Genomic DNA, 144,179 nt, shown 5'->3' on the forward strand with positions numbered 1-144,179 from the left:
AACGTTGCACCTGTTTTCGCTGGCTATACAGTGAGGGAAACCTGTCTGTTGTGTGTAGTCCATATTTGGCAGTCTTCTGCTGTGATTGGATAGCATGCACCATTCATTACATCAAAGTGTGACATTTACTGCAACAATACTGCAACAATACCTGGGAGGTGAAGAACTGGGGAGACCAAGCCCTTGGGGACCAAGCATTGTGCTGTTGTTGTGTGCGTCTGTGCCAAAGTAAGTAGTATGCCTAAGTTCAACTGGTTGTAATACAATTGCCTGTAGAGAGAGAAGGGTGTGTGCATGTTAATTAAGATAGTGTGTCCTTGATGTATAAATGTTTCCATAGCCATTAATGCAGTCAAAGCCTGTATGTCCCATACAATGTTATCCCAGTGCAATGTACTTTGCAACACTGCTTGAATGCCTGTTTGTATATTGCACATTCAATGTAACCATCAGTCCTGATTTATTCTCCCTGCTTACTCCTTGCAGGAAACCACACACATACAACACAAACCCTCACATCCACCCATTCCAAATCCCCAATAAACAACTGAACCCGGAACCTGACTCCTGTGTCCTGACCGACACCCCACTGTGACAGCAAATTAGCCTGAACCTACTGACATTTAACATTTATATTTCTAGATACATTTAGAACAATGAGAAGCCGCAAATTAAGTTTTCCACGCTTATTAAACCAATCCATAAATCCATATGTACTATTGATCTGCTCAAACATGTTAAGTTGGTTTCTGAATAGACGCAAGTCCCAATGCATCAGTATTGAATCCTTTTCATATTACCCAAGAATACTTAATTCCTCCTATTCATTCACAATAACCAAAAGATAGAGTCTATAACTGAAAATGTTGTCATTATATAATACACTTTTGGCCTGGAAGGATGTAAGGAAATATTTAAACATCCCAACTAGCATCTTATTATGGTCTCCTATTGCCCTCAATCCTGATTTCCCCGCACATTTTAGGAGTAATTGGGCATTTAGATTGGATGGTGAGAGGTCTCACAGATTTATCATGTCTTACTCTGGTTTGTCTCCAAAAGATGTTCCCTAATACCTCCCCACTGTGCTATATATTTAAGATCTGCATAGGCACTGTTACGTACCTATTCTGGAACTGCAATAAGATTCAGGTTTACTGGACAGGGGTCTACTCTATTCAGGAAATAATTGGTAAGAGTTGTCACCAAAATGTCACCCAGTTTATACCTCTTGTACTATACTTGAGATATTATTTTTGATAAAGACAAAGAGTACTTGTTGATCATTCTTTTATATATGGCTAAAAAAATGTATACTACTGTTATAGTCTACCTCATCTGTTAGAATGTGGCTAACACAAGCTGCAACTCTTTTAAAAATCTGACGAATTTTGGAGGATATGGTCACCTTTGTGGCAATACCTGGAGAACAGAACTGGATTGGAATAGGAATTGTGTAACATGTTCAGTTACAATCATTATAATATATTATAATATTATATAATATTACATTAGTGTGATTGTGATGTTATCTGATTGATCTGATTCAGCATTGCAAGCAAACTATTGTTATCCGATAGTTTTATTAGTGTGATTGCAATGCAAAGCATTGCAATCAAACTATTGTTATCCAATAGTTTTCTTCTTCTTCTTCTTCATCTTCTTATTCCACCAAGTTTTGTCCCACCATTTCTCCTCCCACAGTTTTCGAGATATCGACCCCAAACCAACTGTAGCCCGTCCGGTCTGACCCCGATCGGTGTGCTTGTATACAGCTACCCGCACTCGTTCTCCGGTTTTTGTTATTTTTTCATCCCTTTTTTCCCATAGACTCCCATTCATCTTCAAAATCACCCACCTTACACTTCATGGCCTTCCCACTCTGTCACTTTTCACCCCATAGCCCTCATATCTCACATGTTGCCTCGGGACAAATCACCCAACACTCATCCAAGACTGTCTTGATCCGCACTCATCTTTTTGTCATTTTTTTCACCATTTTTTCGCCATTTTTCAAAGCCCTACCACACAGTCACACTTAGGACGTCAGCAAACGTACCTCATATGCTGGCTCAGGTCATGCCATCCAACACTCATTGAAACCCAGACTGACCCGCACTCATCTTTTACTTGTTCACTCATCCCTCCATCCTCCCATTCACCTCAGTTCTTACCGCTCGGTCACCTTTGGCCCGACAGCCACCATACCACATATGCTGCCTCAGATCAAATCACCCAACACTCATTGAAACCCATACTGATGCACGCTCATCTTTTTGTCGGTCATTTATCCCTTCATCCTCACACTGTCTTCAATTCATTTTTCAAGTCTTACCGCACGGTCACCTTTCAACCTACAGTCACAGTACCTCATGTGCTGGCTCAGGTCATGCCACCCGGCACTCAATGAAACCCATACTGAACAGTACTCGTCTTTTTGTCATTTATTCATCCCTCCATTCTCCCATTCACCTCAGTTCATTTTTAAGGTTTTATCACTTGGTCACCTTTGGCCCGACATCCACCGTGCCACATACACTGGCTCAGGTCAAATCACCCCACTGTCATTGAAATCCATACTGACCCGCACTCGTCTTTTTGTCATTCACTCATCCCTCCATCCTCCCATTGACTTCAATTCATTCTTTCAAAGTCTTACCTTGCATGACCTTTTGGCCTACAGTCAAAGTATCACATATCCTGGTTCAGGTCATGCCACCCAAGACTCATTGAAAACCATACTGACCCACACTTATCTTTTTGTCGTTCACTCCTCCCTCCATCCTCCCATTGACTTCAATTCATTTTTCGAAGTCTGACCTCTCAGTCACCTTTCGGCCTACGATCACAGTACCTCACATGCTGGCTCAGGTCATGCCACCCAACACTCATTGAAACCCATACTGACCCCGCACTTGTCCTTTACTCATTTATTCATCCTTCCATCCTCGCATTCGCGTCAGTGCATTTCTCAAAGCCTTAGGCTGTGTTCACATGTAGCGTCTTTTTGGAAGCTGTCAGCATTTGTTTTACATAATAATCCTATGGAGTAGACTGTGTTTTCAAAAATGTCCTGACCGTTTTTTTTAACTTTTTCTGCAGCTCAGGGCATTTTGAAAAAAGTTCAACTTCATAGAAAAAAAACACCCTACGTCAAGTGCTTTTTTGATAGCTGACCAATCACAGGCGGAGATGGAGAAGGTAGCTGTGGAGAAGTTAATTGTGCTAGTTTCTGAGCACAGTGAACTGCACAACATGACAGTTAAATGGTATCATAACTTTCATTATAAAGATGCCGTTTGGAGTCATATTGGACGGATCATAGGAGTTTCTAGAAAGCAGGAGAAGGAGTTGCTAAGCTTGTCCTTAGCAAAATTAGCCTGCTACCTAACGTTAGCTCTGCAACAATGTATAGTCAGCTAGATCGCTAACAACATGCTACTGTACATGCTACTGTTGTTATGGCAACAAAAGACACTCCCAACTGCTTTTTGGAAACAAATGCTGCTGGCGTTTTTTTTCACTTGAAAGAATGCTCTGGCCAGCATTTTTCATCAAAAAAGAACGTTACGTGTGAACACAGCCTTACCGCTCGGTCACCATTTGACCAATAGCCACGGGACCTGATTTGGTGCTTTTCGTCATGTGACCCAACACTCACCAAAGGTGGGTGTGTCCCTAGCAACCATATTGTTTACCCTAGCAACCACTTAGCAACACCCTGACAACCGCCCAGCAATGCCCTAGCAATGCCCCAGCAACCATATTGTTTACTCTAGCAACCACAGACTAGCAACCACCCAACAATGCCCTAGCAACCAAATCATATACCTTAGTAACGATCTAGCAACACCTTAGTAACCACCTAGCAACACCCTAGCAGTCACCTTATATACCTTAGCAACCACCTAGCAACAGCCTAGCAACCACTTAGCCACATCTTAGCGATCGTCTCATATACGTTACCACATTTTCGCTGCCGGCTTGCAATCACACTCTGCATTTTCTTCAGGAAATGCACTTTTCTAGTTATAAATGTAAGCCTTTTCAGGTTTTTTTTTAATTGCTTTGCTTCTGATATTGCTTCTGATATTGGCTACTGAATTGGCTTGATTGCTTTGCTCGACTGCTCTTGCCTGACGAGTTCGTGTTTGTGGAGCAGCCTGTCTGCTCCTGCATCCAAACAGATAAAAATTGGGGCTATTCACCTAGCTATTAAGTAAGGGTAGGTCTGATTTGCTCCTAAAGTTGAATCTTTTGTTGCCTTTAAGGGACAGAGAGAGAATTTTCCACTTTTTTCATCCGTCGAAGCGTTGACCAACGAGTTAGCTCGTCAGCAAACGCAGCTAATTCAGCACATAATCTAGCCAACGAGAGTTTTTTTGTGGTTTTTCACCCTCTCAGGAGCAAATCTTTAAATCTCTAGGTAGCATACTTTAGCTAACTAGTCGGTAGTTTAGCCAGCCAGCCAGTTCGCTTATTTACCTTGTTTTTACCATGTTTCTGCATATGCTTTTAGGATATCCTGACTCTGGTTGTGTTAGTGCGTCTGCTTTTGCTGAACTGTAGGCGTAGTTTATTGTATCTAGACTAAGTGGCATTTCATCTGTTTAATGTCTGCCAAGCTGGTAATTTTGTCTTGGCAGTAAATCTTTATTTAGGGAAAGCATGTTCAGTTAGGGGAGAAAAATGTGGCCAAAACTGTGAGAGTTGCCAGATGATCAGATTTCTGGAGAGAGACCTCCAGGATGAGTTCATCTGTGACCATTGCTGGCTCCTTGAGCACTTGGAGAGCAAGATTCTTGATCTCGAGGCCCAACTAGCTGGACTCCACAGTAATCCTGAATTGTTAGAGTTCCAGGAACTGATTAGTACGCCCTATAGGGAGATAGTGTGCTCACCAAAGCTGGGTAGGGGGGAAGATACAGACCAGATAGGGCGAGAGGGCTGGGTAACAGTGGGGCGTAGGTGTAGAAAGGGGCGCGCAATTCCAAGAGGGGCGGCGTCTCCAGAGATCGCGTTGACCAAGTGTTTCATGCCACTGCAGGACGAGTTGGCCCACAATCATAAGAGTGGGAGGACTGAAGAGCCCCAGGGCACCCAGGTGGCCTCATCCTCCAAGAAAAGGGAGTTGGTGATAGTGGGGGACTCAATCATTAGAGGGGTAGATAGCATAGTGTGTTCGCGTGACAAGGAGTCTCGCATGGTCTGTTGCCTGCCTGGTGCCCAGGTTGGAGACCTCCTGGAACATGCGGACAAGCTTCTGGCCAGAGCGGGGGAGGATCCAGTGGTCATGGTCCATGTTGGAGCCAATGACATAGGAAAGGGGTAGGTTCAGGGTTCTGCAAGACAATTTCCCTTTAAATTTACAAAGGGAAGATTAGGAGCAGAACCTCCACAGCAGTCTTCTCTGGAATTCTACTGGTACCACGAGCAAGCAAAGGGAAGCAAGCCTTTATATGGAGATTTAACACATGGCTACAAACCTGGTGTAGGAAAGAGGGGTACAGGTTTATGGGGCACTGGGACTCCTTTTGGAACAGGGGTGACCTGTACAAGTGGGACGGGTTACACCTGAACCGGGGGGTACAGCTGCACTGGGCCAGCGTATGCTTAAGGTAGCAGAGGGTTATTTAAACTAGGGTCTTGGGGGGGCAGGGAGGTTATACAGTGAGATGGGTAGGGATAGATAGACTGCCAGAATAGAGCACACCATGGCTAAGTATTTTATTAGTAGTGAGTGTGACGGAGCGCAGCGTGTCCGTCACTGGGATCGGCCGCTTTTCCGCCTCCGCATGAACAGTGACATGAATTAATGCTTTACCGTCTGTTTGTACGATGTTAATGTGTTTTGCTGGTATGCTCTAGGATGTCTGGTCAAGGTCTGGGGTTTAGCTATAGTCTGTGATAACAATTAAAAGTTGTAATGTAAGTAATGGAATCAATGAAAGACGCAAAACACGGTACATTGTAATTTAGAATTGCAATTTATTTAAAGCGGCTATGTAAGAGTTCTTTAAGTGCGCACATTTAACATCAGAACACTTGCTAGTTGGCTGTTATTTATGCTGTTTCTAAATTTATGTACCTACTTACTGGTGGTTCCTGTACTCCTGTTGTCTTCTGGGTGTGAGCGAGCAAACTGGGGTGCGGGACAGGGAAGCTTTTTCTGCGCTCTTTTCGTGCTCTGATAAGGTAGCGCTCATTGGTGCAGGGGTGCTCTGTGCAAGTTTATTTTAATCATTAAAGAAGTGTCTAAGGGCGTTGATAAAATAAACATCTGATTGTCTGTAAGGAAGGTGTTTTGCCTAGGTGCTTTGATCAATGAAATATTGTGTGTAGTGGTAAATTGATTTATGTCTGTTCAATGGTTGAGACCGGGGTTTCATATGGTTGCTGTGTAGCTCAGATGGGGAGATGCCTCTGAAGTGAGAGGTCATGCCATTTGACCTTTGTAATAGGGCCTAGTTATTATATGGGCATTGTCTCAGTGTTCTTTTCCCTTTTTGCCAAAGTGTTTTGTTTGTTTGTCTTTAGTGTCTGCATGCTTATAACCCTGCCGGTAGCCTAAAGTAAAATAAAAAGTTTTCAAATTGGAAACTTTTGTCTGCAGTTGTCCCTCATTCAGTCTTGACCACATCTTCGCTTGGGCACACTCCTTTACAGTGAGGGAACCATGATTGCAAATCAGTCAGAGCAGCACTGTAATAGAAGTGGTTTTGAACAGCTGGGAGTGGAAAGGAAAGACAGGAAATACACATGCAGTACCCTGAAATTCCTCTGTTTAATTGCTAGAAGCATAAAAAATAAAAATTTGGAACTAGAAACTGTTATAAGTAAAAGTAATTATGATTTTGTTGGGATCACAGAGACAGAGTATAACGTAGAGGGATACAAGCTGCTAAGAAAAGATAGAACCAATAGAAGAGGAGGGGGCGTAGCTCTCTATGTAAAGAATAATCATAATATTCAGGAAATTCCAGGAATGGGGCCCCTTGGTGTTAGTGAAGATATATGGATTAAAATATTGGGGGAAAATGTAAAGGGTCTGAATGTCGGAGTATGTTATAGGCCACCAGCCTCAGACAGCAGCGTTAACAGTATGCTCTTTGATAATATTAAGCCAGCATGTCATGAGGGGAAGACAATAGTAATGGGGGACTTGATAATATTAAGCCAGCATGTCAGGAGGGGAAGAAAATAGTAATGGGGGACTTCAGTTACCCTTCAATTAATTGGGAAGCTGTGTCAGGTCAAGGTAAATGTGAGGAAGAGTTTTTAGATGTTGTAAATGACTGCTTTTTGATACAGTATGTTACTCAACCTACAAGAGAGAACATAATTCTAGATCTGGTTTTGTGTAATAATTCTGATAGAATTTGCAGTACTGAGGTAGGGGAGCCACTCGGAACAAATGACCATAGTGCAATTACATTTGAAATTTTTTGGCAAGTTAAGGCTGTATTCTCCAATGCTAGAGTTTTTAGGCGAGCTGACTTTATTAAGATGCGTGACTATACAAGGAATATAAACTGGGTGCCTCTTCTGGATGGCAAAACTGTGAAAGAAATATGGAGCATATTTAAAATGATTATTCTGGATGAACAGCGTAAATTCATTCCGCAAGGGAGAAAAGGGAAGCTGAAAAAGAAGCATCCACAGTGGATGAATAAGGCATTAGGGGACAGTTTGAAACAAAAAAGGAAAATATATTTAGAAAATGCAAGAAATAGAAAGTAATAATATTGAATACAGCAATATGCGAGCTCAAGTTAAAAAAAAGGGAAGGTAAAAGGCATTTTGAAAGACAGATTGCACTAGATGCAAAGAGCAACTCTAAACGCGTTTTGAATACTACAGTCGTAAAAGGATAGTTAAGGATGAGATAAGAGATATAAAAAATAAGGATGGAGTTATGGTTTATGATAACAAAGCTGTTGCTGATATCCTAAATAGTTACTTTGTGGAGAGTTTCACTAGTGAAGTGTTTTCACATACTGTATGCCTTCAGGTGTGTTCAATTTTCAGTCTTATGGAGGAAATTGAGTTAAATGATGCAGAAGTACTAGATAGATACTAGAAGAACTCCAAAAACTCAAAACAAATAAGGCAGCAGACCCCAATGGAATATATCCAAGAGTTCTCAGGGAACTAGCGGAAGTGGTTTACAAGCCTCTGACAGTTATTTTTAAAAAATCTCTCAAAACTGGAGAAATACCAGATGACTGGAAACATGGCAGGGTAGACAAGAAAGGTCTACAAGAAAGGTGACTGGACTGATCCAGGAAATTATAGACCCATCAGCTTAACTTGTATCACATGTAAATTACTGGAATCCATCATTAGGGGCAATTTGGAATTATTCCTTGAAAAAAATCTTAAATGATAGCCAGCATGGTTTTCGCAGAGGGAGGTCATGCTTAACAAACCTCCTGGACTTTTTTGAGGAAACTACAGTGTGTTTAGACTCAAAACAAGCTTTTCATATTATCTATTTGGACAAAGTACCACTTGAGAGGCTCATAGTGAAAATGAAATCTGCAGGAATTACAGGAGCTATCACTGAGTGGTTTCAAAGTTGTTTATCTAATAGAAAGCAGACTGTAACGGTATTGTATCAGAGCAGGGTCCTGTACGAAGTGGAGTCCCGCAGGGATTGGTGTTGGGGCCTTTGCTATTCCTTATATACATAAATGATCTTGATGCAGAGGTTAGCAGTAAAATAGTAAAATTTGCAGATGATACAAAACTAAGGGTCTAGCCAACAGTATAGAATCAACTAAGGTAATACAGAAAGACCTAAACAGCATCCAAAAGTGGGCAGATACCTGGCAACATTCAATTTAACTAAATGTAAAGTCTTGCATGTGGGAAATAAGAACCCTAGACAAGACTACTTCATGGGGGGAGAAGAACTAGAATGTGCTCAATTTGAAAAAGACTTGGAAGTAATAGTTGACCCAAGCTTAACAGGATCTAGGCAGTGTGCTGTAGCAGTAAAAAGGCCAACAGAATGTTGGGATATATAGCCCAAAGTATTGATTATAAATCTAAAGAAGTTATATTGAAATTATACAATGCTTTAGTCAGACCTCACTTGGAATATTGTCTACAGTTCTGGGCACCGCACTATAAAAAAAGATATTGAGGCTCTTGAAAAAGTTCAAAGAAGGGCAATTAATTTAGTTCCTGGCATGAAATATAAAAGCTATGAGAAAGACTCAAGTCACTTAACCTATTTAGACTTAGCAAGAGGAGACTTCGGGGTGATCTAATAGAGGTTTTTAAATTTATAAAAGGACTCAATAAGGTTAACTGTAATAGATTTTTTAGGGTGAGTTCAGTCTGTAGAACAAGGGGACATAAATGAAAACAAGTGAAGAGTAAGTTCCGCACTGACATAAGGAAGTACTATTTTACACAAAGAGTTATCAATACATGGAATAGGTTGCCAGGGCATGTAGTTGATGCTGAGACCATTGCTGTGTTCAAGTCCAGACTTGATGCAGTTTTGGATTCTCTTTAATTGAAATGGCGAGCTTAGTTGGGCGGAATGGCCTGTTCTTGTCATAATATGTTCTTATGTGCTGGATGTGTGTGATTCTACCCATTTCTTTTTGATGTACAATGATTATAATGTGACCCTGATTGTGAAAAATTAATAAAAATGAAAATAAAAAAAAATGTCTGTCTTGAATTGTAGTGTGAGGATTTTACACATAGATTGGAGCGTATTTTTCCTCCTTCATGCTTTCCTTGGGACAGTGGTATGTGGGTGTTTTCCTCTGGAGGGCGCCAGACTTTGATGCAGCTTACAAAATTGTTTGCGTGCGAACATGGTCCATGCTGTGGATTGCACCAGGGTGGCATAGTTCCAAGGATGTCACTTAGGAGTATGAAAGACTCAGCACATATTTTAAAGTACTGACTAGCATGTGTATTGTGGGATCAGAATTACTGTGAGAAAAACAACACTGTTCACATGCTTTTTTGGTGTTTTGTATTGTTGTACTAGTAATGGGTGGTACTAATGTAGTAATGGGCTGGAAAGATCCTACAATCAGGGGAACAACATATAAGTTATAGAAACAGAAGTGCTCCTAGTAAGATCAAGGTCTACATTGAATTAGGGTCTAAATGCTAGTCTAAGTACCAGATTGCTATCTAACACACAACCTTTGAGTTCATTTTTCTTTTCAAGTCAAACTGTGGAATCTGGATTCAATACTCATTCAGAGCAGGTTCATACTTGATCAGTTTGTATTTTAATAACAATGAAAGTATTGTAAATTATTGTAATAATTAAGTTTTTTCACTGTTTCAACCCCCGTTTCTCACTTTACTTTGCCCCTTTGTGTTTTTCTTTATCTAATATTATGTAATCAGCATTACATGTGAGCAACCAGTGTTGCCACAAATTGTGTATATCCATTAGGGATGTACCCGAATCTGAATACGTTATTCGGGAAAACACAAATAATGCGATGGAAACAGATATTTCTTCTATCCGAAGTTGCTCGCTATTATTCGGAGGAAAAAAAACTGTGATTGACATGTCTGTGCGTCAGCCATATGTTTCTTCAGATCGATTCATATAATTGCGGATGGCCACAAGATAAAAATGTCCATTCTGTTCGCAACATAGGATTTTGATTTCACTAACTAGTCGTTTCATTTACTCCACATTATTGAAAAGCGATCGCTATATTCTGTAGTTGCCCCCACCGAGTCAGGTGCGGGAGCTAGCGAGATAAAAGCCTGGTGTGGCAGCTGGATTACACCCACAACCTATACATCAAAATGAATCTTAGAACCTTTCGTTTTTAACTGTATGTGTTAATCTCCTCCTTTAAAAATAACCCAGTTGAAAGCTGTTTAAATTACTACACATTATTTAAAAGTGATCGCTATATTCTGTAGTTGCCCCCACTGAGTCAGTTGCGGGAGTTAGCGAGACAAAAGCCTGGTGTGGCAGCTGGATTACACCCACAACCTATACATCAGATGAAGCTTAGAACCTGTCGTTTTTAGCTGTATGTGTTAATTTCCTCCATCAAAAGCCAGTGGAAAGTCGTTTCATTTACTACACATTATTGAAAAGTGATCGCTATATTCTGTAGTTGCCCCCACCGAGTCAGCGCAAAGCAGGCAGCGGGTTGAGAGCTAACCGTTCCCAGCTATTACTCGGGGAGACAAAAGCCTGGTGTAGCAGCTGGATTTCTTTCAAACCTCCGCAACCTATAAATCAAAATGAAGCTTGGAAACTGTAGTTTTTAGCTACATGTGTAATTTCCATTAAAAAAAACCCCATTCGAAATAATGAATAAAAAACGACGAAAAATACATTTGCCCGATTTAACGTGACTTCCGGTGCAAACCACCCACACTTCCGGTCTACTATCTGACTACAGATATGCTGTTTATCAATTCCAAGAACGTAGTTGTGTTCTTGAGAAGAACGTTCTTGCCAAGCGTCCTTGACGAGAACGGTCTTGCAAGATAGCGAGGACGGAGAACGCACCTATCAGAGACTGAGACGGTATGTGTACTTGCGTACTTGCTATTGCACAATGCCCTGGGCGCAGCTCATTTAAGCAGTGATATGACAACACTGGCATTATCAGTGCAACATTTGATAAACTTTTGTTTTATTGTGTTTGTGTATTACATTTGTGTTTTGCCATATTATATGCTACTTTGTTCATATAATAAAGTTAAAGACGAACTCAAAACTCGTATTTGTCGTTTGTCATTTCACTCATATGGTAGGATGAGTACTAAAATGTTATTTCACATTACAAGTGTTATGATGCCCCTGCCCTAAGCCAAACAGTCGCGTGAATGGCCTTTAAAATGAACAAAGTATCTTGCTAGCTAAGTGGCTGATTGATCAGGCGGTGGGGATGGCTGTATAATGATGGAAAGTAACTTAATGTAAATTATTTTAAGTACAGTTCTGAGGTACTTTTACTTGGCATGAGTATTTCCAATTTTAGGGGACTTGTACTTCTATTCTGCTACATTTCAGAGCAATACAGATACAGATAATGACATCTCTGTACACCTCTAGTATCCACACCTCCTTCCCTTTGTTGAATTGTGCTGGAGTGGAAGAAGCTGGCTTAAGTGGGGTGTAATTATGAAGTTTCAATTCATAGCAATATTGTACTAAATTAATAATAATCAATCTGGTTACAGGAAGAATGTGGGAGTTGAGGACGCGGTGCTGTACCTCCTGCACCGTACCCACACATTCCTGGACAGAGAGAGTGGCACTGTGAGAATTCTATTCATAGATTTCTCAAGCGCCTTCAACACCATACAGCCTCTACGCCTGAAGGAAAAACTCACCACCATGCAGGTCGACCCACCCCTCGTTTCCTGGATCACAGACTACCTCACTGACAGACCTCAATTTGTCAGGTTGGGGTCTGTAACATCAGACATGGTGACCAGCAGCACGGGGGCGCCACAAGGGACTGTGCTCGCCCCCCTCCTCTTCACCCTGTACACAGCAGACTTCATGCACAACACCGAACTGTGTCACGTGCAGAAGTTTTCTGACGACACCGCCATCGTCGGGTGCATCAGGGGGAGTGATGAGGGGGAGTACAGGGCCCTTGTGAAGGACTTTACCACCTGGAGTCACCTGAACCACCTGCAGCTCAACACCTCAAAAACAAAGGAGATGGTACTGGACTTTAGGAGGCACTGCACATCTCCTCTGCCTGTTGACATCTGTGGTGAGGAGATTGAGGTGGTCACCTCCTATAAGTACCTGGGCCTGCAGCTGGACAATAAACTGGACTGGTCTGCCAACTGTGACTCTGTGTACAGGAAGGTGCAGAGCAGGCTGTACTTTCTCAGACGACTGGCATCTTTTAGCGTCTGCAAAAAAATGTTGCAGATGTTTTATCAGTCGGTGGTGGCCAGTGCACTTTTCTACGGGGTGGTGTGTTGGGGGGGGAGCGCCAAACAGAAGGACACACAGAGACTGCAGAAACTGGTCAGGAAGGCCTCCTCCATCACTGGTGCGGAGCTGGACTCTGTGGCATCGGTGGCAGACAGGAGAGCACTCCTCAAACTGCTCTCTGTCATGGACGACAGCAGCCACCCACTCCACAAGCTGGTGGTGGGGCAGAGGAGCAGCTTCAGTGAGAGGCTGATCTCACTGAACTGCTCCTCCGAAAGATGCCGCAGGTCATTTCTTCCCAGAGCCATAAGACTGTACAACACCACACGTGGGAGAGGAGGGGAAAGGAGGAGCACTGTGTAGTCTTTTAGTCATTTAACTTTTTAGTCTTTTTACCCATGCACTGTGTCCTTTACCCATGTACTGTTCACTGTTTTTATCTGTTTATTTATTTATTTATTTATTCTTTTTGCACTTCCGCACTTTTAATGGTTGTATTATGGTTTTTATTATGAATGTACTGTATGTCAGCGAGCAGCTGGATAACTTAATTTCCCACTGGGATTAATAAAGTACATATCTATCTATCTATCTATCTATCTATCTATCTATCTATCTATCTTTCATAGAAGATACCTGCCCACCTTTGTGTAGGGAAAGGTCCATTATCTTTAACCTGATGAGTTGATTTTCTTTCATCTGGATCTGTTGATTCATTCAAAACCAGTATATCACTGTGAGAATGTTATCATTATATATTTTTTAAACTTTTTTTTTTTTTTTAACTTTTTTTAAACATTTTACCAACCAGTGGCTAATTTTTTTCAATTGACTTGTAAGCAGAAGGATGCAGGTTTAAATCCTGAGTGGAGTGCTGCAGGTAAGGTCTTAAACCTTTAATGTAATGTTTTCATTCAGCATCATTTACCATTCATTGCTGGTTTCAGGATCACATGGAATCTAAATATCACTGGGAAACCCGTCAGAGTGGCCAATGAAACCTTTTTTTATTTAGGCATACATTTTAAAATAATTTATGTAGTAATACTGTTCAGCTGTTGTGACATTGTGAATAACTAATCAAACTTGTTAGGATGATTTTGCAAGGGAGCTTTCCAGGGAGAGCTAAGATGTCACTACTTAGCAGGCTAAACAATGGTGGCATTTTTGTGTATTCTTGTAGTCCAGGTTATTGTGAAATGGGGACTGTATGTATGTGGTGCTTGTGTCTACTGCCTTTTAAATTAAGTTGTAATAAAACATATGACCTTGATCATTTTTGAAAGTGTGGACTCGTTAGCTTTTCTTTGAGCTTGCAGCTGTTTGTTTATTGTAATTTGGGGAAGATGAATATGCTGTCAAATGTAAAAATTGGTAATGGTAAAAATGCAAATTTAAAATATAGCTGCAAGCAGCAATGAAGAGGCCAAGCACCACAGGGCCACCAGGTAGACAACTAATCAGAACAACCCCCGAACAAGACACCAGTCCATTACAGAGTGAACAGACACATTGACATCCATTCTTACACCCACACCTGCAATATAGCATGTCCAATTGACATTACCTGAATGTGTTTGGACTGTGGGAGAAAAGCAGAATACCCAGAGGAAAGCCACATGAACACAGGTACTAGGTACAAACTGAATGCAGACGCACACCAAATTTGAAACCTCCATATTGTTAGGCAGTAGTGCTATCCATTTGCACCACCGTACTGCCCCCCACTACATATATGTCAAGCTTACACATAAGCAGTGCCATAAAATGCAGTGTGCCTTCTTGGGACATTGCAATAAGAAGTGCCAACGCTGTTGGAGGAGTGCAATTTTTGGGTATGTGAAAAAATCCAAATCGTGGGAAAAACGGCAGAGAACATACCATGTTAGCTGAATATAATAACATGTCCCTGATTAGAAAAGGACCCCCATTTTTCAACACCTTTTTTTGGGGGGAAAGGCTTGTTGAAGATCAAATCTTATTTTTCAAAGAAATCATTTCATTTGATATCAATTTAATAAAACATACTGAATAAAACAAGGTACGGAGATATATATTTTTTTTACATCTTTTAAATGAATTTGTCACATTTAAATAAAAATAAAATGTAATCACATTTTCCAATGAAAAAGTTATTTAAATAAAAATAAACTGGTCAGCTGGGATTTCTAATACAACTGAACAATCTCAAATAAATGGCGCCATCTGCTGTTGTCAATGTATAATCACATTGAAAAGTCAAGCCCTCCCATGTAGGACAACCCCAATTTTCAGATGTAATTTCTGAAGTAGAAAAAAAAAAACCTGTCTTACATTCAGGCCAATATGGAAAGTCCAAGTGTTTCTTCAACACTACAAAAGGTGCAGGAGATGTGCCTATTTTAAGTGCTACAAACTGATTGTATCTTAGCAGCCATGCCATTTGGACATTGAACTATGTGTTCATTTCCCAGTTAAATGGTAAATGGACTGCATTTATATAGCGCTTTTCTACTCATTTGAGTACTCAAAGCACTTTACAGTTATATGCCTCACATCTACCTACCAGTGGCAGAGGCTGCTATACAGGCTTACCAACTGGCCACTGGGAGCTGTTGGGGGTTCAGTGTCTTGCTCAAGGACACTTTGACACTCTGCCAGGATGAGCCAGATTCAAACCAGGGACCTTCCAATCCCCAGTCAACTGCTCTACCTCCTGAGCCACTGTCACCCCCCCGTTAGGACCTGACATGTAATGATGTAATGATCTACAAAAAATTGGTCGCAATATCTGCTTTTCTTTGTGTGGTCTGTGCCTTGTGATGTCCATTGGAACAAAATTTCATTAAAATCAAAGTACATGGACACATGGGTGTTTAAACCTGTTTTTCAGTATAGCACCCCAAAGTGGCCAAATTTCGCTAAACTTGGTGTGTGCCACCCAGGCCTCATGGTAAGCATGTGTATGGCCTTTTATGCCAATGAACAAAAGCATTGCAGAGATATGGCCACTGTTCCTTTATGGGGCCTTCATGGGCGAATTAGTGGGTACACTGTGGCCATATTGTTCAACTTGGCAACTATCCTTTAACAACTCTTAAAGACAATGGTCCAAAGAGGTAATACACAAAATCTCATTGTGCCATAACTCTAGGAGGAGATGGTTAAATGTGTTTTTTACAAAGACAAAGATGGATGAAACACAAAATGGCTGATATGGAAGCTTCATAAGTTCCCAGATAGGATCCTTAACTTTGATGAAGCACAAGAAATTTAGTTGAAATATCTGCTTTCGTGCCAGAGTAATGGGGATTTAATTTTTTAATGGTATAGCGCCCCCAAGTGGCCAAATTTCATGAAACTTACTTGCATACCCAGTATTAATACCAACAAAGTGTACCAAGTTTGGCATCACTCCAACAAAGCACTGATGAGATATGACTCACTTCCTGTTTTGGTGTCTTCACCATGGAATTTCATTGGATAACAGTGGCCATATTGTTTGCCCTAGCAAAATTCTTTGAATAACCTTTGGTCAGAACCCTCTGTAGATGATACGTACCAAATTTGGTGGTGATAGGATCAACAGTCTAGGACTAGTTCGCAAAAGTAGGTTTTTCGAAAAATTCAAAATATATATTTTTTTTTCCGAAAATCCAATCCAGTGGATGAGACTATTGATTCATTGTGACCTAGGGATTCAGGGAAAATAAGGATCACAACTCTAGGACAAATTGATCAAAGCAAAAATAAGCAAAAAGCAAAAATTCTATTCTATTCAGTTCAATTGAAATTTATTTGTATAGTGCTTTTTACAACACAAGTTGTCATAAAGCAGCTTTACATTGTTCTCAGGCCTGAGACCCCCTGAGAGCAAGCCTAAGGCAACAGTGGCAAGGAAAAACTCCTTAATTAACAGGAAGAAACCTTGAGCAGAACCCAGCTCAGAGAAGGAGCCCATTTGCTTCTGGCTGGCGCTGGTAAAATAGAATTACAGAGAATACTTAAAGTTATACAATGTACTTTAAGACATTTGAGTTTGATGGACAGTAGTAATTAACAACAGAGTAATTATAAAATGTATTGTAGAATGTCCAGTTCTTGGCACACAGTTGGCTTGATAGGCAGGGCAGCGAGGTAGCAGGACTGGAAATCGGGATGTGACGCTTGGGCTACAGCACCAGGCAGGAGCCCGGAGCAGGGATAGGAAACAAAAAGAAAACAGTGGATGTTAATTGCAGGAATGGAAACATAAAAGCATAAAGATACGTTTTTAGCCTCGACATAAAGGCGGAGAGAGAGTGTGCTCCCCGAACTTCGGTGGGTGAATTGTTCCACAAAAGAGGGGCTCGGTACGAAATGGCTCTACCGCCTATAATACTTTTATCCACTCTTGGAACAATGTGAAATCCCACACTTTGGGAATGTAGAGTTCGTTTTGGAGAATATGCGCAAAGAAAGTCTTTAAGGTAGGCAGGGGCAAGCCCATTTAAAGCTTTAAATGTAAGGAGAAGTACTTTGAAATCGATGTGGTATTTGTTAGGTAGCCAGTGGAGAGAGGCTAATACTGGAATAATGTGCTCAGAGCACCTATGTTTGTTCTGGTTAGAATACGAGCAGCTGCATTTTGTATCGTGTATTGATAGAATTTTCCTAATTTTGGCAATATTCCTCAAATGAAAGAAAGCAGTCCTAGAGGTGTTTTTATATGTGTGTCAAAAGAGAGCTCAGAATCAATTGTGACACCAAGGTCATTGATGGTTGCATTTGAGGCCCGTGAGACACCATCAAGACTTAATGTAATAGTGGTGAGTTTGCTCCTGATAGACTTTCAGCCAATAACCGATATTTTGTCCGAATTTAGGAGGAAATTTTGGGCCATCCATGTCTTTATGTCTTTGAGGCAGGCTTCCATGTTTTATATTTACAACGACACATCAGGTTTGGCCGACATGTATAACTGGGTATTATCTGCCTAGCAGTGGAAATTAATGCCATCTTTATGAATGATATTTCCAAGAGGGACTATGTATAATGAAAAGAGCAAAGGTCCAAGCATGGATCCTTATGGTATTCCATGTCTCACTCTGGAGAGTTTGGAAGACTTGTTGTTAATGAAGACGAAGTGATGCCGCTCTGAAAGATAAAACCTGAACCAGGATAGAGCCTTTCCACTCTGTACTCTGTAAAATATACTCTGAAATTTGGCCTGTTGGTGGCACTACAGGGAATGATGGATTGATCCCAAATTTGGTGCCTGGATACCTTGGACTGTGCTTTATGAGGGTGCCAGATTCCACCAAAATCCACCTAGGGCTTCTATAGCCTGCCATAGAAATCCATTGAAAAAACGATAATACCAAGATGGCTGAAAAACAAAAAGGCACAGACCAACACAGAGGGATCATAATTTCCCAGCGAGGGTCATGCCACCCAACACTCACTGAAACCTGTACTGACCCACACTCGTCTTTTACTCCTTTATTCATCCCTCCATCCTCCCATTGACTTCAATTCATTTTTCAAAGTCTTACAACTTGATCACCATTTGACCAATAACCACGGGACCTGATATGTTGCTTTGGGTCATGTGACCCAACAATCACCAAAGGTGGGTGTGTCCCTAACAACCATATTGTACCCTAGCAACCGCCTAGCAGCCACTTTGCAACACCCTAGCAACCACCTAACAATACCTTAGCAACCACCTAACAATACCTTAGCAACCACCTAGAAACACCCTAGCAACCACCTCATATACCTCAGCAACCACCTAGGAACAGCCTAACAACCACCTAGTAACGCCCTGGCAACCACCTAGCAACAGCCTAGCAACCATCCAGCAACAACCTAAAAACCACTTAGCAACAACTTAGCAACACCCGAGCAACCACCCAGCAATAACCTAGAAACCACTTAGCAACATCTTAGCAACCACCGAGCAGCACCCTAGCAACCACTTAGCCACATCCTAGCAATTGTCTCATATACGTTACCATGTTTCCGCTGCCAGGTTGCAAGCACACTCTGCATTTTCTTCAGGAAATGCACTTTTCTAGTTTTATCTGTTTTTCTGGTATAGCGCCCCCCTGTGGCCAAATTTCATGAAACTTGGTTGGTACCCATTATTCCCCCTGGCAATAAAGTATACCAAGTTTGGCATGACTCCAACCAAGTATTGCTGACATATGGCTCACTGTTTTGATGTCTTCACAATGGAATTTCATTGGACGACAGTGGCCACATCGTTTGCCTTAGAAAAATTCTTTGAATAACTTTTAGTCAGAATCCTCTGTAAATGACATGTACCACATTTCGTGGTGATAGGATCAATGATCTAGGACTAGTTCGCAAAAGTAGGTTTTTTGAAAAATTCAAAATGGCAGAAGATCCAATATGGCTGACTTTAACAGCAATGGGGGCATTCGAATTGGGATGACCCAATGATTCAGGGGAAAAAATCATGTTCCAAAACACCCTGCCAAGCTGAGGGTAGTCTTTGTGCTATTTTGTGATACTAATAAACATCTCAGCATTATTAATTTACTTGACTGATGCTCCTATCCAGATAGACCTACATAGCCTACATTTATGTGCAGTATCTTTATATGGCCAGACACAGCTGTGGCATGTTAACAAATCTTACTGATATGTATGCCATTTGTGGACCCTTACAACTGATGTTGGTTTTAAACATGGCTGCCTACGATTTTTAGAGCTCTTAATGTGCTTCATGATGTTTCACCTTTCTTTCACCTTTCCTGTACCTATGTTAAGAACTTTTCCTTAAGTGCATATACATGTTTAAGCTAAGTCTTAAAAGCGAACAAAGCTCCCTCCTACTTCACACAAGAGAATCGGACAAAGGAATGCTTTACTCCTGGCAGAGGTGACTCTGGAACAGATGGGCATTATGCAGGAGCTGCTATTTAGGTCACATGACAAGTGGCTAAGCCTGTAACAGCAATGTGACTGCACAGCACGTTTTGAGGAAATGGATGTGCCTCAGGTCTCTTTGCTCAAATAACACAGGCCACGTGCTCCCAATGGCTCTCTCCAATTCACTTTTAGGTGGTTTTTCAATGTTTCATAATTAATATAGCAAAGTATGATACAGATTGCCCAATATGGCATAAAACAAGTACAGCTGGTGAAGTGAATGTCTTGCTCATCTTGGTGTTTTTGCAACAAGAGTTATGTGCTTAAGGGGGACTTTTTAATTTTTTTTAATTCATGTTACTCTTCATAAATGAATCTTGCAGGCCTTTTTCAGTCTACATTGGTATAGCCTGAGTCAGTTAATGTTGATCACCCCTTTATCTTTTTCTGTTTTAGACTCACTCTTGGATTGTGAATACCCCGCTATACTATTGAGAGCTTAATTTACTGCTTGTTCTGTGAATGTGGGTGGGATCACAGAGACTGTCTTTTGTAACAGAGGCTAATGCATAAATGCTGTCTTGTTGTAAAAAACAAGAATCACCCTTTTTAAATGGATTTCCTGATAGTATTATATTTTTACTTTTCTGGTGTTTTCAAATCTCTTGCCTAACAAGGAGGATTTCAGCTAAATTATGTGGTTGTCAGATGCTGTTGATGATCGAGCTGGAACAAACTAGGGTGTTGATGTGCCTTCCTCCATTTTTGAGATGGTTTGAGATACATTTCCATTTAATTTTGCATTGATTTTGTCATCCACCAGTCAAAAGGTCAAAGCCACGGTTCAACCCAGGACAAGGAAGGTGTTTTTAATAAAATAACTTGTGTTTGCTATGTTTTAGCAAACATGGTTTGGCTCTGTTCATTATAGACCACAATTATTCACCAACACTACTTGCTGGCCCCATCTATTAACTCAAAATGACTGTGTCTAGAGGATAAATAGAAATAATGTTCGGAAAAACAGACTCTGATTAGCCATCATCGTCAGGAATATATTTCCAAGTGTACTACACAGTGAATGGTTGTTCCTTATTTTGGGAGTTTGGAGGTAGGGACCAAATAGCTTGGAGACAAACATGATAAAGAACAGTTCTGTCAGTTCAGACCCTGTAATCAAGCTCTCAGCTGTTATTCCAAGCCACAGTTGCTGTCTATTTTCCCACTGATGTTTGTTAGAATAGGGGGCACATCTGCAAAGCTTTTCCAGTTTGGTGTCAGCACTGCATGCATGCAGCAAATCCTGTATCTGTGTCTGTCTGATATCCATACAAATGGAAGAAGGAATGTTTTTCTTATGTTCAAACATGAGAGCTTGAAAGTGCCAGTTTCTGAGATGTATACTGGTTGGTTTCATCATTTCAGTGTGGTTACAAACATTTTGTCAATATCAGAGTTTTTTGTTTTTTGATTGCAGGTTGTTCTCCTCTTCCCATTTAGAACAACTCAAGAGATTTGGCTGCCTTTTACTACATGAGCCCATAGACTCGGAGAGAGATGATCACATTGGAGATGTCTGTCTCATGAATTTCAAAGTATGAGAACATTGTGTTTGCATGAGATACAGAACTCCATAAGGAACATACAAACTACCTTCAAATGAAAACCCACAATGCAACTGCACAGGAATGTGCCTTGGCAGGGATAACGAGGCAGAGTCATGGCATAGTCTGATGACCATCAGAACATTTGCCAGCTCTGTGAAAACAAAGAGAGGCATCCCATTCTAGATCCTGCTCTGGTTGCTGAGTGACGTAATGACACAAGCTCTCCTAGCACAAAGACAGTGTTTAATCAGCAGTTCAACCTGCCAGTGTTCAAGGCTTGGTACACATACTGCAAAGCCTTCAATGCAAAGTAGGGCAATGAAAGTATGATTCTGTAGCCTTTTACAGAATATGTTTGTTGTGGTAAATATAAAACAGTGGGCAGTGGGCAGTACACTTTCTATTTGAATAAATCATTATTACGCCATTTGCATTGTTACAGGAAGATCTGTATTTCATATAGCATGCTGTGCATATTGCTTATTCCCGCTTTGTTTTCTTATTGCTCCTTATTATTCTGTGAAGTTTTCTTGATGATGTTTCCACATTATCCCCATCAATTTACACTTGCTCCACCACAATCAGCTTAGGCTTGCCACTGCGCAACCTATACTATGTCGTACACCAGCACTCACCCTTCAAATTCAATTACTTGTGACAGTAATGTTCTTGCGGCAATCAGTTTGATGGCCTGGTTGGACATTATCATAAAATCCTGGCCACCTGTGGAGATTGCTGTCCAGGAGGGAGAGAGATGATTATTTTGGATGAAGTGCATCTTGTATACTCTAGTAAATAAAGAATGACACAGCATTGCAGCTGTTTCCATTAAATAGGTGGAATTTATGAAAAATTGCTGAAATTGCTGGCTATATAATTATTAATGTGTTCCATTTGAAATACTGGATATCACACACAACATTTCTGATATTATACCAGCAATTGAAAGGTGAACTGTTTATAACCATGAAGGACATTTTCAGAATTTTTTTTCTGTCGGTAGGAACATTCCCTATGTATGTATATTTCCCATATCAGTCACATGCATAGTAAATTATATCTGTCTCTGTGTGTGTGTGTGTGTGTGCGCGCACATGTGTGTTTTTAGCTTTTGCTTCATTTAGACCAAACTGCTGTTGAAGGCATCCAGGGTGATGCAATCATTTGCATAGAATTTTTATTCCTGTAATAGTTAAACAAAATCATCCCCTTCAGAACTTTATGGGAAAAAATGCAATTTTCAAAGCTCTGAGCAGTTAATATCTTAATTAAAGAGTACCAGTACTGTGCTGCAACATTTGTGCAACTTGAAAAAGCATTCTGTTTAAAACCATCATCATGTGTATTCATAAAGATGAAATGCAGTATATATTCCCAGATACAGGGATTTGTGTTAATCACAATTCTGCATATTTACATACTAAACAGTTGGGAACAGAGAGATTTATTACTACATTGCATTTAGCTGCTTAGAAGATGCTGTTACCCAGAGTGACTGTCAGAGGTTAAAATTTTTACATGTTATACATTTTTATAGCCAGAATTTTACTGAGGTTTTATTTAGGTTAAGTACCTTGCTGAAGGGTACAACAGCAGTGCCCCAGCAGGGAGTCAAACTGGCAACCTTTGGGTTACAAGTGCTGCTTTTTATCACTGATTGGTATGCCATAACTTTCAAGTATGTCTTAATGTACCAATCAGACTGCAAGTGTATGCTGATTGTAGGCAAATTGTGGTCACAGTTCACAGGTTCCTGAGAGAAGGATGACAGGGGAACCCTGGCTCACATATAGCACCACTCAAAAGTTTGAACACACCTGATTAAAGTAATGGGAAACATGCATGATACATAGAACTATGGTTACTTAAGCAGCCTGCTTAAAATAATGTCTGGAAAACATAGGAATATACACTCGCTGAGCACTTTATTAGGAACATTATACTAATACTGGGTAGGGCCTCCCTTTGCTCTCAAAACAGCTGTCTCATGCTCTTCTGTGGCCCACTCCTGCTCTGTTCTGACAAACAGGCTATTTTCGTGTTGTTTATGTAGGCAGATGTCTCCAGACCACAACAGTTTCCTCACGCTCATCTATAGTTAGGGCATCTTTTAATTAAGTTCTTGGCGAGCTGCTTTGCCCTTTCTCTGAAGGCCTCTTGTTTGCGAGTTGCTGCAACCGCTCGGCTACCTGCTACCCGCTACCCCACAGCCTGTACGCAGGGATCACACGAGCTACTCACTTCAGCACTGCCACACTTGCTATCTGGTGAGCGTCTAGCTGACACCGTCATTACAGCCCTCTACTCGCTCCTTTTCAAACATTTCCTCTACTTCCTACAGCTACTTCCTACCTGCCTTTTCTGAGTTTGACTGCTAAGACTGAACATGAAAGAAACGCCTCCTAATTTGCATAATGAGGACGAAATGCATAAGGAAATGTAAAAAGCCGAAGAAACGCATGAAGAAATGTAAAAAGAAAAGCATAAAGAAATGTAAAAAGAAGAAATGCATAAGGAAATGTAAAAAGAAATGTATATTCTTTTTCGGGACATGCATAAAGAAATGTAAAAAGAAATGTATATTCTTTTTCGAGTCATTTATTTATTTCTTCATTTATTTTTGATTTTGGCAGCTTTCGTCCTCCATAATAAACGAGCACTGTGACAGAGTGGGGGAATAATACTCCTCATTTCTCAAATTTCAATTTACACCCATCATATACTTTAATGGAGTATTGGTTGTTTGCAAACCAAATTGGTTGTTTCCATAGGAGGTCCTCCAATTAGAATGAAGTTATGCCCAAAGTATGGAACAGCTGTGGTCTTTCTAGGATCAACTCATTCTGAAGGTGATCCAGCATGAATCCCTTAAAGCCTCACCTTAGAAGTAAGGAAGTGATAGAATGTAGGCAGAACTGTTGGTCTGGAGGAACCTCTGAAACATCTCACAGCTTTCACAAATGTTCTATGATTATAAACAGCATTTGAGTCCCGATTATTGCTTCATGTGGAAACGTAATGTAATGTGAGGATTCTGGCATTGGAAATAAATCCAACAGGATTTAAGGTGGCAATTCGGCTTAATATCATAGCCCTTAAGCTATGGCAAGGAAATATTCACAATGCGTAACTTTGGAGATCAGATATAGGGACAGCCATTGACATTACGGATTAAGCAGCACTGAGAAAACCTCCATCCTTTTTCTAAGCGCTGTCTATCAGCGAGCTACAATCTTTCCTGTTTTGAGAGGGATGGATGGAATGGGGTAATGGGTAACAGCAAATAGCCAATGGCATTGGAGATGCCTCAAAGCTTACAAATGTGATCTTTTGTCAATTTTACTGTAAATATGAAACAGGCAAACTTGATTTAGAATGTTTAGATAACTTTTTTGTGTGCTGGTCAACAGAGATCCAGGCTAACTTTAATATTTATGTAGCACTAGTAGTAATTTCATTTTTTTGTGAAATATTTTGTTAAGGTTTTTGTGGTTGTCAGATTGAAACCTGCCATATGAACTAGATATATATTGATTATGTTTCACTGTTATACAAAATGAAAACATTGGTAAATGACACATACTGTTGTTAATTTTTATAATACATTTGTACATTTACAACACAGATATGCATCTTATTAAGTATTTTAATAATTTACATAGGCCAAAAGCATGGACAGTAATTCTGTTTTATTTTTTGTCTTCATATTTGTGGTACACAAATATGTAGTAGATGTAGTAGATGTAGATGCAGTACCACATCTAAATTGAATATGCTACTTCATAGTTCACAAATTCCATAGTGAAACTATGGAAAGGCTGCATGGCCTTCTTGTATTCCCCTTAGGCCAATGAAAAACAGCTATGTGCTTTCAACAAGAAGATACCCATCCTTGGACTTGCCTGGCAGTAAAATGGGCTTTTGAAGGCTCTCTGGGGAGATGTTCAGCCCCCACCCCCCATCCCCCCCAGCCTCCATGTCCCCCGACTTGTGGGGAAGCATGTGTAGACAAATAGCGATAATTAATGTGTCTATTTTTCTGCCAGTAGTGTTCATTCAAGCTAGATACTACTGTGACAACATTGTCGTCAAAGCTATACAAACTTACAAAGCATATACTGTATATATCTCCTTTTCTTATTTTTTCACGTATGTCCTGGGCCCCCCCAGCTATAACAGGTTGTGTTTAAAATCATTGGCACAGTTTAATGGTCCAACTGCCAACATGTTTCCATGTAGAACATGGGACTGAAAGACTACTGAATTTGGAAAACATCTCTGAAATCTAAACCAGGCAGTGGTCTTATTTTGCTTTCAATCCTGACTGGCATTTTCAGTTCTTCTGATGGCATACTTTGAAGGCAGTAATTAGCAGAGAAGTATATTGTGTGAAGTCAATCAGTTAACGAAGAGAAAATTAGCATGGAAAATACTTTTTGCCAAATGTTTCTACAAGGCATTATACATTATATATCACGCAGTATGAATAGTGGTGATGAATAGTGGTGTCCTTCCCAAGTTGCCCCTGTCACACACTCGTTGTATCCTTTTCCTTCTGACGAGTGATGGCCCCCACGGAGGCTTATTCCCAAGAAGTCAACAAAAGAAGTGTGTTATAAAGAGCCCAAAGACAGGACAGACACACACACACACAAACATACTGTATCAGATAAAGTAATGGGCCTACAAAATGAAATCTGTGACTCATTTTTAGGACACGTTTATTTTTAGGAATATTCCCATAATGTGAAAGGCAAACAGAAAAGTGTATTCTTATTTCAGCATTGATTAAGAAAAACACTGTTGTGTGAATCTCTGAAATGGCTTGAGAAAGTCACCAAAATGTGGTGCTGTTTAAGCAGAATCATTTAAAATAATCAGAAATAGCCCGTTATCTCCTTCATCATGTCTTAAATATTTTGCCAGATTAATTCAATTTATAATCCTCATACAGACAAAGCTATGGTGGCTCTGAAGTGCAAAACACAAAAACAAAAAGAAAACGCAAAAAACAAACTTTTGGCCCTGAGGTGCAGATGCAACATACAAAAACAAAAACATGTAGCCCTGAAGTGCAAAAATGCACCTCAATCTGCACCTCAGGGCTGAAAGTTTTTGTTTTTGTGTTTTCTTTTTGTTTTTGTGTTTTGCACTTCAGAGCCACTGTAGGGCTTGCTGTACATTACTACTAAAACAAGATGCATGCTTTTTGCTCCTGATCAGAAGTCAAAAATGTATTTTTTTACTTTTCTGCTTTCAAATGATCAATCCAAACAATATTGCTAACAGAAAAAAAAGAATTTAAATAATGATATTGAGTTTGACTGGGTTCTACTGTAGGGGTCAGGTTTCTCCACTACATAAAGTAATCATCTGCAAACCCATGGCTCCATATGCTCAGGCACATGCATGGGAACACACACCCACAAATGTACAGATATACACAACATATGCCATACATAACCAAAGCCAGATGGTTTAATCAGTGATTATCAGTGATATACTTTTTGTATATGAAGGAGAAAAAATATCTGCTGAAGAAAAAAAACAATTGAGGTAGGGCTGAGATTGCATAAAACGTCTGAACTGCATAAGATTGTATAAAATTGTGATGATTGACTGAATAAATATTGTGCATCAATTCCAGTCGGCACAAAAGTTCCATATGAATACAGGAACTACGGAATTATGGGAACTCAAGGCTTTCCAGTGTCCCACTCCTACATGTATGGCAAGTTAATTTTTACATCTTCTCCTGTCCTGTCTTTCAGATTGTGAAATGGAGGCTGTTTGTGGGGCAGTTGTCTCATATTGTGAATTGGGCCTGCCTGAAATTAGGCTTTCTAAGGGCCACTCCCATAATTTTAATTGAAGGGCACATCTGACTCATAGATGTGAACTGGAGGTACTCACAGGTCCCCTGTATTTTGCATTGTGCTCCAAAGCCATCATAGGCTCTCTCTGAGATTCACTGAGGGCCTTCTAAGGGCTATTCTCTTTTGCACTGTCAACTGCAATTGTGCCAATGTGGGACACCTCATTCTCAGATTGTTACCAGCAGACAGCGTTATTAATATAAAACCATTGACATGAGCAAGTTATTATGCTGTCTATGGGGAAAAATGTAGCTGCGAGGGGGTCACAGTGCAAATTCGCAGCTCTGCCAAAGGACACCCTCTCGAGCACAGTGAACATCAGGTCCTGTCCCCTCAGAGACACATGAAAGGGAAAAAACAGAAGAGTAAATTCCATCACCCACACTGCACATTTAAAACTTTTTAGCCAAATACATTATTTCACCACCACAGCTTATTTGTGTGACATCTCCCTTGTGTGAGATACAGGATATTTCATTTCATGTAATATTTAATATGTTTAATAAACATAAGCCATACGTGTGTGGTCCTGCAGGTATACAGGTACTCTTGAATGTCTATTGACACCACCCCATTTTATTTTTTTTTCCTGTACTGTATTTTAACTGCTCTATTTGAGTGTAGAACGCACAAGACCACCTGTGGGTATTTAAGCTGTGGGAACGCGCTGTGTTCTTCAGTTGGCAGTTGACATGAGCTGAAGTAAAAAATCAGCCGACCCACAAATATTTGTTCATTCATTCTTTCAGGTGGGTAGATATCACCATAACCACTCGTACATTTTATTATTAACGTATGTCGTCTGGGTAGTGAAACTGTTATTGTCATGTAGCTTGTTGTTATTACTATATCAGTCTATAGCAGAATCGTTAAAATGTTACCGATATGCGTATGGTAGCTTGCTAGCCACTAGTTTGCCATTTACGTTGTCAAACCTGGGAAAACGCTCCACGGATACCAATTCAATGACAATAATCCAATAACAGACTGTTTTTATGTTATATGCTGTGTAGTTTGATTATTTATGTTTCCCGTAACTGTAATAGAATGTTAACAGTTCGAACAGCTGACTAGCCGCTTTAGCTTATCGTTGCCAAGGCAACCGGGCAGCTCACTGGCTGTGGAACGTCACACAAAAACAGAGAGCATGCCTGAGATAATGAAGCCTAGTTGGGGTGTGACTGAGAATAAATGGGAATACAGTGACTGTTTCACACTTGCAATGACTTGTACAAATTGTAGATAATCTAATGTTACAGAATAATAACTTTGCCTTTATATAGAATTGATCATTTTCCAATAGCCTATTGTCATATAGAACTGTATTTCATCTTTATTGTGATTCCATTAGCCTATGGATTTTAAATGGAAATATCTGTTGTATTCTGTGAGAGATTTTAATACTTTTATGATTCTGATACAATGTTGATACTGTTACACTGTCATTTGTATTGTGTTCTTCAGTTGGCAGTTGACATGAAGTGAAGTTAAAAAATCAGCCGACCCACAAATATTTGTTCATTCATTCTTTCAGAATCCACCTATTAAAAATATGTCACCTGTGGAGTCATCTCACACTCCATATGCGTAACACCAATGTATTCCCTGAAATGCTTCTCCACAGATACCACTCTGCACCACTGCCATGGTCAGGTAAAAATGACATTAACAGCCCTTCAGCTCTGCCAGATCTTAGCACAGCCAATGACTCTGGTTTCCGGTCTCAGCGTTGACGCAATGATACAGCTAGACAAAGGCCTGACTAAATTACCCTTGACCAAGCAGATTTACTCAGATGTCTTTGGCTACTCAGCTCTATTGTTAGAGACAACCATTGGTCACAAAGCATCGGGTTGCAGAAAAATCCAGGAATATTATAGAAATGTATGCATGCAAGCAATTTCCGATAAAAACACCATTTTATGGCATGTTATTTTTGAACCCTTCTCCAAAATTTAAAGAGCAGTATATATTGTGGGTATATATTGATGCTGAGGATGGCAATTAATAGAAGCAGTGCTTATTTATGTAATGAAAGTGTAATAACTACAGTCCAGGAGGACAGAAAATTCCTATATGCATACCTACTCTTCACAAACTGATGAAAACCAGCCAAAGATGCATATTAACTGCCTACTAACCTCTTCTTCCAGTTGCATCAGCTGTTTATAAACCCCACCTTCCCCTCTCTCCGCACCTTTTGCTCCTTTGCTCCTACTTGCAGGCATGGGCATACCCATGCATTCTTTGGGGGGGTCATGTCCCCCCCCCAATACTGAGAAAATACCAATCTGTCCCCCCAATATACAGCAGAAAATATCATTGCTGTCGGGCGGAAACCTCATATCAATGCTATTGGTCACCTTTTACATCTGTCTGTGGGCTTTACAAATATTTAACCAATGAAAAGTATTAAAAAGAGCTTGTGACTAAATCTCGTAACTCCATCGGATCCTCAAACTGTTGGCAAAACCTCGTAGCTCCACCCTGCCTCCATGTTGAATGAAGTGCTGCACACAGCAGAGCTGAAGGTAAACAATGACAAGGCGATTTTGTCTGACTTCGTCTGAGGCAAATAGCTCAATAAAATGTTTTCAAATTAGCCATAGGTTGCAAACTCAGTTAAAACTATGCAGTGTACCTGTTTATCAAATTTATCTCTGATGTTAACACTGTGATTATAGATGGAAGTGTTTGCTGAGAAGACTAGCATAGCTAGTGTGGTGGAAAACCACTCCCAGTCTGGGCCAGTTGGACTGGGGCTCCCTCCACATTTGTACAGCAACTTGTCCAAATTATGTAATTTGTATATACCTTTTTGTAATAATTACAGAAAGTGGATACAAGAATAATCCTCAGTCTGATTGAATTGGTTTACTGTATATGTTGCAATTCACATACAGTAAAGTGGGCTGGTCCGGCAGGATCGGCAGCTGGACATACAAGTTTTTTTTCAGACAGTAAGTAATTAGATACCAAAATAGGTAATGTTAGATTAGTATATAAGGCTAAGGTTTCAGGTAACTGTTATTACTGTCAGTCATTGTTCTTCTGGTAAAATAATGGTACTTGGTCACAATGCAGGCAGCACAAAGGGACGAGGAGAAGGAGAGGCATGCTGAAAGCAGTAGCCAGACAGGGACATGTTCTGGAGATACAGATGATCAGGTGAGAATTGGAATGTGAACTATAATGCAATTTAGTAGAGCACATAGACAGTAAGTGTAAGTATCTAGCTAAATAGGTAGCTTAGTAAGGTATTACAGGTAACTGCATCTTGTGTATGAATGACTGCAGTTACATGGACAGCAAGTAAAGTGTTTTGTCACAAAACCAGGTTAGGAAGAGAATGTTTTGTGTCAGAAAGTTGCTTGTTTTAGCTTGTTCTCAGTGGTTTTATGTTTCATGAAAAACTGGTGTTGTCCACCCCGTGTCTTAATCTGATTAAGATCGGAGTATTGTGGTCCATGTAACCACAGTCATTGATTCATTAGTGAAAAGATGCAGTTATTTCAACACTACATGTTATGTTTATTTCAGGAGACTAACAGGGATATAGAGACAGAACCAAGCAGAGAGAGCAGTGGTTGAGATCAGTGCATGGAGGAGCTTGGTACCTGCCCACACCAGCCCAATACCCACTTCATTGAGACTCAGTCCCTGACAAAAAAGACACTCAAATTTCAGGGCAGTTGGTTTAGGCAGTACAAATGGCTTCACTACAGCCCCTCATTGAAGGGCATGCTGTGTTTTTACTGTGCCAAATATTTTGGAGATCAGAAATCCTCTTTAGCCAGTAAGGCTGATGGAGGTTTTATTAAAACGGGATTTAGCAATTGGAAAAAAAAGCACTCCAAAGGTTCTCTCAGCATGAAGACAGCAATTGTCATTCAGTTCAATATGACTGGCGGGATGCAAGGTGTGCAAGCTCATCTCAAGAAAGAGCAGCCTCTTGCAGTATATGTTCATTGTGGGCCACATTGTGTAAATCTGATCACCCAAGCCGCCTGTGTATCCTCCCCTATTATAAGAGATGCAATGCAGTTAGTGCATGGGTTGGGCGTTTTATTCATTCAGTTCGGGAAATTCAAGGCTATCTTCACCGCTATAACGAAGTCAGATCACACATCTCTGCACACATCTCTAAAGCCTCTCTGCCCTACCACGTGGACAGTGCGAACGCCAGCCATGCGCTCTGTCTTCACCCAATAAGAATCTGTGCTCACAGCCGCAGAAGAAATGTCTCAATCCACCATGATGGAAATATCTGCAAAAACAAGTGGCCTTCATGGAAGTTTTTTGAGGGGCAATACCATTCTCGGCATCATTCTGGCAGAAGATGTCATGGCTGTCTTGGAGGAGCTGAACATTTCTCTGCAGCAGAGAAGCCAAACAACATCAGGGATGCAGGCTGCTGTAGAGCATGTGACAAGAGCCATCTAGGCTAAAATATCTGAAGAGCACTTTGACTGGCTGTACTCCAAAGCATCTCAGGTTGTAACATCTCTAAACCTGCAGCCCATCGAGATGCCTCGTACAGATGCCTCCAAAGTGCTTCACTGGTCCAACCACACCACATTGTCATTCTACTGCCCAAGCGTACTACAGAATGCAGAACCTTTAGTACCTTGGACACTGCTGTGATGCAGTGCACTGTGCATTTCAGCCAGGATGGGCTTCAAAGGTTGCAAAAATTAGAAGATGTACTCATCTCTGGGAAGATTGATGCAGTCCTAGATGAATACCCAGAGTTGAATGCCATGGCTTTAGAAGAACAGCTGAAAATGTTCCAGGCCAATTACACATATACAACTTCGTCAGAGGTAGCAGACATTTTCCAGGAAATGGTGCCAGAGGTGCAACATCTTTTCAAGCAAGTTAAGGTCCTCTTGAGACTGCTGATGGTTGTTCTTGCCTCCTCAGCGGAGGCAGAGCATAGTTTCAGCACCTTGAGACGTCTGAAGACATGGCTGAGAACAACAATGATGCAGACCCGGCTAAACAACATTGCCATTTGCCATGTGCATCAAGAGAAATTGGATGCGTGGGACAAGAAACAAGTTTGTCAGAGCCTAGTTGAGTTAAACGATGAATGCCTCCAGGCTTTTGGGTCATTTATTTAGATGATACCTTTCCATCTCCGCCCCCTGCTGCCTTGTCTGTAGCTGCAGTACCTTTACACATACTCACCCCATTTTTACACCCAGAGAACAATACATCCAACACTGCATACATTACTGACACTGATGCACACACCCCATACCTGTATAAATAATTAGGGGGCCAAGCACCAAAGCTGCGAAGGCATCATATTATATTTGTAGTTATTTATTAGGGGGCCAAACATGAATGTGCATAGGCACCCTATTGTAATTGTAGAGATTCCTATTATTATTATTATATTTTCTTTTGTTGCCTTTTACAAATATGGCAAAATTGCCCAAACCGCCCAGTTAATCTTTATGAAACTTGGCAGTATGGTAGTACTTTTATCAGAGCAGACAATAATAAAAAAATTACACCGATCAGTCAACAGGGGATGCTACAGCGATCAATTGAAAATGCAAACTTTGAATAGCCATATCTTATGCCCCGATTGATCTACTGTCATGGAAGTTTCTGGAACTTTCTGTTCAAGTCAATGATTTCATTCACAAGATTTTTTAATGTAAATGGACAGACTTTGCTTTTACTTCTGTTGCTGTAATTAGTTTTACTTTTAATTCTTTGTACAATGATTAATTCTTTGTACTATGATTTCATTCACATTAGACATTTCAGTGTAAATGCGCACTTTTATTTTGAGACAAATCAACAAAATACAAATTAAGTTGGACTTACTTAAAAGTCCATAGCACATGTTTTGTTAAAGGGATAATCTGTCATTTGTTCAAGTACAGCATTAGTTGTCGCTCTAATCACAATATTTACATAAACATGCTTTGGGTATGTAATCTTTCCCCATTGGGAAGCTATCCTATTTGCAACTACCGGAAAAGGCATAATTCTAATTGGTAGGTGTGTTTAAAGTCAGTAAACTGACTGAAGTTGTAGGACAGCCACTCACAACCAATGAGGGAAGTGGTGGCTGTTGAAGGCAGATGCATGCATTTGCGTCTTTGGAAGTAGTGATGTTAAAATCTGCCTATCAAATATCTCAAATCTGACTCCATTTTATGCCAACCTACGTTTTAGTTCCCCAATTCCCAATTCTACTTAGCATCCCAGGAATTTGCTTTGGCTTGTAGGTGATCAGGCTACATAGTCCACGACGTAGGATACCGTACCAGCACATTTAATATGACTCGCTGCCGTGTTATACTCTAAATCACAGAATATACGTTAGGCGCCCATCTAGGGACTGCAGACTTGTCAGAATAGTGCAATACTTAAGACTGACTATGAGCGTAAGTATCAGTGGGTTTTGAGCGGTACGGCAAGAACATACAGAAAAACCTTGAATCCTGTTACGTGCATTGTTACAAATGGCCAAATGAGAAATCACAAAGGTTAAGGCTAATATCTTTATTAATCCAAACTGTCACAATCAAAAGTATCCCAATCAGTTAGAAGTTCCAGAATTACAGTAAACAGTATGGCAGAGTGCAAATGATGGCAAAGATACACAGCCTACCTCTGCGGAGTCATGTGGCTATACGCTTGGTGTGGTCAAGATCCCATGCCCTCTGACTCTCCCTACCCCCCTGGTGACCCATCCTGTCGTACAGTTCCTTGGTGTGGAGGAGCGGGCACATTCCTCAGCCAGGTGGTTTGTCATTTATGGCCCAAGAATGCTTACTTGAGCAACAGTCCCTTATTTGGTGTGCCACAGTCCGTATGTTGTCAGGCATCTCCCATTCCCACCTTACAAAGTAAGCAACTGACCAAAACAAAATGAAGTGGAGGGGCAGCCACTATCTCGGAGAAATCACAAACTATTCCTTTAAATGTGAATTCAAATGGTCAATGTAGTCCTCAAAACTATGTTCTAAATGTGCAAATTCTCATATCTAAATATTACAGAATTGTTGAAAATATACTTAAAAAAAAATCCTGGGGGAGGGCTCTCAAGTCCATTCTCCTTTCCCCCATTACTCATAGTAAGGCACATCAGATTTAACAGAGCATATCAGTGAAAGACCTCTTCATGTGGGCATTTTTTTTTTCATTTTTCCATTTTCTCCCCAATTTGGAATGGCCAATTCCCCGAATTTTTGGAATGCCCAATTTCTCATCAATGTTCGGTCCCATTGCACAACCCCCACTGTCAATCCAGGAGAGCCTGGACAAGCACGTGCCCTCCTCCGAGACACGTGATGTCAGCCACTGGTTCTTTTTGCACTGCTGTCCACAAGCTAAGCTAGCACAGAGCAGACAGTAAATCATAAATTAAATAAAAAGTGCCATTTTTACTTCACACATTTGTTTCTCTAGCTTCAGCTGAGTACTTAAGTTAGTCGCGCTGCCTGTGTACTTTATAGCGGCATGGCATATCTTACAAATTGCATGCTTCTTGTCAAATTGTCTGTCAATTGGTTGCATTTCTAAATAATAAAGGCATAGGCCCTCTACTAACAATTATATATAAATAAATCGGTTTTACTGATGCAAAGATCTTAGAAACAATGCATCCCGCGTTCATTCCAAATTGTATCCGGTGCACACTTTTTTAATCGGGGCAATCGCATCGTGAACTTTTATACCGGTGTACCGATGCAAATCGGTGAATCTTACCATCCCTAACGAACACAGATGTTGATCAACCATAATGAAGATGCTTTTCTTTCGAGGGTTTCCTCATCACTTAAGGTATTCTTCACTTGCACAGGACACTTACATCAACATTAATAACTACAAAAGGCCTTCCTCCACCAGCATTCCTCCTATACAAGTACAATGTCAGGACATGTTTTGAAAGTACTTGTTTGTTTTTCATCTGAGGGGGAAACAGAAGGCCTGTATTATTTTGCCTTAGATAGATGATAGAAAGACTAAATCACTGCATGGCTCTTTAAATCACTCAGATTAAAGTGTCCCTCAGATATCTGCCTTCGTTTATCTTCCATATCATTGTCACAGGAAAAATCTATCTTAGTTCACTGCTCTAAGCAACACAATGTCTATTCAATTACACTCCTCGAATTTTGGTCCAGACTAAGCTTGGTTGAACTCAGTAATTCGGTAAATTTGTCATTGTTCTTTAAGTAGGAGGTGTATTGTTATCAGAATAGCTCTGTGTCGCTGTTGCCACTTTGAATTATAAAATCCAGTGCAGGGTGAGGTGCCCTGCTGTTCAGGTGGCTGTGAGATGCCCAGTCTAACTGAAGGGGAGTGCTGTAGCACCAGTCTCATCACTATTGCTAGGAAATGGAGCAAGGAGATGAACCTCAGATGAGGATGAAAAAATGCTTATTTTTAAACTGCATGATGTGAATATAGCACAAAGTACTGTGTCAGCCACAGTATGCTCCTCAGTAATATTGTTTTGCAGTATCAGTTTCACCTTTATCTACTCAAATTAGTACCTGCTCACACACACACTTTTTGGAGGGTAGCACTGAGGGTTGGTCCAGGATTCTGCTGATGCATTCCTACCCTGGTAGGATAGACATCAGTGAGCAGTGTGACAGAAATAAAACTGAGATGGCCAATTGCACAGGGGGCGAGAAAGCACAAGGCAACGTGATTTTTCCCAAGAGCAATGTTGATTGATTGATTGACAATTGATTATAGTGGAGCAGGGTGGACTTTTTAAATCCTGGGAACATCGAAAGTTGTTGTGTAACTTGTGTCAAAGTCACCCTCGAATGAAAGGGAGCCTTCTGGTTCACTTCTGTCAACACCTTCGAAATCACTGGGGGATTTCTGGCTGTGCAGTGCCCCTGTGTGCACTTGGGAGTTAGAGCTGTGGTTGAAACATCAGACATTTCAAATGGATGTTGTCAGCCAAAGAAATGGGCCTCTGTTGCTATTTGTCCTCAGGTGTTAATATCAGCTGTGCCTTTGCAGAGGAAAGAGTCAATGAGAGCAGGGAAATGGGAGTACATCTGTATGGTATAAGGTATGCCTGATTGCTCTCATCTGAGTAAGAATCAATAGCATTAATAATATCTGCAAGGCCAGCATATATTATTCCAAGCAGAGCTCTTCTTTAGGGACTCAATGCTTTTCAAATTCAATTGTGTCAATAATTCATGTGGAACATTAGGAAGAGAGCAGCCTTTGATGATGGGAGCTGTACAGGAGCACAGGAAAGATTTAGTCAGTCGTGTCCTACCTCATACAGCTACCTCATACAGTGACTGCCTGTTGTGACTGTCACAAGAACACTAAGATATTATGAGGAGGGTATTCTTATTCTTATGATCTAAATGATACAGCTTCCGATGCACAAACTAAAACACAGTCCAGCCTTCCTTAAATGAGATTTTATGATCATCTTGACTCACATTAATGTGACTTAAATGAAGAAGGTCAGAAATGACTGAAAATGCTGCCCTTCATTGTGAGTGGAGAGGATTTAAAAATAGGGCCAGGTTAAATGGAGGGATTTAGGAGCCATGTAGCTTTGCTTTGGAAATGTGATTCTTCAGTTTGTGTATGTGAGGTAATGTGGTACAAATTGTTGGCTGTGTCATCATTCTGATAACAATATCTTTAATGGCTCAGCTTCTTTTTATTTACTAACACACACTCACACTCACACACACACACACTTTTTCTAAATGGTTTTCAGAACAGTTTTCTTATAGTAAATTCTGACATAATTCTTACTGTGTGTTGAATGTTAATGTGTGTAGCAAAGGGCGAGAGCACTCACCCCACCTGGCCTCAAACCCGGGTCTATGGGGTACCAAGCATGCAACATTGACCGTGACGCCAAAGAGCCAGGCTCGTTGGTATGGCAGTCAGAGCGCATACTCAACCGTAGTGACGGCACTCCGTCACACTGTCCTCCCCTTCGGGAAGCGCGCCTATGCGCTTCACGCATCATGGCGTCCCTCACGCATTCCCCTACCGTACTTTTCCCATCCCAGGGTGCCCCACTCACCAGTGCTTCACCCAGCTCTGGGGTCCCTCACATACTGGGGTCAACCGAACCTAGGGGTCCCTCATACAGCTCACACACCGGGCACGCCTCCGATGGCCTCGTGGCAAGCCATCCCACTGCTAACACCATTTGTAGCAAAGGGCGAGAGCAGTCACCCCACCCGGCCATAAACCCAGGTCTACGGGGGTACCAAACATGCAACTTTGACCATGACGCCAAAGAGCCTGGACTACATTGGAGTACATTCCCACAGCAGAGGCCTACCATTGGGATACAGCAGCATATACCAGATGACCTCCATATAATTTTCATCTTATAGACATTCATTTCCAAAAAAGTCTTGACTCACAGGCATAGTAAGTGTTGTTAGTACTGTGTCATTTTATAGGATAACAACAGCAACGGTAACAACAAATCATTATTTTTATCTATTTTATGCAAATGAAGAAAATATTCAAATGGCCGTGTTGAACCTTGTAAAAGGGACTGCATGATTTTAAGATAAAAATCTCAAAATATTTGCAAGAAACTGGAGTAGATCCAGCGTTTCAGTTGTACCGCCCACCTGTATTCTCACATGCTGACATGCACAGATAAATGATAGTGTGATTGGAGGTTTTCCAGGTACACCCAGAATTGTGACATCAGTTTTAGTTTTTGACATTGGGCCCCAGCAGTTTCATCACTTCATAAGACCTATGGCCTCTTACTCTCCACTGAGACTTTGGGATTCACTGTAGGCACCCAATGAAAGGCCTCATCCAGAATTTCTGGGCAAGTATGAGTTCAGAATTTTACTAATGCACATGGTACCCATGGGAGAAAATTTTTCTTTGCTTTCAGTGCAATTCTGATGATAATAAAAGAAACCGATGACTCAGTTGTATGATGTTCAATGCTAATAATTTCGGGGAAGGTACCAGGTTGGTGATGTCATTTGATTTTCATTTGTCTGCATGCACATCTCATCTGATGTTCCACGCTCCTCTGCTTTTAAGGGAAGCACAGCAATGGTCTGCACAGATAAATCACGCCACATGTCATTTATTGTAATGTGATCAGAGCTATCCTAATTTGCTTACTGTCAATTTCCTCTATTGTTCTTTTTTGTTACTGTCTGGGTGTCATTTGTTTCCAGGAAAGTACAGATGAGCAATGAACCCATGCTGGTATTACCATATCTGCCCACTAATTTGACTCAATATATGGCTATATCTGTGACCATTTAGAAGAAAAGGATTACATTTTTACTGGGTGGTGCCTCACAATTTCAGATTATGTTGATGAGTAAACTACCAGGGAAGCATTTATTTGGTTTTGTAACAATGTATGTGAGTGAATGGATTCTTCTTGTCAGAAAATAAAGAAATGAAGCTGTCCTAAATATCATATTGGAAAAAAATACATGCACTTAACATCACTATCATGGTGATGTTAGGTTTGCTGGGAGTGTTCCAAAGTGGCGGTGGGAGTTAACGACGGTAGAAGGCAAAGAGAAAACATGTTGAAACACACTTGCAGACTACTGTTAACCATGTTCTCTTAACTCATCTTTGGTGACCTGCAAACATAAGGTTGCAATGTGACAAGAAATGTACTGCACATCTAAACTTGATCCAGGACTATCTAATTTATTCAGCTCAGCAGAGCTTTTACACCAAATGCATGCATCTCTAAGGTAATTTGGTTCAATGGATGAGCAGCATCAGCAAGACGAATGATAGAAAGTAAATTAATTAAGTTTGGACAAGACTAAAATAAACTGCCTTCATATGCAGCTTGAGTTAGAAAGGTTTGCAACAGTTAAATGGGTTCACTTATATAGTTAGCATTAGATATGTATGTATTTTCAGTGGAATTTCATTAATATTTCCCTCATATTTAATTCATTAAATTACACTGCGGTTGTCCATAAAACTTATTAAACTTCTATTGGTTAGGTTTGCATACTGTGGAGTATTATCATAGATACATAGATATTATAGATTCCATTATCATAGAACAGAACTAATATTCTTCCTTCTCTGTCAGGACATAAATTATGTCTGCAGGTGGCTTGTAGAGGTTTACTAATTAAACTATGATAATTAGTTTCCCAAAGGGCAAACATACTACTGTTCTTGTGTCCCTTATTAGTGTGATTGCAAAGCGAAGCACTGCACCTACTTCTCCTCCCACAGTTTTCGAGATTTCAACCCCAAACCAACTGTAACCCGTCCGGTCTGACCCCGATCGGTGTGCTTGTATACAGCTAAGCACTCGTATCCACACTCGTTCTCCGGTTCTCTAGACAGAAACGGTGAGAGTCAAGGTTTTAAAGCGGATCCTTGCTGCGATTGGGAGCCAGTGGAGCAATCTCAGCAAGGGGGTGATGTGGGAGAACTTTGGGAGGTTGTAGATCAGCCTAGCAGCTGCGTTTTGGATGAGTTGCAGCGGGTGAATGGTGCAGGCTGGGAGGCCTGCGAGGAGGGCATTGCAGTAGTCCAAGCGGGAGAACACAGTGGCCTGGACGAGCAGCTGGGTGGAGTAGGTGGTCTAAAAAGGGCGAATCCTCCTGATGTTGAAGACAAGGAGTTGACAGGAGCGTGTTGTCTGTGAGATGTAGTCGGTGAAGTCCAGCCTGTTGTCGAGGGTGACACCCAGACTCTTCACAGAAGTGGAGGAAGTTACTGTGGTGCCGTCGACTGTAATTGAGAGTTTTTGGAGAGGAGAGGTCCTGGCTGGGATGAACAGCAGATCAGTCTTGTCCAGGTTAAGCTTGAGGTGGTTGGAGGCCATCCATCTGGAGATGTCAGCCAGGCAGGCAGTGATCTTTTCGTTGACTTGGGGGATGGAGGGAGGAAAAGAGAAGATTAGTTGAGTGTCATCATCATAGCAGTGATAGGAGAAACCACGTGAGTTAATGACTGAACCAAGTGAGTTGGTGTAGATGGAGAAGAGGAGGGGTCCCAATACAGAGCCCTGGGGACACCTGTAGTAGAGGGAAGATCTACCGGTCAGGTAGGACCTGAACCAAGAAAGGGCGGTCCCAAAGATGCCAATCTCCGAGAGCTTGGCGATGAGCAGCTGGTGGTTGACTGTATCAAATGCAGCAGAGGGGTCAAGGAGGATTAGGACCGAGGACAGGTCAGAGGCTCTAGCTGTGTGGAGGGCCACTGTCTTCAGGAAATGCACTTTTCTAGTTAGTGTGATTGCAGTGCGAAATATTATAAGCACAACTATTGTTATTCGATAGTTTTATTCTTCTTCCTCTTCTTCTTCTTCTTATTCCACCAAATTTTGTCCTGCTTCTTCTTGCACAGTTTTCGAGATTTTGACCCCAAATCCAGAGCCGGCCCGTGGCATAGGCGGTATAGGCAAATGCTAGGGGCACCGCCAAAACAGGGGCGCCCCAAATGATGGAAGAAAAAAAATTCTAAATTTTTAACTTTTACTATTTTTTACTAATACTGTTTTAATACTGTTATTTTGAAATATTACCAAAAAAGCCAGCAACAACTTAAGTAATTAGACTATTTTTTGGGTTGCCCGCAGCATCACCCCGGTTCCTCCTTTAAAGCAATATTCCAAGTGCAAAAAGAAGACCAAGCCTGCTGTGGAAATGTTCTCTTTACTAGGGGCATATGATGTAGGTACTGCAACTGCTTCAGCACTGGAAGAGTCTGCAGAGGACAGCACCCCTACAGGAGAGGAGGATCAATGGCGTGTTCCTGCTGGCCCTCAAGATGGCTGCACGATGAAGCTGGAAGGAGAAGCCGGTACAGCTCAGCCGCCATCCCTCAGAGGCCCCAGGACCAGGATAGGTTGCTTCAGTGGAAAACCTCCAGCTGGTAGTGGGTAAGCTCCTTCAGCAGGACCATGCCATCGGCCCTGAGCAAGATAACCACTCTACTCAGCTCACCCTGCCCTCGCTCAACCACAAGACCAAGCTCCGCCGGTTTGATGGCAAGGGAAATTGGGAGGCGTACCTGCTCCAGTTCAACCTGGTCACTGAGGCGCAGCACTGGGACCATGAGCAGCGAGCTGTCCAGCTTGCCACAGCATTGGAGGGGATGCCCTGGAAGCCCTCCTGGACATTGACCCAGCTATTCCAAAGACTTTTGACAATCTTGAGGCACTAGCGGTTTGGCAGGGTGGAGGCAGTTTGGCAGGGTCACCTCTACAATCAGTCTTAAGCAGCAGCTGGCAACTTGCGAACGCCACAGCAGTGAGTGGTTAGGTCTATTAGCCGCAGATGTAAACCGTCTAACACTCACAGCTTACCCCCAGCTACCCCACTCTGCCTGAGATGACCTCGCCCTGGACGCCTTCCTTTGGGCACTGTGGCCCTCTCCACTGCGGCCCCAGCCCAAACCAGAGTGACCTGCCCTGATATAGAGAGAGTGGGATGATGTGGCAAGAGAAGCCATGGCATCTACATGTTCTGTGAGGTTGACGGGGTGCCCCTTACAGCATTGATAGACACAGGGGCCACTGTCACTCTGATTGGCACTGACCTGCTGGGAGATTGTGGGGGATGGAAGGCAACCTCTATGTGCCTAGAGACAGTGACGGGGCAGACGTGAACATGGTGGGACACCGCTCGCTAACTTTACGCCTGGGCAGCACAGTGATTACCCAGGAGTTCTTCACCTCTGCTATCGGTGAAGACTGTATCCTGGGGTTTGATGCACTAGCAGCAGCCGGGGTGTCCATTGATCCAGCTAAGGGGGCAGCTTTCATCGGTATCAAGCAACTAGCTGGGCCTCCCTGCCAGCCAGAGCCAATTGTGGGAGACACCCAGCTCTGAGAAGCGAGTGCAACTGACACCACATGCCTATCTCCATCACCTGAAACCATGGCCGCCTTAGACCAGCTCCTCCAGTGCAGCAGTGAGGGCCCTGAAAAAGGAGTGAGTGAACAGCTACGTGCCCTCTTGACAGAGTTCCAGCACCTGTTTGCAGTGCGGGACAGTGAGTGCACCCGCACACCACTGGTGGAACATGACTTCGACGTTGCAGGAGCGGCCCCCATCCGCTAGCGGGCAAGGCAATTGCCATTCACCAAGAGGGAGGAAGCTGAGGCAAAGATTCGAGAGATGGCAGCGTCAGGGATAATCCAACCATCACAGAGTCCGTGGGCATCACCCGCAGTGCTTGTGCGGAAGAAGGACGGATCCCTCCGTTTTTGTGTAGACTACAGGCGCCTGAATGCAGTTACGCGTAAGGACTCCTACCCGCTCCCTCGTGTGGATGAGGCGCTTGACACTATTGCTGGGTCGAGGTGGTTCAGTTCATTGGACCTTCGAACTGGGTACTGGCAGGTCCCCCTCACGCCAGAGGCTAGGGCAAAGACAGCGTTCACTATTGGACGTGGGCTGTGGAAGTTCATCGTTTTACCATTTGGGTTAGCTAATACCCCAGCCACATTTGAGCGTCTAATGGAGCAAGTCCTTCAGAATGTACCGCTGACAGCCTGCGTTGTGTATCTGGATGACCTGCTAGTACACGTTCCCACCTTCGAGTCAGCCTTAGGGAACCTACGAGAGGTCCTCACTCGCATTGAGAAAGCCAACCTTCGTCTAAACCCAGCCAAGTGCCACCTGCTTCGCCGCTCCATCCAGTTCTTTGGACACATTGTTGGCCCAGAAGGAGTTTCAACAGACCCAGGCAAGGTAACCTCTGTCCGTAATTGGCCCACACCAACCTCCCTCACCCAGCTGTGCAGCTTCATTGGCTTAGCATCCTATTAACGCAGATTCATCAAGGGATTCGCTGACATAGCCAAACTGCTAACCACACTGTGTGAGAAGGGTAGGCGCTTCGATTAGACTGCAGACTGCGATCGGGCCTTCCAGTCATTGAAAGCTAGTCTCACCTCTGTCTGCCCCTGTGCACGCCCTGTCTCTCCCCACCGGTAAGTTCATCTTAGACAGAGACGCCAGCAAGGTGGGACTGGGGGCCGTGCTCTCACAGATGATAGATGGGGCAGAGAGAGTACTACTATAGCCGGGCCTTGGACCAACGGGAGCAAAACTACTGTGTCACCAAATGTGAATCCAAAATGTGAATTGCTGGCAGTGATTGCAGGAGTGAAACACTTCCACCCGTTCCTGTATGGTCGCCAGTTCCACCTCCGCTCCGACCATGCATCTCTCCAGTGGTTGTTGAGTTTCCGTGAACCAGAGGGACAGATGGCTCGGTGGCTGGAGATCCTACAGGAGCTGGACTTCAGTGTCGAGCACAGGGCGGGGAAACAACACAGCAATGCAGACTCACTTTCATGCTGCCCGTGTGGTGACTCATGTGGCCACTGTTGTCGGGCTGAGGAAAAAGAAAGAGAAAGAGAGGCGGTTTATGGCCCATCAGTGGAGCCTGCAGCCCAAGTCAGTGCTTTTACTACCAAGCAGATCATCTCTGGTGTCTCCCACACTGACCTGCTAGCAGCTCATCAGTCCGACGAGGAGATAGGGCCTGTCTGGCAGTGGAAACAATGTGCACAATAGCCAACCAGGCAACAGCTGACACCACACTCCACCGCTGTGAAGCAGCTAGAGGCACAGTGGGACTGCCTTGAACTAATTGACTCACTGCTGTACCGGAAATGGACTGATCCCCAGAAAGGCACCTTCACCTGGCAGCTCCGGCCACTACGGGGTTAACAAGATGCTAAGGCGCCTTCGGGAGAGATTCTATTGGGGGCACTGCTGCAGAGATAAAGCCACGTTCTGCATCAGATGTGATGTGTGCACCGCAAAAAAGGGGCCAACGGACAGGGCACGGGCTCCTCTCCAGCAGCTCCTTAGTGGGTCCCCCATGGAGCATGTAGCCATTGACATCCTGGGGCCATTTCCTCGGTCAGAGGCAGGAAACTGTTATGTGCTCACGGTGGTGGATTATTTTATGAAGTGGCCAGAAGCATATGCAATTCCCTCGCAAGAGACGGCTGTCATCATTGATCGCCTGCTGGCGGGCCTGTTTTCACGGTTTGGGGTCCCCGAATCCCTGCACAGCGGGAGAAATTTTGAGTCCCAGGTTTTCGCTGAGGTCTGCCACCAACTGGGGATAGAGAAGACAAGAACAATGCCACTCCACCCCCAGAGTGACAGCCTCATCGAACGGTTTAACCGTACACTGGCCACACAGCTCGCTCTGCTGACGTCAGAACACCAGCGACACTGGGACTGTCACCTTCCTCTGGTCCTCTTTTCCTACCGCACAGCTGTGCAGGAGTCAACGGGTTTCACACCCGCGGCCCTCATGTTTGGCAGGGAGCTGCGAACCCCAGCTGTCCTTGTCTTTGGGAGACCACCCAACAGGGAGTGGCCTTCAACACCAGGCTTGGAGTATGTGGTAGACCTGCAAAGTCGCATGGACCGGGTCCACCACTTGGCCAGGGAGCACATACAAGGTGCTGGGATCTGACAGAAGCTCAGTTATGGCACACGTTGTGCTGGGCGCCAGCTGGAACCAGGGGAGGCTGTGTGGGTGTACAACCCAAGATGGCGCAAGGGACGGTGTCCCAAACTGGAGAGTGACTGGGAGGGCCCCTGTCTGATTCTGGACCACCTGTCAGATGTTGTACAAATCAGTGTTTGGCAAGCTGACCAGAATTAAGATTTCTTTGTCTATTTATTGACATTATCCTTTAAAACACTTTTATACTTTGCAGTCTGAGCCATCTTACATGTGTGTTATATCACACTGCAGCACTTTTGCAGCACAATTTTTCTATTAAGATATTTATTTTGTTGAGGAAAAGGACTGAACAAGGATTTTACCTAATTTTACTCATGCATATTTTGATGTTGAAAAAAGATTTCATCATTATAATTGTATTGAATATTCTACCTCAGATTTGTGAAATGTTCCGCTGTTTGGCAAGCGTTTGTCATGTTCTGACCATAAAGATTAGTTTAAAGCAACAATTAACCGTGGTGGTGGAATTGGCTGTGATGCAAGGGGCACCAGCTAAAATCTTGACTAGGGCACCAAATTGGTCAGGGCCAGCTCTGCCCAAACCAACTATAACCCGTCCGGTCTGACCCCGATCGGTGTGCTTGTATACAGCTAAGCACTCGTACCCACACTCGTTCTCCGGTTTTTGTCGTTTTTTCATCCTTTTTTCCCATAGACTCCCATTCATTTTCAAAATCACCCCCCTCACAATTCATGGCCTTCCCACTCGATCACTTTTCACCCCATAGCCCCCATACCTCACATGTTGCCTCAGGACAAATCACCCAACACTCATCCAAGACTGTCTTGATCCGCACTCGTCTATTTGTCGTTCACTCATTAGAGCTAGGGAAAATAATCGTTTTTACGATGCATCACAATGCAAAAGTGAAAGATTCTGCATCAATGCAGAAAAAGAAAATAATCGATTCTTAAAAACTGTAATTAACCCTTTCGCGCCTACGGTCACACCGGTGTGATTAACCGTTTAGTGCATATGCTAAAACCGGTGCGATTCGAACTAGGGACTAGTTCTAAGAACTAGGGCTGGCCAATGGCTGACAGACATCACGATGTTGAGCCGGCATCGTGATTTAAACTGCCCCCCCCCACCTCCCCCCAACAGACAGCTGGGTGCATCCTACCACACACACACTATAATTCCAGTGTCTCTGCTATAATGTAAAAATATACATATTTATTACTTATTTGCAGAGATTTCCCCAGGGATCAACTTGAGCCATCAAACTGATGAATGTATATTTCAAGGAGTGTCAGCCAGAGAGTTTACTGGGTTTATTCTAATTATTATATTAGCTCCTTGTGCCTGATATAAAGGAAAACCAGCTTATTTAATCACAATACACCGCCCAGTGAAAGCATGTTTTAATTTAGGCGCACACATAAAAATTATTTTTAAATCTACCTGGTTTGCACCTACCTCAGTAAATCAGGGGACGAGTCTTTATTTCTATCGCAAAACTGAGGATTAAAACTTACCTACAGAGCGAATTCACCCGTTCTCTGCTATACCCGTCTTAAACAAATAATTCCTAATCGTTATATTGTTATGAACCTTTTTCACCATGTCTCGCCCTGCACATTTAACTATATTTCATGTTGTGATGGAGAATGTGAGGCCTTATGTGAGGCCTAAAGCACTAGTATGCACTAAAGCACTGTTATTAATGACAGGCATTGATATTGCTACTTAAAGCACTATATTAAGTACTACAATTAATAAGCATTACATGATATCATTGATTTACTACATAAGCACGACAATTAATAAGCATTTAATGATAGTGTTGATTAAAGTGCTGCTCCTGGAAAAGCATTAAGTACTGTTATTAATATGCTGTGATTCGGTGTGATTACCGGTTTGGGTAAGGCCAGGGGTTATTCTAGGTTATAAGTATTTGAAAGTTATTGCAGGACAGTTGATGTCAGAATATGCAACCTTGAAGAAGGAACACTGCCTTCAGCATTGCCCCTCCTTGGACGTCACCCCAGAACCTTTGTGCGCTATGTTGTTGTTCCATAGTCATGCCATCCTCTCCTATTGGTTCCTAGTCTACGCTTATTGTATCTTCTCTCCCTTCACTTCTCCTATTGGTTTATGGTCTACGCTTATTGTATCTTTTTCCTCTGACTTATAGTCATGCCACCTTCACTTATTGTATCTCCTCCCCCTGACATGCCCCTACAGCATGTCAGCATGTTTTTGCCCCCTTTTAACATATGCATCCCATTTTAGCTTTATATTTTCCTTTATGAGTCATACATCTAGAAAATAAAAGCTGATTGCCTGCATTGGCCTAGCTGACATCTACTGACAAATGCTTGCGTACTGTATGTGGATTTACTGCAATTTGTCATAGTTGCCCATCCTAGTAGTGCTGAGCCAACGGCCCCCCTTCGCGGGGTTTAGTTCTTCTTTGTCTTATTCCCGTGGCCCATCTCCTGGGCCGTGTCCAGACGGGGCCTAGTTCTTACATTAACCCTTTGTTTTAAGGCCTAACCTTGTAGCTTATGGCACATAGATATCTGCCTTCTTACATTCTGCAGCACCGCTGTCTGGCTAACTGAGTTATTTAACCTTTTTTATTATTTAAACATGGGCCTGGAAATAATGGTGACATTCCAGGCATATATGCTTAAAAATAAAATGAACTGTATTATTTAATTATGTTTAAAAATCATATAGGTGTGGAGTGGAAATAATGGGAAATTTCAGAAGTGTTATGTTTAAAAATAATATACAATTGATGACTATGGTGTTTATGGGATTTTCTAGGCGGGGTAAATGTAACAGCTTAAAAAATTAAATAATGGTGTATTAAATGGAAGACGAGGTGATCTTGAAGGAGGAGCCTGGGAGGAGTTGGAAGTTGGGGTCTGGGATAGGAGGAGTGAGAAAAGGCATAAAGGATGGATGCAGGTTGAGGGGAGGGCAGAATGCTTGGGGATATGCTTGTGAATGCATTGTAACCTGTTGCTCCGCGGACCAACCCGGTTTGCTGTATATGACTGATCACCATATGCAATAAACCAAAAGCTTAATTACATCAGACTCTGTAAGAACTCTTATTTATTTCCAGAAGGCACCGAAGCGTGGAGGAAGGCCCTTGGTCCCTCTGGCCCAAACCCGGAGGGTAGGCACCACAATTTTTAGGAAAATTATAATCAATGAATTATTAATATTGTAATGACTAGAGGAAACTCTTGCTGATTTTTATGGTTATTAAGCTTCTCATAGTTTTCAGTTAGCATTTGCTATATTTTTTAATGTTAAACCGCTGTTTCCTCAAAGCTAATATTAGCTAGAATTTTTCCAGTCTAGTGTTCTAATTTCACCGGTTTTAGCATACGTGCTAAATGCAAACCACACCGGTGTGAACGTATGCACGAAAAGGTTGAAAAAAAAGCTTGTCTTTTAAATAGTGGATTTTCTTGAACTTTTCTTGAATATAATTCAACTGAAAAACAAATAACCATAGCCGCTAATTTACAATGCACTAAAAACAAGCACTTAGCAACACCCTAGCAATGCCCCAGCGACCATATTGTTTACCCTAGCAACCTCCTAGCGACAACTTAGCAACACCCTGGCAACCACCCAACAATGCCCTAGCAACCAAATCATATACCTTAGTAACCATCTAGCAACACCCTAGTAACCACCTACCAACACCCTAGTAACTGCCTCAAATACCTTAGTAACCATCTAGCTACACCCTAGCAACCACTTAGCAACACCCTGGCAACCACTTAGCAACAATTAATATTGTCATCGCTATTGTGCCTACAACTCCTTTCATTTCATCATCAGCTAACAAGCCGACTAACTGCATGCTTTTGTTAAAGTGACATTTTGTATATGGTGCCCCCCCCCCAACATTATTGATGCTATTGAAATGTCGGTCTGTACTGGAATTGTAGTCTCGTAGACCAGCGTTTTCAAAAACCACAAGCAGAAATCGGCTTTATTAAATTGCAGCGGCACTGTCTGGGAAATGCAACTTTGCAATGTCATTGTTGTTGCTGTGTTTTCCCAGATGTTTTGCTAATAAGCTAATTGTCTGCATACTTGTGTTTAAGTGACAGATTACTGACATGTTTTCCCCCATCGTCCATGCTACTATGTTGGTCATTAGTAAAAGTAATTTTGATTGGTAATACATATTGATTAAAATTAGGTTTTAAAGATTTAAATATTTCCCCCCTAACTAGCTAGCTAACATTAGATTACATGCTAGCTGATACAAAATGATACAAAATGTTATTTGGAAGCGCTGCTGTCCCACAGGTAGTGAATGGACAGGTTCAACGGATATGTGAACATGGTAAATATGTAATGTTAATATTTACCTAGGGTGACCATATTTTGGTTTTCAAAAAAGAGGACACTAGTTAGTAGACACTAAAATATTACTCACTGCTGGTAGGCTCTCGTTGTTCTTATCACTCCGACTATCAGATGTGACAGAAACACAGTCGCTTATTACTGAGGAATAAGTTCTAACTGGCTGAAATAAGTCTTATTTGGCGGATCGATACGACCATAGGGCCTACAGAGAATTCGCTCATATTTGTTGACTGTTCTGCCTAGGCTATTTGCTCTAACATTATCCTAATAGATACGTTGGCAGGGTCGGCAGGATCCCCAACACCGCTGCTACGCTGCGATTCTGGACTGACTCTGCTGGTGGACCCAACCACGCCGTGGTCCGTGGGACCGGTCGCTGCCTCCCCCGCGGCTCAGCCAGGAGCCGATCTCACAGCTTCCCACATGGAGCCAAGGGGCTCCCGCAGGAGTGTGATGAAGCTGCCACGCTATAGTGGGGAAGAAGCACCGGAGACCTACCTCATCCAAGTGTGGCTGTCCAGTTCAACAGGTGGTCAGCAGAAGACACGGCAGTCCGGGTCGCTCTGGCGAGGGCAAAGCACTGCAGATCCTCACAGACTTCCAGCCCGAGGAGCATCTCAGCTGGGCAGCCATTAAGGGGGCAATACAGCACCATTTTGGCTGCCGCGAGTGTTACGCATATGGAGTGTGAGATGACTCCACAGGTGACATATTTTTAATAGGTGGATTCTGAAAGAATGAATGAACAAATATTTGTGGGTCGGCTGATTTTTTAACTTCACTTCATGTCAACTGCCAACTGAAGAACACAATACAAATGACAGTGTAACAGTATCAACATTGTATCAGAATCATAAAAGTATTAAAATCTCTCACAGAATACAACAGATATTTCCATTTAAAATCCATAGGCTAATGGAATCACAATAAAGATGAAATACAGTTCTATATGACAATAGGCTATTGGAAAATGATCAATTCTATATAAAGGCAAAGTTATTATTCTGTAACATTAGATTATCTACAATTTGTACAAGTCATTGCAAGTGTGAAATAGTCACTGTATTCCCATTTATTCTCAGTCACACCCCAACTAGGCTTCATTATCTCAGGCATGCTCTCTGCTTATGTGTGACGTCCCACAGCCAGTGAACTGCCCGGTTGCCTTGGCAACGATAAACTAAAGCGGCTAGTCAGCCGTTCGATCTCTGGCTAAACTGTTAACATTCTATTACAGTTACGGGAAACATAAATAATCAAACTACACAGCATATAACATAAAAACAGTCTGTTATTGGATTATTGTCATTGAATTGGTATCCGTGGAGCCAGGCAAACGTTACATCTGACTCACTCCTACTCGTTTTGATCCAAGGTTTGACAACGTAAATGGCAAGCTACCATACGCATATCGGTAACATTTTAACGATTTTAGACTGATACAGTAATAACAACAAGCTACATGACAGTAACAGTTTCACTACCCAGACGACGTACGTTAATAATACAATGTACGAGACCTGCGTGAAGTTGGCACCACAAGTATTTAAAGTTTGTGCTACGTTTGTGCCGGTTTATGCCGTAAAAATTTTCGTTTGTGCTGCTATGGTTTTTTAGATATAAACATTGCATCTTTGGGCAATGACGTCACCCAGCACCCCAACCTTGTCCGAATTGCTCCTAAATGGTCACGTTAGTTTCTGCTACGTTTGTGCCGGTTTGTGCCATGATAATTTTCGTTCGTGCGGTCATGCTTTGGATAAACACTGTACTTCATGGCAAAAATTCTGTGACAACTTCCAGAACGCTGCTTTCTCCATAACGAAGAAAGTGGCTTCTACTGTGCAACGTTTTGCTGGTTGGTGCCCTGAAAAAACTTACATTACATTATTTCCTGATAGGCCTATGTGAGATACAGGATATTTCATGTCATGTAATATTTAATATGTTTAATAAACATAAGCCATACGTGTGTGGTCCTGCAGGTAGACAGGTAATCTTGAATGTCTATAGACACCGCCCCATTTCATTTTTTCCTGTACTGTATTTTAACTGCTCTATTTGAGTGTAGAACGCACGAGACCACATGTGGGTATTTAAACTGTGTTCTTCAGTTAGCAGTTGACATGAACTGAAGTAAAAAAAAAAATCAGCCGACCCACAAATATTTGTTCATTCATTCTTTCAGGTGGGTAGATATCACCATAACCACTGGTACATTGTATTATTAGCGTACGTCGTCTGGGTAGTGAAACTGTTACTGTCAAGTAGCTCGTTGTTATTACTATATCATTCTATAGCAGAATCGTTAAAATGTTACCGATATGCGTATGGTAGCTTGCTAGCCACTAGCTTGCCATTTACGTTGTCAAACCTGGGATCAAAACGAGTAGGAGTGAGTCAGATGTAACGTTTGCTTGGCTCCACGGATACCAATTCAATGACAATAATGAAAACGAAAATGTTTACGGCACAAACCGGCACAAACGTAGCACAAACGGACAGTAATACCATTTCGAACTTTTTAAGTACTTGGGGTGCCAACTTCACGCAGGTATGTACGAGTGGTTATGGTGATATCTACCCACCTGAAAGAATGAATGAACAAATATTTGTGGGTCGGCTGATTTTTTACTTCGGTTCATGTCAACTGCCAACTGAAGAACACAGCGCGTTCCCATAGTTTTAATACCCACAGGTGGTCTCGTGCGTTCTACACTCAAATAGAGCAGTTAAAATACAGTACAGGAAAAAAAATGAAATGGGGTGCTGTGTATAGACATTAGATTACTTGTATGTCTGCAGGACCACACACGTATGGCTTATGTTTATTAAACATATTAACTATTACATGACATGAAATATCCTGTATCTCACACGAGCACACTGACCATCGGCAGTGGGACTGGGACCTCCACCTGTCCCTGGTCCTGTGGTCGTACCGGACGGCAGTGTAAGAGTCCACTCGCTGCACCCCTGCGGCCCTCATGTTCAGGCGCGAGCTGCGGACCCCCGCGGACCTGGTGTTCGGTCCACCCCCCGAGCCTGAGGTAGATGGCGCGCCGGGACTGGATTACCTCCACAACCTCTGGGAGCGGCTCCGGGAAGTGCACGAGCTGGCCAGACGGGCTCTCTCCAGTGCCGGGGTCCGACAGAAGCAGGCGTACGGCTCGTGGTGCACAGGGGAGGACTTTGCTCCGGGGGCGCTGGTGTCGGTGTACAGCCCCGAGCGGAAGAAGGGACTCTCTCCCAAGCTCACGAGCCAGTGGGTCGGCCTGTGCACGGTGCTGGAGCGGCTCTCCGACGTCGTGTATCGGGTGCGGCTGGTCCGGCGGAATCGGGTGGTGGTGCTCCACCGCGACCGGCTCGCGCCCTACCAACCCGTGGTTCCATCGGTGGGTGGGTGGGAGGACTTCCGTCACTTCCCTTGTGTGTGTCTGTGTGTGTGTGTTGCTAATAAACAGCTGGCTAGCCAACTTTAGCGACTTGCAGCGTCATTCTTCCTGAAAAGTACCCGGTACGCTACAGTACGTTAAGCGTTTTTTTCTCCATTGAGAGAAAAAACGTTGCTTAATACACCTACGATCAAACTACGATCAAAGATCACCAAATTGCTCTCACACAGCTCTTGTTATGAGCTCTCTCCCATCTTAAAATTTCTAATGGAAGTGCATAAGGATCTTCTAATAACAGGAAAATATGTTAATGCGGGAGGAAGTAAGTTAGGGGTAGTGCATGGGCGTAATTTATGGCAGAGATGGTGGGGATATGTCCCAACCACTTTTCTGGTTACCTAAAATGGTCCCCACCACTATTTTGATATTCATTGCATATGCGTTTAAATCAAATATAATTTCCATCGGCTCTACAAAGGGTTAACTCCCTCATGGTCCCACTGGATGAGAAAGAGTTAAGAGTTTCTATTGGTGTTTGTTCGCTTTGTCCCCGCCTCCTACACATGCAGCGATGTGATTGCTGGAGTTCATTTTGGATGGAAACAGCACAGTGCGCGCTGCGTTTAGGCAGAGGGGACAGCTCACTAGAGCATATTCCAGGCTGTCTGTCGCAGGTGCTTTGCCTTCTGTGATTATAACGTTATGGTACCAGTATCAAATTAAACAAGTAACGTTGATTGTTCAGTGATATGAAAGACACAGTCAGCTGTCCTGGGCATACAGACCAGGAATTGAAATAGTCCTGCTAACGTTAGCACTGTACAAACAAAAACAGTTATGCATATTAACGTTATACTAGTAGCTAGTATACTTAGCTAACATTAACAGATAACGTAGTTAGCCAGCAAACTAAATGCTGTTGTGACAGGGTGTGCTGTAGGGTGATTTTGTGCCATTACTTTTGACTTAGGTAACATTAACTGTTCTTGTTCTTCTCGTGTTGGCATTATACCTGTTGGCCAAACAGGAACAGCATTAGGAATTCTTCCAGGATTGCTAGTTTGCTATTCTGTCTTCCCCAGTCTCAAATCTCATCTGTGTGGCTATAGCCTAGGGTTACTGTAGTTAACATTACAATCAAGAGCGTTTAAACCATGCTGCAGTCTGCCGTGTACATATGTACAACATGATGGACAAACTGGATCTCAAGGCAATATGTAGACAGTTTGTGTCAGTGAGAGGCGAAGACATGTTTTTTGGTCATACACATGAACTTGTGGGTGCATGTAATAATATGGGAGGGGAAAGAAGACAGAGACATGGGGTCATGTTGAGGTAGACAAAGAAATCTGTGTTGATTTAAAGCTGCTGTATAGAGTAAAACTTCATTTATCGTGCTGTTGCTTTTCCATCTGGTAGAAAAAATAAAATGGCCATGACACAAAATGTATCAAAGCTAAGTGATGTGCATGTTTGTATCAACACCAGTTATATTATGAATTTAATTGTTTAAAAGTTAAAATGCTGTGATTGTACTGATAATTTCTCACCTTTTATTGTGTTCAAGAAAGTGCTAACAGGCCATTGAAATCCACATAACGGACTCTATGAACATCTTAAGACTTTGCCAGCAGCACAAAATTTCAGTCATCCAGTTGACAGCATCCAGGAGCTTGTTATTAACATTCATTTTGGTTAGCAAATTATACTTTAATCCAACAGCCTTTTTCAAGGCTAATCTTTCAACAGCCTTTTTAAAGACTACATCAGGTTAATATTTTGTCATTAGTGCCATTTATAATAGTGTATGTATATGCAGTGCAAAATACTGTCATCCAACAGCCTTTCTCAAGGCTCAAAGGCTACATTACATTTTTATTTTATTAGTAGACTACTGTCATAGCCTATACAATGCAATATATATTACAAATAAAAACACTTTGTATTTTTCTTTTTTACTTTTCTTACCGTCTCATTATATCATTATATCACACAATATCACAATATATACAAGTAACAAACCTACACAAAACATAAGTTACATATAGTACAGCTATACATAATAAAGCACAAAAGTCATTGGCTAACTTACATCTAGTTTTTTTTTTTTCATTTATTAAATACTACAATTTTACAGTTGAGCTAACGCAACACAGGGCTTGTCTACTTCCAATAAGTTAAAATTCATTCCATTGTTAAACTTTCAACTGGGAGTGAAATTATGTCTTTCATGCAAAAAAGTCAGAGTTCACTCTGGCCGAAGTAGAGACCATTCTTGGTAATTCTGAGAAGTACAAAGGTTGCACTTCCAATGGACCGCCGCTTGAGCCAAAGGGGGATGATGTGTACCTATATAGGAGTTTGAAGAGAGGCAGATCTAGCATGGAGTTTTGCTTTGACCAAATGATATGGGACGCCCTCAGTATGACAAGAGATCATCAGAATTTAGAAATGTGAACTGTCTAGTACAGCAAGATAATTAAGCTAATTTGGCACCAAATTTATATCTGATTCACTACCTGGCGGATGAGACTGTGTATGTGCCAAGGCAACACGGCAATGCAAAAATGGGAAGAGTTTTCATTCCTTCCAAAAAAGAGGTTTTTACAGACATCCTACACAATGACCATGGGCAAGCTCCTTCTAACATATATCGGTCCACCTTGTCTGAAGCCTGCAGTGGCAATGTGGAACACATGCCTGTGAATAGCCCACGCAATCTCAAACAAGTACAAAACACAGTGTATGTTAGCAGAAGTACACAAAGAATTTCACATGATGAAATGTTCAGTCTCCATGAACTGGCATACCAGCTTCCAGGTTTTATATGGCACATTTCTAGTTTTCCTGACCTTCATGTTTTTGCTGGGATGCCAGATATATTGGATTTGGCACACGTCAAAACCATGAAAAACTTCTTCAGTTAATGACCCCGTATGAACCTGTTGGGTTCATGCTGCATGAGCGCAAATTCATGCTGCATCATGAAATGTTTCTGGATGATATTCTGGGGAAACTTGGGATGGGTTCCAGAAAATTCAAGAAAGTGCCTGTCACTGTGGACAGAGAAAATGGAGTTGTTGGGGCCTTAAAGAGGAGGTTTCCGAACATTAGTCTAGTGTTCTGCAGGAACCACGTGTTGCATGACGTTGAATACTGGGTCAAAAAACACGGGTACAAGGGATGACATGAAGGTACTGAAAGACCAAATAAACAAACTCATTGATTCAGTTAGCAGAGATGAATTTGAGGCACAATGTTCCAAATTTATGAAGGGATGGTCAGAATTTGTGAAATACTTTGACCAGCATTTGAAGGTAGATTTATCTGAGAACATGGCTTCCTTCCACACCAAGCAATTTGAAGCATTCAAACACAAAAGCCCAACAAACAATATCAGTGAGAGCATAAACAAAATGATCAAAGCACAAAATGAGTGGAGGGAACTTCCCGTTGGCGCAATGGTTCTGTCTTTATACTACATGCATTCTTTCTTTTAAATTTCAAAGAGCCAGATGTGGGTTGGCCAATTACACTGTGAAGCAATTACACTGTTGCTCTGAGGGATGTTAAGTTGCCCTCATTCGTTCCTTTAGAGAGAATTGTCAAACGAGTCAAGGCCTGTGTCAAAGATGAACCTTGGATTTTCCTTTCCTTGGATTTCGGTGTTGATTTTTTGATATGTTACAGTTTTTTACAATTGCTAACATCCTTTTGTCCAATCTGTAGTTGCATTTTCAAAACTCTAAACACAATTAGCACAACATCTGTCTGTTGTGGACCATACCGTTAACACAATTCATGTTGTTTTCACAGAATATGCAGTCAATTAACACGTTTCTAAAATGCTTAAATTTTCTTTACATACAGGCTTACCCAATACCAAAATTATGGATCTTTCTTGTCTTGTTTACAAATGCTTGCACACAGCATGCCAGAAATGAAAACCTAATGTTCAAAACCTTAAATACAGTATAAAGTCTCTAATTCTGCAACAACAGCAGCAGCTCAATAGCTGCATTGAAACAGCTGATAAGCATTTTTGAATGAACAGATCATTGAAACATAGCATTGAAACAAAATAGCTGATTTAAGTTGTGTAAAATAGACCAACCACAGCTGATTCCAATCTCAATCGGAAACATAGCCAGGTGTTGAAGTTCTTTCAATTACATGGACATATACAGTAAAAAGGGGACTTTTTGGATTGATTTTGTTCAATGTGGATACAGAACAACACACAGGAGCAGAGAGAGAAAAAATAATGTATAATAATGACAAGGGAGAGGAATAGTTGGACGAGGGAGAGGAAGAGGACCAGGGACAGGAGTAACTGGACCAGGCAGAGGAGTAGTTGGATCAGGGAGAGGAGTAGCTGGACCAGACAGAGGAGTAGCTGGACCAGGCAGAGGAGTAGTTGGCCCAGGACAAGGGAGAAAGAGAGGTAGGGGGAGAGGAGTAAGAATGCGTGACCAAATGTCCCTCCTGGATGCAATGGATGCCGGCTGCAGAGACATCTCAGCTGAAGACTGCCAGGGGTGGATAAGGCATGCCAAGCGTTTCTATCCAAGGTACATAGCGAGAAACGACATAAGATGTGATGTGGACGAGAACATGCAGCCAAATGCTGAAGATCAGATAGATTAGAACAGGACTGTGCATTTTTGTGTTTTTTTCCCCCTTCTGTGCCTTTTTACTGTATTTGTGTATTTTATTTTTACACATTTGAAACCAAAGGCCATGTACGCAACCACAAACAGACACACACACGCACATACACAATAAACATACAGAGGATCAGACACACACACACACACACACACACAAACAGACCTACACACACGCACGCACGCACACACAGGAATAGACACACACACACACAAAAGACACACACACAAACACACACATACACACGCACATGCACACAAACAGACACATAAACACACTCAAACAGACACACACATGAACAGACACACAGATACACAAGCACAAACAAACAGACACAAACACACAGACACACACACACACACACACACACACACACACACACACACGAAGAAACACAGACACACAACCAAAAACAGACAGACAGACACACACACACACACACACACACACACACAATAAACATACAGAGGAACAGACATACATAGACATATACACACGAGCACAGATGAGCGTGCGCACATACAAACAGACACACAAAGACAGATACACATACACACACCACACACACACAAACGGACACAGGAACAGACACACACAAACAGACACACACACACATACACACACACAGATGCACACACATGGACATACACTAACACACACAGGCACACACACACACAGGCACACACACACACACACACAAGAACATACACAAACACACAGAGACACAGACAGACACACATGCACGCATACATACACAATCACAAACAGACACACACACATATGACCAGACACAGGAACAGACACACATGCGCACACACATACACACACACACATATACCGTCAATAATGCACACAGGCAACCACACATCACATTTTCTTTAGAAAATGCACACAAATCTAGTTTTTATTATTATTACAATTTTTTACAATCATTTTCACACGTGTCTCAATACTGTGTCCACTTTTTCGAAACACTTAACACATTCACCATATCAGTACATTATGTGAACTAAACTGTGTATACTTTTGCATTGCTTTGATACAAAATGCATTCAGTTGCCACTTCTTCCGAAATTCATGAATACCTCTCTCAGTTAATGTTCGCCACCAGCAAAATTCTGTACAACTACAGCAAATTTTGCGGACATTTAGATACTCTGTTCAAAATAGTTAACTTTCAGTTCAAAACCTAACAAAATTTAGATCACTGTAGATGGAAATATGCTGCATTTTGACTGACAAATGAAACTATACGCTTGAAATAAGACAGATTATTCTGACAGACAGACAGATTACCCTTTTGTTTGCAGCTTTGTTACCATCTATACAAAAGTGGTATTTGCATTGAAATGTGCATGTAGGCAAAATATAGCTGTATATTTACCTACATAATTACTGCTGTATATATATAAGTCATGGGCTATCAGTGAGAGAAAGTGAACCAAGAATGCAACTACAGTAAATTTACCACACTCAATAGTGGTATCTACAGTATTGTGTTGGGCAAAACAACAGATCAAAAATTTTGTTCTTGGTGTCATGATAGCTGCTTGGCTTCAAATATTTATGGGGCATGGGAGATTGTAGGGGTAGATAAGATATGCTAAAGATTTTTTTCTAAAGGTTCAACGCAAGGGAGAATGCTGCAGTAAATGTGAAATTCATACAAAAATTGATCAAAAATACAGAGGACACCATGGATCAGCATTAGGGCTACAGCAAACTTCTTGTGGTAGTATCATGTGTTGTTGTTTCACTTATCGTACTAGAAATGAAAAGCATCTGCAGACTTTTTGTTGTACAATAGTATACCTCAGAAATTGTAGTATAGAGCTGTCATGAGGCATATTGCAGCATTTCAGATTTATTTGTTTGGTATTACAATATGTACTGTAAACTTTACTTTTTTTGCAATGCGGCACTAATCTAAGCAAAAACAGAGGATACGGCAACACATAATATACACATAAAGACGCAAAAATTGAACAGGAAGTAACTTGCTTGCCTTTTCCAAACACAACCAATCAAAATGCTACACTTATTCACCAGTGTCTCACACCCACTCCTCACATGTACAAACACTAATTGCTTAACTGATCACTAACCAATCACTGCTTTAGTATAGGCCTATAAATAGGCCAAAGGTCAGATTACCAGTTTAGAGCAATGTATGTGAACATTTCAGGGAGAGCAAGTGGACCAGAATGAGAACAAGGACAAGTTCGAGGAGGAAGAGTTGGAGGAGGAGGACGAGGTGGACAGGGAAGAGGACGAGGGCAAAGAAGAGAAGGAAGGAGAGCTGTCTCTGATGAGATAAGGGCTATACTTATTGATCATGTGATCAATCATGGGTTAACTATGAGGGAGGCTGGACTGATGGCTACTTCAGCATTACTGTAAAATATGTATTACATTTGTAGCTCTAAGCCACCCATTTACTGCACTGCATTGTAGGAATGGATAGCCACCAAGTGAAAAAAAACATTTTTGTACTATACTGCACCCACTCACACTGTTTTTGATTCTTCTACAGAGTGGAAAGGCAAAGATATTATGGAAGATGAGGTCGCATGTTTACAGAGGAAAAGAGATGGCTATTGTAAATATGGTTTTGGCCAAAAATGCCATTAGGCTTAGGGAGATAAGAGATCATATCCTAAAGGATGCAAAAGTGTTCAACAACATCAATGCTGTAAGCTTGTTCACTTTGCAACGTGTCCTCCAGCCACACCAATTGAGAATAAAACAACCGTACAGGGTGTCATTTGAGAGAAACTCTGACAGAGTCAAAGATCTGCAATGCCACTATGTGGATGTACAGTATGTATGCGACACTACTTCCAGTACTTCAGCAGATACAGAGCCAGAGTATTGGACTGTACCATATTTACTGATCTGTATATTCTTTGTTTGTTACAGAGAATATTGGAGATGGATGCTCATGCAATTCTCCATGAATATATTTACGTGGATGAGGTTGGCTTCAGCCTCACCAAAAGCAGGCGCAGGGGGAGAAATGTAATAGGACAGAGGACCATTATCAATGTCCCTTCAGGAAATGTGACCATGTGTGCTGCCATCATGCAGAACGGTGTCCTCCACCACCATGCCACACTTGGTCCTTACAACACTGCCCATATGCTCACTTTTCTGGAAGCAATTCACAATATGCTTGTTCCAGATCAAAGGCCGGATCCAGGGCAGCCCAGATTTGTGGTAATATGGGACAATGTAAGTTTTCACCGGGCTTTTGTGGTCCAAAACTGGTTTGCTGCACCTTTTCTAAATCCTATTGAGGATTTTTTCTCTACGTGGTGCTGGAAAGTGTATGATCGTCAGCCCCATGCCTGCATGCTGTCAGGGCTCAGGCAGGGACTCAGACGCGGACCACGGGAGCTTCGGGTTCCAAGCGTCTTTGACAGAATCGTGAGGCAGAATCGTATATCGGAAAACGGGCAGGGTCGAAAACCGGAAGGCAGTCCGTGGGCAGAGCGAGGATCGGGAAAACGGGAGCAGGCAAGGTCGGGAACCGGACAGGCAGGCAATCAGGCGAACGAGACAAGGAGGCAGGCAAAAACGAGGTCTAGGGAAAAAGCAGGGTCGAAAAACGAGAAACCGGCAGACAGAAGCAAAATGCAAACGCGGGGACGAAACAGGCGAAAAACACTGTGACGAACTAGCAACAGGACAGGGAAAAGCAGGGAAGATATAGGGCAGGGCAGACGAGGGAATGGGAAGCAGGTGTGCAGGCAATCAGGCGGGCGGAGACCGGGCGGGGAGCGGGGCAGGACTAAAACACAAGGAAAACAAAAGCACATGGGCAAAGGGAAAAAAAAAAAACAAAAACACAACAGCTAAGGAGGCGGAGCACTGACACATGCTGCTTCTCCAGGCAACGCAGGAGGCATGTGGGGACATAGATGCTGGCTCTGTCCAAGGTTGGATACACCACTCTAGGAGATTCTTCCCTTGCTGTTTGGCAAGAGAAAATATAGCATGTGATGTGGAGGAAGTATTGTGGCCAGACCCAGTCCGGAGGAGGGATGCAGCTTAGCACTGGTGATTTGCCACCCCCCCCCAAAATTTTCTTTCCTCTAAAAATTCTACTTTTGGTTTTGTGTTTATGGTTTCTGTGCAAATTCCAATATGGCATATGGTTTTGTTTTGTTGTATGCCATACAACACTGTACTACAGTAACTACAGTAATGTTTTGGAAAAATAAATATTTTGTTTCAACATTGCATTGGTGTTTACTGTGTACATTTCAACCCCTCTCAGCAGATTATGTTCACTCTAAAACATTGTATGGAAATGTAGATATAAGCCTATGAAAGACAGAAGCCTATGAAAGACATAGATGTTTTAGAGTTAGAACAACAGTGTGTACATAGTATATCAAAAAATTTACTATTTTACTAAACTTTACTACTTTACTAAAATTACTATTACTTACTAAAAAAGTGTTTGCCATTTGATGCAAATACTTGATTTTGAGATGTGTTTATGGTATTTTGAATGCAGTGTTTCATTTTGCAGGAGATATGAGGCATTTTGCATTTTGTGTGTGCAATTTTTGGATTTGTGTGTACAGTTTTGAAAAAATGAGACCTAGTTTCAGAAAACGTGTGAAAGCAGTTGTAAAAAACTGTAATATTTTTTATTTGTCTTCTAGTTCTAACTGCACCTAAACCGTTTGCTCTACAGACACCAAACCAACACCAAAAGACCAGTTTGTTCACCATTGACGTGCTTGTATTTTTATAAATTCATAGTTTTATAATTTTAATGATATTTATAAAAACCCCCATTCAAAAAGAGAGGAGATTACAGTGCGGGCCTCAGGCCTGCACTCTTTTGCTACAAACTTTCTAAACTGCCATATTTCTGTGAATACATGCAAATAAAAAATACATCAAAACAGACCTACATTTATGCAGATTCTAACCATGTAGTTAGATGTTGACGTTCCTGCTCACATTCCGACATTTACATACCCTCAACAGATCAAATCAGAGACAGGTATTGTGAAGCTTCTCCTGTTGCAACAGAGCCAATCAGAGAGATGTGCTGTGAACTTGCTCCTCTGTGCACCTTCAGCAATTACGCCATTCCCTGAGACTTCAACAAATTTCATTGTTTCTGATTGGCAAATAGCCTTTAGCTCAACTGGTAATAATGGTGAGCAGAGAGACCAGGGTTCAAAAGTTGATTTGAATACATTTTTTAAGCATGCATAAATTACACATCAAAACAGAGTGACACTTCTAGATTCTAACCATGCCTTCACTTCGGTGAAAAATGGTTTTTGCTGCATTTTTTGTGCTGCGTTCCTTCTCTTCACTGAACTCACCTCTCACTAAGCCATGTGTTTTCTTTCTATCCCTGTTCACTCCTCTTCTCTTTTCAGGTGATACAACCACTGCAGACGCAACCTGGCCAACCTGGTCCATCCCACTCTGTCCTCTTCGTAGGTACTCTCAGTGGTGGGTGGACTCTGGAACTGTCTGTCATCGGTCCAGAAAGCAGATTTCATCACTGCCTACTCTGAGACCAACTCCCTTCAGTTCCTGGCTCTCACTGAGACCTGGATTTCTCCCAACAACACTGCTACCCCTGCTGCCCTGTCTTCATCCTGCACCTTCACACACACACACACACACCATGGTCTTCAGACAGAGGAAGAGGCACAGGCCATCTTGGAGATATTGTCTCGTACCCCTCTAGAGTCTCTCTATCACCTCTTTCGAATTCCATGCAATAACTGTGTCTCACCCCCTTAAACTCACTATTGTTGTTCTATGTTGCCCCCCATAGTCCAGTCAATCTAACTCAAAAAAGGGCCCAACCCAGGAGAAATTGCAATAGTAATGTTTCATAGTTTTATTGGTCCTAATACCCTCCTGCATCATATATTAAAAGTATACTTTTATGGATTTAGTGGAACATACTTTTTTCAAAAGCAAAGTTTCGATGTTTTAGAGTGATGCAGTCTGGGTAAAATGGTGCTAATATTGGAGGGTCTATGTACACCTATTTATAACATATTTGGTGTCTTTTGGGGTCAATCTTTCCTATAAAACACTTTTTTCAGAGGATATTCTAATGTCTTATTATTTGGGGTACTACTATCCCAACACCCAACACAGCATTTCGTGTGGGTTCTTTCCAACCCTACAACATCTGAAATTAACAATGCCATGCAAGAACAGACAGGGGTAAATTATGAAACTAGTGAACAGCACAAGGACCTTTCTGCATCAAGACAGGCAAGAGACAACGCCGACACCATCAAAATTCTTAGTTTGTTAGAGTTGCAAAATCCGTTTGCCAGGTATGAACACTTTCAACACTTAAATCACTGATGTGACCATAATGCAGCCCATAATGCAGTGAATGTGGACCATTCAAAAGAGGTCGGTAGAAATGTCTTAAAGGACATGGTAGGGAAAAAGGTGACAGAATATACGTTCAAGTCACCATGGACTCCAAATCCACAGTCAAACTGAACAATGAAGAAGTTATCCATATTGATCTGCAGCTCTTGTTTCAGGGACTAGTGATTGCTGGGACACAGGCAGACAAGTTAGCTGAGACCTTCAAGTATGAATTCTCCGGGTATCCATCTGCCCTCTTCGAAAAAAAAATTGATGTTTCTCCTAGCGAAAAAACCCAAAATTGCAAAAGCTATACACTGTGCCTCATGATGATGTGCCAGAAAGAGACATCCCGTACATTCACATCAACCATGTCACTGAGGTTGAAAAAGCAAGAATTTCTGTCAAACGATGACAACAAACAATGTTTCATAAACCTGTTGGGGGAGGGACTAAAACTTGCAGGGTTTGACGTTCACAATGCTCAGGGAGACACAGATGTGCTCATAGTTCAAATCGCAGTGACAGCAGCATTGAAACAAAGAGATGTCCTTGTTGGATATGACACCAACCTCCTCATTCTTCTGTTACACCTCTATCAGCAAGGAGAGCTGTACTTCATGTCTGAACCCAAGTTGCAGGTTTTTGAACATTGGGCATGCAAGAGATGTGTTGGGTGAGGACGTTAGCAACAACATCTTATTCGAGCATGCCAACATCCGGAACATACAACATCCAGAGTGTTTGGTGTTGCTATCTCTGCGTCTGGTTCGAGAAAGCAACTCATTCAGAGTACAGGCCAACATTTTTGAAAAACAATCTGCTACCAAGGATGACATTGCTGCTGCAGGGGAAATGGCAATGATACTGATCTACAAAGGCGGAGAAACATATTCTCCCAAAGACCTCAGGCTGAAACGTTTCTGTGCTAAGGTGACTGACAGCAAAATGGCTATCCACCCTCGCAACTTGCCACCAACATCTTTGTCTGCCATGTTTCACAGCTTCAGAGTGTACCATCAGGTTCAGCAGTAGATGGGAAACTCGCTACCACCGGAAGAATGAGGCTGGAGGATTCAAGACTCATGCCTCATTCCCATCCATTTCGACCAGGACCCTGCTCCTCAATCCTTGTGGCACTATGTGCTGCAAATACCGTCGGCAAGGACTTAATTTCTCCCTAGCCTGTTCAGAGTGCAGAGATGTGTGCGCGAATATAGATGAGGACATGGAGTGAAGATTACATGTAGGCCTACAGTCAAGACATGTTTCAAGCTTGGTCTCATTTAAGGTTTCAATCTGTGTGCTGATATGCATCATGGTTTTCATGGGAAAACATTACTAAGACAAATTTGTATGTGCAGAAAATTTGATGATAGTAAATGGCTTATAGAATAATTTGATTAACTTTGTGTGGATTAAAAAAATGTCATTTTGGGGTAAGGGTATCAGAACATACATTAGAACAGGTCATATCTGATGGTTGTATGTGAAAGAACACCCTAGAAAACCAATGTATAGACATACATTATACGAAAATAGCATGTTCAGAAGCAGAGATACGCACTTCTTTGTGTGACACTGTGACATGAAGGCCCCAAATTTCAACCCCTGAATTTACCTTGATCCACTAAGTATATAATGGTATACTTTTATTACGTTATTTGGATGTCTCTAGAGATCACATAAAACCTCGAATGATTACTATTGCAATTTCCCATGGGTCAAACCACAGGTCCACTCGATCTCTTCATCAATGAACTTGACATGCTCCTGAGCTCCCTGTCAGGGCACAGGCAAGGACTCAGGCGCGGACCACAAGAACTCCAGATTCCAAGTGCCTTTATAAGGGCGCTGGGCAGAAATCGTGACCAAAAAACAGGCAGGGTAGAGACCAGGCAGGCAGTCCAAACACAGTCATGAATCAAAGCCGGGGACAGGCAGGGTCAAACCAGGTAGTCAGGAAGATCAGGTGAACAAGGCAGGGCAGCAGGCAGGAGTAAGGTCGAAGAGCAGGCAGGGTCGATTCAGGGAACAGCGATCAGACAGAAAACACGACAGGAACGAGACAGGTACAAACACACTGTGACAAACTGGCAACAAGACAGAGACAAGCAGGGTAGATATAGGGCTGGGCTGATGAGAAGATGGGAAGCAGGTGTGTAAGCAGGCAGGAGGAGATGATCAGGTGGGCGGAGACAGGGCGGAGAGTGGGGCAGGGCTAGAACACAAGGAAAACAAAAGCACATGGACAGGGAAAAACAAAAACACAATAGCTAGGGGGCGGGAGCACTGACACTCCCTCCCTGACACCCTGCTGATTCTACTGGGCGACTTCAACATTCAACCTGAGAGCTCCTCAATGGCTAGCATGCTCTCACTCCTGCACTCCTTTTCCCTCACCCTCTCCCCGTCTACTGAAACCGACAGAGCCGGCAACCAGCTCGACCTTGTGTTCACAAAGAACAGCACCACGCCCCACTTCACGGTGACTCCCCTCCATGTATCTGATCACTACTTTGTATCTATCTCTCTCTCTCCCTGCCACCCTTATCTCCTCTGATATCCCCATTACCAACTTCAGAAGGAATCTCCACTCCCTTTCACACACCACATTCACCTCCACTGCTCTCTCCACTCTCCCTCCCCTCACCTCCTTCTCAAACATGACTGCTAATGCTGCTACAACTGTTTTTAACACATGTCTGTCTCAATCTCTAGATGCTCTGTGTCCCCTTATCTCCAGGACATCACAGCCATCACCCTCCTCCCCATGGTTGACCAACTCCCTCCGTTCCGATAGGGCTGCCGAGAGGAAGTGGAGGAAATCTAGATCCTCTGACAATCTAGCATCCTAACACTCCCTCCTGACAGCATTTACAGCTGCAACAACAGCAACTAAGTTCACATTTTTCCAAAAGAAAATCAACACTAACATCACTAACCCCCATAATCAGCATCCAGAACTCCTTCACTCCTCCAGCTATACCCTCATCCACCGGATAGGCATCCAGTCACCACCTGTCCTCCTTCTCTGTACTCAATGATTCAGATGTTCTTCAACTCATCACAACCCACCAAGCTACAACTTGCCCTCTCAACCCCATTCCTTCCACCCTTCTCCAGTCTGTATCCGGTGAGATTGCCCCATATCTCTCCTGCATTATCAACTCATCTCTAACTACTGGCCTTGTTCCCCCAGATCTTAAAAATGCTCTGGTTACCCCCCTGCTAAAAAAACCTACCTTTGACCCATCTGACGTCAACAATTACCATCCAGTATCCCTCCTGTCATTTGTATCCAAGTCCCTTGAACGTGCTGTACTTAACCAACTGTCTCCCTTTCTCTACAAGTACAACCTCCTGGATCCCCACCAGTCCGGGTTCAGACCCGGGCACTCAACTGAAACGGCACTCCTGGCAGTGACAGAGGCCCTCCACACAGCTAGAGCCTCCAACCTGTCCTCGGCCTAATCTTCCTCGATGTCTCCGCTGCATTTGACACCATCAATCACCAGCTGCTCATTGCCAAGCTGTCAGAGATCTCTGGGACCGCCCTTTCTTGGTTCAGGTCCTACCTGACCAGTAGATCTTCCCAGGTCTACTGGAAAGGCTCCACACCCACTCCACTCATTACAGGGCTCTGTATTGGGACCCCTCCTTTTCTCAATCTACATCAACTTGCTTGGTTCAGTTATTAACTCACATGGTTTCTATTATCACTGCTAGACTGATGACACACAACTAATCTTTTCTTTTCCTCCCTCCAACCCCCAGATCAACAAAAAGATATCTGCATGCCTGGCCGATGTCTCCAAATGGATGGCCTCCAACCACCTAAAGCTAAACCTGGATAAGACCAATCTACTGTTTATCCCAGCCAAGCTCTTGAAGAAGAGAGAGCTTGGCTGGGATAAACAGTAGATTGGTGGTTGGAGGCCATCCATGAAGTCCAGCCTTGACAACAGGCTGGACTTCAACAACTACATCTTGCAGACAACATGCACCTGCCGATTCCTTGTCTTCAACATCAGGAGGATTTGCCCTTTTTTCACCACCTATTCCACCCTGTCGAGGCTCAGGCAGGGACTCAGGCGCGGACCACGGGAGCGTCGGGTTCCGAGCGTCTTTAACGGAATCGTCAGGCAGATCGCTAATCCGAAAACAAGCAGGGTCGAAAACCGGGAGGCAGTCCGTGGACAGAGCGAGGATCGGGAAATCGGAGCAGGCAAGGTCGGGGAACCGGACAGGCAGGCAATCAAGCGAACGAGGCAAGGAGGCAGGCAAAAACGAGGTCAGGGTCCAAGCAGGGTCGAAAAACGGGAAACAGGCAGACAGAAGCATAAAGCAAACGCGGGGACGAAACAGGCGAAAAACACTGTGACGAACTAGCAACCGGACAGGGAAAAGCAGGGAACATATAGGGCAAGGCTGACGAGGGGATGGAAAGCAGGTGTGCAGGCAATCAGGCGGGCGGAGACCGGGCGGGGAGCGGGGCAGGAAAAACACAAGGAAAACAAAAGCACGACAGCTAAGGAGGGGGAGCACTGACACACCCAGCGGCTTGTCCAGGCCACCATGCTCTCCCGCCTGGACTATTGTAATGCCCTCCTTGCAGGCTACCCAGCCTGCACCATTCAGCCGCTGCAGCTCATCCAAAACGTAGCTGCTAGGCTGATCTACAACCTCCCAAAGATCTCCCATGTCACCCCTTTACTGAGATCCCTCCACTGGCTCCCGGTCGCAGCCAGGATCTGCTTCAAAACCCTGACCCTCACCTTTTCTGCTGAAAAAAAGACTGCCCTGACCTACCTCCAGGACCTCATCCTACCCTACATACCTGCTTGACAACTTCACTAAATGAATAAATGTAAATGTAAATGGAATTCAGCTGCTGCTTTAAACCATGTAACTGCTTTCTCTCAGGCTGTTAAGCCACATCAGATAGAGAGAAAAGGGGAGTGGGTGATAAGACAAACACATTCAAAAGCTGAAGACACGTGCTCATGCACATGCACATGCTCATGCATATATGCACAGTTAGAGAGATAAGAAGGTAGACAGCAACTCCAATAGTGATATTAACCCTTTTGCACATAAGTTATAAAATATTTCCAAGTGCCCCCAAGCGTGACTATCCTGGAGTTTTAATCCCAATTTCAAGAATTCTGCTAGCAGCCCAATTAGTTACACCAGGAATTATCAAACTTTTTGGGGCCAGGGACCCCTTACAGGGGAAAAAATTTTTCCAAGGACCCCTTCATATTCGTAACACAGATTAAGCATATGCTTACTACCATTTGTACTCTTAGATGCCATTGGAACTATTTTTATTCTAAAACTTTTCAACATAAATACTTCAGACCTGTTTCATAGTGATAAACAGTAACACATTTCAATTTGAATCATGTTAATACCACTTATATACTTTTAAACAGAGAGTTGTTTTATTCAAATTGCATTTGGACTCAACTTGACAGCAGCTACTTTTCAAGTAATTGATCTTAAAAGCTTTCAGAAAATGAGTAGTAGCAAGACTGGCATAGTCCTAATAAACCCAGACATTTAAAATTACCAGTCTAAAGCTGACTTTCAGTAAGTGCTTCAACTTTAAAATAATGAACTTATTGCTCCTTATTCAAGTCACTGGAAGAAAGCTCTGAGCAAATTATAACAGAAGTTATCATAACAGTGTTACAGAACACATCATAGTAATTAAGCCTATTACTTCAGAAAATTTTGATTGGAATATTTGCATTAGGCTGCTACATCACATTCTTATCTCAATTCACTCACTCAACCCACTTTATGAGCTCACCATCCGTGTTTTTTGGTGGGTGTATTCCTCGCTCTTTTGACTGAAAAATTCTTTTGTTTTGCCCTTATATTCCGGGTGCTTTGAAATCACATGTTGCTTTAGCTTGGCTGGCTTCATGGCTTCGTTCCCTAGCACCTGAAGACACATGATGCATTTTGGTCTCCTGTCACTGTTCTCAATAAAACCAAACTTGATATAACTGTCGTTCTCAATTTAGCTAGTTTGGGCTTAGCGTCACTTGACAATGTGGACTGACTCAAATGAAGATAATAGAAAATGAAGAAAAAATGAAAAATACTGTGTAATAAACATACATATCTATACATACTCCAGCTTGATTCACCAAATGTAGACCAGTTTGACAGATAACCCCTCAACTCACATCAGTCCTACCTTGAATTAATTCTTCTGTAGTTTAGTAAAGCTCTTCAGATCTAAGGACACATAGTATGTTCTGTAGGACATTAGGGTACACATCTTGCTTTTAAGAATCATTCCTTGGTACCATAAAACACAATGCCTTATGTTAACGTTGCTCCCATAGATCATTATTTACTTCTACATTCATTTTCATATAATGTACAGAAATTATTTTTCTCTTGAGGATAATCGGGAAGCACTATGCTTGTGTGGTTATATTTTTATTTTAGCACTGTTGTTCATGTCTATTGAGTGTATTTAGTGTATCATGTAATCTTGGCCTTGTGAGTCACTTGAGACAAGAGTGTTTGCCAAATAAACAAACAATACAGAAGAATAGGTCATTGGCATTGTATTTTAGCAATATAGAAGCTTCATATTTAATTTAACATCTTTACATTATCAGTTAAAACTTTCCTGAAGAAAAAGCATTGTGATTGTGACCGGGGATGGAAATGAACTTTTTTGTCCACCTGCCACTGTGGCTGGTGGATTCTAAAATCTACCAGCCACTCAACTTTTTTACCAGCCACTTTTTAGCTACCATCCATTCATGGGGAATGTCTCACTTGAGCTGCTTGTCAGCTTGTAGTGCTAGACTAGGGGCTAGGTCAGGTGTTAAATAAAAGGTAGGGGGTTTATCCCCTCAGAAGTTGAACTTTGTTTTCAACTTTAGAAGTGTTCTGAGCTACAGGAGAGCACAAAACGCTGACAGTGTCGCATTAAAAAACCCTAGTGTGTCCTGGACACTTGTCTGCTTCACTATGTACCTACTAGCACTAGCTGGAATCTTCAAAAAAGATGTCAAATGTGAACACAACTTAGCCTACTAGCATAGCTAGCCTAGTAGCTAATGAGAATGTCATATATGGCAACACTTTAACTGACCTAAATCCAGCATTTCAACTAACAGTAATAAACAAACTTAACTTACATGCATTGCCATTCGAAATCTTGAAATGGCCTTCCCTTTTTGGCTATTGAATGAGCATTCCTGAAGAGTAAAGCAATCTTTTCTAGCTGGGTTGTCTTCAGGCTATTTAGTGTCTTCATGGCAGTGGTGTCTTCAGGCGCTGATTTCCCCTGTACAATTTTCAAGACTTGCACATGACATTTTGACGATTCATGGTCCTTCATGGCTTCCAGTTTGAGGTTTTTTGTGCCAGCAATAAAACTATTCAACCTCTGAGCATCTGAAGCATATTGACGACACACCAAGCAGAACATCGTCTGACTCGGCTCCTCATATCCAAGCCAGCTACGGTGTTCTCCACTGTCAGATTTTCGCCATCTCTCATTGAAAAAACGCTTCTTGGCCCTTGTTTCGTTGTCACTGTCCTTTCGCTCCTGCATACTCTCCTCAGCAGTTCTTTTTACTCCGGTGATGTAATGCCACATTTTAAGCTAGCACTACCTCAGTAAATTCTATTCAGACATCTCCACAACACATAGTTCCAACCGTAGAGCATTTGAGAGAACAAATCTCTCTATGGCTCTGAGCCTACTGTGTCACTGCAGCCACTTTGTGTCAGATAAGTTGTCAGAGAGTCTATTTATTTGCATTAATTTATACATTTACATGTTGGGTTAATTTGCACATTCTCCCTGTTCCCTTTGCTCACTTGCTCAACGCTAGTCACAATGCTGATTCAAACATGGAGTAATAATTATTACCAGTGAGGAGTCCAAGTGAATAGTCATTCTCACTTACAGAGTGCCACTTCGGTCCAATCAGAAACATATCATTTGACTGGATCTAACTGTAGGGTTGTGGAAAGCGCATTGTCGTGCTTCTGACCAAGGTATTAAATAATTCAATCGGATCTGACTGGAATGGACCTGTACCTGCCACAGTGGCTGGTAAATTGGCAAAATTCACCCGCCAACACACAAATTTATCCGCATTTTGGCCGGTGGCGGGTTGGTCCTGATTGCTACCCATCAGTGAAAATGTGCTAACGTACATGAGACGATCACTAGGATGTGGCTAAGTGGTTGCTACAGTGTTGCTAGGTGTTTGCAAGGATGTTGCTAAGCGGTTTCTAGGTTGTTGCTAGACGATTGCTAGGTTGTTGCTAGGCGGTTGCTAAGGTATATAATGTGGTTGCTAGAGTGTTGCTAGGTAGTTGCCAGGGTGTTGCTAGATGGCTACTAAGGTATATGAGTTGGTTGCTAGGGCATTGTTGGGTGGTTGCCAGGGTGTTGCTAAGTGATTGCTAGTTAGTTGCTAGGGAGTAGCTAGGTGGTTGGTAGGGTAAACAATATGATCGCTGGGGCATTGCAAGGGCGTTGCTGGGTGGTTGCTGGGGCGTTGCTACGTGGTTGCTAGGGTAAACAACATGGTTGCTGGGTGTTGCTAGGGTGTTGCTGGGTGGTTGCCACACATGGTGACCGAGTGGCAAGACTTTGAAAAATGAACTGAAGCGAATGGAAGGATGGAGGGATGAGTAAACAAGTAAATGACGAATGTGGGTCAGTGCGGGTTTCAAAGCGTGTTGGGTGGCATGACCTGAGCCAGCATATGAGGTACTGTCACCGAAGGCTGAAAGGTGATCGAGCGGTAATACTTTGAAAGATGAATTGAAGTCAGTGGGAGGATGGAAGGATGAGTGAACAACAAAAACACAAGTGCAAGTCAGTCTGGGTTTCAGTGAGTGTTGGGTGATTTGACCCAAAGCAGTATATGTGGTACAGTGGCTGTTGGGCCAAAGGTGACCAAGCTGTAAGACCTTAAAAATGAACTGAGGTGAATGGGAGGATGGAGGGATGAGTGAATGAAAAAAAGACGAGTGCGGGTCAAGACAGTCTTGGATGAGTGTTGGGTGATTTGTCCCGAGGCAACATGTGAGGTATAGTGGATATGGGGTGAAAAGTGAGCGAGTGGGAAGGCCATGAAGTGTGAGGGGGGTGATTTTGAAAATGAATGGGAGTCTATGGGGAAAAAAGGGATGAAAAACCAGAGAACGAGTGCGGGTACGACTTAGCTGTATACAAGCTACCCGATCGGGGTCAGACTGGACAGGTTACAGTTGGTTTGGGGTCAATATCTGGAAAACTGTGGGAGGAGAATTGGTACAAAATTTGGTGGAATAAGAAGAAGAAAAAGAAGAAGAAATATAGCTGCAAGCAGCGATACAGGGGCCAAGCACAATATGGCTGACATTGTAACCATTATGTGTGCTGAACTTGGCATGACTGAAGGAATCAGAAGAAGAAAGAAATATGATTTTAGGCCATGCAATTCAAATGATATGTTAAAATATAAGTATAATATAAGCACCAGCTACTGGTCAAATGACACTAAAACTAAAGCTTGGGCACCCTCAGGGCATAGACGCAAACACAGACACCAAATTTGCTGTCAGTACACAAAAGCATTACCAAGATATGACCTCACTACCTGTTTGGTGTTTGGCTGTTGACTTTGTTAGCACATTACTCGCGCATGAATTCCATAAACACAAAATCATGGATAACTTTTCTGAGGTATGGTCTCTTTCTGAGGTATGCTCTGACTCAATTTTCGAGAAGACTGGAGAAAATTTGTGGGAGGAGTAGCGAAAAGACTGTTTTCATTAAAATTCAAAATGGCTGACTACCAAATATGGTGGAAATGAAAATTTTACATCTGTTCAACTTGATACGACCCAAGGAATCAAATGACACAAAACTTCTTCTCAGGACTGTGTAGGAAGTCCATATACCAAGTTTAGTGTGAAGACACAAGAGCATTGCCAAGATATGCCCTCACTTCCTGTTTGATGTCTTCACTGTCAAACTCATTTGCATGTTACAGGCGAATGCTTTGCAATATCTAAAATATTTGGATAACTGTTGTGAGGCATGGTCTCAAGATGATATGTACCAAATTTGGTAAAGATTGGACAGAATTTGAAGGAGGAGTAGCAAAAAAAGTGTTTGTAAAAATTCAAAATGGCGGACAGGTCTCCCTTTTAGAGGGAAAGATTAACATAACAGTTACATAGCAGCTTGGTTGATTAAGAAACTGTCAATGCACCTATATGCTTAATATATGCAAATAGAGCTATGACACTGCCAGAAGGTGGCATAGATACTCTGTAGGACACACTAACTCCTGTGTCACGTGTTCAGGGGTTATGACCTTCAGATAAATAATCCTCTGATTTATGCAAAACCTCTTCCACTTGAGTGACCCTTAGGCAGAAAGAAAGTCTTGATACCTTCAGGTCAGTGCTGTGATGAACAATTTTTGAGTTATGAGCTTAATTAGTCGCAGACTTCAGCCACTGCGCTAAGTCACATGACCACACCTCTTTGTCTCAGGCTGCCCAGTAGCGTCAGACACAGAGGGAGGAGGGATGGGCATATATGCACGGTTAGAGAGATAAGGACAGCAAGACAGCAGACAGCAACTCCAATAGAGATATTAAGAGCAGCAGTAATACACACATACATAATGCAAACAGCAGTATCTCCTTGAATTCTGGTTCTACAGGCAGAGCCGCGTCAGACACAGAGGGAGGGCAGATAAGAAGACATACCCTTTCATGCCTTCAGCTGTGAATCCAACTATCACAGACTACAGGTGAGAGGGATTGAATATGTCTCATACACTCATATCTAGGAGAAGAAAGAACAGTTTGACAGCAGAGTGTTGATTTCATCATCTCTTCAGAGTTCAGCTGGGAACAAAGTCTTCTTATTCATTTCTTTTTTTTGCGATTAACAGTTTTCTTTATTTTCTTTCCATACAATTCATTTAAAACATGTAAAACATATGCCCCAAATCGAGCAACCCCCCCCCAATCCATCCCTTGGGCCATACATGCATACATACATATACCGAAAGTAAAATGAATGAATAGCATGTATTAAAACAAAACTAGAGGTGAATAACTTATACCACTTACACAAGATAATCAGAGACTGAGGCATACGCCTTTTCCCATAAATTCAAAACAGCAATGGAAGACTGATTGATTCTTGCTGTAGAGTAAAGGATAACATCCAAAAAGAGCCTGATCCACTGATGCCAAGACAGCACATGAGGTGGAAGCCATTGCTGAACCAAAATTTTCTTTGCTGCAGTAAGACCAGCTTAAAAAAATTCTTCTTTGTGAGTTTGATAATCATTGAGTCATCATTAAGCAAAAATAAATGTGGTTCCATTGGCAAATCAAATTCAATAATCTTTGACAAGGTAGAACCAACCTGGTTCCAGAAAAGAAAAACTTTAGGATATATCCAAAAGGTGCCATGAGGACAAAATATGCAGTATGGATCTGAAGAAAGGCCCATTTTGAATCTCCTACGCTGGGTTAAATATATGCAGTGACATATTTTATAATGAATTACCTGATGGTTAGGGTTCTTTGAGGCTAAAAAGACATTTTCCCAGACCACCCTCCAACAGATAGCCCTTTACGCATCTTTCAGGTCCCACTCCCAGGGTATTATAGAATTTAGAGGTTTGTATGCACGTTCAAGTAGATAATTATAAGTAGATGTAGTCAAGCCTTTAAATATTGAGGTAGTTGTAAGCTGATTTCTCAATGGATGTAAAGGTGAGGGTACATCCCACGGCACACCATAAGCATGCATTGCAGAGCGTAATCTAAGATATTAAAAAAAGGAGGATCCAGGTAAATTAAAAGCTTATTTTAATTCCTGGAATGCAAGGAGGCCATGTGGACCAAACAAATCTCCAAAAACTAAAACGCCACTTTCTAGCCAGGTGTTGTGACAAAAGGGTTGGTTGCCAGTTAAGAAGAAAGAATTACGCCAAATTGGAGTATGATAATGCCATTTATCTTTAATCCCCATGTGATGTTCTGCTACCCGCCAGACTGCCACTGAATTTGTTATGATGGGGCCAAATTGAGTCATGCATTTTTTCATAGAAAGGCCTGAGAACAAAACATCTTGCAGTCTATATAGCTGGACCAATGTTTCCTCAATTAGGTGCCATGAAGTAGAGCTATATGCGTCCTTTTTAAACCACGTCCTAATAGAAGACAGCTGAAAGGCCCAGTGATAAAACAAAGTTTGGTACTGACAGACCACCTGTGGATTTGGATCACTGCAATGTATAAAATTTCAATTTAGGGCATTTTCCTTTACAAATAAAGCTCTTAATGAGAGAGTGTAATTTGTCCCAATATGAGTTTGATGGAGATACAGGGATCATTGAACTGAGAATACCAACTCGAGGGAGAACATTCATTTTCACAACAGAAATTCTTGCTTGTAGTGAGATTAAAAGTGAAGACCATCTACTCAGATCAGATTCAATTTTCTGTAGCAAATTGAAATAATTTTCCTTAATAACTGAATGTAGTGTCAAACAAACAGTTACCCCTCAGTAGTGAATGATTTTTTGACTGGAATTCCTGAAGGACTAACTACGTTGTTAGCTGCGGGATTTAGGGGACACAGAACAGATTTAGTCCAGTTAATCCTATATTCTGACCAAGAACAAAAAGTATCAAAGTATGCAATGTCCTGGTGGATATGCTTGGGGATATGCTTGTGAATGCATTGTAACCTGTTGCTCTGCGGACCAACCCGGTTTGCTGTATATGACTGATCACCATATGCAATAAACCAAAACCTTAATTATGTAAGAAATCTTATTTATTTCCAGAAGGCACCGAAGTGTGGAGGAGGGCCCTTGGTCCCTCTGGCCCAAACCCGGAGGATAGGCACCACAGGTTCTAGGGACAAGGAAAACAACAGAGGGGAAAATGGACAACCCTGACATGTACCTTTATGAAGAAAAAATGATGATGACTGAATACCATTTGCCAGCAGCGCAGCAGAAGGGTTTGAATACAGAACACGAATCATATTAATAAATGGATCACCCAGTCCGAGATGTTTTAAAACAAGCCACAAGTAATCCCACTGTAGGCGGTCGAAAGCCTTTTCGGCATCCAACGATAACACTGCAGTCGACTGTATGTGATTTTTAGATTCTTGAACAACAATTAAAAGGTGACGGATATTATCCGATGCTAGTGTAACCGGCTAGTGGCAGCACTTCTTGGACAAGTGTCTCTCTTTGGCCACCGTAGTTTACCGGAAGCGCAAGTCCCCCCCCTTCTTACAGCTGTTTCTGTTCCCGCAATTAACCTAGCGTCTGCGAGGTTAAAACAAGTAAGACTCGGCTTATTCGGGATACGTTCACTCCACTCAACTCTCTATCTGCGGGAATAGACGGGGACTGCAGAAAGGTTGGTCTTATTTTATGTTTCAGTTTAGTTTAACATTTCTTTGAAATAATATTCATGGTTTATTGTATCCCCAAACAGTTACCGGTTCTCCCCCCTTCCATGCTTGGCTTCTTAGGCATGCATCAGAAACGGTGACAACGGTATTTAAAGTCTTTTCATTGTTTAAATATGTCGATTGCGTACGCTCGTTTTTTTAAACTATAAATTACTTTAATAGATTGATGCAGCCTACGAGGGCTACGGGTTAGTGCATGCCTACTTGAATGCTGGAACGGAGGTATGATGCGTCGGCCATTAACCCCCGGTAAAACTGATATGGCTTAATTATTAGCCCCATAATTAAGATTATGGCCATCTTACGTTAACCGTGTGCTCGTATTCACAGGTGTCTGCCATTGCTGTTTTGCCTGATTATAAGTTTTGTGCTCGTTTACTTTTTCTTGTATTCGTTTTTTTTGTTTCTTTGTATTTTTTTTGTGGTTGTGTGGCCACTCGGCGGCCCCCATGGTGGGCTTTGTCGCATCCAGTAGATGCGGTCTTTTTGTTTCCTCTTGACTTCATTTTTTTTCTCGCTATTGTATTTTTGTTTGTTGTATTTTAATTGTTTAGTTAATGTTTAGGTTATTGTTAATAGAGGTGTTGATTGGGCAATGCTTTAGCTGCTGCCAGCTGTATTTGGGGAGCTCTTTTCCTCCTGGCTCTCAGCTTCCGGGTACTGGCTTTTCACCTTGCTTAAATATTCAGCTCCATAGGTATTCATCATAATTTCTAACTTTCTCGCTTTTACCAGCAGGAGACAGTTAGCTGCGCCGGTGTTTGGGTTACTGGATGGTGGTTCCCTTCTCCCTGCACTGCATGAGGTGAACTAGGCGTAATATTTACAAGCACCTTCACGTTATACTACGGCTTCCTGTGTGCGTGTTTGTGGTGTGTGATCCTAGGTACTGGGACACTTGGAGTGAGTTTGATGAGCTGGCCTCCACCCCTCCAGGTAACTGCATTCATTGGCCCATATTTACATCTTAGTGCATTGGCTTGTGTGTGTGTGTGTGTGTGTGTGTGTGTGTGTTTTTTTTTTTTTTTTTTTTTTTTTTTTTTTTTTTTTTTTTGACTGCCAATACCCCGGTCTTGCAAGTTCCATTCTTTGCCCTGTCCTTAGCTACAGTGTTTTTATCTATAGGATCTATTTTTATAATAAAGGCTTGTTATTAATGACATATTCTTCTTTCAGAATTCTTGTCATTTATTTAATAAAATTGCGCAGTCAACTGGAATACACGTCTCTGTCTCATTCTCATACAACTTGTCTGCGTGCTGGGGAGCCTCTCCACTCGAATTGATGGTTACAAATCTTAAGGTGTAAGTCCTTAGGTGGCGTAGTTTGGTGTGGTGTCTTATTATATATTCCTTTCATAGTGTTCGGCCACACTAGCCTTGTTTTTATAAAGCCTATCTGGTCCGTATGTACCAGCTTGTGAATAACAGTTCCGAGGCGTTCAGCTAGGACCTTTGCATATAGCTTAATGTCGGTGTTCAACAATCAAATTGGACGATAGCTGGAGCATTCATAGCTGTCCTTCCCCTTTTTTTAATAAAACTGTAATAAGACCTAGATTTTGGTTCTGAAGGAAAGAACCTTTGTCCACAGCAGAATTTATTGCCATAAGTACTATGGGTCCAAGTAAATCCTAAAATGTCAGTAAGAGTTCTGGGGGCATACCATCAATGCCGGGAGACTTCCCTTTCTTCATACTGTGAATGGCCTGAGTCAGTTCAGCAAGTGAAATTGGGCTTGCTAGTAATACCTGTCTTATCTGGGCTTAACGTAGGAAGATATAAATTTAAAAATTGAGCAGTCTTGTTGATTAAAGTTATCTGACACCTGATAAAATCTAAATCCTCATAAAATTCCTTAAACACTGAAGAGATACCATTTGGTTGTGTTATAATTTCTCCAGATGATGACCGGATGACACTAAAAGATGCAAGGGATTTGCTTTGTTTCAACTTAAGGGCTAGGAGATGACTTGGTCTACTGCTATGAAAGTAATATTTTTGGGGCACCCTGTGCATAATAAACTGTCTTATGTTTTAATAAAGTGTTTAGTTCTTTTTTGTTCCAAATTTAAGGCTGTGTTTTTACAAAAAGTTAACATTTGGGAATGTTCCAGAAATGAGATGGAGTCTTCAAGATGCTTGAATTGCTTCAATGAAGACTTTTAAGATAAGACACAAAAGAAATACATTCACCTCTAATGAAACACTTGGTTGTTTCCCAGAGAATATTTGGGTCCTCAACCAAGTTCTGATTAATTTCCAGAAAATCTGGCAGTCGAGTTCTCATGTTCAATGAAAGTTGGATTTTTTAACAGTGAGGTGTTAAAACAACATTGTGCAGAATTCTTAGGTATAGACCAAAAACAGAGTTTAAGAAGCACAGGTCTGTGATCAGATATAACCATGGGTAAAATATCTATAGTGCCAACCCCTTTCAGAAGATTGGAGGAGGAGAACATATAGTCAATCCTAGAGTGGGACCTATGCCTGCCTGAGAAAAAGGTGAAGCCTCCTGCACTGGGGTTATGTATACACCATATATCCAATATATTTAGTTCTTTCACAAATTGATTTAAAGCTAATGAAGAGCTGCGTTGAGATAGATCTGACCCAGTGCCTAGTATATCCAAAGAGATATTCATTACTGCGTTAAAGTCCCCCCCGATAGTCAGAGAGTACCCTGTTAAGGCCAAGAGTTGGTTAGCTATGTTAGGAAGGAATTTTGGGTCAAAATCAGTTGGAGCATATATAGAATATATATATATATATATATATATATATATATATATATATATATATATAAAGCTATTTTCTTGCCATTAATTGTTAAGATATAAGCTACAGATATCATTCCCTGTCCCCTCAATTGTCCATTTCATAGTCCATCTACATATGATTAGTACACCTTTAGATTTTGTGTTGGCACAAGATGCAGCTACTGTGACATAATATTTATTTTGGAAACAGTGTGTATCTGATCTGAGTAAATGAGACTCCTGTATGAGTGCAATGTCAACTTTTTTCCTGAATAGAAGGTCCAAGCATTTAGCTCACCTGAGCGTTGTGTTCAGGCCCCTTGCATTCTAGGTCATAACAGAGAAGTCAGCCATTGCATTAAACAGAAGTTAAATAAGACATTACAAAAAAGTAGAGGTGATACATACTTGCCCCTAGATACAGCTAAAGAAATCTTCCTGCATCACAGATCGTTATGAAACAAACGGACAACCAAGTCCCCAATCCAACAAAGAGATCGTTAACAATATAGTCCAGCTAAACTCACTGCATTTGCTGCTCCGGTTGAGGGAAGCTGTGCTTCAGAAATTCCTCTGCTGCCCAAGCGGATTTGAAAGAAAGTTTCTCGTTATTATGCTGTACCTGCAAGACAGCTGGATAATGCAGGGAGGACTGTACACTGGCACGTCTCATGGCTCTTCTCACGTTGGTAAAGGATGCATGAAGCTGCGAGGTTGCAGGCCCGTAGTCAGCGTAGAAGCACAGAGTACTCCCGGAATCGTCCTGGAAGGCGTTTCCTTTCTTGTATTCTTGTAGAATCAGATTCCGATCATTGTATCTTAAAAGTTTAAAATGAAGACCCTGGTTTGAGGTTGTCGCTTGTGCTGCGCCTGTAAATGCGGTGAGCCCTCTCTATTTCGGGTACTCTGTGAGCAAGAGCTGGAAACCATTTTGCCAGAGAGGCCTGAAGAAAACCGATGGGATCACTACCTTCCCTCCCTTCGAGTAAGCCAATTAACCGTATGTTGTTCCTGTGGGACCTGTCCTCTAACTCGTTTAGCTTGGACTCTGTCTTATCAAGACGAGAGGAGAGTAGGTTGATCGTCTTTTTCTGATCACGCAGCTCCCCTTTGACGAATGAATGGTGGAACTCTGGATGTTTAGCTCGGTCTTCAGGCTCTTAGTCATGTTTAGTTGTTCTTGTAAACTCCTTGATTTCAGATACCGCGTTGTTGACAGCAGTGGTGATCAGTGTAGCGGTCTCCTTTTGGTGTTGTTCTAGTATCTGCGCCATTGTGTCCGCCATTTTAAGGGAGTCAGAGGACATTTGCAGTTTGGATTTCTTTTTAATTGGAGATGATAAAGGGGACTCGGCTGACCCTTTCCGCGCTCCCGACATAGTGACTTCAACTATTGAGCACGAGAAATAAAAATTATATAACGAAAAAATTAATGAAAACCGCGATCGTGCGACAGAGCTCTAGCTGCAAACTACCATTCCAGCTCGCAGGTCACATGATCAGTTTCTTATTCATTTCTTTATGATTTCTTCCAGCTTTGTGTCTCGATGCTGACCTATCCACTCAAACCTTTTGCATCATCATGAGGTGGACATGAAACATCACCTCTTTAAAGATTGAGAGGGACTCCAGCAAGGCAGCTCTTGAGATGAGCCAGAGAGATGGCAGGACATTGCAGTGAAGTGCTACATAGTGGGGGTGACAGGGCTTTTGGGTAACAGTTCAGTGGAGTGACAGGCTGTGGCATGACAGGGTAGTGGGGTGACAGACCTTTTGAGAGACAGGGCAGTGGGGTGTTGGCATACTGGAGTGCTGTAGCAGTAAAGTAAAGTGACAGGGCAGTGGTATGACAATATACTGGGGCTTCAGTGCAGCTAAGTGGTGTCACAGAGGGGAGATAGCGCACAACACAAGGCTGGTTATCCAAAAACCTCTGTGAAAAACAGACTGGAAAAACAACCTTACATTCACTCACAGGCAGCTTTAGGAATCTTTGTATTTTCACAGGTTTGTCAGCAACTGACTGAAGACAATACTCCATATAGCTGATGAATTAATGTGGTAAGGAGTAGTAAAAACATGTTCAAAACCTTGAACTTGTGTAGTTTTCAAGGCTGTGTTTTGTGCTTTTGAGGTGGAACAAACCAAATAAATTACCATTTTGTACATATAATAGCAAATCTTCAATCTTAGTGCTGACTAATTAACTTAAGTACATAGTGACAATTACTTCCACAACAAGGCTACAGTATGCCTTATTTTTGGTTCTCTTTCTGTCATCACCAGAAATCTTTGGGACAGGGGTGCCTGAAGGTGAGGGCGGGAGGCAGGCATTGCAACAATGATGAACTGTTTTCCTGCGTGTGGGGTGTGGGGTGTGGGGTGGTCCTCTGTTCACCATCATATCCCTGGCGACTGCCACCAGAGATGAAGCTCTCTTTCCACAGATCTCTCTCTCAAAGCCACAACATTAAACTCTTGCCCGTGGGGACCCTGGCCAATCAAGGCTAGCTGCCACACACAGCTCAGCAATGGTGAGAACGTGAAATGCTGTTCATTTTAATCACAAATGAAGCATCACAGTTCAGTTTAACAGCTATTTAATGCTCTTGTTTTAATTGGCTCTTGCTGTTATTTTCCCTCTGGCAGATTTTAACATTCAGCTAATCATCACATCATAAGATAATCATGGGGGTGCATTTAACCTTTCATATACACACATATCAGAATCAGAAGAACAATCAGACTTTGTTGGCCAAGCATGTTTTTACACATGCAAAGAATTTGACTCTGGTTCCAGCGTCTCTCATAGTGCTTTCATACAACATCAAAGTGAAAACAACAAATACCAAACAACAGTAGTGATACAACTAACAACAACAGTAGTGCAGGACACATGCATGGAATAAGGAGGGAATGAATAAGGTATATGTGAACAGCCACTGTGCAATGACCATGAGTTAGGGTGTACATGAGTATAGGCTGTGGATCTGTACAACTATTAGCTGTATACAACACAGTGCAATAATTGTATATAACTATCGCACAGTGAGCATTAGATAAAGAGAACATGCAGTAACAGTGTGCTGGCATGTGGGAAGAAGCTATTCTGGTGTCTGCTTGTTTTGGTGGGTAGTGATCTGAAGTGCCTGGTGGAGGGAAGGAGTTTGAATATGTGGTGGCTAAGATTGGAGAGGTCAGCAATGATTTTGCCTGTCTGTTTCCTGGTTCTGGTAGTGAAAAGATCTCGGAGTGTGAGCAGTTTAACTTTGATTATCTTTTCTGCAGTCCTGATGGTGCGCTGTAGTCTCTTGGTGTCTTGTTTTGTTGCAGAGTCAAAACAGACCATTATAGAGGTGGTGAGCACAGACTCGATGATTGCTGTGTAGAACTAAAGCAGCAATTCCTGTGGTAGGTACTTTGTGTCTCAAAGTTGACATATTTATATACTTCTTCAGCTGGCACAGGAGGTATATCCTCTGCTGGGTCTTTTTTGCAATGATGTTAGTCTCCCACTATAGGTTGTTGGAGATTGAAGTCCCCAGGAACCTGAAGGTCTCCACAGCATCACAATGCTGCCTAGTATGATGGGGGTCATGGGTGGGGGATTGCTCCTGAACTCCACCATCATCTCCACTGTCTTGAGCATGATCAGCTCTAAATTGTTTTGGCTGCACCAGAGGGCCAGTTGTTCAACCTACCATCTGTATGCAGACTCATCATCCTCTTGGCTGAGATGACAGTTGTGTCATCTGCAAACTTCAAGAGTTTGACCGAGGGGGTCCCTGAAGGTGTAGTCATTTGTGTAAAGGGAGAAGAGCAGTGGAGAGAGAACACAACCCTGTGGGGTGCCAGTGCTGTTTGTCTGTGTAGTGGATGTGAGTTTCCCCAGCCTCACTTGCTGCTTCCTGGAGCAAGTGGAGTACTGCTGGTATGATGATGTTGTACACCAAGCTGAAGTCCACAGACAAGATCCTTGGATAAGTCCCTGGGCAGTCAAGGTGTTGGAAAATTTGGTGTTGACTGCATCATCTACGGACCTGTTGGCCCTGTAGGCAAATTGTATGGGGTCCTGCAGAGGGTTTGTGAAGTCCTTCAGGTGGGCCAGCACCAAGTCTCAAAGGGCTTTGTGACTACAAAGGTGAGTTCCACAGGCCTGTAGTTATTAAGTCCTGTGATAGAGGGTTTTTTTGGGGACTGGTATAATTGTGGAGCGTTTGAAGCAGGATGGAACTTCAGTGATCTGTTGAAGATCTTGGTGAAGACAGGAGCCAGTAGGTCAACACAGACATTCAGACAGGAGGGTGGGACTCTGTTTGGGCCTGGTGCTTTCCTGATCTTTTGTTGCTGAAAGAGACTATGAACATCCTTTTCACAGATCCTTAGTGTAGCCTGGGGGGCAGGGAGGTGGGACTGTGGGGAGGTGTGGAGAATACTGTTGTATGGGCAGGGTGAGAACTGGTAAAGTAGGGGCTGGTGAACAGTTGTGAATTGGAGCAGATGAGGGGTGTGACCATTGTCCCATCAAACCAGCAGTGGAACACATTTTGTTCTTCAGCCAGCTAATGATTCTCCATGGTGTGGGGGGATGACTTCCTGCAGCTGGTGATGTCCTGCAGACCTTTCCACACTGATTCTGGGTCATTGACTGAAAACCTATTTTCTAGCTTTTTGGAGTAGATCCTTTTGGCTGCCCTGATTTCCTTTGTCAGTGTGTTCTTTGCCTGGTTATACAGGGTCCTGTCCCTTTTCCTGTAGGCCTCCTGCCTGGACCAGCAAAGCTGTCTGAGTTTAGTGGTGAACCAGGGTTTGTCATTGTTGTATCTGATATGAGTCCTTTTGTGAATATAGATGTCCTTACAGAAACTGATATATGATGTAACAGTGTCACTAAGCTCATCCAGATCAAGTGGCTGCTAGATCAAAGATGCTCTTGGCCTGTATTTATACAGAGGCAGGTGTTTTGATGTCAGGAGCTTGTTTAGGAGTTTTACATGTGGTCATTTCACAGCTGATCTTGCCAAAGCTATCTCAGACACAATGTTGTCAAAACTGTTTTGTTTTCAACCAAACCATTTAGGAAAAACCCAGCTAACAAACCCATAAATATTAAACCTGAAGTGAGCGGAATCCTTTGACACATCCCTTTGATAGCGATCTAAACCTGAACCTGGGTCTCGGTTCTGCTAAGATTGTGTAAAGTTGTTTCTTGAATAGAAGGAGAGAAGTAGAGAGAGAGAGGGCCAGAGATAGATTGCAGAGGAAGGGACGTTGGTATTGTTACAGTTAATTATCCTGTCAGAGGCATGCACATACTGTCATAGAGCTCTTGGTTTTTGGCAATCACCTTGCTCCTGGTCATAACCCAGCGCAATCTCAATAACTCAAAGGGTTCACAGGATACTCACTCTTCTGTCATAGGCAGAGGGTTTGATCAGTCACATTATTAATAAAAACGATTTGCTATCATCTTGAACCTCCTTCTTACTGCAGCTAGCCACGCCATTCGGCATCTTCTCGTCACCTCCTCAGCCTGCTTCCCTTCGTGTTTTTTCCACATAGGAAAAGCAAAAAACGTATTCCATTGTCCAGTTTTCTCCCTGAACGATGGTGTGACCTACTATGGCAGTTCTTGAAGCAGCAGCACTGACCTACCATGGCAACGTTTTTCAGAATCATGACAGGAAATCAAAACACAACCTCCAACTCACGAACAGAAAGACAAGCAGGATCATCACAAAATTAAACAAAATTAAACACGGCGTGACGTCAACTTCACATTCTCTAGTCCTTCCATGTTTATATGTTCTCCTGTTTGTCAGTGTAAGACCTCTCTTTTTTATTTTGCAGTGCCTATTTATGCTTCACAATTAGAATTGGCTCAGGCCACAGTTTGAATTGTAATGGTGGCCTGAGCCCTGGCCTACAAGGTTCAAGTTTCACAGTTTGTACATTTTACCCTTTAGCTCTAAGAGCCATTATTGTCTATTTTTCTTTATTAAGTATGTCAATAAACAGAAATTTGTGATTTATACAGAGAATGACAAAGAAGATGTGATTTCAAAAGAAATTGCAGATGAACCTGACTGAGACGACATGAGAATGTGTGTGAGAGAGGAACAGAGTAATCCCAATGTGTCCCAAAGACATTTGTTTCATTCATTTCTCTTGCATGATATTTCACATCATTCTAGTGTGGGTAGAACTACTGGAAGATAAACTATTCAGACACCACAGTACACATCTCCAAACAAAACATTTGCTATAGCATTTACATTCAACTATCATATCCTAATCTGAAATGATCTAATGCTGTTAACTGATGTGGCTGTTACAAAACTTTAAATACTTTTTTTCAGAGCTTATTGCAAGCTTTGAGTGTGACCTGAAAGGTGTATAACCATTCCTAAATATCTGTTAAGTTTATGTATTTTTTCCCGTTTTCTCTCAGGTGTTCATTCTTTTGCCCACATGAACAGCAGCAGTAGACCCAGGACCCAGGACCTTCTTGCTGTGAGGCAGCAGTGCTTACCACTGAGCCACCATACTGCCCCCAATATAGGCCTGTCCATTGAACTGGCTGTAAGAGAGAGATTCTCAGGTAACCTGACCCTGCCCTTTTGTCAAGGGTCTGAATATGCTCCCCCCACAGTGTCTATATCTCGCAGAGGGTGACCACACCACAGGGGGATGGAAACAGAAGCCACAGTCAGATAACCCCTTATTGTAATGAAGGTAGAGGGTGATACTTTGCTGTGTTCAATACAGTAATTGCTCTGCTCCCTCATTCAGCCTCTACAATCCCACAAAGAATAGTGTTACACCCCTTATAAGGCCATCAGCTGTCTGGAGAACAGCAAAAGAAGGTTATTTTCATATTCAATGTCACCAGTTGTGCTGCCATTAGGCTTTGTGCTTTGTGACACGGCTCTTTTGAATGGTCAGGCCCTCTTTAAAATTCTTTGGTTCTTTTTTTCTGCAATTTACAAAGCGGTAAGGAGCCACTCTTAAAATATATTTTGTTGGTGTTCTGTGTCTGAAGGTTGAAGGGCTCCTCAGAGGGGAGGAGCCACGATGAAAACGAGACAATAATGAAATAAAAATCCACCTTTGGAAATAAAAACTGTGACAAAGTATAGTACAATTTTCGTTAACGAATAATAAAGAAACGATAATGTCAGAGACAGACGAATGGACAAGCAATTTAGCTACCATATTTTTTAAAATAATGTGCAGGCACTCACTTTACAAAATATGCATGTACTGCATGCTTATGATTTGTAGATATACAGGTCCAGGTTGTGCTGCCCCGCCAGTGGAACACTCGGAAAAGAGCTGATTTATTGAGAAATTGTATCTACTGTATATCACTAGTGCTATTGACAGTAAAACACAGTGCAGACCATGTGGGTACAAAATCGGTGGGAAAAACAGTATATACATCGAGGCATTTGAAGGCGCACCAACCAGAAATATATGATAGTGTGATGGAAACTGATCCCAGCCTTGGCCAGATAGACCGAGAGCTTCCCTCCACACTTTTTAGCACTTCTGTGAAAAGAATAATCCACAGACTCTGATGTAATTAGGTTTATTGTAAATGATTCAAATGACATACAGTAAACTGGGCTGGTCCGCGCGGAGCAATTCTGAAGCACCTTCTGAATGCACGCTCTGTTATACTTTCCACTAGCTCCTCCTGTTGTGGAAATTAAACTCCTCCTTCAGTCTCATACCACATTCCCCTGTACACCATTGTTTCTCATTCTGGCATTGTTCCCACTTCATATCCTGCCTTTGCTTTACACCATTATGTCCACAGCTCACACTTCCAATATAAAAAATAACTGATTACCTGCTTTAACACTTACTGACATCTACAGTCAATGGTTATGAACTACATATGGAATACACAATATGTCCTACTTTTCCACATTTCCCCCCTCTGTGACTCATAAGTATAACTATCCCTGTTGTCTGTTGTCAGACTCCATCCAGCCAGGCAGCAAGACGCTGCCACAGGGCATCAGCAGTCATCAAGACGAAGACTATCACCCAGAGGGAAGTCTAACAGCAGAGCAGAACACGGTGTGGAAAACATCCCCTCTCTGTTTTACAGGGAGTGGTTAAAAGCCACCCCATACTCCTGTGCCTGCACAACATCATCATCATTATTACAAGCTGAATCATGGAAGGTTACAGAGCAGAGTCTGCAAACATTGTATGCATTATGCTAGGTTAGGTAGATAAATCGACATGAAACAGAGTCAGTCAGCCCCCATCAACTCGCCCATGGGTTGAACAAATCGGCAGACTCCCTAAACTTTCTGCCACTTACATACACCACCAGTAAACTGATTTGCCCAACAGTCGTCATCCGGAGTCCTCTTTAGTAGACCCCGACCGATAAATCGGCATGCCGATATGATCAGCCAATGTGAGGTAATTGCAGATAAATCGGTATCGGTGTTGATAACGGCCGATAAATGACAATTTAAAAAGAAATGGAGAGATGGAAGATGGATCCTTCAACCATGTTATGAGTGTTGTAGTTGTGTAGTTTGTCCACCAGAGGGCACGCTGCAACTCCACTGTTGGCAACACACGTGTTCGGAACACCACAAACAACAATCTGCTGACCCAAGCAGAGTCGAGCAGAGTAGCCCATGACAGAGATCATCTGTGTTCATGGTAAATTGATAATTGTCACGTGAAATACATTACTTAAATAATAATAAATATCCCCCATCACTTCTCCTCTTAGCCTAAATAAGCCTGACAACATTCATGTCAGCCATGCCTGCTTTTGCTGCAGTAACATGAAAGCCGGTACTGTCAGTCAAACATCAAAATTACGTTTAACATTACGGTACTTGAGTGGTGTAGGCTTAGTTGATGATAAACTTGATTGTAGATTTATTTATGAAACAGTGTGGCAGTTCTAGCTAGTATTTAATCTCACCATAAGGAGGAGAAGGGGAGGAACATAATTGGCCACCGGGCCATTGTGAATGTCCCTGGCCAGCGAGGAGGGAATGTGACCATGTCAGCCACCGAGGAGTCCTCCACTGCCATGCCACCCTTGGTCCATACAACACCATGCATCTGCTGGCTTTCCTTGATGGTCTACGAGATCATGGATACCAACTAGATCAGAGGGAGCTAGCGCAACCACACCAGCTATGCTACGTTGTCATTTGGGACAATTTCAGTTTCCACTGGGCTGCTCTAGTTCGTGACTGGTTCATGAACAACCCAAGATTCAGCAACATCTTTCTACCTGCATATTCTCCCTTCCTGAACCCTATAGAGGAGTTTATTTTGGCATGGCGATGGAAGGTCTATGACGGAAACCCCTACATCTGTGTTCACCTCCTCTGGGCCATGGAGGAGGCTTGTTTAGATATTACAGTTCAGGCTTGCCAGGGGTGGATAAGACATACAGGACATACAAGACATACAATACACCCATTCCACCAGGGGGAGCACCAACAGGGCCAGCCCCCTCAGTTGCCCTACAGCCTGCCTCAGCCACAGCCAAGTTTTCCCCCTGCGGGCAGCTGCAACCCCTGACCAGAACCCAGTCCTCCTGCAGTCCACTCAGTATATGCCGCAAGGACCAGTGATGGGCGTGCCCTCGTACCCACAGCTGGTTGCCACCCTCCCCTCCCACTGGTCAGTGTAGCACCCAGGAACTGTAATGACAGCTCCGCCACAGACAGCAGGAGCAGCGTCCCCTGCTGCGCGAAGATGGTCTTACAGGAGGGTGGAAGGTCCATCCTTCCCAGACCTGACCAAGGAGGATGAGACTGAGTACACCATGCTCCGGATGGCCCTTGACAACCTGCTCAATCCTGAAGAGACCGAGCAGTACAAGTACCACATCCTCCTGGATCATCTGAAGGTCGACCAGGCCCGGCGGCTGGCACTTGCCTTCTCCAAGGCCCCAGATCCCTTCACCAATCCGGCCAGGGGATGGGCAGGCCTTCAATGACTTCGCCCTCCGCATCCACGCCCTGGTGGGACTCCTTCAGACTCTGGGGGGGCGGGGCCAAGCTGAGCTAGCCTGCAGCTCACACGTGGAGCGCCTCCTGGAGAAGCTCCCATCTGAGCAGTTCAGCAGGTTCAAAAGGTACATCAGCCGACTCAGGCCCAAGTCCATGATGTACACCCTGCTGGACTTTGCAACCTGGCTCCAGCTAAAGGCCCGCTGCCAGCCAAGGAAAGAGCACCCCCCAGCTGGACAGAAGGAGCAGCGGCCCACAACAGAGGCCACCAGGCGGAGGGCCAACGTCCTGCACAGAGCCAACCAGGCCACCAGGACTGCAGCCCAGGGGTCATTGCCCACACCGGCACGTGCTGGGAAACCAGGGGGGAGGAGGAGCACGTACTGCCCATACTGCGACAATGCCGAGCACTACCTCAGTCGGTGCGCTGCCTTTCAGCAGTTCTCCAGGGATGAGAAGGTGGCCTGGATAAAGGAGAACCAGAGGTTCTGGCGGTGTTGCAATCACCTGTAGGTACTGCACGAAGTGAACGAGAGGTCCGGAGAGAGGACACGCCCAGCCGTCCAGATGCTGTACCTGGACCGACTGAGTGGCCACAGGCCTGTGATGCTCAACGTTATTCAAGTCACCCTGCATCACAAGGGCCGGTCCATGGAGACGTATGCAGTGCTTGACGAAAGCTCCGAGGGGACGATCCTCCTCCCAACCGCAGCCAAACAGCTCCACCTGCAGGGCAAAGCCAAGGATCTGGCCCTCCATACGATTCGGCACGGGGTCAGTATCCCAGTATCACAGTATCGTGTCATTCCAGATCTCCCCTGCATCCAGACCGAAGCGGACCTACTGGATATGGAATGCCTTCTCTGTTGACCACCTGGCCTTGTTGGAGCATTCCCATCCAGTGGCAAAACTGCAGAAGAGGTCTCCTGCTGCAGTCCCTCAACCGGGTGCGCCCTCTGCTGCTGATTGGGGCAGATTACACCCACCTCATCACCCCCATTGAGCCAGTGCGTCTGGGCCCGGCAGGGGGCCCAGCGGCCATCAAGACCTGGATGGGCTAGACTGTCCAAGGGCTGACACAGCACCTTCAGTGCTGAACCTTTCCCCCCAAATGTCTGCTGACCTCAGTCAGCAAACCCAGAGAGGACACCACCCGCAGCAAGCCCCGGTTGAGGTTAGCTGAACCCAGCTGACGGGGCCAGCGTGCTGCATTCCCCCACCGAAGATCAGAAAAGGGGCCCGCAAGACCAGGTGGAGCAGAAGTGGAGGATGCTGCGAAGCTGCGGGAGCCCAGCTTCTGTGGGCCAGTGGCAGGGAACACAAGCCCCTCCCTCCTAGAAGGCAGTCAAGAGATGGACGGGTTCGGACTGCAAAGGTACAGGTCGAGGACCGGACCTACACCTGCCCAGTTGCTTGACTGCTTGTGCTCCCTGCCATACCTGACGACACGACTGAGCACCAGCATGGATGATGTGGCCCTTTGGATTGAGCAAATTTCCACAAGAAATTTGGGGGCGGCTGTAGAAAAGGACCACATGTTTCTGTCTTTGTCTGTGTTCTTGTCTTGTTTGCGCACCACCCCCACCTCTCACAGGCACTTGTTTACAAACTAGTTGAAACCTGCCCAAACCAGTCCTGCTGCTCCCATTATCAGCAGGACCCCTGCAGGTAACCCGAGGCACAGGCGCACCCCCAAGGATGGCTCCCAGGTCACCATTTGCCCTCTGGCCTGTCCGTATCCTTCGGCCACCAATCAGAGCCTCAACAGGGCCAAGGATACAGGACAATATAAAGGTAGTGGTGACCTCCCCCACCTCAGTACCACACCAATACCCACAAAGTGAAGAACTGGGGAGTCCAAGCCCTTGGGGACCAAGCATTGTGTTGTTGTGTGCGTCTGTGCCCAAGTAAGTGCTATTCCTGAGGTCAGCTGGTTGTATTTCAGTTATCTGTAGAGAGAGAAGGGTGATATGCATTCTTGAATAATGTATATTATGTGTGCATGTTAGTTAAGATCGTGTTTATAGGTTATGTGTATATGTTCTTATTGCATAACCATCAGTCCAGATTTATTCTTCAGAATCAGAATCAGAATATACTTTATTGTCATTGCACGGTGGGGGTACAACGAAATTGTGGGTGGTCTGCAACAGCAGCGCACTGTGGAACATTTATGTAAACACAATACAAATAAGGCACATGACACAGAAAAAAAATATACAAAATATACAATAAATACAATAAAATACAAATTTAAAAAGAAGACACATTTTAAATAAAAAGAAATATAAAGAAAAACTTGTGCAATAATATGGCCTTTTAAAAACTACTTAAAGTGCACAGTGGAATTGCACAGTTGTATTGAGGTAGAGAGTTGGGGGGGGGGGGGGGGTCAGTGTTTGTTAGCAGTCCGTATGGCCCAGGGGAAGAAGCTATTGGTTAGTCTGGTGGTGTGGGACTTGATTGACCTGAAGCGCCGTCTGGAGGGCAACAGGTCAAACAGGTGATAGGCGGGATGTGAGGGGTCTCCTGTGATGGCCTTAATTTTACTGAGGCAGCGGGATCTGGATATGTCGTCCAGGGAGGGCAGAGGGCAGCCAATAATTTTTTGGGCGGTGTTAATAACCCTCCGCACAGCCTTCCTGTCCTCAGCTGTGGAGCCTGTGTACCACACCCCCAGAGAGTATGTTAATATGCTCTCCACAGAGGAGTGATAGAAGGCCAGCAGCAGCTTTTTGTCCAGGTTGTTCTTCCTGAGGACACGAGGAAGTACAGCCACTTCTGAGCCTTCTTCACTAAGGCCTTGGTGTTGGATGTCCAGGAGAGATCTGCAGAGATGTGGGTGCCCAGAAACCTGAAGGTGGTGACAGTTTCCACACGTTCCTGCTTCCTGCTTATTCCTTGCAGGAAACCACACACTCTCAAACAACACACTCACACACACCCAAACAACACACACACACATCCACACATCCACACATCCCAAAATTCTCAATAAAATCCTAAACTCGGAACCTGACTCTTGTGTCCCGACCGACACCCCACTGTGACAGCAAATTAGCCTGAACCTAGTTACGGGTGAAACTGCCCCCTCAGTTCAAGAGTGTGATGGCATGTGGGAAGAAGCTATTCCGATGTCTGCTTGTTTTGGTGGATAGCAATCTGAATTGCCTGCTGGAGGGAAGGAGTTCAAATATGTGGTCGCCAGGATGTGAGGGGTCAGCAATGATTTTGCCTGCCCGTTTCCTGGCGCTGGTATTGAAAAGATCTTGGAATGTGGGCATGTTAACTCAAATGATCTTTTCTGCTGTCCTGATGGTGTGCTGTAGTTTGTTGATGTCTTGTTTGGTGGCAGAGCAAAACCAGACTGTTATAGAGTGGTGAGTGCAGACTCGATGATTGCTGTGCAGAACTGTGCAATTCCTGTTGCAGGTTGAACAACTTCAGATAGTGAAGGAAGTATATCCTCTGCTGGGCCTTTTTCGCAGTGGAGATGGTGTTGGTCTCCCACTTCATGTCTTCAGAGATTGTATTTTCCAGAAACCTGAAGGTCTCAACAGCTGGGATGGTACTGCCTAGTATGGTGAGGGGGTTCAGGGCTGTGGAATTTTTCTTGAAGACCACCATCATCTCCACTGTTTTGAGCATGTTCAGTTCTAAATTGTTGTGGCTGCACCAGAGGGCCAGCTGTTCAAACTCCCTTCTTTATGCAGACTCATCACTGTCTCGGATGAGACTGATGACTGTTGTGTTGTCCGCACACTTCAAGAGTTTGACCGAGGGGTCCTTGGAGGTGAGGTCATTTGTGTAAAAGGAGAAGAGCAGTGGAGAGAGCACAACTGTGCTGTGCTGATTGTCACAACAGTGCTGCTTCTCTGGGTAGTGGATGTGAGTTTCCCTAGCCTCACTTGTTGCTTCCTGTCTGTGAGGAAGTTGGAAGTCCACTTACAGGTGTGGGTAGGCACAGTGAGTTGGGAAAGTTTGGAGTGGGGTGGGGGGGGGGGGAAATTGGGGTGTGGCCATTGTCTCTTCCACTATCCTGCAGGCCTTTCCACACTGATGCTGGGTCATTGGCTGAAAACCTATTTTTGTAACCTATTTTACCCTTTTGTCTGCCCTGATTTCCTCTTGTCAGTCTGTTTTTTTGCCTGGTTATACAGGGTCCTGTCCCTGCTCCCATAGGCCTCCTTGGACGGACAAAACTGTTTGAGTCCTTTTGGGGATGCAGATGTCCTCACAGAAACTGATGTAACAATGTCACGGTGTAAGTTAGCTCGTCCAGATCAGTGGCTGCTAGTTCGAAGATGCTCCAATCAGCACAGTCAAAGCAGGCGTGTTGAGTGCTCTTTGCCTCACCAGTCTATTTTTTTCGTATTCACTACAGGTTTAGCAGATTTAAGTTTTTGTCTGTGTGTAGGATAAGATAAACCAGGCAGTGATCAGAGAGTCCCAGAACTGTGCACAGGACAGAGCGATAAGCATCCTTTACTATTGTGTAGCAGTGGTCCAGTGTGTTGCTGTCCCTGATTGGACACTTAATGCGTTATCTGTATTTTGGCAGTTCTTGACTGAGATTTGCTCTGTTAAAATCCCCCAAAACAACAAGAACAGAGTCCGGATATTTTGCTCCACATCGATTATCTGGTCAGCTAACCGCCGTTGTGCTTCGGAATGTATATACTGACTAGTATTCCAGGTCTGGAATGACTCTAGCATGACTTATTTAATACTGTGACATTAATAAATCAACTTTCATTAATGTAGAGGCAGGTTCTGCCACCTCTCGATTTTCCTGACAGCTCTGTGATGTAATCCGCTCTATATATGTGAAACCCAGGTAGACGTATTGCACAGTCCAGAGTAGATTCACTAAGCCAGGTTTCTGTGAAGCACAGGGCAGCAGAGCGAGAGAAATCCTTATTGGATCCAGTGAGGAGTAACAGCTTGTCCATGTTGTTACACAGGGAATGAAGATTCACCAGGTAGATGCTAGGGAGTGGAGTCTGGAAACCCCACTGTCTGAGTCTGACCAGCACTCCATCCCACTTACCCTGTCTGCAGCTCCTGTATCTCGCATTGAAAGCCGCTGTTCTGCTATATAGAATGTCCAAATAATCCATTTCATGACTGTAGTTAATATATGTATTTGCCCTGCCATTGCACAGCTGGAGGAAGTGATGTTGCTGTGGAAGAAATGGTGCTGCTTTATGCTGCCCTGCTTTATGGCCACTGTCTTCACGGATTTAAAATACACTGTACATGGACTATCCCTGCTTCCTGAGGGCGAGAGTCATCCCTAGGTAAATAATGCAAAAGTGCCCTATGAAATAGCCTGTGAATGATTTATGTCCAGGTGACTGGAGGCTTATAATTCTCTGGGAGATGAAGACAAGGAGACAAGGCGCGTGATCCTGTCTTTGATCCTGGATTTCTCTGCTCGACTGCTCTTGTCTGACGAGTTTGTGCTGTGTTTGTGGAGTGGTCTGTCTGCTCCTGCATCCAAATGGATTAAAATAAAAATTGGGGCTATTCACCTAGTTATTAAATAAGGGTAGGTCTGATCTGCTCCTAAAGTTGAATCTTTTGTTGCCATTAGGGGACAGAGTGAGAATTTTCCACTTTTTTCCTCCGTCAAAGTGTTGGCCAACAAGTTAGCTCGTCAGCAAACGCAACTAATTCAGCACATAATCTAGCCAACGAGAGTTTTTGTAGTTTTTTACCCTCTCAGGAGCAAATCTTTAAATCTCTAGGTAGCATACTTTGGCTAGCTAGTCAGGTAGTTTAGCCAGCCAGTCAGTTCGCTTGTTTACCTTGTTTTTACCATTTTTCTGCGTTTGCTTTTAGGATATCCTGATTCTGGTGGTGTTAGTGTGTCTGCTTTTGCTGAACTGTAGGCATAGTTTATTGTATCTAGACTAAATGGCATTTCTTCTGTTTAATTTCGGCCTTTGACTGTTCTGAGCCACCTCGGTGCTTTTAGCACTTTTTTAAGATGGTAATTCTGTTTTGGCAGTAAATCTTTATTTAGGGGAAGCGTGTTCAGTTAGGGGAGAAAAATGTGGCCAAAACTGTGAGAGTTGACAGATGATCAGATTTCTGGAGGAAGACCTCCAGGATGAGTTCATCTGTGACCGTTGCTGGCTCCTTGAGGCCCAACTAGCTGGACTCCACAGTAATCCTGAATTGTTAGAGCTCCAGGAACTGATTAGTACACCTTATAGGGAGATAGTGTGCTCACCAAAGCTGGGTAGGGGGGAAGAGACAGACCAGATAGGGCGAGAGGGCTGGGTAACAGTAGGGCGTAGGTGTAGAAAGGGGCGCGCAATTCCAAGAGGGGCGGCGTCTCCAGAGATCGCGTTGACCAAGTGTTTCATGCCACTGCAGGACGAGTTGGCCCACAATCCTGAGAGTGGGAGGACTAAAGAGCCCCAGGGCACCCAGGCGGCCTCATCCTCCAAGAAAAGGGAGTTATAGTGGGGGACTCAATCATTAGAGGGGTAGATAGCGTAGTGTGTTCGCACAACAAGGAGTCTCGCATAGTCTGTTGCCTGCCTGGTGCCCAGGTTGGAGACCTCCTGGAGCATGCAGGCAAGCTCCTGGCCAAAGTAGGGGAGGATCCAGTGGTCATGGTCCATAGCCCCTTTCAGACATGCACTGCAACACTGAACTTATCTAGACATTACCCGGAGGAGCTGTATGTGAGAACGCAAATGTCTGTATCAGTTGGACCAGACATTAAACACACTTTACCCTGCCAGCTCCCTAATACAAAGTCTGTGTAATGTCCGATTGAGTCCATGTGTGAATAGAGCAGGTCATCCACCGGAGAATTCACAGTGAGCAAGTGGGCATGTTGATGATGTTTCTATCATGAGACTGACGCGAAACCAGGAGGATACAAAAATCTGCTTCGTACTCTTTTCTGCTTGCCTGTATGTTGCTTTCCAGTCTTTCGTTGATATTGCAGATATGTCCAAATACATGTTATTTTGAGTCCAACGATCGTTAAAGAGATGGTTAGCTATAGCTATACTGCCAAAACTTGTCTGTTACGATGATTAATAGTGATAGGTATAGTGATAGGTATAGTGAGGTGAACTGGTGATCTAACATTATATAGCAAATAACAAAAACTTACCTTCCTGTTATAATACATGTATAATTAATAATAAATAATGTGTATCGGTAGCACCATTTGGATGGCTATGTGTAATGTTTTTTTTATAGGCTACCTAAAAGTACAATAGCTATGGTCGCCTTCTCCTCCTCCGTGCCACATTATGTGTCTGTACCACCGAAAGGTAAGACATTGAAAGAAAAAACCTGGAAATACTTCAACTCGTGAATACTTTTCGTGAACTCGTCAATATTTTTCACTTGTGAAAATACAAGTGGTGTCTAACTGGAAAAAAAACCTTGAGGAAATCTGGATGGTTCTAAACTCGCAATGATTTCACGCGACAATGTAATCATTAACGGCCGCATACTGTGTACTACACTGAAAAATAGCATGCGGTATACATATATACTTGTGTAGTATGCAGTACACAGTATGCAGTAGGTGGTTTCAAATACAGCCACTGGGATTTCTGCAGCGTACTTTTTGCGTCATGTCCTGCCTCTGGCACACTCTACCCAGGCGCCACCCCTCGCCTAAACCAAACGGAGCATTTCCAGTAGGTGAGAAAGCAACTGACACAGACAATCTCCTGTTGTGTGCTATATGTGTGAAAGGGCAACACCGGACAATGTCTGGACCTGATTCTCTGGACACTGTCTGGAGTTCATATGTGAAAACGGCTTATGTTGGAACCAATGACATAGGAAGGGGTAGGTTTGGGGTTCTGCAGGACAAATTTATTGAGCTAGCGGGGAAGATTAGGAGCAGAACCTCCATGGTAGTCTTCACTGGAATTCTACTGGTACCACGTGCAAGCAAAGGGAAGCAAGCCTTTATATGGAGATTAACATGTGGCTACAAACCTGGTGTAGGAAAGAAGGTTAATGGGGCACTGGGACTCCTTTTGGAACAGGAGTGACCCGTACAAGCGGGATGGGTTACACCTGAACCAGAGGGGTACAGCTGCACTGGGCCAGTGTATGCTTAGGGTAGCAGAGGGTCATTTAAACTAGAGTCTGGGGGAGGTTATACAGTAAGATGGGTAGAGATAGACAGACTGCCGGAATAGAACACACCATGGCTAAGTATTTTATTAGTAGTGAGGGAACTATGATTGCAAATCAGTCAGAACAACTCTGTAATAGAGGTGGTTTTGAGCAGCTGGGAGTAGAAAGGAAAGACAGGACATACACACGCAGTACCCTGAAATTCCTCTGTTTAATTGCTAGAAGCATAAAAAATAAAATTTTGGAACTAGAAACTGTTATGAGTTGTAGTAATTATGATGTTGTTGGGATCACAGAGACCAGGGGATGCAGGGGATGGGGATGAGTATAACATAGAGGGATACAAGCTGCTAAGAAAAGATAGAACCAATGGAAGAGGAGGGGGTGTAGCTCTCTATGTAAAGGATAATCTTAATATTCAGAAAATTCCAGGAACGGAGCCTGTTGGTGTTAGTGAAGACATATGGATTAAAATATTGGGATAAAATGTAAATGTAAAATGTAAAGGGTCTGAATGTCAAGAGTACATTATTAGCCACCAGCCTCAGACAACAGTATGCTCTTTGATAATATTAAGATAGCATGTCAGGAAGGTGAGACAATAGTAATGGGGGACTTCAATTACCCTTCAATTTATTGGGAAGCTGTGCCAGGTCAAGGTAAATGTGAGGAAGAGTTTTTAGATGTTGTAAATGATTGCTTTTTGATACAGTCTGTCATTCAACCTACAAGAGAGAACACAATTCTAGATCTGGTTCTGTGCAATAATCCTGATAGAATTTGCAGTACTGAGGTAGGGCAGTCACTCAGAACAAGTGACCATAGTGCAATTACATTTGAAGTTTTTTGACGAGCTGACTTTATTAAGATGCGTAACTATACAAGGAAAATAAACTGGGTACCTCTTCTAAATGGCAAAACTGTGAAAGAAATGTGGTTCATATTTAAAACGATTATTCTGGATGAACAGCGTAAATTCATTCCGCAAGTGAGAAAAGGGAAGCTGAAAAAGATAATATATTGAAAGGATTGATCCAGTAAATTATAGGCCTGTCAGCTTAACTTGTGTCACATGTAAATTATTAATTAAATCCATCATTAGGGACAACTTGGAATTATTCTTTGAACAAAATGGTATCTTAAATGATAGCCAGCATGGTTTTCGCAGAGGGCGGTCATTGCTTTACAAACCTCCTGGACTTTTTTGAGGAAGCTACAGTGTGTTTAGACTCAAACCAAGCTTATGATATTACTTATTTGGACTTTCAAAAGGCATTTGACAAAGTACCGCATGAAAGGCTCATAGTGAAAATGAAATCTGCAGGAAATACAGGAGCTATCACTGAGTGGGTTCGAAGTTGGCTGTCTAATAGAAAGCAGACTGTAACTGTGGGAGGTATTGTATCGGAGCAGGGTGCTGTATGAAGTGGAGTCCCGCAGGGATCGGTGTTGGGGCCTTTGCTATTCCTTATATGCATAAATGATCTGGTTGCAGAGGTTAGTAGTAAAGTAGTAAAATTTGCAGATGACACAAAACTAGGGGGTCTAGCCAACAGTATAGAATCAACTAAGGTAATACAGGAAGACCCAAACAACAGCCAAAAGTGGGCAGATACCTGGCAGATGACATTCAATTTAGCTAAATGTAAAGTCTTGCATGTGGGAAATAAGAACCTTAGACAAGACTACTTCGTGGGGGAAAAAAACTAGAATGTGCTCAATTTGAAAAAGACTTGGGAGTAATAGTTGACCCAAGCTTAACACGATCTAAGCAGTGTGCTGTAGCAGCCACAGGCTAACAGGATGTTGGGATATATAGCCAAAACTATTGATTATAAATCTAAAGAGGTTATATTGAAATTATACAATGGTTTAGTCATACCTCACTTGGAATATTGTGTGCAGTTCTGGGCACCACACTATAAGAAAGATATTGAGGCTCTTGAAAAAGTTCAAAGAAGGGCTCCTAAATTAGTTCCTGGCATGAAAAATAAAAGCTACGAGGAAAGACCTTAAGAAAAGAAGTTACTTAACCAATTTAAGCTTAGCAAGAGGAGACTTAGGGGTGATCTAATAGAGGTTTTTAAATTTATTTTAAATTAATTTACGTTAAATTATTTTATTTTTTAGGGTGAGTTCAGTCTGTAGAACAAGGGGACATAAATGGAAACTAGTGAAGAGTAAGTTCTGCACTGATGTAAAGAAGTATTATTTTACACAAAGAGTTATCAATACATGGAATAGGTTGCCAGGCCATGTAGTTGACGCAGATACCCTTGCTGTGTTCAGGTCGAGACTTGATGCCGTTTTGGATTTTCTTTAATTGTAATAGCGAGCTTAGTTGGGCCGAATGGCCTGTTCTTGTCATAATATGTTCTTGTGTTCTTATGATCCTAGAGGAGTTGGGAGGTCTTTAGACCCAGCACACTTAGAGCAAAGCATTCATCTTGCTGCAACCCATGCCCCACCCCCGCTTGTGCCCGCGTCCTATGCCTCTTCTGAGAGCTTTCACTCTGAGCAAAACAATACCACTGGCTAGCCCCCAATGCTATGGCCATTGTTCTAAGTGTGGAGATATTTTCCCTCAGAAGTGCAAAACACAAGTGGTTGCATGAGGGGACCCTTCCTTAATCTTCCTTAATCTTTTTTTGTCAATTAGTAAAACATACAATGTAGTATTATATTTAGCGTTTGATAACAGTGAGCATTAGCTAGCAAGCCTAGCTAACTAGCTAGCTAACATTAGATTACACTAGTTAATGCTAGCTGATTAGCTAGCTAGCTCAATTATGTTTAGCTGATACAAAATGATACAAAATGTCATTTGGAAGTGCTGCTGTCCCACAGGTAGTGAACGGACAGGTTCAACAGATATGTGAACATGGCAAATATGTAACGTTAATATTTACCTAATAGTGACCATATTTTGGTTTTCAAAAAAGAGGACACTAGTTAGTAGACACTAAAATGTTACTCACTGCTGGTAGGCTCTCGTTGTTCTTATCCCTCCAACTATCAGATGTGACAGAAACACGGTTGCTTATCACAGCGGAATAAGTTCTAATTGCCTGAAATAAGTCTTATTTGGCAGATCGACATGACCATGTAGGACAGCCACTCACAACCAATGAGGGAAGTGGTGGCTGTTGAAGGCAGATGCGTGCATTTGCGTCTTTGGAAGTAGTGATGTTAAAATCTGCCTATCAAATATCTCAAATCTGACTCCATTTTATGCCAACCTGCGTTTCAGTTCCTCAATTCCCAATTCTACTTAGCATCCCAGGAATTCTTAGTTCGCTTTGGCTTGTAGGTGTTCAGGCTACATAGTCCATGACGTAGGATACCGTACCAGCACATTTAATATAACTCGCTGCCCTGTTATACTCTAAGTTATAGAATATACATTAGGCGGCCCACCTAGGGACTGCAGACTCGTCAGAATAGTGCAATACTTAAAACTGACTATAAGCATAAGTATCAGTGGGTTTTGAGCGGTACGGCAAGAACATATGGAAAAACCTCGAATCCTGCTACTTGCGTCGTTAGAAATGGCCAAATGAGAAATCACAAACAAAGGTTAAGGCTAATATTTTTATTAATCCAAATTGTTCCAATTAAAAGTATTCCAATCAGATAGAAGTTCCCGCATTACAGTAAATAGTATGGTGTAGAGTAGTAGAATGCAAATGATGGCAAATATACACAGCTTACCAATACAGAGTCACGTGGCTATACGCTTGATGCGCAGGAGTCCGTGCTAACAGTGCTCCCTATACAGAGTCACATGGCTATACGCTTAATGCGCAGGAGGCCGTTCTGACGGGCTCCCTAGACGGAGTCACGTGGCTATACGCTTAATGCGCAGGAGGCTGTTCTGACGGGCTCCCTATACGGAGTCACATGGCTTTACGCTTAATGTGCAGGAGGCCGTTCTGACGGGCTCCCTGAGTGCAGAAATCTTTCCCTTTATATACCCAAACCATAAGGAGTTGGTCAGCACATGAGGTGGGGTCATGGACTGAGCCCCAATAGGTTTTGTCCTTATCTGGCTATTGATTGGTGCCGGTGTTTATTCTTGTCCCGTTATTTGGGGCATGTGCATTGGTGTTCATTCTTTCATCTTGCTGAGCGGATTTTTAGACTAAGGGTTAGGAGACCCTCTACTGTTATAGAACTATCACCCCTTTGCTACTCGCATTGTATGGATCAAAATGAGACCAAACAAGACATGTGTACCTTGAACCAAACAGAATATACAGAAATAATAGTTGATAGTTGCAGGTTGGGATTTCACCACTGGTCAGGAGAAGGGTCCCTGAGAGTTTTGGGATCATCAAGATCCCGTGCCCTCTGACTCTCCCTACCCCCTGGTGACCCATCCTGTCGTACAGTTCCTTGGTGTGGAGGAGCAGGGACACATTCCTTGTCTTTTATGGCCCAAGAATGCTTACTTGAGCAACAGTCCCTTATTTTAGTGTGCCACAGTCCGTATTTTGTCAGACGTCTCCCATTCCCACCTTACAACCATAGGGCCTACAGAGAATTGTCAAAACGCTTTCATTCACAAAATAAAATTATGTTCATTCACACACACATATAATGCAAAATGTGAGCCTGAGATCGAAAAAATTACCGAGGTCCAGACCTCGGCAACCTCATAGCTGGCTACAGGGATGATTGCATCAAAATGCAGTTAACGTCCGTTACAGTGTGCATGTGCATGCATGTGACACCAGCTCCTACAGAGGCAGTGGGAATTGATTAAACCAGTAGTATTAGCTAGCCAGCCTATTAACATAATATTGTGTTTTTGTATGATTACCATTAACATAATATATCATAAAAAATAAATAAATAAATAAACAAAATAAATAATACACTTCAAGCTCTCTTGTAGGACATTTCAAGCGCTCTTGGGGGTCCTTTGGTGGCCACGGGGTCCTAAGCAGGTGCTTAGTTCGCTTATGCGTCGGGCTGGCCCTGCGTATGAGAAATGGGGTGGGAGGCTTTGCATGGCAGGTAGTCACATTAAAACATTTTTGGTTTGTCAGGCACAGATGGACCACTCATCACCATGTCCTTTTAAAGCGCTGTCTGCATGATCAATCTGCATACCATGCTCGGCTTATTTTACCAGGCAACCTCTATTAACCACAAAGCTCCATAAAAAGCTCATTCAAGATTGAGTAGATGTTGCATTACCATGCACGCAACAGACCCCAGACCTCCTCCTCCTATCCCGATCGTGTTCCTCACTGCACATCTGGAGAGGCTCAGAGGTTCTTCTGCACACCCATCTGTGAGGGAACTGCGAGGTCGCAAACAAGGAAAAGCTCCTTGCACTAAGCACATGGCACACATCTGGGGATGGGGACATGTAATGAGTAATTAAGCGGCTTCACAGAAGTGCTGCCATTTTAGCATCACTCTGGTGTTACACATGTATGCCCTCTCCATTTTACTCATCGTGCTGAGACTGCATCATCTGCTGGCATTTTTTCTTCCTCAGGTATTTCTTGCTGTTTGAATGAAACTTCCAAATCTGATGCTTATCATTTTTTTAGTCACCTGAGCAATGCATTGCTGCATTAATCTATTTCAGTGGTGTCCCTGTCTTTCCCAGCAGCACAGAGGAGGAAACCATGATTGTGACAAATATGAATGATTGTATGCACTGCATCAGCTTGCTATTTCATTTATTGTGTAACACATGTGACCTTCATTTAGACAAACTTTGATGACATTGCTGTCAATAAAAGTATGTTACTGATTCTTGAGATAAGGGACAAAACATGTTTTAGGTCTTCTATTTTTTTCAAATACTACATGAATTTGAAATTGATATATTTATAGACAAAGTTCTCAGCTAACAAACCATGTAAGGGAACAGGTTTTTTATTAATACACTTTTCATGAAAATTGACATTTATTCACTTCATAACTTGATTTGTGTCAACTCCGTCAGACACACCAAAAAGCATGCTATTTTAATTTGATCAATTCACCAAGAGTGTAAAGTCCTCAGGTATCTAATAATGGTGTTCTGTAACAAAGTAATAAAATGCATTATATACATTTTTGTTCTGATTTCACACTTTTTTGAAAAATCCAATTTTGAAATTCCTTAATTTTGTATATTCATTTTTAATATTAAGCATATATAATCAATGTTCATAGGCAAAGAAGACATCATTGCATGCAGTTCAGCCAGTGTTTTAATATGTAAATGCAATAAATTGAACAAAGACTAACATGTTTCTTTGAAAAAGGACAAAAACCTTCATCTGACGGTGTTGACAATTACTGACGGTGTTGACAAACAGCTGATGGAGATGAAAACTGATTAAGTATTTACAAATATTTTACTAACAACTGATTGAGATCAGACAAGCTTTGACATGGAACCTTCAAGGGGAGAGAAAGAGAGGCTGGCCAAAGAACGCCTGGCAACTGATTCACCCTTGGTGTAATACATTCCACTATAAAGATTCATCTGCGGCAAATTCTGGCCGAAATGGCAGGCTTGAACTTCAGAGGCATACTTGCACTTCCAGGATTCTGAAAAATCAACATGCATGATGACTGTGTTCTCACTGCAGGTGTCAATATAATTTCCTTATGCTTTTGCTTGATTATGAACCAAACACACATGTGTTGTGGTCTCACTTCTAAGTTTCTCCTCGTATACATGGAGCAGCTCTGAAAGACTACCACTGTTCAAGTTAAGTTTCATATTGAAGTGGATCCCACTAGCTGTTTCTTCTTGAACTCGCTCCCACTGCCTCCATTCAACATTGATTCCACCTTGTTCTGGGGCCAGAATTCAATTCAATTCAATTCATTTTTATTTGTATAGCGCTTTTTACAACACAAGTTGTCACAAAGCAGCTTTACATTGTTCCCAGGCCTGAGACCCCTTGAGAGCAAGCCTAAGGCAACAGTGGCAAGGAAAAACTCCCTATCAGGAAGAAACCTTGAGCAGAACCGGGCTCATGGGGGGGCCCATCTGCTGAACCATGTGTTTGTTTAAGAACCGTAAACAGGTGCGAAGAAGGCAGGCCTCACTTGCTGGAGAGCAGCAAACTAATTGAAAGCTGTCCTCTAGTTTGGTCGACTTCACAACACCCAATGACCTTAGAACCTGAAGCATGAAATATGCATTTTCATGATACTGACACAGACATGTCCTCCTGCCTTTGGTGCTATAACATAGAAGGGCTGCAGAGCACAGAAGGAAGAATAACTGAGCTTTACAGTTGGGTTCCTGTTGATGAACTCACTGTGGAGGTTGATCATGGAGTCAAGTCAGAATCATTCGCTGGTGCTTAATCTTGTTCCTTGGTGATGGTGTCAGTTTTATCTGTTGTTATGCGAGAAGAATTCACGAAGAACTTCTGAACAGGCTGATACCCTGGAGAAATGTTGCCTTTTTCTGTGCTGTCTGTTTCTTTTCACTCATTGACTTGTAAGTCAAACCAAACTGGCGGATCTTATGAAGAAGGCGATATTTCTTTAGAACCTTGCCTGATAATTTCAGTTGTCGACTAGTTGATTTGTCAATTGCCTGTCTCCGTGACACAGAAGTTTGTTTTTTCATGTAAAGTTCTTGGCAGAGAACATTGTGGAAGAGAAGAGCTCTCTTGATGTTAGGATTCCTAAGCTGGCTTCCTCATATCATCTTCTCAGTTTCTGTCTGTGGAGAGTCTATTTGTGCTTTATCTCTTCTTTTTTGTTTACCATTTGATTTGTCAATTATTTGAGCCTTCTTTTTTGCCATTTTTGCTTTCTCAGTCGGTTTCGCTGTTTCGTTATCTTCTTAATTTTCTCTTTCAAAGCATTTATTTCCCTTGCCTTTTCCTTCTCTTCCTCTCACTTGCAAGAGCACGTCTGCTCGTAGTTGGCTCTTCAGTACTCTGGTCTAGTGGACTATCTGGGGGTGTGTCTACTTGCTGCACTGCACTCTGCAGAGCCCTGCACTTGCATACCTCCAATACCTTCTCTCACGCCTCTGCTCCCTTGCTCCCAATTCTCCTATTTGTCACACTTTTTTGTCTTGAACCCTCTTCTTCCTTCCTTCTCTTGAATCTCACTTCTGCAGTCTGGGTCACTGTTTAATTTCTCTCTTCTCTTTCTTTGATACTCCCTATTTCTCTTTCTTTGCTCTTCCACTGACAGTTTCTTTCTAGCCATGCTTGCCTGCAGTACTGATAAAAGCAATAAATATGAGTTTGTCTTTATTGGGAGATGGACAAGGGACATTAGCTAGCTAACTAGCATATGTGGTTGTTATCTATTACATATAAAGAGTTTTTGGGAGCACTTGTCAACCCCGTCAGCTTAAACGTCTACTCCGTCAGACTTAAAACCTGACGGAGTTGACATCTGACGGAGTTGACAAAATGAAATGTTTTTCCATCTTAACTGTGTCCTGTACACTGGAGCCATTTTGTTTTTTCCTCAGTTGCTAGTTGCCTCTATTAACTAAGGTTATCATAATGGGAAGACGGTGTTGACACGTTAAAGCTGTGACTGCAGTACTATCAACATTGTTTGTTTAAAATATCATAAAATTGAAAACTTACCAGACCAAGTATCCTACTGTTGCATCCACCAAGAGCAGGAAGTGGAAAAGGGATTCTCAGGGTTATAGCTGACCATGATATTGATAGGCAGTTTTTTATGGAAAATCTAATTTAAAGTTCACTTTATGTATTATGTGATATCTTATTTAACCACTCATTTCATTTGATATTTATATTTATGCATTTGTAGCATTTTTAAACACTTTTTTGGCAGTTTGACATTGTGACCTCTCGCTGAGGACAGGTTAAGTTACATGTACTTTCCGAGTACAGAGCCTGCATTTTAACAAATTGCAATGAAAATATTCAAAAATATATGAAATTAATTTCATGAGTATACACATGTCCTTCAGATTTAACTTTTAAAGTATTTTTGTTATTATTAATTCCTTGATTTTTAACGCAAAGAAGACTTTCCAATGAAGGACATGTTTTGTCCCTTATCTCAAGAATCAGTGGTGTATGAAGCATGCCAGCATTCACCCAATGGCTAGATATTATGGGGCCAGAGAAACTTCATCATTTTGATGAAAATCTTGTCAAGGAAAAAGAATGCATCAGGAGACCTCACTCCACCTTACTGAACTGCCCCTCCCCCTCTATGTCACATACAGCCTAGCAGGTCCACTCCATGTTTGCAATGATAGTTCCATAAAAAATATAAAGGCCATTTTCATGATGCGTGTTGGGCATAAGTGGTAGGTTCCCTGAGTGAACAGGCCCGCGGACAGTTGGTTATATGAGCCTGGCAGAGCCAGTTTCACCTGATGACAAATGGGAGATAAACACAGCACCAATCCAAGATTAAAACTCTGTGGTGGCACATGGCCTTCTTGGACAAAGACAGCACCACAGTGACTGGTGATGAATTTGTATGGAATTATTACATTATATTAGAAGTTCTACTATGGATGAACCACAGTAGTACAACAAATCAGCACTGCCATTACATATGTTGAGATTGAGAAGATTCAACAGGCAAATTTTAGGTCACTCTCATTCTAATGTGTAACAGAAAGACTGTTTTGTCTGTTTCAGCTGTAGCCTTAAGATTACCTTCTTCCCTCCTATCACTTTCCTAAATTAATAAAAAGCTGACAAAAAAAAAATCCAATCACTTACAAATAGGATTTACACAGCCTTGCCCCTATAGCCATATTACATTGATCTATAGAGGCTTTTTCAATGTGATACACCGACTTTGCTTTCCAGTAATTTTTTTTATTTTAATTATAGCTGCAAGCAGCAATACAGGGGCCACACGTTGAAAAAATTAGGTATAAGTTATATGCAATATGTGTTATAGCGCCACCTAGTGGTCAAATGACACTAAAACACTTGGGCACCAAATTTGGTGTCAGTACACAAACGCATTGCGTAGATATGGCCTCACTACCTGTTTGGCATCTTCACTGTTGACTTTGTTAGTGCATTACTAGAGAATGCTTTTGATAAACAAAAAATCATGCATAACTGTTGTGTGGCATGCTCTCAATATGTTCTGACTCAATTTTTGTGAAGATTGGAGAAAATTTGTGGGAGGAGTAGCGAAAAGACTGTTTTCATTAAAATTCAAAATGGCTGACTACCAAATATGGTGGAAATGAAAATTTTACATCTGTTCAACTTGACATGATCCAAGGAATCAAAATAAAAAAGAATCATAATTCTAAGCTAAAGACATCAAAAGTTATGAGCAGAAATTCAATTGTTTTAGTTACAGCGCCACCTAGAGGTGAAATGACACAAACCTTCTTGGACACTCTCAGGACTGTGTAGGAAGTCCATATACCAAGTTTGGTGCAAAGACACAAAAGCATTGTTGAGGTATGACCTCACTTACTGTTTGGTGTCTTCACTGTCAAACTCATTTGCATGTTACGGGCGAACGCTTGGGAATATCTAAGGTCTTTGGATGACTTTTGTGAGGCATGGTCTGAAGATGATATGTACCAAATTTGGTAAAGATTGGACAGAATTTGTAGGAGGAGTAGTGAAAAAACAGTTTTTGTAAAAATTCAAAATGGCGGAAAATCTGATATGGCGGACTTTGAGGGTAATGGGTGCGTTGGACTCAGCTTGACCTAAGGAATCTAGGAAAAAAGAATTTTGAAAAAATTCCAACAGGGTCAGGAGTTATGGCCAAAAATGTTAGCTGAACTTTGACCTGATGGTGGCGCTAGAGGGCTTTGTTTACTGACCCCAAAATTGGTGAGTGGACAGCTGGGACTGTCCTCTGTGAGTCTGCCAAATTTCATAAAAAGCGTACAAACTGATCTATGGGCTGCCATCAGTGTTGGGGTAGTTACTCAAAAAATGTGTAATGTATTAGACTTACTTGCTACCTTAAAAAATGTAATACATTACTTTACTTCTTTACTCTCTATGGAAAGTAACTTGTTACATTACTTGTTACTTTTGCGTTACTCAGCAACAGCCTATATCCAAACCTAGACAACACAAGTCTTTTCTTTTATGCTCTTTAATAAAACAGGCTACTACAAAGCTGACTGCAAAGTTGGTGAAAACCTAAAGAGCATTTCACAGGAAAAACGTCATGGCAAGAACAGTTAATATGTCCGAATAACGGAACAACTTTCAAGTGGGCCATATCAATGCGACACTGGCAGCAGGCTATATGTCTCAAAAAAAAACTTGCCGATATCAATAGCCTATATAAAACAAAATAAGCCACTTAATAAAGCTTAACGTGGTTTAATGTTCCAAAACAGCAATCAGTGATCACCAAATTTATCTCGGACATCTCTTGTCACAAAAAAAGAAAAACGAAAACCGAACAAAAACTAAATACCCAGAATATGGTATTTAGGCCGACGTTACTGTGCTGTCCTCTTGCTTTTTTGTTAGTTGATAGCTGTTTGGAAAATTAAGCTATGAAGCGTTTTCCTGATAACTGGTGTCAATGGAGTTTTGCTTTTTTGATAGGAGAGTGTTTATGACATGTGAGATGTCAGACAAATTTGGTGATCATTGATTGCTGTTTTTGGGACATTAAGCCACGTTAAGCTTTTTCCTTATAATGGGTGTTAATGGAGAGGAAAACGCTTAACGTGAGATAACGAACATACTCCTAGGATTTCGGTTTTGATTATTTGACAGGAGGAAGTGTTTCTGACAAGAGATGTCCGCAGTTTCCCCTACTGAAGGCAGCTATGTTGAAGGATGTTTTGCCACTCAGTCCAACTGAGGGGGCGTATTCCGGCGGGAAAGTGACGTCAGTGCATAACCTTTATAGGAGAATCCAGTAATCTTTGCACGCACTGTTAGGAACTGTAGTGTGATTACTGAATTTAGAATAGTAACGCCTTACATTACTACATTACAGACAAATGTAATGTTATTACAGTAACCCAACACTGGCTGCCATAGACTCCCATGGCAGAAAGTATAATAAAGTATAATAATAATAGTGATGAATTCTAAAAATTACAATGGGTGCCTAGCACTTTCAGTGCTTGGCCCCTGATAATAATAATAAATATAGCTGCAAGCGATACAGGGGCCAAGCACAATGAAGGCCTGTTTTGCTACAATACCACTTTCAATAATCAAAAATCTATGGATAACTGTTGTGAGGCATACTCTAACTATGCTCTGACTCAATTTTGGTGAAGACTGGAGAACATTTGTGGGAGGAGTAGCAGAAAGATTGTTTTCATTAAAATTCAAAATGGAAGACAAACCAACATGGCAGACATTGAAACCATTATGTGTGTGTAACTTGGAAGGAATCAGAAGAAGAAAGAATTATGATTTTAATCAAATTCAAAAGATATGTTAAAATTGCCGAGATATGGCCTCACTACCTGTTTGGCGTCTTCGCTGTTGACTTTGTTGACTATGTGCTTGGACCCCTAATAATAATAATAATAATAGTGAAAAATTCTAACAGTTACAATAGGTGCCTAGCACCCTCGGTGTTTGGCCCCTAATAATAAGAAAACTAACGAAAACAATAGGGTTCCAGCACCTCCGGTGCTTGGCCCCTAATAATTAATCCAATGCAATAATGATTAAAACAAGTAGGGAATTCTTTACATAAAACAGCAGTAGAAACAATTCAATTGTATAGATCATATCAGGTGGACAGCAAAGAGAAATAATTATCGGCAGGCACATGTTTTTACTTGGGAACAGGGCTACACTATAAGACAAAGTCAGACAGTATTTACTTTAAGGAGCTTCCGATGCGAAGATATCCATTCAACTTCAGTCACAGTGAAATCCATTACAAGGGCAATTTTAAGAGAAGACAATGTATATTCAGTGCAATTGATAAATGTTGTTATATTGAGTAATGTTAACATTGGAGACTGTAACATGAAGCATAAAATAGGGGTGGACGGTATAGAAAGGTATGAATTTTCCCTACGGTATGGATTTTGACTATACCGTGCTGACCGGTAGAGCCTTCACAAATCTAGGTGTAACTTCATCGGAAAGATGCGATACACATCTGGATACATTGCCAACGATCTGATACATTAAAGACACATATGAAGCAACTACTAATGCGATACAATATGATTCACCCCTATTGCGATGCAGTACGATTCGACACGATTTGATTCAACACAATGCGATTCAACGTGATACGATGCGATGCAAAAGAATATGATGCTATACAATTCAATATGGTACAGATAGTTTGATTTTATTTCTTTGGTTAGTCGTGCTGCCTGTTTACTTTATAACTACATGGCATATTTTGCAAATTGCATGTGTCTTGTCAAATTATCCATCTCTCTTGAAAAATCCAAAGTGTCGCCAAACATTTGATTTGTAGCAATTCGGTGGAACGTGTAGCTCTTCCACCTCCATGATCATCTGTGACTCGCCCGGACACGCCTCCAACCAATGTTGCCAGACATACGATAATTATCGTATTTGTACGATAATTTTGACCTCTGTATGATGTACGATCAATAATGAAAAAATCCCATAATGTACGATAATTTCAGAATTTTGTGACACTTCAAATAATGGTCGTTGTAATCATAGGGCTTATACTCTGATCTAGCTGTGGATCCTACGTCTACGGAATGTCTTCTCATATTACATCATGATTGTGAGGAGAACGTGAATGTGGTGTTACGCATCTTTTCTCATGTTACGTCTTTTCGGCCAATCATATCATGGAGAATGACTCTCTCACGAGCACAAGTTAACGTTCTCGCCGCTCCACACTTAGGTCAATTCGTTTCCAAGATGAGGTCGATGAGAGTTTAGCAATAATGTATAGAAAATGAGTGCTGAAAAGGAAGGTGAAGGCAGGGGAGAGGCGAAGAGGAAGGCAGAGTCTGTGGAGCAGTCTAAAAGTAAGCACCGTCAACAAACATACAGAACTGAGTGGGAAAAAGACCCCAGTTTTGCAGGATGGCTAAGACCTATTTCAGGCAATGACACCAAAGCCTTCTGCCTGTGTTGTAACGTGCACATGGTGGCTGAGATCACTGTTTTAAAAAATCACGAAAAGTCGAAGAAACATCAGGACGAAAAGAAAAATCTAGCCCCAACTCAAAGGTCCATTGCACATTTGCTACAGAGACCGTCGGAGAATGAACAGCTAGATACAGCAGTGAAGAATGCAGAGATAAAGCTAACAGTGTTTATGACAGAGCACAATATAGCATTGAGGACCTCGGACCATTTGGTTGAGATCTTAAAAGATATATTTAAAGATTCAAAAACAGCTCAGCACACGAGCCTTGGTCGCACAAAGACAGCTGCTATAACCAAGCATGTCATTGGTGGCTGTTACTTCGAGAGTCTAACTGAAATCCTGAAAAGGAAAAAAATTCAGCGTTTTGATTGACGAGTCAACAGACATTGGGAATGTGAAAACGCTCTGTGTCGTTGTTCGTTTTGTTTTAATTGAGGGCACAAACAGGATTCAGACCCGTTTTTGGAAACTGGTGCAGATCTATTCAGGCGAACACAGACGATTTGCTACTGAGGGGGCCACTGCAGAAAGGCTTTACAACGAGATGATGAAGTCATTCACCGAGGCAGATGTACCAATTGAAAACAACGGAGGGCTGCAATACAATGATGGGAAAAAACAATTCTGTCTCCAGCCGCCTTAGAAATGATCTGCCAGGCATCACAGTGCAGCGGTGTGTGTGCCACTCGTTGCACCTCTGTGCCAGTGAGGCATGCAAGCAGCTCCCTCGCAAGTGCGAGGATTTAGCCAGAGACATTTATGGATATTTCAAAAACATTGCAAAACGTGTTGTGCAGCTCTGGGAATTTCAAGACTTTTGCCATGTCGAACCCCACAAACTACTGAAGCCCTCCCAGACCGGATGGCTGTCATGGAACAAAGTTGTGAAACTTGTGTCTGCTCAATGGAATCCCCTCCGGCTTTTTTTCACTGACTAGTGGCTCGAGGTCAGATTGACCGCTGCGTAGAATATTTTTCACTCCTTTAATGATGAGTCTCTTCGCCTGTACTACTATTTTCTAGAGTGGGCGCTACCAAAATTCACAGACCTTAATCAATATTTTCAAAGTGAAAAGGTGGTGATTTTTTCATTGAAGAGTAAGGTCTGCGAGACCTACACAGATCTCCTTCTGACATTCATGGATAGGGACTATGTTCTGCACACTCCATTGAATCAGATCGACATAAATGACGGCCCAAAGCTCAGACCACTAAACACGATGTACTTGGGTGTAAAGGTGATGCAGCATGTCCAGCAGGCTAAGATTCCAGCAGCCACCCTGACAGATTTTCATGTGCGCTGTCAGAATTTTCTCCGGGTTGCCTGCGGAGAAATCAAGAAACGGTTTGACTTTGATGATGCCCTCTTAACCCAAATCGTGTGCCTCTCCCCTGCCACTGCGACCGATGCCAAGGCACGAACAGAGCATCTGTCTCTGCTTCCCCTTATGCAACAAGTGCCACGGTTGATTGACATGACAGACACAGACCGTCTCCAAGCCATCGATGACCAGTGGAGGCGATTGACACTTGTGGCCTTAAGATACAAAGGCAATGGATTTTGATGAATTCTGGCACCATATCTCTACTTTGGAGGATTTCGAGGGGGTAACCGTGTTCAGCGAATTGGGAAAGCCTGCCCTTGATGTTCTCGTGTTTCCCCATTCAAATGCGTCACGTCAACCCCATCAAAACAAAATCACGAAACCGGCTCATTATTGACACTTTAAATGGGCTTGTGCACACAGCAGAGTGTGTGAAGAATGCGGGAGGATGCCCTGCCTTTAAGCCAACGAACACTATATTGCGCTCCATGACGGCATCTAATCTGTACCGCAAAAGGATTACCTCCTCAACATCTGGCAACACACAGGCAGTGGATTTGGCTTCTGATGACAGCGACTCAGAAGTGGAGTTTGGACCTTCCCACTAAGGTACGCCTAGTTATTTATCTATTGTGGTAATTTGCAGGTCGTGTCAAAAAGTTGTTTGTCTAGATAAATAGCTGTATTTTGTACGTTTGACTAGTGTACGATAATTTTCTTCCAAATACGATAATCTTGAGCTTCTGGTACGATACTTGGACATTTCCAATCTGGCAACACTGCCTCCAACCCACGCGGGACTTGGCCGAGAGACTGACAGCAGTGGAAATGAGAGAGCGGGCTTGAGAAACAGTTTAGAGAGGAGGAATCAATCTAAATCTAAAATTATTGGTCAGAAATTATTGGTTGCATTTCTAAATAATAAAGGCATAGGGCCTCTACTAACAATTATATATATATAAATCTGATTTTTCTCATGCAAAGATCTTAGAAACAATATGCATCCCGAGTTCTTTCCCAATTGTATCCGGTGCACACCGGTCATATAATCAGACTCTGACAGCAATGGAGATGAGAGAGCACGCGTGAGAAACAGTTTAGAGAGGAGGAATCACCTTTAGTATCCCTACTACATACACAAATCTTTGCTGACCTGACAGTGATTAATCTTTTCTGAAGCATTAAAATATTGTTGTCCGGGACTCCATGAGCCCGGCGGTTGTATAGCCGACTTGGAAGTTGCACATGAATGCCCCCTCAAATTGTAATTTCGAGTGGGAAATTCGGAGATAATTGATACCCGAGTTCCTGAGTTGGGGTGACCTTCAACCTTTCAACATGGCGGAGAAGAGGTCAGGTTCAGTAATGGATGGTACGTAATTCTTTATTTTTAACAGTCCAACTATTGTTAGCTGTTTGTTGTTTACATAATTTTAATCTGTAATCTATGTGCATTTAACTTGATATAGAACAATGCTATTTATTGTTCTATTCATAGCAAATGGACTAGTCTGCTAGCGCGGTGCAAAGTTATCAACGTCATATTAGCTGATGTTAGCTAACGCCATCATTACCTTGTGCACAGTTGCGTTCCTTCTGTGACAACATGAATTTATTTTGTTGCTAGTATCTGCAAGTGACTCCATGATTTTCAGGGACCGGGAAATGACACAGCCTATCATCCAAACCTTCTACCAGCGGGAGGGAGATGCCACCCTTTATGTTGATGCAGACTTCACCACTTCTCTCCACATAATACCTGCAACATGCATCAGTGCTGGTTCTGACAGTACATGTAAGTGTATTGCAGTGGCAGGTCTGCCTTTTTTGATCTTACCCATTTATAAACAAGATGATAGTGAGTAGTTGAGTTGGGAACCATCCTGATGATGTCTTCCAATGTTCCTGTGAATTTTAATTAAACATTTGGATCATGTTTTAAACTTTTTAGCATTTGTCTACACCAAATAAAAATTGCAATGACATGCCACTCACTTTTTATCAGAATGACATCATTGTTGTTGATTTACAAACATTTCTGCAAGAAAAAACACATCTACTGCAGCTAGAATGACAGTTCTTTCCTTTATCCATCCAGGCGAGAGCAGTGGTATAGAAGAGTGTGCCCTCCCTCAAAAGCTTTCAAGCTTTCAATAGAGATCAGACTCTCTTCTTAATAGACCTCATGCGGCAGCATTTGATCAAGGATCATTCAGATCTCCCTTGCAACCTAGCTGAACTGAATTCCAGAGTAAAAATGGCCAGAGGGCAAAAGAAGGTGTTTTGGCAAGAAATTGCGACAAAGTTGAGCAAACAGTTCCAGCAGAAATCTGAGATGGACAAAGTCGCTAGGAAGTGGTCAACGCTGGAGGATGCCTATAACAAGGCCAAGGATAACAATGCCTCAAAGGGCCCATGAAGTTCCCAGCTCTACAAAGAAATGAATGAACTTATTGGGGGGAATCATGAAATCAATTTCCCTGTTGTAGGCGCTGCAAAGGGAGTAGTAGTTAGGTGCCCAGAGGTCATATATCAAGGCACCTCTGCAACAGCAGCTCCCTTTTCAGGCCTCTCTGCTGATGAAGATCCATCTTCTGCATCCTCCAGTTTTGCTGCTGCACCATCCTCCGACTCAGAGAGCTCAAGTCCCTCATCTTTGTCACTACCAACCACTGACACCACCCTCAGTCTCAAGCGCAAAAGGAAGGCCCAAGAAGACAAAACACAATTAATGGGTTTTCTCAGAGAATGTGAGGAGGCAGCTCAACGGAGGCATGATGAAATCATGGCGCAAATAAAATCAACGCATGCCCTCTTTGAAAGCTTGAGGTAGTCATTCCACAACAAATGAAGATGTGGTGATGTTTGTAAAAGGGCTGAAGGTGTTTCTTATCATTGTAAGTAAATCGTTTAAATGGTTTTTTATTTGATTGTTTTAAATGTAAAACTTAGGAGTATTTAGTGTTTTATTAAAAAAAGTTGCATACACTAAAGAAACTTTAATGAAAAAATAAAGAGTTCTTAATTTTATGAAAGAGATGTTTTTATTATAGAGACTTTATATGTTTTTATTAAAGAGACTTTATGTTTTTATTAAAGAGACTTTATGTTCATGGAAAGATAATACTAACACTTTATAAAGTTTATACAAAGACTTTATTGTTTTCAAGACACTTCACTGTGTCGAACATGTTATTGTCATGGGAAAATTTGTTCAACTTTGGCCATTAAAAGTAAAAAAAAACCTTTCTATCTTTATATTTTTTGATCTTTCTGACTTTATAACCTTTATATTGCAAATTTTAAAAAAAATGCTAGAGTGGCACATATGTTTGTACAAAATATCATGTTTGTTAAAAGAAAAAAAACTGCAGAAAGCCATCCCTAGCAAACGTGAGGTAAGGAACACATACAGCTTCATGTTGTACAAAATTCAGTCATATTTTCAAAACATCCAATACATTGTTAAGGTAATCAAAAAATGGTTTGAGTATAATTTGTTTCTGTCTGTGTAGTAGAAAAGGGAGACTATTTAAAACTTCAGTCATTCTCATCCTCTTCCCTTGGGCACCCACGTGGATGCTCCTCACATGTATTGTTGTCAGACCCCTCAATGCATAAGTTGTGAAATGCACAAGCAGCCACAATGATTTTCATAACTATGTCCACCTGAGAGCTTTGTAATTCACGTAGCCACCTCCATTTACATTTCAATCGACCAAATGCCTGTTCAACTACTACCCTCCCTCTGCTGATCATTGCATTTCTGCGCAAGTCATCATTGGTCAAGATACCATTGTCACGTTTTGGTGTCACTTTGAAAGGGAAGCTGTTGCTGATGTAGGCACTGTCTCCAAGCAGTTGGTAATCCCCCAGCTTCCGTCTCCATGTAGCGTAGAATGGTGATACCCTGAACATATGGGTATCATGCACTCTTCCTGGAGGCCCAGCAAAGATGTCTGTGAACCTTTCCAGGTCGTCAACAATGCTCTGTAGCAGCACAGAGTAGGCCTTGCGATTCAGATAATCACCGCCCACCCGACAGGTGGTCGCTGAATTCTGAAATGGCAGCCATCGCTGGCACCAACAATGCCATAAGCCGCACACTCATTTGAACAGGGCTGCCTGGGCAACTTTCTGACATTCATTAGGCCAGGTGATGAACAGCTCTGCAATGGCACAGATGCTTATTCATGCCTTTATCTCATCTCATATCGACTATTGTAATGCACTTTTCTCTTCGCTTAGTATGTCTGCCCTTGATTGTCTGCAGGCAATTCAGAATGCTGCTGCAAGACTACTTACAGGGTCAAATAGACGGTCTCACATCACCCCTATAGTTATATCTCTTCACTGGCTTTCTGTGAAGTATAGGATCCAGTTTAAAATTCTCACCCTTATTTACAGAGCACTGCACAGTCAGGCTCCTGCTTATGTGGCTGACTGGACATAGTGGGGCCGCTAGAGCGTAGTAGGACGGGAAATCGCTATATCCTGGTAGTACGTGATTATGCAACTCGTTACCCAGAGGTTTTTCCCTAAAGGCAGGTTAAGGCCAGGCAGGTTGCACAGTCTCTGATGCAGTTATTTTCTAGGGTAGGGATCCCCAGAGATATTTTAACTGATCAGGGTACAAACTTTAATTCCACATTTCTCAAGAACATTTATGACTTGCTTAGTATTAAGGGCCTTAGGACCAACCAGACATTGAAAGCAATGCTGCAGAAGTTTGTCTCCACCTCAGGGGCAGACTGGGACCAGTGGCTGCCATACCTCATGTTTGCTTACAGGAAAGTCCCGCAAGCATCCACAGGGTATTCACCTTTTGAACTGCTCTATGGGCGTCGGGTTCGGGGCCCTTTGGATGTCCTGAGAGACAGCTGGGAGTGCAGACAAGGAGGCCAGCAGGCCAACATAGTCTCCTATGTCCTGAAAATGCGGGATAAACTGGAAGAACTGTCTGAGCTGGTGCGTGTTAACATGCAGGAAGCCCAGCGAAAGCAAAAGCCTTGGTATGACCAAGTCTCAAGACTGCAAACCTTTTTTCCAGGCCAGCAGGTGTTGCTCCTGCTGCCTTCTTCTGAGAGTAGCTTGTTGGCTAAGTGGCAGGAGCCATATAAAGTGCTTCACAAGATGGGGCCAGTGCCGTATGAGATAGCAACATCTGACCGTAAGAAGACGAAACAGGTGTTTCACATCAACCTGTTGAAGGAGTGGAACGCCAGAGTAGTGCAGAAGTCGCAGCAGCTGTTGGCGCAGGTTGTGGATGATGAAGGAGAGGCTGAGGCGCAGTACTTCCCATCTTCCGGAGAAGGTGAGTTTGATGGAGACGTAGCTCACCTTAGCCCAGGACAGATGAAGGAGATATTGCACTGTATCCCACAGGGGGTGTTTAGTGCAAGGCTGGGGTGCACAACCTTGGTGGAGCATGACATCAGCTAAAGGCCTCTGTTGCGCCCATCCGTCAGACCAACAGCAGAATACCTGCTAAGCTGTGGCCTGCATTCAAGGAGGAGGTGGATGCCTTGCTGGAGTCAGGCATCATTGAGCCTTCGTTCAGTGAGTGGTACAGTCCAGCCATTCTTGTCCCTAAAAAAGATGGCTCCCTGCGGTTTTGTATTGACTTTGTGAAAGTGAACTCTGTGTCAACTTTTGATCCCTACCCAATGCCTAGGGTAGACGAGCTCATAGAAAGGCTCGGGAAGGCTAAGTATATGTCCACCCTGGATTTGTGTAAGGGATATTAGCAGGTTCCCCTGTCAGAGCGGTCCAAGGAGCTGACAGCATTCAAGGCACCTGGGGGTTTGTATCATTTTACCCGCATGCCCTTTGACCTGCAGGGGCAGCGGCTACCTTTCAGCGCCTGATGGACCGGGTGCTGAAGGGGACGGATGACTTCGCTGCCGCATACATTGATGATGTTGTTGTTTTCAGCGACTCACGGAGCAAGCATCTGGAGCATCTAGGTGAGGTGCTCAAGCGGATTAAGGAGGCAGGGCTGGTGGTGAACGCCAGCAAGTGTTCCTTTGCCAAGCCTGAAGTCCAATACCTTGGGTATGCCATGGGGAACGGAGTCATCAAGCTGCTGGTTGACAAGGTGGAAGCCATCAGGGCACGGGCTAGGCCTAACACCAAGAAGCAGCTGCGGTCCCTTCTGGGCTTGGTGGGCTGGTACCGCCGCTTTGTCCCCAGTTTTGCGCAGCTAAATCTACCCTGCTTGTCTCTGTGTTGCCAGATCGTTTCAGTGTTTTCTGCCTGTCTCGTTTCCCGCCTGTTTTCCTGTTTGGATTTTGCTGGTTTTTGCCTTGCCTGTTCCTTGACTACGTTTTTGCCTGCCCTCCTGTCCTGATTGCCTGATCTGCCTGCCTTCAAGGTTTGACCCTGCCTGTTTCTGTTTTTGATCCTTGTTTTTCCCCTTGGACTGCCTACCTGGTATTTTGACCCTGCCTGTTCTTGGACTGCCGGCTTGTTTGACGATTCTGCTAATAACCGCCTGGAATTGGAGCACTTGTGGTCCGCGTCTGAGTCCGTGCCTGAGTCCTGACAGTGCCAGGATCCTGTTTTAGCCAGTCCTGACTTTGATGCCCCTTTTACTCTCCAAACTGATGCTTTGGGGGTGGGACTTGGGGCTGTGTTGTTACAGGGGGAAGAAGGTGAGAGAAAACCTGTGATTTACATTAGCCATAAGCTTTATCCCAGAGAGGTCCGTTATTCTACTGTCGAGAAGGAGTGTTTGGCAATGAAGTGGGCTTTGGACACTCTAAGATATTACCTGCTTGTTAAAGAGTTTGTGTTGGAGTCGGACCACCGTGCACTCCAGTGGCTGCACTCCATGAAGGACTCCAATGCAAGGATCACACAGTGGTATCTTTCACTGCAGCCTTATCGATTCACGGTGAGGTACACTATATGGACAAAAGTATTTGGCCACGCCTGTTTTTCAGGGTTTGGGCTAGGCCCCTTATCTCCAGTGAAGGGCAATTTTAATGCTTCAGCATACCAAGACATTTTGGACAATGCTATGCTTCCAAATTTGTGGCAACAGTGTGGGGAAGGTCCTTTTCTATTCCAACATGACTGTGCCCCAGTGCACAAAGAAAGGTCTATAAAGACATGGTTTGATGAGTTCAGTGTGGAAGAACTTGACTGGCTCGCACACAGCCCTGACCTCAACCCCATCGAGAACCTTTGGGATGAACTGGAACGGAGATTGCGAGCCAGGCCTTCTCGTCCAACATCAGTGCATGACCTCATAAATGCTCTACAGAATGAATGGGCACAAATTGCCACAGAAACACTCCAAAATCTTGTGGAAAGCCTTCCAAGAAGAGTGGGAGCTGTTGTAGCTGCAAAAGGGGGAACAACTCCATATTAAAGTATATGTATTTGAATATAATGTCATCACAATGTAATGGTCAGACGTCTGAATACTTTTGTCCATGTAGGCGGGACCTAAAAATTTTGTGGCGGACTATTCGTCTCGGCATTTTGAGGATGCCGAGTCTTAAGGGTGGGGGTGTGTGATGAAGTTAGTTGGGCCCTCCTTCATCGCTCCCTCACCCCATTTTGTTTGCTTCTCTGGATGTCAGACATTTTAAGGAGAAGTAAACTCGCTCACGCAAGTTTATTTTCTGCTTCAAACATTCCGTACAGTTTGTAATAATATCATGCACATTTGTCCATTCACCGTCATCTGTTTTTCCGTTAATTCTATTCATCGCGTTGTTAATTACTTCACGAGGAAAATGGCTAGTGGTAAAAAGCGGAGCGGAGTTTTGATATACGTCCCAAACAATAGTATATGAATGTTATGGTGGGATGTAAGTGTATAATTTGTCTATTTGGTTGTGTGTAATGTATTCGAAAATGTGTTATGGTTCCGGCGCTGCTACAGGTGGCTGCCCGTTGCGACTGCTCCGATCTAGTTGTATTGTTTGGTCTATCTATTTTTAGCTTTTAGCATCCTTTTCTGGCTTTTTTTTGTTTGTTTGTTTTTTCTAATTTTAGTCTTTGAGAATGCACTCCGCACGCTTTGGTGAAGTTTTTCTTGCGTTCCTGCTCATCGGGACACTTTTTTCACCCAAATGATGTGTGAGCGCATGTCGGGGGGAGCAGGCTCCCTTTGTTTACACTTGGGAGGAACTCCTATCATGGCGATCGGCGACTGCCCCCGTGGAATACAAACAACGTATTCCGGGTGAAATAAGGAGGAAATACCGTGGCTGCAGAGCTGGGATTAAACGGCGAATGAAGAAGAGGAGATACAAGCCGTATCTCCCTTCCATCATTATGGGAAATGTGAGATGTGCAAATAAGACGGACGACCTGACGGCACTGGTGAGGAGCCAGAGGGAATTTCGGGAGTGCAGTATCATGTGTTTTACGGAGACATGGCTGCATGAAGATATCCTGGACTACAACGCCACCGTCACCGGCTTTTAGACAATATGGGCAGATAGAGACCAAAGGAAGAACGGTATGAAAAAAGGAGGGGGGCTTGCTGTTCTCATTAACAACAGATGGTGCAACCCAGGGCATATTACTGTCAAGGAGAGAGTTTGCAGCCGGGACATTGAACTCTTAGCGGTTGGTCTACGTCCGTATTGTAATTTGCCGAGGGAATTCTCACATGCGATAATGATCGCTGTTTATGTTCTGCCATCGGCCAACGCGGACACAGCGTGTGACGTCATCCACTCGGTGACGGCGGAGCTCCAGTCACAGCACCCCAGCGCTTTCATCGCGATATCTGGAGACTTCAACCACGTGACTCTGTCTTCCACTATGACAAACTTCACCCAGTTTGTTGACTGTCCAACCAGACACAATAAAACCCTGGACTTACTGTATGCCAACACTAAAGACGCATACAGCTCCACAGCCTTGCCCCCACTTGGCAGATTAGATCACAACTTGGTCCACCTCTCACCCCTGTATAAGCCTCTTGTCCAGCGGCAACCTGCAACCACCAAGACAGTCAGGAGGTGGTCACGTGATTCAATTGAGGCTCTCAGGGGTTGTTTTGAGGCTACTGACTGGGAGGCTCTGACTGAGCCTCATGGAGAGGATGTAGAAGAGCTTACTCAATGTATCACGTGCTACATCAACTTCTGTGTGGACAACATCATCCCCACCCGCACAGTACAATAATTTTCAAATAACAAACCCTGGATTACCAGTGACATTAAGGCCCTCCTTAATAACAAAAAGAGGGCCTTCAGAGCCGGGGACAGGGAGGAGATTAAGAGGGTCCAGAAGACACTTAACATCAAGATCAAGGAGGACAAGGGCGCCTATAGGAGGAAGATGGAGTGCAGGCTTCAACAGAACAACACAAGGGAGGTGTGGAACAGCATGAGGAGAATCACCGGCTACAACCAGACCAGCAGCCATGTGAGAGAGGACTGCGTGGCCAGGGCCAATGAGTTGAACCTGTTTTTCAATAGGTTTGAAACTGAAGCCCTGGTCCACCCACCCCCCCAGCCCCTCGACTATTCACAGCTCCCATATCACCATACAGCCCCCCTCCAGACCCTCTCAGGCCCCTGTACCAGGGACTGCCCTTCCCCCCTCGCCACTCTCCCCAACCATCACAACTGACCAGGTGAAGAGGCAACTGGAAAGACTTCACTCAGGCAAAGCTGCCGGCCCCGATGGTGTGGGGACGGAGGTGCTTAAAGGTTGTGCTGAACAGCTTTGTGGAGTCTTCCAAAACTTCAGGTACAACTCAGAGTCATGCCACCTTCAGAAGTTCTCTGATGACTCCGTTATCGTGGGGTGTATCAAGGGGCAACAGGAGGCTGATAGACAGCTTGGTGGAGTGGTGCAGCCTGAACCATCTGCAGCTAAACGTCAGCAAGATGAAGGAGCTGGTTGTGGACTTCCGCAGGTATAAGCCTGCTCAGACCCCTGTCGCCATCCGTGTAGAAGAAGTCGAAGAAGTCCACTCCTACAAATACCTTGGAGTGCACCTAGATGACAGGCTGGAGTGGACTAAGAACACAGAGGCCCTTTACAAGAAGGGCCAGAGTCGGCTTTACTTCTTGCGGAGACTACGATCCTTCAATGTCTGCAACAAGATGCTGCAGATGTTCTACCAGTCTGTGGTTTCCAGTGCCATCTTCTACGCGGTGGTGTGCTGGGGGTGTGGTCTGAAAGCTGGGGATGCAAACAGACTGAACAAGCTCGTCAGGAAAGCCAGCTCTGTCATAGGTGGTGGAATTGAGCTGGACTTACTAGGGGTGCTGGCGGAGAGAAGGATGCTTAACAAGCTGGTGAGCATCCTAAACAACACCTCCCATCAGTGGCAGGCTGATCTCACTAAAATGTTCCACTGAGAGGCACAGAAGGTCTTTTCTGCGTGCATCCATCAAACTATACAACTCTCCCCCTCTCTGCTGCAACATGGGATTGACTGGCACCTGATGCCCTGTGCTGTTCCCCCCAAACCCCCCCCCCCCCACACACACACACAATCACACCCACACACACATAATCTTTGCACATGGGACAATAACTGTTCTCTAGCCATCTGGTCAGGATTTGCACTATACAGTTATCATTGTTATGCATATTGTACAACAATAACTTTTTCTACTGCACTTCGTACTGTATAATAGCAATAACCTTACCCTTGTTTATTCTTGTTTCATAATTCATTATATACTATGTATATAATCATAGCACAAACATGATAACTTCTCCATCTCACTGTTCTCATTTATTTATTATATGACAGCTACAGAAGTACTGCACAACGCATTATGACACAAACATCTATTTGTTGTATTTTATACCTCTCTATTTATTTTATTCAATTTATTTTTTATTGTTTTTGATGTGTGCCGGACGGTGCAGTTGTGACACTCAAATTTCCTTCGGGAAGTATTTCTTATTCTTGTTCTTATTCTTATGTTGGTGTTTGTGTGCTGATGCAACTCAAAATATGTCAAGTATGTTATGTTATGTTTAAACTTTAACGTCAGTCGGCATCCTGATCTCCCAGGAAAGGTGCGCGTGAAAGGGCGCGTGGCTGCTGCTTAGGGCTTCATAAAGTGCACCGGAGCTCCGGTAATCATGGTAAAGGGGTAGATGTGGAGTTAATGCAGTTTCATGCATGCCTTAATTCACAGAGACTGTTTTGTTTATATCTTGAATTCTGTTGTTACCTACTTTGGTTAAATTTTCATCACAATTATGTACTGTTTCAGTTTGTTTATTAGTTAATTTAAATAATTGATTATTGTTTTGTTCCCTCTTTTTCTGTGCCCTTTGGTTTAGGCTAGGGGGAGGAGGTAGCCCCTACCTGTGTATATAAAGGGGGGATAGTTTCAGTTTTGGGGTTCTCTCACGGGCTAGATTTGGGCTCGGGTGACTGTGAGATGAAGAGAGTTTTGGTTCTGGTCATCTTGTGATGCCAGGACTTGGGCCAGTAGGGCCATAGGCTTAAGTTTGCCTTAGCTTGTTCTTTTTTTTGCTCTTACAAGTGTATTGTTTGATTTTGTTTTGTCACGTGTGCTAATAAATTTAAGCACTTTCTTGTGAAAATTCCTTTGTGGCTGGTTTAGAATAGAATAGAATAGAAATAGAATAGAAAGCCTTTATTGTCATTATACAAAGTACAATGAGATTTAAAGCTTCCTTATACAGTGCACACATAACTTAAACATAGGGAAATATACAATAAGACTAAGTAGAATATAAAACTATAGTAGAATATAAAACTATAAAAGTATAACATATAAAACTACAAACAACTGTACATAAACTCTGCAAAGGTTGTGCTAAAGTGACTGAGTGGCTAGATATGCAGTTTGGAAGGAGACAACTAAAACAGAATGTGCAAAAGGGCAGTTAACAGGTAGTTATGGTATAATAGTGGAAATCTGCTATGATAAGTCAGTGCAAGTTCTTAGCAGCTTTGTGGTGGTGATGACATTGCCAGTGGTGAGCGGGCATGTCAGTTTCTTAGTGCAAACTTGAGTTGAGTATGGAGACAGCTCTTGGGAAGAAACTGTCTCTGAGTCTGTTTGTTTTGGCTGATATGGCTCTGTAGCGTCTGCCCGATGGCAGCAGGTTGAAGAGGTGGAAGCCGGGATGTGTATGGTCCTTTATGATGCTTCTGGCCCTGCCTAGGCATCGGGAGTTGTAGATGGTGGTTAAGGTAGGTAGAGGGCAGCCAATAATCTTTTGTGCGGTGTTGGCTACCCTCTGCAGTCTGTGCCTGTCAGCTCCTGTGCAGCTTGAGTGCCACACTGACACAGTATAGGTCAGCAGGCTCTCAATGGCTGATCGGTAGAAGGACACCAGCAGGTCAGTGTTGAGTTGCTCTTTCCTGAGCACTCTCAGGAAGTGGAGTCGCTGCTGCGCCTTCTTGACCAGCTGTGGTGTTGGTTGTCCAGGAGAGGTCAGCGGCGATGTGGACCCCCAGGAATTTGAAGGTCTCCACCTGCTCCACGCTTTCGCCATTGATGTACAGGGGGGCAGGGGCGGCTTTGCTCCATCTGAAGTCCAGGATGAGTTCCTTAGTCTTGGAGATGTTCAGCGCCAGGTTGTTCAAGGCACACCACTCACTGAGTCTAAGGACCTCATCTCTGTAGGCCGCCTCGTTCCCCTCTGTGATCATCCCCACCACTGTTGTGTCGTCTGCAAACTTCACAATGATGTTCTCAGGGTGGGTGGGTCTGCAATCATGTGTGTAGAGAGAGTAAAGCGCACAGATAGGGAGAGCTTGAAGCCGCTGCAACCGCGTGCGCCGCCATCGTCTGAATTTTCTTAATGCATGTTTACTGCTCCCTACGACTGCAACACCACATTACCTTTTGACAATTTTAATGGATTCCCCTGCTGTACTTCTCCCATCCCAGGGTGCCCCACTCACTAGTGCTTCACCCATCTCTGGGGTTCCTCACACCGGGGTCAACCTAACCTAACCTGGGGGTCCCTCATACAGCTCACACACTGGGCACGCCTCCGATGGCCTCGTGGCAAGCCATCCCACTGCTAACACCATTTGTAGTAAAGGGCGAGAGAAGTCACCCCACCCGGCCTCGAACCCGGGTCTACAGGGTACCAACCATGCAACTTTGACCGCAACGCCAAAGAGCAGGGGAGACTGCGCTCGCCCTTCGCTACACTGACCTACTTCACCCTCACTCATCAGCTTGCTCTCTTAGGTCCAATAAGCTAAACTTACTGTCTGTCCCACGCACCCGCCTAAAGACCTGTGGCAATCAAGCTTTTGAGGTCGTTGCACCTAAATTGTGGAATGCTCTGCCCACACCCTTAAGGTCTGCTGATTCTGTGGATTCTTTTAAAAGGCAGCTTAAGACACATCTGTTTAGACAGGTGTTTGGGTAATCGGTATGCGTCAGGTCTGCATTTTATGTATTTGTGTATTTATTGTGTATTTTATTGTGTACTGTGTATTTTTTATGTAATGTGTATGTATGTAGTGGCTTGGGTGGTCATCTCATCTTCTATGTTGTACAATGCTCATGTAAAGCACTTTGTGGCTTATGTCTGTGGAAAGCGCATACAAATACAAATAAATTTTACTTACTTACTTACAGTATGTGTGGTCAATCATTTCAGTCACTACATTATGAGCTGCTCCTTGACTAACATTAAATTTATCAGAAAGCTCCCAAAAGGAGTTCTGGTTTGCCAGGTACCACAGAATCATTACCACTTTCTTCTCTAATGGAATCCTTGCAGGACCTCCTTGTGGATGGTCATCAGTCACCCCATGTTCTCTCAGTTTCCTGCAGAAGAAGTGGAGCTGCTCTCTGGTCAATCACAGGTGACTCTTGAATGTGCCGTCTTCCATGTCTAAAATAGTCATCCAGGCTATTCCAGTTTTTAGGACAGGTGGTTGGACACTCTCCTGGCTACATAGTCTGAGTATGACAGCCCTGCAGAAAACAAAATCCAAGGTTCGGGTTATCCACGTAGGCCGCACAAACAAACACATTAAGTGACAATGCCGCACCCCTTTTATACAGGTAAGCAACAAAACGTAATAAACACCGTAAAACTTTATTAACATTAACGTTATATCAGACATTAAATGCCAGCCGGTGCCTTTCGTACACTGATATCTGATTTGAGAGTTTCATTCTGCCACTGGTTTAGATTATTCAGTCTAAGATATTTACATGCATTACTTACCATTTGCATTTTGTTGCATCCTTTTCTTCTTGTAGCATGTGCATTACGGAATCAAAATAGCATTTCCCCAAGAAGCAGGTGAGAACGAACCTTGCGTCCGCCATTTCTCATTTTGCTCCGATAGCAAAGCACTTGAACATGAAATACTCGTAATTCCGACTTCACAAGTGGGAAGTAGAATCTTCTGACAAGCATGTGAAGGCAGCATAAGTCCCATAACACATCCGTCTCCTCGCTTTTTTTCCCCCTTCGGATCTACACTGATGTCATACATGGCCTCTCTGGAATCCAACTGACGGAAATCCGTTGTAGCGATAGAGAACTTTAATCCCTGAGTCAGATTTAATTTCACTTTGTGTATCTTGATTTTGTTGTATTTCATGAAAAAGTGTTTTTCAGAGATGGAAGTTACTTGAGAAAAGGTTTTGTATGTTTTTCTATTTATTATTGCAGTTTTGTACAATAAATGTTCTTAAAATACCTCTGTACTATGTGAAATATGTCCTAGTAATACAGTTAAGAGTACAGTAATAGTTGCCATGCAGTTGCCATACCAGTGCTTTACTGTTTAAGAAGCATTTATATTGAAATTTTAAGAAAAACAAATATACTGTGATATATACCATTACCGTCTGTGCTTCAAATTATACCGTGATATAAATTTTAGGCCATACCGCCCAGCCCTGTATGAAATGTTCACATTTCCCCAATTTGCTATTATAACAGAAGCCTTCAATTCAAACTATGACATTATCCTGCTGATGCTCGAGAGTTAAATTATCCTTTGACCAATTTAATATGAGGTCATCTTTCTTAAAAAAAAAAAGCTTAATGGAACATGTCATAGAGAATTAGCGGGAAAATGGAGACATCAGGGTCAAGTCTTTTCAACACATATGTTACAGCCAAAATGGCCAGCCATTATAATGGTTCCAAATAATTTTTTATCAAGTTAAATCTAAAATTATATTATTATTATTATTATTATTGTTATTATTATTATTATTGTCAATAGGCCTCACACTTTATATTTTCATGTTTACCCAAAAAATGGTAGAGACAAATTAAAACAACAGACAGAAAATAGTTTGTGTATTCTCATACTCCTTTTCTCTGTGGTGACTGTTGGTTTCCCCTGTTGGTTTGCTTTCTCCCATCTTCTGTGATTTACCCATCCTGACAGCAACATTTGGCTCTGACAAAACATTTTGTAAAAGTGACTTTCTGTTTGTGAATATGCACCAACAAAGACAGAATGGTAAAGACAGGCTCACCATTCTCAAACATGTTTTAGTGCAAGATGAAACTCTAATAGTATATCTGCGAGAACTTCAGCGCTAGCACACAAACACACACACACACAGGAGTGAGTCAGAGAGGCTCCCAGAACTTAGTATTAGAGGCAGATATACAGTATTTCCCACTGATAAAACCATCTTTTGCCCTTCAGCCAAAAAAGGAGTACTTTTAGAAAACACATGGGAACTCTCAGTTTAAAGGCAAAATAAGTCCATTGGTTATTTTGGGGGACTCATTTATTCTGTTTTCAGCAGCCCAGTGTGTGTGTGAACATTTTCATGGGTCTAAAGTAAAACACACTCTGTATTTTCCATTGGTTATAGTGCTACGTGAGACAGAGGTGTAGTAGATGTACATCATATCTAGAACAGGACGTCCAGGGTTCTCCAAGATGTCACTGTTTCTCTTACACTGTGGCCCTGTGTCAGGTAATGAGTGATGTATACTTGTTCATACATTCACAACATGTCACCCCTTCAGAGGTCACCGAATGCTTTAAGAGGGAAAGAGGCATAAAACACTCTCTTTGATGTACTGGACTGAGGAGATGTGTCAGCAGCGCCCAGTCCAGTGACTCAACTTGTTACATATTATGCTTAGTACATCTTTCTGAAATGAATCACACTATGCACAAAAAACACCTACCATGGGATCAAATTTTAGCACAGCTCTTCTGATTGTTGATCTACTGTATGATTGATGTGCTTCAAGGAAGCTGCATTCATTGAATGTAACTGTGGTGCTCTCTTTATACACCACTTGCCTCACAGTAATCTAAAAAATGTGGTGGGTGGGAAACCAAAGCGTCTAATGACATAAGTTTGTTGACTATCATTTGCTAAAATAAAGTGATGGCACAGCTTCATTTTCAGTTTTGTGGCAGTGGCTACTGATTGCACCCTGATGGCTGGTGTTTGGTGAGGATCAGCAGAGTGGAGGTTAATCAGGACTGTGCATGTTAGTTCTGTTATGAGGAACTGGTGCTGTGGAGAACTGGGTGGGAACAGATCAGCACAACGCAGAATACAACTTTGCATGAGTGTCAGTGTTACTTTTAGCCTGTTGGGGCTACCCAGTCAGCTGTGCTCAGCATTGTGCCTCTTTTAAGTAGTTCTGACATCCTGCCATTTCTTTAATATTAACTGCCTGAATGACTAAAAAAGCTGTCCAAAAGCCAAAAGCTGTGCTTTTTTATTAACGAAACAGAACATTGAATGAATGCAAGTAGAGGACACCTGCCATTCTGCATGGCTGTGGTAGCCTAAAGTGGTTTGGCTAATGTCACGAGGCTTAGATTCAGTTTCCTTTACTTGTCTTTCCATCTGTTCATTGTAGCAGGATACATTTACAATTTTGGGGAAAAAGTTTTACAATTTTTCCCCAAAAAATTTACATACATGTTGCTGCCTGTTAGCTGGACAGCTATGCACTCTGTGGGAGCATATTAAGCCAGCTAAGCCACACTCCACGGTGCTCTGGATTTGCCGCACATTATGTCCCACTGCAGATATAAGTACAGTGGCTGAAGAAGCTGTCAAGGCCTGGGGTTTGTACAGGTCATGGTAGCCCACACCCGCCAGACTGTATACACATTCACTATTGTTCTTTAGAATGCAATTGATGCAATTTTTTCTATTTGGAAATGGTCATGTCTGGTCATTCTACAGTCTCTACTTACTTTTGATGATATAACGGTGGTAAGAGAGACTGTAGAATGGGAGAAACTGTAAAATATTTATTGTTGCTCTAAAAAAACAATAAATACTGATCATCATTAAGGTATTATGTTTCCAAAGATTCTTGGGTTATTCACTGCAATGAAAATGTTTCATAGTGTAGTTTAATATTAAAGGGTGTTTGCTAGATTGCTAGTAGCCTATTGTGAATATATTTATGAATTAGAAGGGACATTCTAAAACATTTAACGTCAAAAGGCTTAACGTGCCTTAATGTTCCAAAACAGCGATCAATGATCACCAAATTTCTCTCGGTCATCTCTTGTCATAAACACTTCCACCTGTCAAAAAAATCAAAACCGAAATCCTATGAGAATGGACGTTATCTTACATTAAGCGTTTTCCTCTCCATTGACGCCCATTATAAGGAAAAAGCTTAACGTGAGATAACGACGATATTCCTTGGACTTTGGTTTTGATTTGTTGATATGTTAAAGTGTTTATAACAAGGGATGTGTGAGAGAAATTTGGTGATCATTGATCGCAGTTTTGGAACATTAAGCCACATTAAGCGTTTTAGAATGTCCCCTTGATATTCATGATATCGTGAATCTGGATTCCCACTAACATTTATTTGTAGAACGACAACACTTCACGTATTATTCATAATGCCATTTTCCATGTAATATATTGTGACGTGTTGGGGAAGTGGGCAGAGCATAGACCAGCATGCTTTGCGAACTGTTCATTTCTCTTGTACAAAGTTACCCACCGTGACTGTGTTTTCATTCCCTTTTCGTTAGTCCCCTTGTGTTGTTCTATATTATTTAATAAGTGGGTTATTGCTATTGCATTTGTTAAGCTTACAATTACATTTATAGTAGTTGTAGAACTTGTATGTTAGAGATAATGAGGCACATTCTGTCTCTGCAACTTAGGGGCTGATAGCAAGTTCTCCAGTGTAATGTTAATGCATGACCTCGGCGGCAGTAACAACACACAACACTCTCCAGTAGTTAACGTCACCATGACAACGATGTCAACGATGGGGAAATAAGCCACATTACAACCACATTCATCTGGGGACAGGATTGCTGTGAATGATCTCCAGTTACACTGTATATTCAACATCACTAACAATTTATTGATCAATAGAAAATTTATTTCAAAATAGAAAACATTACACTTCATAACGTATTATTGTATTCATAACACGAGGTATGGGCTGGGTCGGTCTGGATGCGGATCGAGGTCCGGACTTTGAGAAGCCCTGCCCTAGGGCTATGTGACTTTTGTATGTAAACTGAACGCACATGCATCACTTCAGGCGGTGGTCAATGAAAAGAACTGGAGCTATATTTACCATTTTCTTGATTTCAGTTACAGTGATTGTGAAACCACCTGATATTAAAATATATCTTTGTATTTCTATTTACCAAAGAGAGTATACGATTGCCAAAACCCAATCATTTTTCCTCCATGAGACCTTCTGTGTACATACAGCAAACATGGTAGCTAGCTACATTTATGTAATGTTCTTGACATAGCACATTTGTTACCTCAAGTTCTCTTTGAAGGACAGACAGCCCATACTGTCCTCTTCGTGACACCCAGGAACGGGTCCACAATCATTTTTTCTTCTTTTCTGAACAGAAGACCCGACGACACGCAAGGACATGAACGATGGTTGGTCGGGGTCAAACTTGTAGTGTTGCCAGTCTCCCGACCAAGAGGAGGAAGATTTTATGGCATTATGAATGCCTAGTCTGACATGGTGACTGTCGTGAAAGACAAAAAAATCGTGTAGTGTGAACCTGGCATAAGAGGGTTTCAGTTTGCCTGTCATCTCCTTACTTCAAACAGCAGGCTTTGGAAAAAAAACAAAATATAAACACTTTTTGCAGCCAAAAGTGACAAGTGTCTGGTATAGGGACAAGGAGGAACTGAGCTTGAGAAACTGTGTGCTTTATATTTCGCATTACACCTCAATTTCTGCACTCGCAGCCCATAAAAGGGTCTGTTTCAGCAATTCATCCTTTTCTACCACCTCCTCATTGCCACCATCAGCATCTGGTCCCACACCCAAATCACATCACCCTGAAGGCTGTCTGCTGCTATCAAAGCTATTTTCTTCTGTAGCCAACAACTGCATTAGACCATAACCCTCCATCTTGCTCGATTGCTCTAGCTTGGACGAGTTCCTGCTGTGTTTGTTTGTGTTGTGTTTGTGGAGTGGTCTCTGTGCTATTACATTCAATAGGATAAAAATAAAAATTGGTGCTATTTACCTAGCTATGACATAAGGTAGGTCTGATCTGCTCCTAAAGTTGAATCTTTTGTTGCCATTAGGGGACAGAGAGGGAATTTTCCACTTTTTTTCCTCCGTCGCAGCTAATTCGGCTCTAGCCGACCGGAGTTTTTTTGTGGTTTTTCGCCCTCTCAGGAGCAAATCTCTAAATAATTAAGCAGCACACTTTCGCTAGCTAGCCGGGTAGTTTAGCTAGCTAGCTGGTTCGCTTGTTTACCTTTTTCTACTATTTTTCAGCGTCAGATTTTAGGATATTCTGATTCTGGTTGTGTTAGCGCGTCTGCGCGTCTGCTGAACTGTAAATGTAGTTTAATTGTATTAGGCTAAGTGGCATTTATTGCGCTTGATTTCTGCCTTTGACTGTTCTGAGCCACCTCGGTGCTTTTAGCACTTTTTTAGCTGGTAATTCTGTCTCGGCAGTAAATCTTTATTTAGGGAAAGCGTTTCAGTTAGGGGAAAAAATGTGGCCAAAACTGTGTGAGAGTTGCCGGATGATCGGATTTCTGGAGGGAGACCTCCAGAATGAGTTCATCTGCGACCGTTGCCGACTCCTTGAATATTTGGAGAACAAGATTCTTGATCTCGAGGCCCAACTAGCTGGACTCCACAGTAATCCTGAATTGTTAGAGTTCCAGGAACTGATTAGTACGCCCTATAGGGAGATAGTGTGCTCACCAAAGCTGGGTAGGGGAGAAGAAACAGACCAGATAGGACAAGAGAGCTGGGTTACAGTAGGGCATAGGCGTAGAAAGGGGCACAAAATTCCAAGAGGGGCGGCATCTCCAGAGATCGCGGTGACCAACCGTTTCGAGCCACTGCAGGACGAGTTGGCCCACGATCCTGAGAGTGGGATGAGGCACCCAGGTGGCCTCATCCTCCAAGAAAAGGGAGTTGGTGATAGTGGGGGATTCAATCATTAGAGGGGTAGATAGCATAGTGTGTTCGCGTGACAAGGAGTCTCGCATGGTCTGTTGCCTGCCTGGTGCCCAGGTTGGAGACCTCCTGGAACATGCGGACAAGCTTCTGGCCAGAGCGGGGGAGGATCCAGTGGTCATGGTCCATGTTGGAGCCAATGACATAGGAAAGGGTAGGTTCGGGGATCTGCAAGAAAAATTTATTGAGCTAGCGGGGAAGATTAGGAGCAGAACCTCCACGGTAGTCTTCTTTGGAATTCTACCAGTACCACGTGCAAGCAAAGGGAAGCAAGCCTTTATATGGAGGTTTAACACGTGGCTACAAACCTGGTGTAGGAAACGAGGGGTACAGGTTTATGGGGCACTGGGACTCCTTTTGGAACAGGGGTGACCTGTACAAGCAGGACAGGTTGCACCTGAACCGGAGGGGTACAGCTGCACTGGGCCAGCGTATGCTTATGGTAGCAGAGGGTTATTTAAACTAGGGTCTGGGGGGGCAGGGAGTTTATACAGTCAGATGGGTAGGGATAGACAGACTGCCAGAATAGAACACACCATGGCTAAATATTTTATTAGTAGAGAGGAAACGATGCTTGTAAATCAGTCAGAGCAGCACTGTAATAGAGGTGGTTCTGAGCAGTTGGGGGTGGGGGTGAAGGGCAGGAGAGGCACACGTGATACCCTGAAATTCCTCTGTTTAAATGCTAGAAGCATAAAAAATAAAATTCTCGATCTGGAAACCGTTATGAGTAATAGTAACTTTGATGTTGTTGGGATTACAAAGACGTGGCTTGGTGCAGGGGATGGGGATGAGTACAACGTAGAGGGATACAAGCTGCTAAGAAAAGATAGAATCAATAGAAGAGGAGGAGGCGTAGCTCTCTATGTAAAGGATAATCTTAATATTCAGGAAATACCAGGAATGGAGCCCCTTGGTGTTAGTGAAGACATATGGATTAAGATATTGTGGGACAATGAAAAAGGTCTGAATGTTGGAGTATGCTATAGGCTACCAGCCTCAGACAGCAATGTCAGTAGTATGCTCTTTGATAACATTAAACTAGCATGTCAGGAGGGTGAGACAATAGTAATGGGGGACTTCAATTACCCTTCAATTAATTGGGAAGCTGTGTCAGGTCAAGTTAAATGTGAGGAAGAGTTTTTGGATGTTGTAAATGACTGTTTTTTGATACAGTCTGTTGTTCAACCCACAAGAGAGAACACAATCCTAGATCTGGTTCTGTGTAATAATCCTGATAGAATCGGCAGTATTGAGGTAGGGGAGCCACTCGGTACAAGTGACCATAGTTCAATTACATTTGAAGTTTTTTGGCAAGTTAAGTCTACATTCTCCAATGCTAGAGTATTCAACTTTAGGCAAGCTGACTTTATTAAGATGTGTGATTATACAAGGAATATAAACTGGGTACCTCTTCTAGGTGGTAAAACTGTGAAAGAAATGTGGTGCATATTTAAAATGATTATTCTGGATGTACAGCGTAAATTCATTCCGCAAGTGAGAAAAGGAAAGCTGAAAAAGAAGCATCCACAGTGGATGAATAAGTCGCTACGGAACAGTTTGAAACAAAAAAGGAAATCATTTAGAAAATACAAGTTGGAGAGCTCAGATAGTAATAAGATTGAATACAGTAATATGCGAGCTCAAGTTAAGAAAAAAATAAGGGAAGCTTAAAGGTGTTTTGAAAGACAGATTGCACTAGATGCAAAGAGCAACTCTTAACGTTTTTTTCAATATTATGGTCAAAAAAGGATAGTTAAGGATGAAATAAGAGGTATAAAAAATAAAGATGGGGTTATGGTTTACGATAACAAAGCTATTGCTGATACACTAAACAGTTACTTTGTGGAGAGTTTCACTAGTGAAGTGTTTTTGCATATGCCTTCAGGTGCAGTCAGTTCTCAGAGACTTATAGAGGAAATTGATTTAAATGATGCAGAAGTACTACATAAACTTCAAAAACTTAAAACAAATAAAGCAGCAGGCCCTGATGGAATATATCCAAGAGTTCTCAGAGAACTAGCAGAGGTGGTTTACAAGCCTCTGACAGTTATTTTTAAGCAATCCCTTAAAACTGGAGAAATACCAGATGACTGGAAACATGGCAGTGTAGTACCTATCTACAAGAAAGGAGACTGGACTGAACCAGGAAATTATACGCCTGTCATCTTAACCTGTATCGCATGCAAAATACTGGAATCCATCATTAGGGATAATTTGGAATTATTCCTGGAACGAAATGGTGTTCTAAATGATAGCCAACACGGCTTTCGCAGAGGGAGGTCGTGCTTAACAAACCTCCTGGACTTCTTTGAGGAAGCTACAGCATTTCTGGACTCAGGCCAAGCTTATGATATTATCTATTTGGACTTTCAAAAGGCATTTGACAAAGTTCCGCACAAGAGACTCATATTGAAAATGACATCTGCAGGAATTACAGGAGCTATCACTGAGTGGGTTCGAAGTTGGTTGTCTAATAGAAAGCAGACTGTAACTGTGGGAGGAATTGTATCGGAGCAGGGTCCTGTACGAAGTGGAGTCCCGCAGGGATCGGTGTTGGGGCCTTTGCTATTTCTTATATACATAAATGATCTTGATGCAGAGGTTAGAAGTAAAATAGTAAAATTTGCAGATGACACAAAACTAGGGGGTCTAGCCAACAGTATAGAATCAACTAAGGTAATACAGGAAGACCTAAACAGCATCCAAAAGTGGGCAGATACCTGGCAGATGACATTCAATTTAGATAAATGTAAAGTCTTGCATGTGGGAAATAAGAACCTTAGACAAGACTACTTCATGGGTGGAAAAAAACTAGAATGTGCTCAATTTGAAAAGGACTTGGGAGTAATGGTTGACCCAAGCTTAATAGGATCTAGGCAGTGTGCTGTAGCAGTAAAAAGGCCAACAGGATGCTGGGATATATAGCCAAAAGTATTGAGTATAAATCTAAAGAGGTTATATTGAAATTATACAATGCCTTAGTCAGACCGCACCTGGAATACTGTGTGCAATTCTGGGCACCGCACTATAAAAAAGATACTGAAGCTTTAGAAAAGGTTCAAAGAAGGGCAACTAAATTAGTTCCTGGCATGAAATATAAATACTATGAGGAAAGACTCAAGTTACTTGGAACATAAATGGAAACTAGTTAAGAGTAAGTTCCGCACTGATATAACGAAATATTATTTTACACAAAGAGTTATCAATATATGGAATAGGTTGCCAGGTCATGTAGTTGAGGCAGAGACCCTTGCTGTGTTCAAGTCTAGGCTTGATGCAGTTTTGGATACTCTTTAATTAAGAAATGGCGAGCTTAGTTGGGCCGAATGGCCTGTTCTTGTCATCATATGTTCTTATGTTCTTATAACCTCAAACAATGAGGTACAGTACATATCTGAAAGTAGTTGCAATGCCATACTGAACAAGTTGAGTCATAATTCTTAACAAGTATTACATCTGCACCACATGTATTTTGTGCTTACCCGAGTTCTTCTAAGGAAATATGAATGAACAGTTACAAAAGGCTGTTAATCCACAAAGGGCCAAACAGCAGCCCCCTCACAAAGGAACGGGGCCAAGAAGGTGGTGATGTCATTTTGAATTTTACTTTAAATTGCTTGACCCTCAATGTGTAACTCTGCAAATGACTTTACCCTCTTTGTCAGTTTTCTTTACATATGTCAGTATGCAGGCCTTAATGTAACCATAAATCCAGATGGCACTGAGATTAACATGTCTATTGCTTGCATATGTGTACAAAATTCTTCATTTTCAGGCACTGAAATACAATTTTGATCCTAGCCCATCATGCAAGTTGTACATAGTCCTTAAATACAGCCTTATAAATCCACACATTAAACATCAGGAAGACCACTGTGGATCTCTGTGATCATGAGTGTGAGGTTTTCAGTGGAGTATAGGTAGAGAAATAAGACTAAGAATGGCTTCTTGGTATCTTGGTTCCTGCATTCTTCACTCTTTTGAGCAGGCCTATTTGTTTGAACTTGAGAGTTTCCCATTTCTGGTCCCCCAGGCTTTGTCTGACCCCTCAGGTTTGCTTACCCACCACCGTCTTACCTCATTTATTAGTATTAGTGACCTACTGTGCCGAGTCCCTGCCATCTCATAATATACATATTACAGCCCTTAGATTGGAAAACTGGAAGTATCAGCTGTGAAGACTGGTCTGGCCAGCCCTATACTGGACCAACCAGGGTGCAGGTGCAATTTAACAGCCAACACTGAGAAAATAGATCAAATATTGGGCAAAAGGTATTCAGCTTTCTCCAGAACTTTGTAATTCACCTTTATGTTCAAAATTGCATTTGTTCTCAGGGAATGTTAATGATGCTGAAACAACAAGCAATCATAATAATAATAATAATAATAATAAACCATCTAGAACCTCCCTAAAAAGCCAGCAAAATCTGGTCTTTACCCCAGTCTTCAGAAATAAAATGTCCTCTTTCTGTTATTCTTCTTCCTTTTTTGTATATTTTCAGAAACACTTCAATCAAAGTAGAAAAAACATGTACCCAAATAACCTAATAACATCCACAAAGTCTCTTGTGTATTACAGATGACTGTGAAAGAGTGGTGTGTTTAAATTGTATTATGGTTTTGAGCACCATTACTCACTTTCAGAGTGGCAGAGATGGTATGATGTTTACCTGTGAAACTAGATCATGACCCAATCAATATTGTCACTCTTTTATTTGAGCATTCACCCAGGACTCCAGAATTTTTGGGAGGGTCAAGAGTTTGAAAATATGATGATTAACATGCATACAATCACAGACCCAAACCATTGAACCTTCCTGGACCAGAGAGAGCAGGGGCTGTAAGCTGGCAACATTAGAGTGAATGCTGAGCTGTGGACTTTCTCAGTCACCTGATATGTGTGTGCATGCACATGAGTACATATGCAGCATGTTGGACAGGTGGGGGGAAGGTGTGTGCATAGCAGTCAACACCTGGGTCCCCTGCAGTCCCTCCACATGCAGCTTTTACTCCCCTCCTTCACACTGATACCCTCTCAATCATTCAGTCCTGGATGGCCTCCAGATATCTGGCCCCATACAGCATTTTCCACTCCCCATCAAACCACCATGACTCCTCAGGATAGAGGCTGGGTCTGTTGAAAAGGAAAGTCTCACAACTCCCAGAGCATCACCTGTCAACACACTGGTCTGGTGTAAGGATATTAAAGAAAAACGTATTCGATTCTCTGATTTTGAGTGTTTGCTCTCTACTAAAATGTTTTTGTTTAGTAGAGAGCAAAACAAGCAAAGTTATAAAGATGGTATGAAATGCAACTCAGAGTTAAAGAGGCATTTAACACAGGCAAGCAGGATTCAGAATCATTTTGACCATGAAATCCTTCTAAAGCTTTGAGTAGGTTTTTTGAAGGTCTCTGTGGTTTCACAGAAATATAACCATCCTTTCCTCTGATTCTCTCTCCTAGTCAGTTTCAAAGCCAAGCTCTTCAAGACAAATGTAAAGAGGAAATGCTTAGGAATCTTGCAGTGACTTTGGTGGTACTCATATGGACTGGATGCATCTAAAACCGTCAGAGAAATGTCAGCCCATTGAAAACAAAACAGCCTGTTTTCCAGTAACTGTGCTTCAACAACAGGAAAGTTCCCTCACATTTCTTGCATTTATCCACTTACCAGAAATTACAGTACACAAACATAGATACACATACATATAACATATACAAGGCATAAATAGAATAGCATTTTGGAGGCATTCATTGCCTTGTCAGGAATATATTAACACTGGTCCAAATAAAGAAAAGTTAAAGTGGGCACAATCATTGCCCTAAACACTGGCATACTACGTGAAAAAGTTAAGAGATGTAGCTCAGACTTTCAACATCTCTTTGTCTATCAACACAACCTTGAGCCAAGGGCAAAGCAAACACTTAATCAAGCCTGGTGGGGAGAATCCCCCTCCGCCTGGGTCGGGTCAAAGATCATTGCTGACAGTCCAGAGGTCACATGCACTGTGTTGCAATATGAGGTCAGTATGTGTATATCACTTGTCCATTTTTAACTTGATACATTCAAAGTGGTACAAACCTGTTTATTGTGCTTTGGCAAGTGTATAGTTTTTTTCACCTAGGGTGGCTGTTTAATGCTGGTTTTGGTTTGGGAGAGTTGTCTGCCATTGTTAAATTTTCAGCGTATAAGTTTTTGCAGTGCTAGTTAATAGAGGATGTTCTCAGATGTCGACCGCTGTCTTAAAAATACCTGGGACAACTGCTTCTGTTTTTATTCCAACTACTAACAAATACAAACTCATGTGTGCCTCCTGTTCCTTGCCTCCAGTCATTGGCCATTTTACTTTAGAGTTCCCAATCCAAACTTAATCCAAAAAGACAAGAACATTCTGTAATTATGCACAGGCAGTCAGAATATTAAATCAAGCCAAATCAAATCACTTTATTGTCACATCACTTGACACAGTTGTGCAGGAGAGTGAAAATAGTGTGTGCACAGTTCACATCAACAGTGCAGTGTAGTACAGACAGTAGAGTTCACAATACACAATATACACTATAAACATATATGTGGGAGAGTTCAGTGCCATCTCTCTGCATTTGAATCATACAAATATTAAATGTGGGAGGAAATAACTCTTCCCATTGTTTAACACTCATGTTGAGTCTTATGGTAATAGTGTGATATTCAGGTCTAGTGTAAAGGAACATGCCCTGTCTAGCATGTTTGACCAGATCATTTATTCCATCTCTGACCCCACTCACAAGCAGCGCATGCCAATCACCACAATATTAACAAAGGCGATTTCATTTTCTACAATAACACCTAACAGATGATTTATGTGCCTGTGAAAGCACATTGATTGCTGTACAATATACATTTTCTGTATGTTATTGCTAATTACCTAATCAATAGACCCCTCTTTGATTCTAATTCTCAGTAAGAATATTCACTGTTTGTTTTTTGCTTTTTTCTGTGCAGATTTCTACCTTGCCTATCATTCAAACATACATCATGTTTTCACATAACACACCATGACTCTGCAAAATGTGTTCTGCGCCATGAAAGCCTATTATGAGTGCAAAGTTCTAACATGTATTGTTCTTGCATAATACAAAGAAATCACTGGTGATGAATTCCCATTGTTTAAGTCAAACACACCCTCACACTCTTGATAGAGTTGGCTGCAGTAAAGAAGAAGTGGAACTCTTTAATGTAGGTACTGCAATACAGAGGTTGCTATTACAAGTATTTTACAGAGGTCATTCAAATATGTGAGACACAAGAGGACCTACTGTAAGTAAACTTAAAAAGGCTCAGACAGCACAGCAGCATAAGCCAACACCTCCAGCTCAAAATAATACTAAATTATTCTTTATTTTCTTTTCATTCTGTTGAACATAATGAATAAAACCATGCTGAACAGAAGTCCAAGTAAAAGCTATACGCCCCTGCATCATGTACTGGGTGTGACGGATTGCGGGACATCAAAATCTATTTGTTATGCTCAGTACTAAGGTAGAGAAGAAATTTTGTGAAACACTCCAAGGTCAGAGGGAAAGATTAAGCTACTCTCCCTGGTTTCACCCTTATGAAAATGGTTTTTGGTAAGCATAAACAACCTCCAAAAATTCCAGCTCCAATCTAGATGGAGAGGTTATCTCTGCCTCAATTTGGTGCCCTTTTCTCCAGCTTCCTGACTGGGGTAGCAAAGGACATTCAGGACCACAGGGACAAGCCAATGCTCAATTTGAAAAGGACTTGGGAGTAATGGTTGACCCAAGCTTAACAGGATCTAGGCAGTGTGCTGTAGCAGTAAAAAAGGCCAACAGGATGCTGGGATATATAGCCAAAAGTATTGAGTATAAATCTAAAGAGGTTATATTGAAATTATACAATGCCTTAGTCAGACCGCACCTGGAATACTGTGTGCAATTCTGGGCACCGCACTTTAAAAAAGATGCTGAAGCTTTAGAAAAGGTTCAAAGAAGGGCAACTAAATTAGTTCCTGGCATGAAATATAAATGCTATGAGGAAAGAGTCAAGTTACTTAACCTATTTAGATTAAGCGAGAGGAGGCTTAGGGGTGATTTAATTGAGGTATTTAAATTTATAAAAGGAATCAATAAGGTTAACTATAATAGATTCTTTAGGGTGAGTTCAGTCTGTAAAACAAGAGGACATAAATGGAAACTAGTTAAGAGTAAGTTCCGCACTGATGTAAGGAAATATTATTTTACACAAAGAGTTATCAATACATGGAATAGGTTGCCAGGTCATGTAGTTGAGGCAGAGACCCTTGCTGTGTTCAAGTCTAGACTTGATGCAGTTTTGGATACTCTTTAATTAAGAAATGGCGAGCTTAGTTGGGCCGAATGGCCTGTTCTCGTCATCATATGTTCTTATGTTCTTATGTTCTAAGCCTTTTCCCACTCCCAGGGGATTCTGCAGAAGACCAGGCATGCCAAGGACTATAACAACAAAAACAAAAAGGAAGACACTGCCTTATCTCTCACAGAGCTGCCATGACCGGTAAGCACCATGTATGGCTTCTATCGTCTGGTTGTCTTTTTTTGTGTGTGTGTAAACAACCAACTGATTAAATCTGTTATGTTTTTATTTTTCTTCAAAATTCTCATTTAAAAAAGAGAGAAAAGCAAATTTTACTGTACTTCATGGCTCAATTTGTCTTGTGGAATTAAGTGGGAACAGTGAGAACAAATGGGCTTGGTGTTTTAGGTTTTGTGTCTTGTGGATGGGAGGGAATCCAGGCCAGTGTTGTAGGTTAGCGGTGCTGGGTTGAAGCCTGTGCACCGGTCCTTTCTGATGAGTTAAGGGGGCAAAAAAAAAAAAAAAAAAAAAAAAAACGCTGTTGATGCTGTTCTGGCAAGGAGAGGATGTTTCAGCCTGACCAGGGCTGTGCCACTAAACAAGAATCCCCAAACCCCTCCCCACCCCCCAATACTGTTTGGGGTCAGAGGGTGACAGTTTGGAGCAGACATGGTGGCACTCACGCATCACTGCACTAGGCACATAATAAAAGGTGACATATCAAGCAAAGAGGCTACTGAGATGTGAAGTCATTAGGGAAGAACTGCTTTGGCTCTCTCACTCTCTCTCTCTCATTTTAAAAAAACATTAAAACGTGTTGATAAGAGAGGACCTTTTTGTTTACAAGGACTGCAAGGAGTGTTAGAAAGCATCCCACATTTTATAAGCCCTTATCATAATAGTTATTGGACAGCACATGAGAGGAAATAATGTTGCTTAACAGCACAGATGACACGGTAACATGATTAATTTTCCAAATCCATCTGTGTACAGAGACTGACATGAATGGCTGTTTGATATTGATGCCTGTCACCTTCAGAGACTGTATTGTAAATGATTTCTGTAGGACCATGGTGCATGGGCCTCTATAACACATCCAGACAGTGTAGGAACATATGCCATCCTATACATTTACATTTATTCATTTGGCAGACGCTTTTATCGAAAGCAACTTACATAGGTTACAGTTGTTACAATTTTACAATGTTATTCATTTATACAGCTGGATATTTACTGAGGCAACTGTGGGTTAAGTACCTTGCCCAAGGGTACAGCAGCAGTATCCCAGCGAGGATTGAAGCGGCAACCTTTCGGTTACGAGTCCTGCTCCTTAACCACTATACTACACTGCCGCCGCTATACAGACTGAAGAACAGACTAGCATTCCTGATGGACAGTCAGTCACAGCAGTCTCTCTTCTCTTTTTCAGGCCTTGTTCCAACTTTTTTCCTTTCTTTCGCTCACCTGCTCTTTCCTTGGAACATCTGAGGAGAATTGAATTCATAAATAACACCTGCTCTCCAAGCTTTGTACATGGTACTACAAAATAATAAGAGGTCAGAAGAGAATAGGGGTCTTACAGTCCTTGGCTTGGGACCTAGGTCTTTTGTCCAGTGAGCTTATATATTGTGCTGTATGGACAGCGAGGACAGTGGTTTGAAATGCACATGACCTGCCTTCTTTAGGAAAGCAAGAAAGGCTCAACCCAGGGCCAGTTTTCACATTCTGGTTTGATCACATTCTGGTTTGATCACTGATCCTGGATCTGCTGACGGACTGCTTTTCTGGTTTCGACCCTGCCTGTTTAGTGTTTACAATCTTGCCTAGCGATATAATTAAACCCGACTGGAACCCGAAGCTCCCGTGGTCTGCGACTGAGTCCTTGCCTGAGCCGTTGCAGTTGCAGCCTCAGAAGTTAGATTATTTGAAAATTTTGGTTTCACAGGCAAATCCTGACATATTGGTTTTGACTGAAACCTGGCCAAAAAAAAGCATTGATGACTCTGAAGTCGCAATTAATGATTAGCCTACAATTTACATAGAATGGATAGAATTGGCAGGGGAGGTGGTGTAGCCATATATGTTAGATCTTGTTTTCCTGTTACTATTTTAAATGCTGTTACTATGCCAAAATGCT

Source organism: Megalops cyprinoides, chromosome 13, assembly GCF_013368585.1.
Source record: "Megalops cyprinoides isolate fMegCyp1 chromosome 13, fMegCyp1.pri, whole genome shotgun sequence".
Classification (NCBI taxonomy): Eukaryota; Metazoa; Chordata; class Actinopteri; order Elopiformes; family Megalopidae; genus Megalops; species Megalops cyprinoides.